Consider the following 107619-nt stretch of genomic DNA (forward strand, 5'->3'; position numbering starts at 1 on the left):
TCCATTGTCAGCAGAGGGTCCAAAAGGACTCCCAGACTCTTTACCAATCATGACGGGCGTAACGCCTCGCCATCCAGGGTGGGCAGCTGGATGTCCCCACTGCCCAGTCCACCCAGCCATAGGATCTCCGTCTTTGCTGGATTCACCCTCAACCTGCTGGCACGCAGCCATCCAGTAAACGGCCTCGAGGCACTGATGGAAACAATTGGGTACAGAGTCCGGTCGGCCTTCCATCTTCAGCACAAGCTGAGTGTCATCGGCATACTGATAACACTCAAGCCCAAAACCTCGAACCAGCTGAGCAAGGGGGTCGCATATAGATGTTAAACAACAGAGGGGAGAGAATGGCCCCCTGAGGAACCCCACAAGATAGAGGGGACCTCTCAGAGACCAGGCCTCCCCTCTCCACCCGCTGTCCACGAGGCACCAGTAAGGCCTTTTCGCGAACCACCATGAGAATTTCGAGGGGGGGGGCTGAAGCCCCCCGAGCCCCCCCCCCCCCCCCCGCTACATGCCTGGTGGGCTTGCTTTGTGACTGGCGAGTGAGTCCAGGCTTGAGGGGCGTTCCCTCTCTCTTCCCGCCCCGCCCCCTTTGGACTTGGCGCCTGTGGGGCGGGGCATTCCCGCCAGCGCCACCAGGGGGCGCTGCAGCCCCTCCGCCTCTCCCTCATTCATCGAATGGAAGCGGGTCGGAGGCGCCGGGATTAGGCTGCGCTGCCTCTTTCCTCTCTCCCTTCCTTCCATCCTTCCTTCCCTTTCTCCCTTGATCCCGGGGCGGGAGACGGCGGGAGGGCTGCCGAGGGCGGGACTGCGCCCCCCTCCGTCCCTCCTTCCTTCGCGGGTGGAGTGGCCGGCCGCGGAACAAAGGAAGAGCCCCTCCTCCCCGCCTCCGGACCAAGATGCCTCGTCTGCTGCGGGAAGGGCCCTCTCCGCCTCCCATGCTGCTGCTCCTGCTGCTCCTGGCCGGCCTGCCCGGGCGCGCCGCACGGGTGAGTCGGGGAATCCCTCCTCCTGCCTTCCTCTTCATTCTCTCCACTCCACTTCACGCCAGCAGGCCCGGGACCTCGCCCCGCCTGCCTTCTTCTCTCTTGCCTTCTTTCCCTCTTTCCTTTCTTTTCTTCCTCCCTTCTCGCAGGGGACCAGAAGAGCCCCCCCCCCTCCGCCTCCTTCCCCGCCGCCGCCTCCCCTTCCCCCCCCTCCCGGCCTGAGTGGGCGGGTTCCTCCGTGGACACAGAGCCCACGGAGCGGGGGAAGCGCGGGGGGGGGGCGATCAGGAGGAGGTGGGCGTGCCCTCTTGGCAGGGGCGGCTCAACCCATTACGCAAAGTAAGCATTTGCAGTATAGTTGATTTTGCTCAGGGGCACTCTTGGGCGAAAATAGACCTTGACATATGTGAGTTGTAGTTACTGGGATGTATAGTTCACCTACAATCAAAGAGCATTCTGAACTCCACCAATGATGGAATTGGACCAAATATGGCACACAGAACTCCCACAATGAACAGAAAATATGTCTCAGTGATTGGTTGGGGGAGGGGGATACGGTTTGCTTGTTTGGTTAGACCACACTTGGAATATTGTGTCCAATTCTGGGCACCACAATTCAAGAGAGATATTGACAAGCTGGAATGTGTCCAGAGGAGGGCGACTAAAATGATCAAGGGTCTGGAGAACAAGCCCTATGAGGAGCGGCCTTAGGGGAACTGGGCATGTTTAGCCTGAAGAAGAGAAGGTGAGAGGGGATATGATAGGGGGGATATGATGTATAAATATGTGAGAGGAAGCCACAGGGAGGAGGGAGCAAGCTTGTTTTCTGCTTCCTTGGAGACTAGGACGCGGAACAATGGCTTCAAACTACAAGAGAGGAGATTCCATCTGAACATTAGGAAGAACTTCCTGACTGTGAGAGCCGTTCAGCAGTGGAACTCTCTGCCCCGGAGTGTGGTGGAGGCTCCTTCTTTGGAAGCTTTTAAGCAGAGGCTGGATGGCTATCTGTCAGGGGTGATTTGAATGCAATATTCCTGCTTCTTGGCAGGGGGTTGGACTGGATGGCCCATGAGGTCTCTTCCAACTCTTTGATTCTATGATTCTATGACACAGAGCCCACGGAGAGGGGGAAAGCGCGGGGGGGGGGGCGATCAGGAGGAGTGGGCGTGCCCTCTTGGCAGGGGCGGCTGAACCCATTACGCAAAGTAAGCCTTTTGCAGTATAGTTGATTTTGCTCAGGGTCACTCTTGAGGCGCTCTTGGGGGGAAATAGACCTTGACATATGTGAGTTGTAGTTACTGGGATGTATAGTTCACCTACAATCAAAGAGCATTCTGAACTCCACCAATGATGGAATTGTACCAAATATGGCACACAGAACTCCCACAATGAACAGAAAATATGTCTCAGTGATTGATTGGGAGGGGGGGGGGGGATACTGTTTGCTTGTTTGGTTAGACCACATCTGGAATATTGTGTCCAATTCTGGGCACCACAATTCAAGAGAGATATTGACAAGCTGGAATGTGTCCAGAGGAGGGCGACTAAAATGATCAAGGGTCTGGAGAACAAGCCCTATGAGGAGCGGCTTAAAGAGCTGGCATGTTTAGCCTGAAGAAGAGAAGGCTGAGAGGAGATATGATAGCCATGTATAAATATGTGAGAGGAAGCCACAGGGAGGAGGGAGCAAGCTTGTTTTCTGCTTCCCTGGAGACTAGGACACGGAACAATGGCTTCAAACTACAAGAGAGGAGATTCCATCTGAACATGAGGAAGAACTTCCTGACTGTGAGAGCCGTTCAGCAGTGGAACTCTCTGCCCCGGAGTGTGGTGGAGGCTCCTTCTTTGGAAGCTTTTAAGCAGAGGCTGGATGGCTATCTGTCAGGGGGTGATTTGAATGCAATATTCCTGCTTCTTGGCAGGGGGTTGGACTGGATGGCCATGAGGTCTCTTCCAACTCTTTGATTCTATGATTCTATGACACAGAGCCCACGGAGAGGGGGAAAGCGCGGGGGGGGGGGGGCGATCAGGAGGAGGTGGGCGTGCCCTCTTGGCAGGGGCGGCTGAACCCATTACGCAAAGTAAGCCTTTGCAGTATAGTTGATTTTGCTCAGGGTCACTCTTGAGGCGCTCTTGGGGGGAAATAGACCTTGACATATGTGAGTTGTAGTTACTGGGATGTATAGTTCACCTACAATCAAAGAGCATTCTGAACTCACCAATGATGGAATTGTACCAAATATGGCACACAGAACTCCCACAATGAACAGAAAATATGTCTCAGTGATTGATTGGGAGGGGGGGGGGGGATACTGTTTGCTTGTTTGGTTTAGACCACATCTGGAATATTGTGTCCAATTCTGGGCACCACAATTCAAGAGAGATATTGACAGCTGGAATGTGTCCAGAGGAGGGCGACTAAAATGATCAAGGGTCTGGAGAACAAGCCCTATGAGGAGCGGCTTAAAGAGCTGGCGCATGTTTAGCCTGAAGAAGAGAAGGCTGAGAGGAGATATGATAGCCATGTAATAAATATGTGAGAGGAAGCCACAGGGAGGAGGGAGCAAGCTTGTTTTCTGCTTCCCTGGAGACTAGGACACGGAACAATGGCTTCAAACTACAAGAGAGGAGATTCCATCTGAACATGAGGAAGAACTTCCTGACTGTGAGAGCCGTTCAGCAGTGGAACTCTCTGCCCCGGAGTGTGGTGGAGGCTCCTTCTTTGGAAGCTTTTAAGCAGAGGCTGGATGGCCATTTGTCAGGGGTGATTTGAATGCAATATTCCTGCTTCTTGGCAGAATGGGGTTGGACTGGATGGCCCATGAGGTCTCTTCCAACTCTTTGATTCTATGATTCTATCACACAGAGCCCACGGAGCGGGGGGAAGCGCGGGGGGGGGGGGGCGATCAGGAGGAGGTGGGCGTGCCCTCTTGGCAGGGGCGGCTGAACCCATTTACGCAAAGTAAGCCTTTGCAGTATAGTTGATTTTGCCCGGGGTCACTCTTGAGGCGCTCTTGGGGGGGAAATAGACCTTGACATATGTGAGTTGTAGTTACTGGGATGTATAGTTCACCTACAATCAAAGAGCATTCTGAACTCCACCAATGATGGAATTGTACCAAATATGGCACACAGAACTCCCACAATGAACAGAAAATATGTCTCAGTGATTGGTTGGGGGGGGGGGGGGGGGATACTGTTTGCTTACCATTGAAAATTACCTAAGGCCGCCTCTGCCTCTTGGTCTGGGTGGGGAGAAGAAGGAGAAGAGGTGCTGGTGGTAGTGGAGATGGTGATGATGCCCGGAGGCTTCGCAGGCTAGCCTCACTACTTTGAGGGACTGACAGGCAAGCAGGCAGGGGTTATTGATTTATCGTGTCAGGGGCATTGCATTTTTTAACAAACAAACAAACAAAACACAAAGTTTGCAAGCTTTGTGTTCTATTAAATGTCCTTTGACCAGTAGCTGGCCACTTGGAGTGCCTCTGGTGTTGCCGCAAGAAGGTCCTTCATTGTGCATGTGGCAGGTTGCATTGCAGCAGGTGGTCTGTTGTTTGCTCTTCTCCACACTCGCATGTCGTGGATTCCACTTCCTAGCCTCATTTCTTAAGGTTGACTCCCGTGGTGCCAGAGTGCAGTCTGTTCAGCGCCTTCCAAGTCACCCAGTTTTCTATGTGCCCAGGGGGGAGTCTCTCATTTGGTATCAGCCATTGATTGAGGTTCTGGGTTTGAGCCTGCCACTTTTGGACTCTCACTTGCTGGGGTGTTCCAGCGAGTGTATCTCTCTAGATAAAGCAGGCAGGGGTGATAGTATGATAGCTTGGTCCGGAAGCGCCGAGCATTACACACATTCCACAATGTGCCTCAGTGTCATTACTGGATGGCTGCGTGCCAGCAGGTTGAGGGTGAATCCAGCAAAGATGGAGATCCTATGGCTTGGTCAACCGGGCAGTGGGAATATCTAGCTGCCTACCCTGGATGCAGGCCTGTAGCGAGGGGGTGGTTTTAGGGGTTCAACCCCCCCCCCCCCGAAATGTTTCAGATTTTTTTTTAAAAAAAACCTGGTTTACTCATGAATTTTAACTGGTTAACCAAATCCCCATGCTAAGTCTATGAGATGCAAAAAATTAAGAGTCCCTCCAGAACTGCAAGCACTATCTCAAGCAAATATTGACAATTTATTCACACTGTCATTACTTGCAGCAATAGCCGATGTAGTGAAGCAACCAAGATGGGTGTGTGTGTGTTGAATGCTCTCATTAAGGAGGCCAGACTTGGTGGAGGTGGTTGACAGGGGTGGAGCTGCGGGCTATTGAAGGTTGCTCTGCCCCCTGCTGTGCTCTTTGCTTCAGCGTGAGCTAGGAGGCAGGTTTCAACCCCCCCACCCCAAAATTTTCAACCCTCCCCGAAATTTTCACCCCCCCCCCCCCGCTGAAATTGTCAACCCTCCCCGAAATTTTTTTCTGGCTACGGCCCTGCCTGGATGGCAAGGCGCTACGCCCGTCATCATTGGTAAAGACTCTGGGAGTCCTTTTGGACCCTCTGCTGACGATGGAGGCCCAGGTCTCCGCTGTGAGCAGAATCGCCTTCTTTCATCTGCGGCAGGCTAGACGGCTGGCCCCCTACCTGTCCAGGGACGACCTAGCTACGGTGATCCAGGCTACGGTCATCTCAAGACTGGACTACTGTAACGCCCTCTACATTGGCCTCCCTCTGTCGGTGATTCGGAAGCTCAAGTTGGTACAAAACGCAGCTGCTCGGCTTCTTGCCGGAATTCCGATGAGATGCCACATAACAACAATCTTACTACAGCTGCACTGGTTACCAATTGAGCACCGGATCACTTTCAAAGTGATGGTACTCACCTTTAAGGCCTTGCACGGTCTGAGGCCGATGTACCTGAGGGACCACCTCACCCCCTACCAACCCCAGAGATCCCTCCGTTCTGAGGACCAAGATCTATTGGAAATTCCTAGTGTCAAGACCTTGCGTCTAACAGCAACCAGACGCAGAGCCTTTACAGCAGTGGCACCATCGCTCTGGAATACTCTGCCACCTGAAGTCCGTGCCTTGCGGGACTTATCAGCTTTCCGCAGGGCATGTAAGACATACCTGTTTCAACAGGGATTTGATTTGTGATATTGCTGTTTTTAAATTGTTTTAAATGTTTTAAATTATGTTCGATTTTAGCCATTCTTGTTAGCCGCTCCGAGCCCCAGGGGAGTGGTGGCATATAAGTTCGAATAATAAATAAATAAAAATAAACGGCGATTGTGAATAAGGGAAGGGGAGGGCGGAAGACTGAGGGGGAATTTATTTATTTATTTATTTACTGTATTTCTATACCACCTTTCTCAGCCCGTAGGCGACTCAAGGCCTGTTAACAGAGTAAAATTCAATGCTTACAATATCATAAATATACTTAAAAACATAACATAATAAAAAGTAAACAAATCAATAAAAGATAAATTCATAGTGTCTCCTTGTTAAAAAACATTGTATGGTCTGGGTTCTTGTAGGTTTTTTCGTGCTATATGGCCATGTTCTAGAGGCATTCTCTCCTGATGTTTCGCCTGCATCTATGGCAAGCATCCTCAGAGGTAGCGAGGATGCTTGCCATAGATGCAGGCAAAATGTCAGGAGAGAATGCTTCTAAAACAGTGGTTCTCAACCTGTGGGTCCCCAAGTGTTTTGGCTTACAACTCCCATAAATCCCAGCCAGTTTAACAGCTGTTAGGATTTCTGGGAGTTGAAGGCCAAAAACATCTGGGGACCCCAGGTTGAGAACCACTGCTCTAGAACATGGCCATATAGCCTGAAAAAACCAACAACCCAGTGATTCCGGCCATGAAAGCCTTTGACAATACATTGGGGGATGTCACCTACCTAAATTGATCTTCAAAACTATGTAAAACAAAACTTTAGGTATTCACCTACATTATAAATTTTTTTTTTGATTCATACAATAGGTTTTATTAAGTTTTGAAAAAAGGAAGTTATGCTGCCTCACCCTGTATTTGCTTTTCTTATATCCCCGTTTCTCAAGGCAACGAATAATGTTATGATCCTTGCAGTGCTGCTATTGTTTGATGCACATTTTGGTTAAATCTCTGCATTTCAAAGTGTTAATTATGCTTACGCTAAACTTGTGACCCCCCACAAGTTTTGGACTTTGGCTTCCAGAATTCCAGGCCATTGGACAAGCTGTCAAAAGGGTCTTCTGGGAATTGGAATGCAAAACATCTGGAGGGCACAGGTTTGACCCCCCTGTGCTTCATATCCTATGAAAGATATCATGTTGGAAGAAAGGGAGTGCTTGCTTCTCATCACCTCTCCACCAGTACTTGTCTTCCTTTTCCCTTTTATTCCTCTGTATTCCCATCCTTTCTTTCTTTCTTTCTTTCTTTTTTTTCATTTTGAGGGGAGACCTTGTTGTTCCTGCTCCTGCCACCTCCTTATTGCCTTTCCATTATGGTGCTTTCAAATGTAGTAAAGAGTCGTGGAACTGGGGCACATTTGCACGAATCACTTAGTGGTTCCTAGCCTTTGGTCCTCCACTTATTTTGGACTTCAATTCCCAGAAATCCCAGCCAACTTACCAGCTGTTAGGAATTGTGGGGGGTGAAATCCAAAATACCTGGAGGACCAAACCTCTGAATTGTGGCACCCAGAATTGGACATAGAAGTCCAGGTAAAGAGGTCGGACCAAAGCAAAATAGAATGGGGGGCTATGACCTCCCTCAACCTCGGCATTATGCTCCTGTTGATGCAGCCTGGAATTGCATTGCCTTCTTGAGCTGCTGCATCACACTGTAGACTTATTTTCAGATTGTCTACTAAGATTTATACTGTCTTCAAGCCAGGTGTCACCCATCCTAATCTGTGCATTTCATTATTTTCCCTGCCTAAGTGTAGTACTGTATATTGCAGACCATTGCAATTCATTTTGTTAGTTTTGGTCCAGCTGTAATCTGTGGCATCCCGCTGGTCACCTCTCTCCAGGATGAGGAGCCATTGGTGAGCACGCTTTGGGTTCGACCAGTTAACAGATTCCTAGTCCACCTAACAGTAGCACTGTGTAGCCCACATTTGATTAGCATTTTGATGAGAATGTCATGGGGAACCTTGTTAAAGACCTGCCAGCTGTTAGGAATTGTGGGAATTGGAGTCCAATATTCCTGGAGGGCTGAAGGTGGCCCATGCCTGGTATAGACCACTGGCCAAAGTGAATTTCTTGTCCCATGGAGGGATTTTGAGCCTGGATCTCACTACTTCAGCTCAGTCATCATTTCCAGACCTTAGATCTATGGATCATCAATAGAGTCACCAGTCCTGGGGTTTCAGGACAAAAACCTGAGGCTATGGGGCAGGTCCTGGTGATGTCGTCAAGTGTCACCGTATATCAAGTATCTTGCAGGTTGCTATTCAGACATGTGCATGTGGAATGTAGGTGCTGTTTGGAAATCAAGGTAGAAATCTTAATGTGAAATGGGGGGATTATTGTTTTATTCAACCTAGTTAGTTTACTTGTTTCTAGTCAGAGCATGGGTATAGAGCAGGGGTTCTCAAACTTTTTAAATAGAGGACCAGGTCAAAGTCCCTCAAAATTTTGGAGGGCCGGATTATAATTTGAAAAAAAAACCATGAATGAATTCCTATGCACATATGAATCTTATTTGTAGTGCTAATAACACTTAAAAATAATACAATAATTAAAATGAAGAACAATTTTAACAAGTATAAACTTATTAATATTTTAATGGGAAGTGTGGGCCTACTTTTGGCTGATGAGATAGGATTGTCATTGTTGTGTGCTTTCACGTCATTTCAGACTTAGGTTGACCTTAAACGAGGGCTGGGTAAATGACCTTTGAGGGCCGCATCTGATCCTCGGCCCTTAATTTGAGGACCCCTGGTATAGAGCAACGTGAAGGATGAGTCCTGGCACCACAAGAACTGGAAGGTATGCTGCAGAAATCAGTTCAACCCTGTAAATCACTGCAAACTGTTACTCTATCAGCTGAGAGCAGCAGTTTCCACACAGCCTTTCACTTTTGTCCAAACTGAACCCAACAAGCTGAAGAATGTATATCCCCGTTTTTTGACTATGACAATAGGAATGCCAGGGCCAAACCCTGAGGCTGGCCACGCCAATAATAACCCAAACAAGAGTATAATGGTGACTGTTTCTTGTCCCTTCCGTCTTTGTGGAATAAGTTATGATTAACCTTCAATGGCTCCTCTTATAGACTTTCCTGCCCTTTCTCCCATTACGCACATCTCAATAGTCCTCCCAATGCAGGGAATTTGAGTTAAATAACTGTATTTTGAACTAACTCAGTTTAACGTATGTGTCCTACTCAGCAAACAGTTCCTCCCTTTTATGTTTAGTTTCCTTTTACATGTGAATCCGTCTTGGGACTCATGTTTGTCCCTTCGCAGGTGGGGGTTACCTTGGTTCTCAGTGCACATCGTGCATGGATCCAGGTGGGCTGCTCAATAATGGATGGTCTGTTTCCTCTCAGCAGCGACATGTTTTTGTCATGAGTCACTGCCAGCCTCTGAGTTGAGCGCTCTTCTAATTTCCCGCAGCATTACTCTCTATAAGCAGCTTCTGAGGCCCTGTCTCCTTAAATGGTTGTACAGTCTTCCACTGGAACAGGAGAGGTAGCGGGAAATAGTAAAGCAGGCATACCTGACCTGTAACCTTTCATGCCAAACTGTATTCTACATGTTGTCTGTGCTTGAGTGTGTGTGTTGGAAAAGGGGGAGAAGAGACTGGTGCAAATGGTTCTGATGCCTGAAATGAAGAACCAGTTGGCAAACCATGCAGGAGCTATCCAAACGACTCTTTAGGGCAACAGAATCATACCTGGGGATAGTGGACAAGCGTGAAACATAGAAGGCCATACTTTCCAACATTTCACAAATGAAAATCAGGGCACATGTGGTCAGGCAGCATCCGATTGTGATCAAGATGGCAAAAGCTATTCAGAACGTAGAACAGCAAGCAAGTAAAAGCAGATACTGAAAGCTCAGGCCTGCTATGCGCCTCCTCGAGGTCGGTCTGTGCTCTGTGAGGGGATCAAAATCAAGATAAACATTATTGATTGGGAGCAAAACATTTGTAAGTTCATATTCCAAGATCCAATGGGGTTTGTAGTAGAGGTGTGTAGCTATCCGTTTTGCCCCAGGAAGTTCAGCTAATTTGATATTCGCAATAGTCAAAATGGATTAGAGAAGGCCACCCGAAGCCCTAGCCCGAAATGGGTTATGAATGGCCAAATCTTTTGCTCCTTCGATTAATGGGGTTTGACTCCTTTCCTTCCTTTTAGCTTTCTTTCTTTAAAAGACGAAGCCGAGTGCTTCCCACCCTCATTCCCTGGCAGAGTGCACAATGGAAACTGAAGTTTTTGCTCTCTATTTTTCAAGTTTCTTTCTCAGCCAATCAGCGCTAGTTATGCCCATTTTCTGATTAGCTAAGAACAGACTCTACCAGCAGTGATCTCTGATTGGCTGAGAATGGACACAACGAGCAGTGATCTCTGATTGGCTGAGAACGAATTGAACCAGCCAATTTACAACTCAGAACTGAGATCTCTGATTGGCTGAGAATGGATACAACCGGCGGTGATCCCTGATTGGCTGAGAATGGACACAACCAGCAGCCATCTCTGATTGGCTGAGAATAGACACAACCAGCAGCAATCTCTGATTGGCTGAGAATGGACTCAACCAACAGTGATGTCTGATTGGCTGAGAATTGATATAAACAGCAACAAACTCTGATTAGCTGAGAATGGACACAACCAGCAGTGATCTCTGATTGGCTGAGAATGGATACAATGGGCAACAAACTCTGATTGGCTGAGAATGGACACAATAAGCAGTGATCTCTGATTGGCTGAAAATGGACACAACCAGCAGCCATCTCTGGTTGGCTGAGGATGGACACAACCAGCAGCGACTACAATTCCCAGGATCCTCTTGTGGTTATGGTAAAAACTTTTTAAAAATTCCCCAAAATTAGTGGATTGGTGAAACGTTCTTCAAGTTGTCAGATAGTTTGCAGTCATACATGTGGACTCTTACACCATGACCTTCTTGCAAGCAAACTAGTCAAATGTGGACTAGGCAATGATACAAGGAGCGTTCATTAAATATTTCCCCTGACCCACTTCCTGTGGACTGAGAGCAATGAAACTTGGCTCAGTTATTAGTCATTCTTCACATAGGTGCTACCTAGGGACAAATATTTCTCCTATCTTGTTAAGCAACTGTAAACACCTTGCTTGTAATAAGTCGACAGGTTGCTCCAAAAGCTATGTTGTGACTTCAGAAATCAGAGTTTCATCATCTGAGAAATGCTTGTCCTTCAAAAATAACTTCCTTGTTGGAAAGAGGTGGAGGTCCGATGGTGCAAGGCTGGGTGAATAAGGGGGATGCAGTAGAATTTCAAAGTCGCAGGAGCATGCTTCCATTTGGGCAAAAGGTGAGTTGTATATTGTTGCATTGTCTTGCAGAAGGCAAAGAATACCTTTGGGCAGCATGCCACATTGTCTCTTGGTTTTAATGGCCTCCCACAATTTCTGCAGCAGTGAAGCATAATATGCCCCAGTGATCATGGGACCCTTTGCTAGGAAATCCATCAATACTACTCCGTCCTGGTCCCAAATTACTGTGAGCATGACCTTCCCTTCCGAGAGTTGGGCACGTACCTTCTTTGGAGGTACCAGCCAGCAGATACCTTATGAATGTGAAGGTGGTCTTGGATTGTTTTTTCCACGGACTCCACACTCATCTTGACGTTTTGGGCTAGATAGTGAATGATGAGGCGACATTTTTCCAAAATGGCGACCTCCACTTGCTGGATGGTGTGTTCATCAATAGCAGAGTGGGGTTGCCTTGGAATTGGAGCTGTTTGCACTGATGTCCGACCACATTGGAATTGACGATGCCAATTCTTGATTCTATCATATGGTTCCCCATCAACCTCTTTCCTCTCATTAAATGTCTCCTTTGGTGTGCGGCTTTTCAAAGAAAAGAACTTGAGGACTTCTCTGTATTCCACTGGGTCCATTATCAAACCTCACATCACTTCAGCACCTGTCAAATCAAGACCATTCTCAGTTCTGAGTTGTAAATTGGCACGTAACCTATAGAAATTTATATAATCACACATGTGCAGTTTCAGCATCCTGTGATAAATAGAATTGGGTCAGGGGAAATCTTTAATGAACACCTCGTACTATTAGGTGGATCAGTAATTGGTTAAGTGACCGAACCCAAAGGTTGCCTCTCTTTACTGGTTCCTCTTCTTTATTCTGGAAAAAAGTGACTATTTGGGTGACATGAAGAGGTTTTGGTCCTGGGCCCAGTATTGTTTAACATCTTCATTGATGGTTTGGATGAAGAGAACATGATTATCACGTTTGCAGATGGGACCAAATTGAGAGGGAGAGTGAATACTCCAAAAGACAGGGCTAGAACTCAAAAGGATGTCAACAGATTAGAGAGCTAATTGGCCAAAGCTAACAAAATGCATTTCAACAAGGACAAATGTAAGATACTACACTTAGACAGAAAGAAATGAAATGCAAAGAAATGGGACGGGTAATGCCTGGCTCCATGTGAGGAAAATCTTGGAGTGTTTCATGGAGAACAAGCTGGACATGAGCCAAAAGTGTGATGCAGCAGCTTAAAAAGCCAATGGAATTTTGGGCTGTATCCAAAGGAATCTAGTGTCCAGATTGAGGGAACCCATTGTGCCTTTGTAGTCTCCTTTGGTTAGTAGACCTCTTTACCTGGAATAACACTCTGTCCAATTTTGGGCCCCACAGTGTAAGAGAAATACTAACTCTAAGATGGAAGGAGTCCAGAGGAAGAGGGTGACTAAAAGGATCAAACGCCTAGAGACTATGAATGGATCCATCTGAGGAGCATCATAAAGAATTGGGTATGTTTAGCTTGCAGAAGAGAAGGTTGAGAGGGGACATGAGAGCCATGTATAGATATGTGAAAGGCTGTCACAAGGACAAGGGATCGGGCTTTCTTTCTGCTACCTTGGAGACTAGGACTCAATGGAGCCATGGGTTCAAATGACAGGAAAAGAGATTCCATTGAATATGAGGAAAATTTTCCTGACTGTAAGAAGAACTGTTCAACAGTGGAACTCTCTGCCTTGGAGTCCAATGGAAGCTCCTTCCTTGGAAGCTTTTAAACAGAGGCTGGGTGACCATTTGTCGGGGGTGTTTTGATTGTGCTTTTCCTGCAGGGAAGAAGGGGGTTGGACTGGGTGGCCCATGGGGTCTCTTCCAACTCTACTACTGTATGATTCTAAAAGGAGATAGCTGACCTGTAGATAACGGTCTTGGTTAACCTCACCCCTCACATCAGCAGTTCTTTTCTATCGGTAAAGTAGGGCAAGGATTGGGAGGCCTAGTGCAGAACTGTGGCAGAGTTTCAGCACAAATGGCTGTACATTGGTTCAGATTGAGAAAGGGACAAAGGAACTTTGAAGCAAGGTTTAAGCTCAGGGAAGTGAAGCTCCCAGGAACTGTCCAGGGTGCTGCATTGAACATAAGCTAAGCTTACAGCTAGGACAGGCTGCAGCAGTGTCATTTTGCCTAAGCCTAATAGAGAGGCCAGTCCCCCCATTCTCATCTCAGTTATTTTCTATTACATATGTTTTATTTTAAATCTTTGCATTTTAAAAATGTACACAAACACGGCTTACACAATGGGAGGCATGAGGCTCTTTTCACATTTCGTGCACATTAGGGAAAATATCTGTCACAAAGCAAACACACATACCTGTGTGGGAAACAAAACGAAAGGTCTCATAACCTGGTACAGAACACAGTCAAGATAAAACATGCAGTTTTGATTAAAGCTGATTGGGAAAGAGGCAGTTGTTCCTTTCTATTGGCACCAATGGAGTCTACTTTCTAAGCTCCTTACAACTCTGTGTTGTGTTTGTGTGTGTGTGTGTGAGTGTTGGAGTGACTCATTTTTGCCCCACTCCCAGCCCAAATCCAGTTCCCTCCTATATTAAAATTTTGTGAGTTTCATTGATTTCATGAAAGTTATAGTCATGTCCAGTGTAGCCCACAGGCATCGAGATACTGGTCGCCATTAATGTGAGCCTAACATTGACTTCAGAAATGATGATCCTATTGGATATCTATCTGTCCTTGTTTACACTCGATTGAACTATATAGAGCGTATTCCAGTCATTCTGCTCAGCAGGAGAAGGGTCTGCCATTTTTCAGACCTTTGCCTTGGGGGCATCATTTGTGCCAGCCTTTTAAGTTCACAGATTGACCATGGAGAAGAGTAATGTTTTGTGTCAGATGATTGCTTGGTAAATTTAACTCAAGAGGTTGCCACTTTGTAATCCAGCTGCCTTTGGCTGGTACCAGCACTTCACCAGATTGAGGCATATTCCCAGAAATATCACTTAAAAGTGACCCAGGAGGGTCCTGGGATATTGTAGGCTGGGCCCTAAACAAGGCCTCAGGGAAGGGTCACTACACACAGAAACTATTATTACTATTATTGTTGTTGTTGTTGTTACTAGCTGTACCCGCCACGCATTGCTGTGGCCAACCTTCTTTCCCTCTTTCTCTCCTTCTTTCCCTCCTTCCTTCGCTCCCTCTTTCCTTCCTTCCTCCCTCCCCTTTTCTTCTTTCATTCTCTCCTTCCTTCTCTACCTCTTTCCTTCCTTCCCCCTTTTCCTTTTCCTTCCTCTTTCGCTCCTTTCTTCCTTCTCCATCTCCTTCCTTCCTTCACTTTTTGCTTCCATTCTTCCTTCTCTCTTTCCTTCCCTCCCTCTTTCCTTCTTTCCCTCCTTCCTCTGCTCTTTCTTTCCTTCTCTTTTTTCTTTCCTTCCATCCTTCCTTCTCTCTTTCCTTCCTTCCCCCTTTTCTTTTCCTACTACTTTCCGTCCTTTCTTTCTTCTCTACCTCTTTCCTTCCTTCCTTCGCTCTTTGCTTCCATGCTTCCTTCTCTCTTTCTTTCTTCCCCTCCTACTTTCATTCATTCAGTCTCCCCTTCCTTCCCTCCCTCTTCCTTCCATTTTTTTCTGTATTGTCATTTAGCTTTTCATCATTTAGATTTTTTTGGGATTTGAAGTCCTTTCTGCTGTTTTTGGGGTTTTTTTTAATGAGTGATGGTCACTCATTGGTCTGTTAGGGGTCTAGTGTCCAATTTTTGTGTCAATTCATCCAGTGGTTTTTGAGTTATGTTAATCCCACAAACAAACATTACATTTTTATGTATATAGATTATTATTTATACCTCGCTTTATCTCTCCCAAAGGAAACTCAAAGTGGCTTAACATAACAGCATTGGAATCATAGAATAATAGAGCTGGAAGAGACCACAAGGGCCATCCAGTCCAACTCCCTTCTGCCTTTATTCAGGAAAAGCACAATCAAAGCCCCCCGACAGATGACCATCCAGCCTCCGTTTAAAAGCTTCCAAGGAAGGAGACACTGAGGCAATGCTGAACAGCTCTTCTTATGTCCACGAAGTTCTTCCTAATGTTCAGGTGGAATCTCCTTTCTTGTCATTTGAACCCATGGCTCTATTGAACCCTAGTCTCCAGGGCAGCAGGATTCAAGCCTGCTCCCTCTTCTTTGTGATACCTTTTCACATATTTAGACATGGCTCTAAATATTTCACATATTTAGACACAGGTTCGCAGTCTGGGGATGCTTGAGGCTCAGGTGTCAGGGGTGGCTGGGAGGGCTTTTGCACAGTTAAAGCTTGTGACCGTACCTCGAGAAGCTGGACTTGGCCATAGTGGTCCATGCCTTAGTTATATCTAGTTTGGATTACCATAGTGCACACTACATGGGGCTGCCTTTGAAGACTGCTTGGAAACTGCAATTGGTGCAAAGATCAGCAGCCAGGCTACTAACTGGAGCCAGCTATAGGGAGCACACGATGCTCCTACTAAAGTAGCTCTATTGGCTGCCAATAAGTTTCTGTGTCCAATTCAAAGTGCTGGGTATCACCTATAAAGCCCTAAACAGCTCAGGCCCTTCTATCTTTGAGGGTGCTTTGAATGCAATTCTCCTGCTTCTTGGCAGGGGGCAGGACTGGATGGCCCATGAGGTCTCTTCCAACTCTATAATTCTATGACTGCATCCCCCCTATGAACCGGCGCAGGCTCTTAAGATCTGCCGGGGAGACCTCCTCACGGTTCCTTCACTGTCCCAAGCACGGCTGGTGGTGACAAGGGAGAGGCCTTTCTCGGTGGTGGCCCCCCAACTTTGGAAGGCCCTCCCCAGGGAGATTAGACAGGCCCACACACTGACCTCCTTTCACAGGGACTTAAAGATGTGGCACTTCAATCAAACCTTTGAGAATGTTCAGTCCCTAGTTGTCCTGCATAGTAGTTGCACATCCTGCACTTTTATGCCATTCCCTCTCTCCATTACTGCAACTGGCACTTATTTTATTCCTAATGATTACAGCTTGGCCATGTTTATAGCAGGGGTCCTCAAACTAAGGCCCAGGGGCCGGATGTGGCCCTCCAAGGTCATTTACTGACCACTTGCTCCCTCGATCCGTGTCCCTCTTGGTTGGTGAAATCCTGCTTGGAGGGATTACGTGACCCTCTGTTGAAGATTATAAACAGCTCCCTTGAGCAAGGAGTTTTTCCAGAGGGCTTAAAAGAGGCGGTGGTCTCTCCCCTAAACCAGATTTAGATTGTTCAGTTCCCTCCAGTTACCGCCCAGTTTCGAATCATTTGTTCCTGGGCAAGGTGATGGAGAGGGCAGCAGCGGAGCAGTTGCAGCAATTCCTAGACGACACAGCCGGACTAGATCCTTTCCAGTCCGGCTTCCGTGCGGGGCATGGGACAGAGACTGTGTTAGTCTCCATCACAGATCACCTTCGATGTCAGCTTGACCAAGGCGGGTCGGCGCTGCTCGTGTTATTGGATCTCACAGCAGCATTTGACACAGTAGATTACAATCTTTTGATCCACCGCCTTGCTGTTGCTGGAGTCAGGGGGACAGCTTTAAATTGGCTGTCCTCCTTTCTTCACAACTGTGGACAGCGAGTGGAGAGGGGAGGTCTGGTCTCTGAGAGGTCCCCTCTACTTTGTGGGGTTCCTCAGGGGGCCATTCTCTCCCCTCTGTTTTTTAACATCCATATGAGACCACTTGCTCAGCTGGTTCGAGGTTTTGGGCTTGAGTGTTACCAGTACGCTGATGACACTCAGCTTGTGTTGAAGATGGAGGGCCAACAGACTCTGTATCCGATAATTTTCATCAGTGCCTTGAGGTCGTTACTGGATGACTGCGTGCCAGCAGGTAGAGGGTGAATCCAGCAAAGATGGAGATCCTATGGCTGGGTCGACCGGGCAGTGGAGATATCCAGCTGCCTACCCTGGATGGCAAGGCACTACGCCCATCATCGTTGGTAAAGAGTCTGGGAATCCTTTTGGACCCCCTGCTGACGATGGAGGCTTAGGTGTCCGCTCTTAGCAGAACCGCCTTTTTTTCATCTGCGGCTGGCCCCCTATCTGTCCAGGGACGACCTAGCTACTGTGATCCAGGCCACAGTCATCTCAAGACTGGACTGCTGTAACGCCCTCTACATTGGCCTCCCTCTGTCAGTGATCCGGAAACTCAAGTTGGTACAAAATGCAGCTGCTCGGCTTCTTGCGGGAATTCCGATGAGATGCCACATAACACCAATCTTACTGCAGCTGCATTGGTTACCAATTGAGCACCGGGTCACTTGCATGGTCTGGGGCCGATGTACCTGAGGGACCGCCTCACCCCCTACCAACCCCAGAGATCCCTTCGTTCTGAGGACCAAGATTTATTGGAAGTTCCCAGTTTTAAGACCTTGCGTCTAATAGCAACCAGACGCAGAGCCTTTACAGCAGTGGCACCATTACTCTGGAACACTCTGCCACCTGAAGTTCGTGCCTTGCGGGACTTATCAGCGTTCCGCAGGGCATGTAAGACATATTTGTGTCGACAGGCTTTTGATCTTTGATATTGCTGTTTTTTTAAAATTGTTTTAGATTTTAGTCTGTTCTTGTAAGCCGCTCCGAGTCCTAGGGGAGTGGCGGCATATAAGTTTGAATAATAAATAAATAAATAAATTTACCCGGCCCTTGCTCAGGGTCAACCTAACTCTGAAAGGACTTGAAAGCACACAACAACAACAACAATAATCCTATCTCATCAGCCAAAAGCAGGCCCACACTTCCCATTGAAATACTAATAAGTTTATATTAGTTAAAATTGTTCTTAATTTTAATTACTGTATTGTTTTTAAGTGGTTTTGCACTCCAAATAAGTTATGTGCAGTGTGCATAGGAATTCATTCATGTTTTTCTTTTCCAAATTATAATCCGGCCCTCCAACAGTTTGAGGGACTGTGACCTGGCCCTCTATTTTAAAAGTTTGAGGACCCCTGGTTTATAGCAATTTACTGCCATGGTTAGAGGACTGCAGTTTGATTGAGTCCGAGTTGATGTTTTTATATGTGCATGTGTTTTATTTTATTGTATTTTATATTGTGCTTTCTCTTATGTTTTGTTTTTAGGCACTTTGTGCTGTCTGTAAGCCGCCCGAGTCTCTTTAGTGCAGGATATCAGAATAAAAATTACTATTAAGGTTTCTCCTCCAGCTCGCCTCCCACCCCCCAGGCCATTTTTTCTGTGTTAACAAAGGATGAAATGTTTAAAGCTAGATTGAAAATCTAAAATCCACTTTGACTGAGAGCTTGCAAAAAAGAGTACATGTCAAATAATCCTTCGACTGTAAAAGACCCCTAAATTACTATTAATCCACCCTGCAAGCAGATGCCAGAAAGGGACTGGTGTGCAAGCAGATTGAATTGAGCGGGGAATCTGTTCTTTGCCATTCTCTTGATAATTTTGCCACTAACTTTGCCTGTTTCTTAAATGGTCTATGCCTTCCAACCTTCATGATGCTAGAACTTTTAAAATAACAACAACAACACTTTATTTATATTCCACTCTATCCCCCCAAGGGGACTCAGAGCGGATTACGACACACACAGATAGGCAAACATTCAGTGCCTTTAACACAGTGAAACAATGACACACAAATACACAGAACAAAAGTGAAGGCTTCCTCTTTCGTCTCCGGCTTCTGGAGGCAGTGCTCAACTTCGGCTATGGGGAGGTGCTCTTGTTCCATTTCCAAGCCAAGGAGCCTTCATTGTCCGTAGACACCTCCTAGATTACTTTCAAACTGCCAACCTTTCGGTCTCCTTTCCTGCTTTCGTACTTCCCACAACAGAAAGCACAAATCAGAACTTTAATGACAATGCTACCCACCAAGAGGAAACACTTAGATTAGAAAAGCCAAGATATATTCCCTTTGATCAATTCACTCCAATCGCTCACTGCAAATAAAAATTAAGGCAAGCAGGTTGCTTACCTAGAATTGTGGTTCTTCATGTGGTCACCTGTGAAATTGTACAAATGTGTACCATATTCTGCGCCTGCACAGAGCACTCGTGGAACCTTATAGAAGAGTACTTCTTTTTAAACTATGGGTTTAAGAAGTTTAATGCAGCCCCCTTAGCTCAATCTCGGGGTCATACAAATGACAACCATAAAAGATTTCTTCATGCAAACTTGTTAGCAAGAATATGCAAGGTTTACAGTGCACTCTGCAGAAAATGCGTTATCTGTACTTCTGCACCAAAAAAGGGAAATCGGCCTTTGTTTCCAGCCTTGCCAATTCTGGTTTATTATCATAGAAACATAGAATCATAGAATCAAAGAGTTGGAAGAGACCTCATGGGCCATCCAGTCCAACCCCCTGCCAAGAAGCAGGAATATTGCATTCAAATCACCCCTGACAAATGGCCATCCAGCCTCTGCTTAAAAGCTTCCAAAGAAGGAGCCTCCACCACACTCTGGGGCAGAGAGTTCCACTGCTGAACGGCTCTCACAGTCAGGAAGTTCTTCCTCATGTTCAGATGGAATCTCCTCTCTTGTAGTTTGAAGCCATTGTTCCGCGTCCTAGTCTCCAAGGAAGCAGAAAACAAGCTTGCTCCCTCTTCCCTGTGGCTTCCTCTCACATATTTGTACATGGCTATCATATCTCCTCTCAGCCTTCTCTTCTTCAGGCTAAACATGCCCAGTTCCCTAAGCCGCTCCTCATAGGGCTTGTTCTCCAAACCCTTGATCATTTTAGTCGCCCTCCTCTGGACACATTCCAGCTTGTCAATATCTCTCTTGAATTGTGGTGCCCAGAATTGGACACAATATTCCAGATGTGGTCTAACCAAAGCAGAATAGAGGGGTAGCATTACTTCCTTAGATCTAGACACTATGCTCCTATTGATGCAGGCCAAAATCCCATTGGCTTTTTTTGCCGCCACATCACATTGTTGGCTCATGTTTAACTTGTTATCCACGAGGACTCCAAGATCTTTTTCACACGTACTGCTCTCGAGCCAGGCGTCCCCCATTCTGTATCTTTGCATTTCATTTTTTCTGCCAAAGTGGAGTATCTTGCATTTGTCACTGTTGAACTTCATTATCAGTAGAAGTTTGATATAAAAACCACTTTAAAATTTCCTGATGCAGAAAAAGGGGTCGCAGGTGGGAAAAGTTTAATCACCTTTGCATCAGTTGCACCCAGAGCAGGCATGGGCCAACTTGGGCCCTCCCTCCAGGTGTTTTGGACTCCCAACAGCCTCATAAATGGGAATATTTTGTCAGCTTTCCTCCCTGGCACAGAATAGACATTTGGTGCTGGTTCTCATACTCTGGATACTTTTTGCCATTGCCAGCACTGAAAGAGATGAAGAGACACATATGGAGGGGATTATCTATCTAGTCTGCAGCAACAGAGTGCAGGTAATTGGCCTTCCTCTGGTTCTTTTCCCCTCTCCACTTCTCCATGCCACAGACTTGAGACTTCCTGCCATATTTGGATCCTTCCTTCCCAGCTCTTCTAATATTAAACTGATGACACAGCTGATTTGGAAACTGTGGCAGTTTGGAGGGATGGGCCCCTTTCCCTGACATTGTATTAGAATTATAGAAACTGGGTTAGTAGAGCATCTGCAGGCAACTCTCAGGAGAATCAATCAAAGGGATTATTGCTAACTGGCAATGGCATTTCCCAACCGTAGGGCAGGCCCAGTGGCTGATTACACGGAGCTTCTCCTGGCAAGCCGCCTTCCCCGGATGTGTTTCTTGCTGACTTTTCAAGCGGAGGGCCGGTTCACAGTCCCTCAGATTGTTGGGGGGGCCAGACTATTATTTGAAAGAAACACGAATGAATTCCTGTGCACACGGGACATTTCTTACTTGTAGTGCAAAAAACATCATGAAAGAACAATCTATATAAATTAAAATGTCATGTTCGTTTGTGGAATTAACATAACTCAAAAACCACTGGACGAATTGTCACCAAATTTGGCCACAAGACACCTACTAACCCAAGGAGAGACCATCACACAATTTTTTTTTGATATTGTCATTTGGGAGTTGTAGTTGCTGGGCTTTATAGTTCACCTACAATCAAAAAGCATTCTGAACTCCACCAATGATGGAATTGAACCAAACGTGGCACACAGGACTCCCATAACTAACAATAGAAAACACTAGATTTGGTGGGCATTGACCTTGAGTATGGGAGTTGTAGTTCACCTACATCCAGAGAGCACTGTGGACTCAAAACATGATTGATCTGGACCAAACTTGGCATGAATATTCCATATACCCAAATATGAATACAGATGGAGTTTGGGGAAAATAGACCTTGACATTGGGGAGTTGTAGTTACTGGGATTTATAGATCACCTACAATCAAAGAGCTTTTTGAACCCTACCAATAATAGAATTGGGGCAAACTTCACACACAGAACCCATGATCAACAGAAAATAGTTAGGGCCATCCCGTCCAACTCCCTTCACCAGGGCAAGAAAATGTAATCAAACCCCTCCTGATAAAGAGCCACCCAGCCACAGATGTAGATAGATATATATAATTCACACACACACAGAGGTATAGTATCATAGATTTGAAAGAAACCCCTAAAGAAAGACAATGATATGTTGCATGTTCCAGAGTAGGCAAACCAGCCACTCTCCACATCAACACTGACAAAGAAACAGCAAGAAATACTGTTTACCCTCAAACATAAAGAAATTACATATATTAGAAATCAACACTTTCTCATTACTTTATTTTCCAGATCACCAGACTGGGCCACAGCAACGCATGGCAGGGGACAGCTGGTCTATATAAATAAAAATGTAATGTTCATTTGTGGGATTAACATAACTCAAAAACCACTGGATGAATTGCCGCCAGATTTGGCCACAAGACACCTACTAACCCAAGGAGTGACCATCACTCCAAAAAATAATAATTTTGTCCTTTGGGAGTTGTAGTTGCTGGGATTTATAGTTAACCTACAATCAAAGAGCATTCTGAACTCCACCATAGAATCATAGAATCATAGAATCAAAGAGTTGGAAGAGACCTCATGGGCCATCCAGTCCAACCCCCTGCCAAGAAGCAGGAATATTGCATTCAAAGCACCCCTGACAAATGGCCATCCAGCCTCTGCTTAAAAGCTTCCAAAGAAGGAGCCTCCACCACACTCCGGGGCAGAGAGTTCCACTGCTGAACGGCTCTCACAGTCAGGAAATTCTTCCTAATGTTCAGATGGAATCTCCTCTCTTGTAGTTTGAAGCCATTGGAAGCAGAAAACAAGCTTGCTCCCTCCTCTCTGTGGCTTCCTCTCACATATTTATACATGGCTATCATATCTCCTCTCAGCCTTCTCTTCTTCAGGCTAAACATGCCCAGCTCTTTAGGCCACTCTTCATAGGGCTTGTTCTCCAGACCCTTGATCATTTTAGTCGCCCTCCTCTGGACACATTCCAGCTTGTCAATATCTCTCTTGAATTGTGGTGCCCAGAATTGGACACAATATTCCAGGTGTGGTCTAACCAAAGCAGAATAGAGGGGTAGCATTACTTCCTTAGATCTAGACACTATGCTCCAATTGATGCAGGCCAAAATCCCATTGGCTTTTTTTGCTGCCACATCACATTGTTGGCTCATGTTTAACTTGTTGTCCACGAGGACTCCAAGATCTTTTTCACACGTACTGCTCTCGAGCCAGGCGTCAGCCATTCTGTATCTTTGCATTTCATTTTTTCTGCCAAAGTGGAGTATCTTGCATTTGTCACTGTTGAACTTCATTTTGTTAGTTTTGGCCCATCTCTCTAATCTGTCAAGATCGTTTTGAATCCTGCTCCTGTCCTCTGGACTATTGACTATCCCTCCCAATTTGGTGTCTATTCCAATGATGGAATAGAGCCAAATGTGGCACACAGGACTTCCATGACCAAAAGAAAACACTAGAAGGGTTTGGTGAGCATTGACCTTGAGTTTGGCAAAAAAGGATACCACAACCTGAGGGGAATTTTTAGCTCTATTTAATTGTGTACATTTTTATGTGAATTTGTTATCAATATTGTTTGTTTCTTGGGTTCTGCTTGTTTTGCCTGATCTGTTGACTGCAATAAATTTATTCAAAATGTCAAGTTAATTAGGATTGTTGCTGTTGCTGTTGTGCCTTCAAGTTGTTTCAGACTTAGGGCGACCTTCTAAAGTTTAGGACAAGGGCCGGGGAAATGATCTTGGAGGGCTGCACCCGGCCCATGGGTCTGAGTTTGGGGACCCCTGGACTAGATCTTGCTGCCAGGGAGAACTTAATTGTCGCGAGGAAAATGACCAGCAGACTTGGACTCTTTGTACTTGTAGTATAGATGAGTATGTCAACTGTTCTAATCATTCTGCATAGCATCCCAGTGACGTGTAGGACAGTTGTAGGCAGGCATTGGACTTCCATTCTTCATTGAAAGCAGTATAGTGGTTTGAGTAATAGCCATGCATTGATTGGGGTGGATGCAGTTCCTGTAATAGCTGCTTGAGGATAAATTTGGTCTTCAGCTTTGAGTAAACTATAGAAACTCTCTCTCTCTTCTTTCTGTTCTCTTAATTTCTTCTGGTGTTTTTATGTGCTTCCAATGGAATTCATGCCAGAGGAAGATCCTGATCCCCCTGTATTCTCAATAACCGGTTGCATCAGTGCCTAATCACTTTAATTGGTTGTTTTTGGTTTAGTGTGAAACTGAAATGAGCTTCTGCTTTCTGTATATCTGAACATAATTGTTTTGGGTTCAAAGTAGTAATTCAGTTGCTTGCTAAGCAGCAATTAAGAGGCTGGGAGAGGGGCTGACAATGCAGTCATTCTCAGTCTCTTTGGCTGCCAAGTAGCTCTTGTTCGTCTGGCAGAAGGCCAACCATTCCCTGCCTCAAACCCATGCTCTTAATATTATTTGTTAACCACCAGGACTAGTGAATCTGAAAAAATAAGTCATCCACACTGACCACTTGGCTTGGTGCAATCGGCCCGATGGTGGCTAAAGGCCACAAAAGCGTGGTCCGAATTAACCTGGGGGAAGCCGCTCAATGGGATTTTCATAGGATCATAGAATTATAGAGTTGGAAGAGACCTGGTGGGCCATCCAGTCCAACCCCATTCTGCCAAGAAGCAGGAAAATCACATTCAAAGCCCCCCCCCCCCCAACAGATGTCCATCCAGCCTCTGTTTAAAAGCCTCCAAAAAAAAAGGAGCCTCCACCACACTCCAGGGCAGAGAGTTTCACTGCTGAACAGCTCTTTCACACAGTTATGAAGTTCTTCATTTTCCTTTCCTGTAGTTTGAAGCCATGGTTCCGTTGCGTCCTAGTCTTCAGGGCAGCAGAAAATAAGCCTGCTCCCTCCTCTCTATAACTTCCCCTCACATCTTGATACATGGCCCTCATCATGTCTCCTTGTGACAGCAGGACTGCTGACCAACAGGTTAGTGGTTCAAATCTGGGGAGACCGGGTTGAGCTCCAGCTCCACATACGGAGACATGAGGGAAGCCTCCCATAAGGATAGTAAAACATCAAACATCTGGGCGTTCCAGTTTCTCAAGTAGCTCCTGACAAGAAAAAAAAAAAGCATGCCTTCTTCTAGCCTTCTCTTTTGCAGGCTAAACATGCCCAGCTCTTGAAGCCGCTCTTTCCTCATCCTTTGAGTCGCCCTCTTCCTCTGGACACATTCCAGCTTAGAGTCTACATCTTCCTTCAGTTGTGGTTTAGTGGAACTGTTCTTATGAGTTGTAGGCATGGTGTGCTATGCTATCAGCTTCTTTAAGCAAATGTCTCGCCAGATTCATGACTTTATTTGTGCAGCACATCTCAGCATGACCACTGAGTTGCCAATGTCAGGTTTCTGCAACTGTAACAGTTAACTGGTAGCGCTTATGGATAAAGGCCCCATCACCACTGCCTGACAAAGCGTATTGTATGAGCCTACACTGCCATATAATCCAGTTCAATCTGCATTATAATGGCAGTATTGATGGAGCCAATGTGGTGAAACTTAGTGGCACTGGAGGAGGTGTTTGTTGACACTGGTTTGGAGAGGAGATGAGTGTCTGGAGGGAGCCATTGGACTCAATGACAAAAGGAGAGCTGAAGCTGAAGGAAAACAGTCATTTAGTCTTGTGTGTATTTCTTATACAGTATGTATTGTAATCGTGTTGTATTTTATCTCTGCTGTTGTACCCCACCTTGAGCCAGAAGGAGTGGTTGGTAATGAATATATAATGGTAATAATTGTTATCATTATTGTTTACACAACAGTGACTTCCAAAATCTTATGAATGTAGATTGTTGTTGTTGTTATTGTTATTATTATTATTATTATTATTATTATTATTATTATTATTATTACTGTTACTATTGGGCCAAAGACAGTGATGCTGGGGAAAATGGAAGGAAAAAGAAAGAGGGGCTGACCAAGGGCAAGATGGAAGTCCTTGAAATGACTGGCTTGACTCTGAAGGAGCTGGGGGTGGTGATGGTCAAGAGGGAGCTCTGGCGTGGGCTGATCCATGAGGTCACAAAGAGTCGGAAGCGACTGAACAAATAAAGAACAAATTATTATTGGGCTTCTTTGAGTTTTCTGAGCTGTATGGCCATGTTCCAGAAGCATTCTCTCCTGGCATTTCACCCACATCTATGGCAGGCATGCTCAGAGGTTGCGAGGATGCCTGTCATAGATGTGGGTGAAATGTCAGGAGAGAATGCTTCTGGAACATTGCCATACAACCTGGGAAACTCATAGCAACCCAGTGATTCCAGCCATGAAAGCCCTCGGCAACACATTGCGTTTTCTATTATTGTTATTGTTATAAAAGATGACAGGGACCTAACAGAAGCTGAAGAGATCAAGAGAAGGTGGTGAGACTATACAGAAGATCTGTATAGGAAGGATAATAATCTCGAGGATAGCTTTGATGGGTGGTGAGCGAATTAGAACCAGACATCCTGAGGAGTGAGGTTGAATGGGCCTTAAGAAGCATTGCTAACAACAAGGCAGCAGGAGACGATGGGATCCCAGCTGAACTGTTTAAAATCTTGAAAGATGATGCTGTCAACGTGATGCATTCCATATGTCAACAAATATGGAAAACACAAGAATGGCCATCAGACTGGAAAAAATCAACTTATATCCCCATACCAAAAAAGGGAAATGCTAAAGACTGCTCAAACGCACAGTGGCCCTTATTTCTCATTCCAGTAAGGTAATGCTCAAGATCTTGCAAGGAAGACTCCAAGCAATACATGGAGAGAGAGGTGTACAAGCTGAGTTTAGAAAAGGCAGAGGAACAAGAGACCAAATTGCCAATATCTGGATGCTGGATAATGGAGGAAGGCAGGGAGTTTCAGAAAAACATCTATTTCTGTTTTATTGACTATTCTAAAGCCTTTGGCTCTGTGGATCATAATAAACTGTAGCAAATTTTTGGTGGTATGGGGATACCAAATCACCTTGTCTCTCTCCTGAGAAAACTGTATAAGGACCAAGTAGCAACAGTAAGAACTGACCATGGAACAACAGACTGGTTCAAGATTGGGAAAGGCAGGATTGTATACTCTGACCCAACCTATTCAACTTGTATGCAGAACACATCATGCGATGTGTGGGGCTTGATGGATGCAAGGCTGGGGTTAAAATTGCTGCAAGAAACATTAACAACCTTGGATATGCAGATGATTCCACTTTGATGGCCGAAAGCGAGGAGGAGCTGAGGAGCCTTCTAATCAAGGTGAAAGAAGAAAGCGCAAAAGCTGGAGTTAAACATTAAAAAAAACCCCCAAGATTATGGCAACCAGACTGATTTTTTTTTTGGTTGTGTCAGGAGCGACCTGAGAAACTGCAAGTCGCTTCTTGTGTGAGAGAATTGGCTGCCTGTAAGGACGTTGCCCAGGGGACGCCCGGATGATTTGATGTTTTATCATCCTTGTGGGAGGCTTCTCTCATGTCCCCGCATGAGGAGCTGGAGTTGATAGAGGGAGCTCATCCGCCTCTCCCTGGATTCGAACCTGAGACCTGTCGGTCTTCAGTCCTGCCGGCACAGAGGTTTAACCCCTGTCAAAGATCAAAAGCCTGTCGAAACAAATATGTCTTACATGCCCTGCGGAACGCTGATAAGTCCCGTGCCTTGCGGGACTTATCAGCATTCCGCAGGGCATGTAAGACATATTTGTTTCGACAGGCTTTTGATCTTTGATATTGCTGTTTTTTTTAAATTGTTTTAGATTTTAGTCTGTTCTTGTAAGCCACTCCGAGCCCTAGGGGAGTAGCGGCATATAAGTTTGAATAATAAATAAATAAATAAATAAATAAACCCACTGCACCATCGGGGGCTCCTACCAGACTGATTGACAACTGGGAAATAGAGGGAGAAAACGTGGAGGCCGTGACAGACTTTGTATTTCTTGGTGCAAAGATTACTGCAGATGCAGACTGCAGCCAGGAAATCAGAAGATGCTTACTTCTTGGGAGGAGAGCAATGTCCAGTCTCAATAAAATAGTGAAGAGTAGAGACATCACATTTGCAATGAAGATCCACATAGTCAAAGCCATGGTATTCCCTGTAGTAACCTACGGATGTGAGAGCTGGACCATGGGGAAGGCTGAGCGAAGGAAGAGAGATGCTTTTGAACTGTGGTGCTGGAGGAAAGTTCCGAGAGTGCCTTGGACTGCGAGAAGATCCAACCGGACTCCATCCTCCAGGAAATAAAGCCCAACTGCTCATTGGAGGGAAGGATATTAGAAGCAAAGATGAAGTATTTTGGCCACATAATGAGAAGACAGGAAAGCTTAGAGAAGACAATGATGCTGGGGAAAATGGAAGGAAAAAGGAAGAGGGGCCGACCAAGGGCAAGATGTATGGATGGTATCCTTGAAGTGACTGCTTGACTTGGAAGGAGCTGGGGGTGGTGACAGCCAACAGGGAGCTCTGGCGTGGGCTGGTCCATGAGTTCAGGAAGAGTTGGAAGCGACTGAACGAATGAACAACAACATACCCCGCTTGATCTCCACCGAAGGGGACTCAAAGCTCCTTAACATAAAAGCACCAGCATAACCATTTAAAACAGGGGTCCCCAAACTACGGCCCGCGGGCCCCGATCCGGCCCGCGGAGGAGGAGCGCCCCCCCCCCCCCACAGTGCCCTTCCGTTGACTGGCTCACGCTGTCCATGGGGCCCGATGGACAGCGTGAGCCAGCCAAGGGAGGCTGCTCCGCATGGTCTACTTGCGAGTAAAGCACCTCGCGAAGTGCTTTACTCCCAAGTAGGCCGCGCGGGCCTGCTACTCCCTTGGCAGGCTCACGCTGTCCATCGGGCCTGACGGACAGCGTGAGCCAGCCAAGGGAGGCTGCTCCACGTGGTCTACTCGCAAGTAGGCCGCGCGGGCCTGCTTCCCCCTTGGCAGGCTCACGCTATCCGTCAGGCCTGATGGACAGTGTGAGCCAGCCAAGGGAGGCTGCTCCGCATGGTCTACTCGCGAGTAAAGCACCTCGCGAGGTGCTTTACTCACAAGTAGGCCGCACGGGCCTGCTCCCCCCTTGGCAGGCTCACGCTATCCGTCAGGCCTGATGGAAAGCGTGAGCCAGCCAAGGGAGGCTGCCCCGGCGCTACATGCAGTCATGCTGGCCACATGACCTTGGAGGTGTCTATGGACAACGCCGGCTCTTCGACTTAGAAATGTAGATGAGCACCACAGAGTCAGACACGACTGGACTTCATGTCAGAGGAAAACCTTTAACCAGGAAAATTGTGGAAAATCCAGGGTGGGAGAAAGAACTCTTGTCTGTCGGAGGTAGGTATGAATGTTTCAATTGGCCACCTTGATTGCCATTTCATAGCCTGCCAGTTTTTAGGGAGAATCCTTTGTTGAGAGATGATTAGCTGGCCCTGATTGTTTCTTGTCTGGAGTTCCTCTGTGTTTGAGTGTTGTTCTTTATTTACAGTTATAATTTTAGAGTTTGTTAAATACTGGTAGCCAGATTTTTGGTCAGACTAGAAATAGGAAGATTTCCCATTCTCTGCTCCTGGAATTACTGCCTAAAGAGGGCTAGAAAGAACCCCCTCTAAGGGCCCTTCCACACAGCAAAATAAGATATCTCTTTAACATCTACATGAAGCCGCTGGGTGAGATCATCCGGAGTTTCGGGGTACGGTGTCACCTGTACGCAGATGATGTCCAACTCTGTCACTCCTTTCCACCTGCTACTAAGGAGGCTGTCGAGGTCCTGAACCGGTGCCTGGCTGCTGTGACGGTCTGGATGAGGGCGAACAAATTGAAGTTGAATCCAGACAAGACAAAGGTACTCCTGGTCAGTCGTAAGGCCGAACAGGGTATAGGGTTACAGCCTGTGTTGGACGGGGTCGCACTCCCTCTGAAGACACAGGTTCGCAGCTTGGGTGTGACCCTGGATTCGTCGCTGAGCCTGGAGCCCCAGGTCTCTGCGGTGACCAGGGGAGCATTCGCACAGCTCAAGCTCGTGCGCCAGCTGCGCCCGTACCTTGGGAAGTCTGACTTGGCCACGGTAGTCCACGCTCTTGTCACATCCCGCCTAGACTACTGCAACGCTCTCTACGTGGGGCTGCCCCTGAAGACGGCCCGGAAGCTGCAATTAGTCCAACGCGCGGCAGCCATGATTCTAACAGGAGCGGAGCGCAGGGAGCACACAACCCCCCTGTTGCACCAGCTCCACTGGCTGCCGATTTGCTACCGGGCCCAATTCAAGGTGTTGGTATTGGCCTATAAAGCCCTAAACGGTTCCGGCCCAAGATACCTAGCTGACCGCATCTCGGCCTATGAACCCACCCAGACTTTGAGATCTTCCGGGGAGGCCCTGCTCTCGATCCTGCCAGCCTCTCAAGCTCGGTTGGCGGGGACAAGAGATAGGTCCTTCTCGGTGGTGGCCCCTCGGCTGTGGAACGCCCTTCCTGTAGACGTTAGGCTGGCACCATCTCTCATGACATTCCGTAGAAAGCTGAAGACCTGGATGTTTGTGCAGGCATTTGAGTAATTTAGTGCAATTTTGGTAATTTGAACATAGGAACGGAACAATGGACATCGAATCTGGATCACGCTTGGATGATGAGGCGATTGGGGATGGGATTGTGATACTTGTGTATTGATGATGACTTATTAGTTATTAAGGGAAATGTGTAATTTAACTGTTACTGTATATTAACTATTGCTGTTTTTATTGTCTTTGCTGTTTGGAAACCGCTGTGAGTCGCCCTCGGGATTGAGATACAGCGGTATACAAGAATAGTAAATAAATAAATAAATATCTGCAATGTGCAGAGGAATTTTTTAATTGATTTTTTTAAAAAAAACAAAACTATAGTCCGGCCCTCCATCGGTCTGAGGGACAGTAAACTGGCCCCCGGTTTAAAAAGTTTGAGGACCCCTGATTTAAAATATACAAATCCACGAACATTAAAACAGGACTAAATGTAACCAGTATTTAAAAATTCCCAGTTAAAAACGGTTAAAACAAATTCCCAGTTAAAGTGAAAAGCCACAGCCAGAGATGTTGTGTATTCCTCCTTAGAGTGTTTTTGCAGTCCCAAATGCTTTCATCTATACCTTCTTGAAAACTTGCATTACTTTTAGCTGCCAGCCACTTTGAGCCCTAACTCTGGGGGAAAGGCCAGGTATAAATAAACAAACAGGATGCAGTACAGTACAAAGCAAGCCTTGTGTGCCGCACAAACCCAGGGACATTTCCTCCTCCAGGCTCCTCAAGCTTTCCTTCCAAGCATCCATTTGCTCTAAAAAGGCGAGAGCAGCTTCTTTTATCCTCTTCCTTTCCGATTCCACTTTCTTCAAATTCAGTAGATACGTTGCCTTGGGAACTGTTGCCTTGGGAACAGGACAGTGCACTGCTGATGCTTCCCAGAATGCTGCAGGACTTGGGTGCATGCATCTCAATGGGTGGTGAACTTCTTCCTTGCTGAGCGGGCTGGCCGGCTGGCTAACAACACTGGAAGCCCAGCGAAGGGGAAAAGACCAGTGGGAGGGACTTTGGCCACATGTCTTCTCTTCAGATCATCAGTGTCTTGTGCGCGGAGGGCAGCTTATGCAGTGCGTTTTTCCTGGCAATGTATTTAGATAAGTGTTTTTACTGGCAGTGTACCTGTGCTTTCTGCATAGTAATGAGCCACCGTCTATCGCTTGCATTGCAAAACGCAAAAGGAGTACGTTGAGGAAGTGAGCAACATTGAGGGGATAAGGGATTTGAGGACATCCAACTCCAAATTGGGAAAGAAGTCGTACAGGAATACCTGGCCGCTCTAAATGAGTTCCAAGTCCCCAGGGCCAGATCAACTACACCCCAGAGTATTGAAGGAACTAGCGGAAGTCATTTCGGAACCATTGGCAACCATCTTTGAGAGTTCTTGGAGAACAGGAGAAGTTCCAGCAGATTGGAGGAGGGCCAATGTGGTCCCAATCTTCAAGGAGGGAAAAAAGGATGACCCAAACAACTACCGTCCGGTCAGCCTCACGTCGATACCGGGCAAGATTCTGGAAAAGATTATTAAGGAAGTGGTCTGCAAACACTTAGAAACAAATGCGGTAATCGCTAATGGTCGACATGGATTTATCAAAAACAAGTCATGCGCGACTAATCTGATCTCTTTTTTCGATAGAGTTACAAGCTGGGTAGATGTGGGGAATGCCGTGGATGTAGCGTACCTGGATTTCAGTAAGGCCTTCGACAAGGTCCCCCATGACCTTCTGGCAAGGAAACTAGTCCAATGTGGGCTAGGCAAAACTACGGTGAGGTGGATCTGGAATTGGTTAAATGGACGAACCCAGAGGGTGCTCACTAATGCTTCCTCTTCATCCTAGAAAGAAGTGACGAGCGGAGTGCCGTAGGGTTCAGTCCTGGGCCCGGTCCTGTTCAACATCTTTATTAATGACTTAGATGAAGGGCTAGAAGGCATGATCATCAAGTTTGCAGACGACACCAAATTGGGAGGGATAGCCAATACTCCAGAGGACAGGAGCAGGATTCAAAACGATCTTGACAGATTAGAGAGATGATGGGCCAAAACTAACAAAATGAAGTTCAACAGTGACAAATGCAAGATACTCCACTTTGGCAGAAAAAATGAAATGCAAAGATACAAAATGGGGGACAATGCCTGGCTCGAGAGCAGTAGGTGTGAAAAAGATCTTGGAGTCCTCGTGGACAACAAGTTAAACATGAGCCAACAATGTGATGTGGTGGCAAAAAAAGCCAATGGGATTTTGGCCTGCATCAATAGGAGCATAGTGTCTAGATCTAAGGAAGTAATGCTACCCCTCTATTCTGCTTTGGTTAGACCACACCTGAAATATTGTGTCCAATTCTGGGCACCACAATTCAAGAGAGATATTGACAAGCTGGAATGTGTCCAGAGGAGGGCGACTAAAATGATCAAGGGTCTGGAGAACAAGCCCTATGAGGAGCGGCTTAGGGAACTGGGCATGTTTAGCCTGAAGAAGAGAAGGCTGAGAGGAGATATGATAGCCATGTATAAATATGTGAGAGGAGGCCACAGGGAGGAGGGAGCAAGCTTGTTTTCTGCTTCCTTGGAGACTAGGACGCGGAGCAATGGCTTCAAACTACAAGAGAGGAGATTCCATCTGAACATGAGGAAGAACTTCCTGACTGTGAGAGCCATTCAGCAGTGGAACTCTCTGCCCCGGAGTGTGGTGGAGGCTCCTTCTTTGGGAGCTTTTAAGCAGAGGCTGGATGGCCATTTGTCAGGGGTGATTTGAATGCAATATTCCTGCTTCTTGGCAGGGGGTTGGACTGGATGGCCCATGAAGTCTCTTCCAACTCTTTGATTCTATGATTCTATTCTATGATTCTAGCTTCTGCCAACCTAGCAGTTCGAAAACATGCAAATGTGAGTAGATCAATAGGTACCGCTCCGGCGGGAAGGTAACGGCGCTCCATGCAGTCATGCCGGCCACATGACCTTGGAGGTGTCTACGGACAATGCTGGCTCTTCGGCTTAGAAATGGAGATGAGCACCACACCCCAGAGTCAGACATGACTGGACTTAATGTCAGGGGACTACCTTTACCTTTACCTACAGATCATGTTTAAACTGCAGGGCGGGAATCGGAGGACGGGCTTTTAGGATTTGTGAACTAAAAGCATGATGAGTCTGAATTATTATGTAGCCTGTATAGCTTAGAGCAAAAAAAGTATTTTTAAAAGAAAATTGTTAATATTTTGAATTAAAGTAGGAAAGTGTACAACTTCAAGAAGCTTGATACTATAGATTTATACATTTCTGTAAGATTTATTATGTGTTGATCCCATGAATGAATGAATCTTTATTTATATCCCCCCCTATCTCCCAAAGGGACTCAGAGTGGCCTATAACAAAACAGTAACATTATTTGTATTGTCGAAGGCTTTCATGGCTGGAATCACTCAGTTCTTGTGGGTTTTTTCGGGCTATATGGCCATGTTCTAGAGGCATTTCTCCTGACGTTTCGCCTGCATCTATGGCAAGCATCCTCAGAGGTGAGGTCTGTGGATGCTCTGAGGATGCTTGCCATAGATGCAGGCGAAACGTCAGGAGAAATGCCTCTAGAACATGGCCATATAGCCCGAAAAAACCCACAAGAACTGAGTAACATTATTTATTTATTTATTTATTTATTATTTAAATTTATATGCCACCACTCCCCTGGGGCTCGGAGCGGCTTACAAGAACAGGCTAAAATCTAACACAATTAAAAAAAAATTAAAACAACTTAAAAACAGCAATATCAAAAATCAAAGGCCTGTCTAAACAGGTATGTCTTACATGCCCTGCGGAAAGCTGATAAGTCCCGCAAGGCATGGACTTCAGGTGGCAGAGTATTCCAGAGTGATGGTGCCACTGCTGTAAAGGCTCTACGTCTGGTTGATGTTAGACGCAAGGTCTTGACACTGGGAATTTCCAATAGATCTTGGTCCTCAGAACGGAGGGATTTCTGGGGTTGGAAGGGGGTGAGGCAGTCCCTCAGATACATCGGCCCCAGATCATGCAAGGCCTTAAACGTGAGCACCATCACTTTGAAAGTGATCCGGTGCTCAATTGGTAACCAATGCAGCTGTAGTAAGATTGGTGTTATGTGGCATCTCATCGGAATATTATAATAATAATAATAATAATAATAATAATAATAATAATAATAAAAACTTTTTTTATATTCCACTCAATCTCCCTGAGGGGACTCAGAGCGGATTACAGTTTACACACATATGGGCAAATATTCAATGTCTTTTATACAGTGAACAACAATGACATACAGTACACAAACAAAGGCAAAGTTTTCCCTTTCCATCTCCAACATCTGGAGCCGATGCTCAACTCTGGCCATGGGGAGGTGTTCTTTTTCTATTTTCCATGCCAAAGGAGCCTGTTGTCTGTAGATCTCTCCAATCGTGTTGCTGGCATGGCTGCATGGGCACCTTTTACCTTCCTGCCGAGGCAGTACCTATTCCTCTACTCACATTGCATGGTTTTGAACTGCTAGTCGGCAGAAACTAGGACTAACGGTGGGAACTCACTCCAACCCGCGGCTGTGAACTGCCAACCTTCCAGTCAGCAGATTTCCTGCAGCTAGCGGTTTAACCCGCTGCCAACCTAGAATTTTGAAAGCATGCCATCCGAGTAAAGCAATAGGTATCGCCTTGCTGGGAAGGTAAAAGGGCACCCCATGCAGATATGCAGACATGCCGGCAACACAATTGGAGATGTCTATGAACAGCAGGCTCCTTGGCATGGAAAAATGGAGTGAGAGCACCTCCCCATGGCTGGAGTTGAGCATCGCCTCCAGACGCCGGAGATGGAAAAAAGGGAAGGCCTTTACCTTTGTCTGTTTTGTATATCATTATTCACTGTGTGTAAAAGACATTGAATGTTTGCCTCATATGTTTATTATGATCCACTCTGAGTCCCTCCAGGGAGATAAAGCGGAATATAAATAGATTATTATTATTATTATTATTATGCATAAAAATTATTAACTAACATGGCTCTGCAATTCACATATTATATCCTTTCATGGTCCTTCTTTCCCCCCCTTTTGTATTGTTTATTTAAGGTTTTTTTGTTCTTTTGAAAACAAAATAAAATTTTCTTATTACAGAGGACAAGTTTCTTGTACTTTTGAAATGGGGGGGGGGGTTGCCTTGGACTAGGCTGAGGGGGAGATTTACAGTCCAAAGAAATCATATTTGCAAGATTTAAAAAATTAGGTCTATGATGTTTGCAGCAATTCAAGTTCCTGGCAAATGTAGTATGTAAGTTCCTAAGAGTCTTGCATATTCTTGGTAAATGAATCAACCCTTGTATAAAAAGGCGTTTGTTTGGCTCAGCTATAGATGTGTTGGCAGACTTTACCATAGTTTTGGGTTCTGTTGGTTCCCAGAAGCTCTTTCTGATGTTCTTACTGGTTAATACAGAGGGAGTGCAATTCTGTGTTTATTTATCTTCCTGTCCCAAACTTTTTCTGAGATTGGCTGTACAAAACATATATGCTTAAAGGAGCAAAACAGATTCAGTTTTTAGGTCCATGAGGCAAGAAGGGCTGTTCCATAGACGGGGAAGCTGTGTTTTCCCTTGAGTTTGAAATAACTTTATTAATAAAACAGCAATTGCACTTTACAAAACAATGTTCAAAATGGCCCCTATCTTCATCCTCAAACCCCTATTTAGTGGTCATTTTCACAGAAATATCAGTATTAGTCTCTCGTTGCATTAAAATTAGGTTGATTAAGTCTATACAACATTAACATACTAACAAATAGATTTGGAAAATATTTTCTTAAGACTACTTCAGAAAGTTTAATGGCCCTTCCAGACAGGCCCTACCTCCCAGTATCTAATTCCAGATTTTCTGCTTTAAACTGGATTATATGAGTCCACACTGCCAGATAATCTGGGATAAACAGAAAACCTGGGATCGGGTTCTGGGATATATGGCATGTCAGGAAGGGCCCTAAGAAAAGAGTTGGGGAGGGAGGGAAGGAGGGAGGAAGGGAAGACAACTAAAAGAATCTAGAAACTTATGAAAAAGAGAGATATAAAGAACAACTATTTAATTTAAACTGTTACAGGTTTTTAAGTCAAGGTTACTTCTGTATAAAGGGGGGACCCTTTATACAGAAGTAACCTTGACTTAAAAACCTGTAATAGTTTAAATAAAAACTGTTAAGATAATAGAGACTAAAACTTGGATGTAATATATATGCTCTATTCATTTTGAGTGACATCATAACTCAAAATACGCTGGATGAATTGCCACCAGATTTGGCCACAAGACACCTACTAACCCAAGGAGTGACCATCACTCAAAAAATTTGATTTTGTAATTTGGGAGTTGTAGTTGCTGGGATTTATAGTTCACCTACATCATAACTCAAAATACACTGGACGAATTGCCACCAAATGTATAAAAAATTGACATCAAAATGAAAAAAAAAAACAAGATACAAATAACCCCACAGAAACAGGTTATACTAATCACATACTCAACATTAAAACATCTCTAATGAGAAACCGTGGCACAGTGGGTTAAAGCACTGAGCTGCTGAGCTTGTTGATCGAAAGGTCGCAGGTTCGATTCCGGGGAGCGGCGTGAGCTACCGCTGTCAGCCCTAGCTTCTGCCAGCCTAGCAGTTCGAAAACATGCAAATGTGAATAGATCAATAGGTACCGTTCCGGTGGGAAGGTAACGGCGCTCCATGCAGTCATGCCAGCCACATGACCTTGGAGGTGTCTACGGACAACGCTGGCTCTTCGGCTTAGAAATGGAGATGAGCACCACACCCCAGAGTCAGACATGACTGGACTTAATGTCAGGGGACTACCTTTACCTTTTAATGAGAAAAACAATTAAAATAAATGGAAATTCTCTGATTGTAGTTGTTCTTTAAGTGTATCCAAGTGGCCACGAGGTACAAGTAGGTCAGTCAACATTCCAGTTGATCTAGAGGGCCCTAGTCTTCCTCCTCTCCATATGCCAAAGTGCAAAGGTGCTTCTTCAAGAGTTTTTTAAAGGAGAGGAGGGTAGGGGTCATTTTTATTTCGTTGGGGAGGGAGTTCCAGAGATGGGGAGTGATCATGGAGAATCGAACTTGTGACGGGTGTGGGACCAAGAGTAGGGCTTCCTCCACTGACCACAGTGCACAGGATGGTTTATATAGGGATCGGACAAATAGCCTGGACCCAAATGGTTTAGGGCTGTCGTTTGCCGCCATTTTGTTGCCATTTCAACCAGGCTGCATTTATTCGTGAGAGTATGTCTGGCATTGTGTTGTCATCTATGGAGACCAGTGAACCTAGGTATTTAAATTGGGTTGTCTTCTTTAGTGTTTGCCCATTAATTTGAATTGTTTTTCCGGTTTGAAGGCCACATTCTAGATACTCTGTTTGGGCATGTTCAGTTGAAGTCCGTTTTCACTGAGTCTATCACTCCAGTCCTGTAGCTGTTGTTAGAGGGTTGCACATTTTTGGTGCCCAAGTGCTAGGTCATCTGCATATAGGAGTGTCCAGGAGAGCATAGCTTGCAAATCTGCTGCAGCTGTGTCCATGTAGAGAATGAATAGTAATGGCGAGAGTGCCATTACCCTGATGTACGCCAACAGTGATGTTGAAGGAGAGTGAAATCACTGCAGGGCAGCAGACCATATTTGTTGTCTTATTGTATAGTAGCTTTATCAATGTTACATAGTCTTCTGGTCTTCCATGTGATCGCAGTGCTCGCCAGATCAGGTCACGGGGAAGCCAATCAAATGCTTTTTCTCTACTTAATTCTGCTAAAGGGGATAATGAAGGAGTTCATATGGTCACCTACAAGAGTTGTGGAATGGTTGTGTTCTTGCCTGAGGATGTGGATAGCAATACTTGCCACAAGTGCAAGTTGGAGATCCCTTTGGAAGAGAAGGTCCAGGATCTTTACCCCCAGGTATCTACACTACAAGATATTAGGGAGGAAGAGCTTGCCTTGGATCCTGCAGAATGGACTGTCTTGCAGGAAAAAGACACAGGGGATTTCAAAGCTCAATACAGGAGGTAGACACTTGAAGGAAAGTTAAACATAGAATTAGAAGGAGCTGCAGAATCAATTCAATCTTCTCTCCACCATTGATGGTAATGATGATGGTGGTGGTGATGATGAGAAACAGAACTTGTCATCATAGAATGTGCAGGTGGTCCTGGAAGAGCCTGCACATGGAATGGCCCCATCAAACTTCCAAAAAAATGTGTGGTGGTGGTAGGAGGCTCCTTGCTGAGGGGCACAGAAGAAATAGTTTGCAGACCTAGCAGGTGTTAATTAGAAATGCCTCAGTATTGAATCTATGTGAAAATACACTTCTGATGGACATGTGATCACACCTGGGGAGTGACAGAGAAAGTCATGATGAAATACCTAAGGGGCAGAAATGGCCGGGACTTAATTATGTGAGGTTTATGACAAGGGATTGCATCAGTCATTTGTCCCTTACTGATGACAAGTCAGCAGGTCATAGAATCATAGAATCAAAGAGTTGGAAGAGACCTCATGGGCCATCCAGTCCAACCCCCTGCCAAGAAGCAGGAATATTGCATTCAAATCACCCCTGACAGCCTCTGTTTAAAAGGTGGTTATAAAAAGGAGATGAAATGCTCAATCTCTCTCTTTTCCTGTGTGAATCTCATTGAGAACATCACTGTCTCTGAGAATTGTTTGTAAGTACAAATCTGATTATGGATCAATACATCCTAATTGTACAACTGTAAATAGTGCAGCGCTGAAGATTAAAGCCTCCTGATATTTTTGGATGAAAAACTGAATCTGTGAGTTTACTAAACAGTGTGTGGAGAAGGTCAGTCATTGCAGTTGGACTCTGATGACAAGTTGATTAACTGACTAACATGTCTTTGCTGTGAATGGACTCTGCTAGGTTATGCGTGCCTCTGTGGCACTTGCTTGTCCAGTGTGCAGTGGTTCCAAAGAGGTTATGATGGCAAAACTATCCCGTGACAACAGGATGACTCAAGCAGTATGCTGCTTCCCTGGAGCAAAACATCTGGGATGTAGCAGACTGCTTGCTACCTGTTGGTCCATGTGGGAACCGAGGGCTCTGCAAGGCATCACCTTCAGGAGATCACACAGGATTACAAAGCTGTGGGCAGGAAGCTAAACGGCCTTGATGCCCAGGTCATCATTTTGCCTCACCTTCCTGTTCAAGAACATGGCCCAGGAAGAGAGAGAAACATAATAGAAGGTCTAGACTTCAAAGAATAGAAAACCCAGGTATGATATATAGTGTGTGTGTCAGAGACTTTGGGCATGCCATACCTCTTTGGATGCAAGCTATTTTAGTGGTGTAGGTGGTTCTTGAGACTGCCAATCACCTGCTAATACCAAAGTCTCCATTTACAATGGTTTAATTAAGCTGTGCTGCCTTAATTGGATTGCAAATGCCAGTCCCATTTAATGTCACAGTATTCATTTCTGAATCCATAATGTACATTGACACCTGATGGTTATATACCTCCCTGTAACTTTGTGTGGGTTAGGAATAGTTTTCAAGGTTGCTATGCTCAGTTGCTGCTTAGCATCAGCATTAACTTGGTTAGGAATCAGGGCAAGAGGACTACATTGCAGTACATGTAACTGTGTAAACCAATTGGAGTCAAATCCAGGGTCAGAGCCTCCCCAGTGTCAAGACCTTGCGTCTAGCGGCAACCAGACGCAGAGCCTTCACAGCAGTGGCGCCATCAGTCTGGAATGCTCTGCCACCTGAGGTTCGTGCCCTGTGGGACTTACCAGCTTTCCGCAGGGCATGTAAGACATACCTGTTCCGACAGGCTTTTAATGTTTGATACTGTTGTTTTTAAATTGTTTTAAATTGCTTTTAAACTTTGTTAGATTTTGGCTATTCTTGTAAGCCGCTCCGAGCCCCAGGGGAGTGGCGGCATATAAGTTCGAATAATAAATAAATAAATAAATAAGTTATTAAAGAGAGTAATAAATAATTATGCTGTGTGTATTATTATTACTATTATTATTTTCTTTCTTACCCACCTCTCTTCATTACTCGAAACAGATTACAAAATAATTAAAACACATAAACATTGTAAAAATAGATTGTTGTAGGTTTTTTCGGGCTATATGGCCATGGTCTAGAGGTATTCTCTCCTGACGTTTCGCCTGCATCTATGGCAAGCATCCTCAAAGGTAGTGAGGTCTGTTGGAACTAGGAAAAAGGGTTTATATATCTGTGGAATGACCAGGGTGAGACAAAGGACTCTTGTCTGCTGGAGCTAAGTGTGAATGTTTCAACTGACCACCTTGATTAGCATATAATGACCTGACAGTGCCTGGAGCAAACTTTTGTTGAGAGGTGATTAGATGTCCTTGTTTGTTTCCTCTCTGTTGTTGTGCTGTTGCAATTTTAGAGTTTTTTAATACTGGCATACAGATTTTGTTCATTTTCATGGTTTCCTCCTTTCTGTTGAAATTGTCCACATGCTTGTGGATGTCAATGGCTTCTCTGTGTAGTCTGACATGGTGGTTGTTGGTGTGGTCCAGCATTTCTGTGTTCTCAAATAAAATGCTGTGTCCAGGTTGGTTCATCAGGTGCTCTGCTATGGCTGACTTCTCTGGTTGAAGGAGTCTGCAGTGCCTTTCATGTTCCTTGATTCGTGTTTGGGCAATGCTGCATTTGGTGGTCCCTCTGTAGACTTGTCCACAGCTGCATGGTACACGGTAGACTCCTGCAGAGGTGAGAGGATCCCTCTTGTCCTTTGCTGAACGTAGCATTTGTTGGATTGTCTTGGTGGTTCTGTGGATAGTTTGTATGTTATGTTTCCTCATCAGCTTCCCTATGCGGTCAGTGGTTCCCTTAATGTATGGCATTCCATGCACCACCGGATTGGGGCATTGTTTGAAAATGCTGATTAGACATCTTTGCACTGCTCTTGAAACTCAAAACATCCTCAGTTAGAGACATTTATGGGAATGCTTTGTATCAAACAAAGGCTTTCTGAATGGAGTACCTAGAGAAGCTCTTTTAAAAAAGCCAAGGTCACAATGAAAAAAAAATGTGAAAGAGAAGCCAGGCATCAAAGCATTACGGGACATCTCTTGACTTCAAAACGATGCTCTTTCTTCCTTGCTTGCTTTCCTCTGAAACCTCCAAAAAGATGTGAGCTCATCACCACTTGGAATGGAGAAGGTGGTTTCCATGGTTACTGTTGTCATGTCAGCGACTACTAAGGACAACATCCTGGGAGGATTCTTCATTCCATCTACCTGTGTTTCAAAGCTTGGTTTTATTCAAACTCCCCCCATCAGGTTTTCATGGCTACAGCCACCCCTACAGCCTTTTTCTGCCTAAAAAGATGAATTCTGGAAACTCCTTGATGACATATAGAATCATAGAGTTGGAAGAGACCTCATGGGCCATCCAGTCCAACCCCCTGCCAAAAAGCAGGAAAATTGCATTCAAAGCACCCCCGACAGCCTCTGTTTAAAAGCTTCCGAAGAAGGAGCCTCCACCACACTCCGGGGCAGAGAGTTCCACTGCTGAACAGCTCTCACTGTCAGGAAGTTCTTCCTCATGTTCATATGGAATCTCCTTTCTTGTAGTTTGAAGCCATTGTTCCATTGCGTCCTAGTCTCCAGGGAAGCAGAAAACAAGCTTGCTCCCTCCTCCCTATGACTTCCTCTCACATATTTATGCATGGCTATCATGTCTATATATGATACTATATCATATATAACTATATCATATATGTCTATATATGATACTATATCATTTCATATATAACCAAAGTGCTGTTCCAGCAGTCATCAACCATCCCCTCTCCAATGCCAGAGATACAGCTTAATGGTGTAACACTAGAAAATGTTGACCATTTCCAGCTGCGCCCGTACCTTGGGAAGTCTGACTTGGGCATGGTAGTCCATGCTCTGGTTACATCCCGTATAGACTACTGCAACCCGCTCTACATGGGGTTGCCTTTGAAGACTGCCTGGAAGCTTCAAATGATCCAATGGACAGCAACCAGATTACTAGCAGGAGCGGCGCTCAGGGAGAATACAACTCCTCTGTTGCGCCAGCTCTGCTGGCTGCCAGTTTGCTACCGAGCACAATTCAAAGTGCTGGCTTTAGCCTATAAAGCCCTAAACGATTCTGACCCAACTTATCTGTCCGAACGCATCTCTACCTTATGAACCTTCTAGGACTTTAGGATTTTCTGGGGAGGCCCTGCTCTCGGTCCGCCTGCGTCGCAAATTCGTTTGGCAGGGACGAGAGACAGGGCCTTCTCAGTGGTGGCCCCTTATTATGGAATGCCCTTCCTAGGGACATTAGATTGGCCCCCTCCCTTTTAACATTCTGGAAAAAGGTTAAAACTTGGTTGTTTGAGCAAGCATTTGAAAATGCAATGTAACAGACATAGGAAATTGTGACCACTGGATGACGAGACTGGACAACGTTTTTAACTAAGAAATGGAAATGATCTATGTTTTATTAATTTCGCTATGTTTTTATATTATATGTTAATGTTTTTAAATTTTTATGGTGTTGTGAGCATTGAAATGCTCCCTCTGTAAACCGTCCTCAGTCGCCTACGGGCTGAGAAGGACGGTATACAAAGATAGTAAATAAATAAATAAATACTCCCTGGTAGTTTGATTGCCTGTGACATTCTAAGAGTTTCAGCACAGCTTGATTTATGTTTTCTTCTTGTGCGTTCATATGTTTTTTTTTCACACCCATTTCACACCTTTTCCATTTGTTTTCTGAATCTCATCTACTCCTCTCTCCAACCTTAATGTCTCAGTGGTTTCTCTGTATCCTATCTAAGGACAAATAAGTCTAGATCTAATACGTCTAATACATACAAGTCTAACTCTAACTTTAATGTCTCAGTGGCTTTTCTGTATCCTATCGAAGCACAAATACTGTATATACTCAAATATAAGTCTAGTTTTTCAGCCCTTTATTTAGGCTGAAAAAGTCCCCCTCGGCTTATACTCGAGCCAAGGTTATTTACTATTTATTATGTTACTCTGCTAATATTATTGTTTTTATTACATTTGTTATTTTACTCTATTTATAAATATGTGAGAGGAAGCCACAGGGAGGAGGGAGTAAGCTTTTTTTCTGCTGCCCTGGAGACTAGGATGCAATGGAACAATGGCTTCAAACTACAAGAAAGGAGATTCCATCTGAACATGAGGAAAGATTTCCTGACTGTGAGAGCCGTTCAGCAGTGGAACTCCCTGCCCCAGAGTGTCGTGGAGGCTCCTTCTTTGGAAGCTTTTAAGCAGAGGCTGGATGGCCATCTGTCAGGGGTGATTTGAATGCAATATTCCTGCTTCTTGGCAGGGGGTTGGGCTGGATGGCCCATGAGGTCTCTTCCAACTCTTTGATTCTATGATTCTATTCATTGTTATTATTACACTTATTATGTTACTCTATTATTATTATTATTATTATTATTATTATTATTGCATTCATTATTTTACTTTATTATTGTTATTAGTATATTTATTATTTTACTCTACTATTTTTGGAAGGATACATAAGCATATTTACATAGAAGAAGGTTAGAATAGTGGTTTAATCAGAGTTGGGCAATCTTAACTTAAATTACAGTTTTATGTAAATATCCAAAAACATTTAACCTACTGATGCCTCAATTAGTGTAATTTTATTGGTATCTATTTTTATTCTGAAATGTGTTAGTAGTTGCTGCACCCCCCCCCTTATTTATTTATTTATTTCAAAGTTTTCTATACCAACCTTCTCACCTCATTGAGGGACTCAGCCCGGTCTCCAACCATAAAAACACATACAATCAATAAAATATCATAGTTCACAATTACAGTAACACATTTAAAATAACAATATATTTAAAACTACGGTGGTCAGTCGTCATATTAAAATCAAATATACATCATCTTCCATCCAAAATCCTAGGGTGTTGTCTCATTAATCGAAAGCCTGTCTCCACAACCACGTCTTCACCCGTTTCCTAAATGTCAGGATAGATGGGGCGGTTCTGACCTCCGGTGGGAGAGAGTTCCAGAGTCGCGGGGCCACCACCGAGAAGGCCCTGTCCCTCGTCCCCACCAGGTGCGCCTGTGCGGCTGGTGGGACCGAGAGCAGGGCCTCTCCAGACGATAATCTTGATGGTTCGTAAGGGAGAATACGTTATACTCGAGTCAATCCGTTTTCCAAATTTTTGTGGTAAAATTTGGTGTCTCGGCTTATATTCGGGTCGGCTTATACTTGAGTATATACAGTAAGTCTAGATCTAATACGTCTAATACATAGAAGTCTAGCTCTAACCTTAATGTCTCAGTGGTTTCTCTGTATCCTATCTAAGCACAAATAAGTCTAGATCTAATACATCATTGGGTGTGGTGGAATTTCCGATCAGAAGTCATTGAATGTATCATAGGGCCCTTCTACACAGGCCTTAAAATGCAGAAGAAACCAGGATAAAAGGGGGTGGGGTGGCTAAATGATCTACAAGGACAATGTGTGCTGATTTGAATTAACAGCTAAAAAACACGTGTTAAAAAGTTGCACTTGAAACCTGATTTCAGCTGAAAACTGTGCATATTCGCATGACTGTATCTCCCTGCAGTCATTCCTATATGCCAGTGTGGACGGCTCCCTCCTGGCATTTAGGAAACAACTTAAAATGTGGCTTTTCAAGCAAGCATTTGGGGAGTGAGATGAAGTAGTCAAGATAACCTCAGGATTGGTGCAATGTCTAATGCTCTATGTTTTATGTTTTGTCTATGTGTGATGTTTTATAGTTTACTGTTTTTAATCTATTGTTGTATGCTATTTTAGCTACGTTATGTATTTTATATTTTATGTGAGGCATTGAATTTTGCAATTTATTCTGCTGTGAACCGCTTTGAGTACAGGGGTTATTCATTTATGTTGTATCAAAAGCATTGCATAAATTAGTATAAAATGGATAAAAATGGAAGGAGCACAAGTGGCTAAATATCTATTGACCAAAAACGGCCAACAGCAATGGCATTGTCTGTAGCCTCCAACAATTTTCCCTCTGTACATGAGGTAGGGCATAGTGGACAAGCATACAGGTGCTGAGTTGTCTGTTCTGCTCCACAGTCACAAAGGTGTGGGATTCTTTTAGGTAGTGCCATTTTGTCAGGTTGTCTTTTGATCTGCCCACTCCACTTCTGAGTCTGTTCAGGGACTTCCAAGTTGCCCATTCTTGGTTTCCTCCTGAAGGCAGATCCTCAAAGGGGGGGGGGGGCATCCAGTTGAGGTTTCCTGGTTTAGCTGCCCAGAGAGACTCTTGCTATTGCTGGGGGTACGTTAAGGGGTATGGTGGTTCTCATGAAGCTTTTACTTGATTTGGGTCTACTGCGGGGAGGCTGATAGCCATGCAGTGATTGGCTTTCACAGTGTTCAACCTTATTTTTCTCACAGCCAGCAGCAACTTCCTGTCGCACATCAGGGGAGGCAATGCTAGCTAGCTTGTAGAGTCTATCAACAGGTGTAGGTTAAAGGCCTCCTGTGATTATTCTGCATGTTTCATTCAATGCTATGCTCACCTTTTTTGCGTGGGCAGACTTGTGCCAAACAGGGTAGGCATATTCAGCAGTTGAGTAAGACAAGGCTAGGGTTGATATTCTTATTAATTTTGGGTCTGTACCCCATGTACTGCCAGTAAGTTTCCGCAGGATTATATTGCATGCAGCTACTTTGTGCTTGGTGTTCATGCAATGTTTCCTATATGCTGGTGTTCAATCTAAGGCAGTGGTTCTCAACCTTCCTAATGCCGCGACCCCTTAATACAGTTCCTCATATTGTGGTGACCCCCAACCATAACCCTAACATTATGAATTACCATGTAAATAATGATCTGCAGGATGTCTTTTCATTCACTGGAGCAAATTTGGCACAAATACCCGGTATGCCCAAATTTGAATACTGGTGGGGTTGGCGGGGGGATTGATTTTGCCATTTGGGAGTTGTAGTTGCTGGGATTTATATTTAACCTGTAAACAAAGAGCATTCTGAACCCTACCAACAATGGAATTGAACCAAAGTTGGCACACAGAACTCCCATGACCAACAGAAAATACTGGAAGTGTTTGGTGGGCATTGACCTTGAGTTTGGGAGTTGAAGTTCGCCTACATCCAGAGAGCACTCTAGACTCCAACAATGATGGATCTGGATCAAACTTGGCATGGATACTCCATATGCCCAAATGTGAACACTCGTGGGGTTTTGGGAAAATAGTCTTTGAGATTTGGGAGTTGTACTTGCTGGGATTTATAGTTCACTTACAATCAAGGAGCGTTCTGAACCCCAACAATGATAGAATTGAGCCAAACTCCCACACAGGGACCCAAATGACCAACAGAAAATATTGTGTTTTCTGATGGTCTTTGGCGACCCCTCTGACACCCCCTCGCGACCCCTCCAGGGGTCCCGACCCCCAGGTTGAGAAACACTGATCTAAGGTGACACTGAGATATTTAGGATGGAAACAGTGTTCAAGCTCTTGACCTTCCCAGGTAATTTTCAATTTCCTGTTGGCGTCATGGTTCCATAGGTGGAAAGCACACACTTGTGTCCTGGCAGGGTTAGGTTTCAGGGTTCGCCCCAGGGGGGGATAAAAACAGTATATAAATGAAATAAATAAATAATATTCGCATTTTAAAATCCCAAAACAGCTGATCAGGGCTGTAAACAAATGGAGCCATGGACACACAGGTGGCCAAATGGAAGCACAATTGGGAAGCAATTCCCACGAGAAGTCTCTACAACCATTACTTTGCTCTCATGTTTATGAAATTATGCAGAGCTTGAATTTACAGGGTGGTGAGGAGAGATAATAAGAAATCTGCTTGTGTGCACATAGGATATCTGCATCAGCACTTATGTCAGGTAGTGTCAATTCAAAAAAAAATAAAATTGAACATCCTGTGGACGCCCCCGATCCATCTTGCGGATTTTAAAAATCCACTACAAACAAAGGTATCAGGATGGCAGGGGAGTATTGACTGGAACTGACAGCTCCTTGTGTGGACTCACTATCAGGTCCCACCATTTTTTGGCTCCATTTATTTGATCCGAATTATGACGCTGCCTGGAAGCACTCTTATTCCCCATGGAGGCCATTGGCCCCAGGTCCCTCGAACAGAGGTGGGTAAAGGGCAGCCTGCAGGCCCTTGGGTCTCCTTCCCCCAGAAGATCTCTTCAGCCCAACCAATTGTTTCTCAATTTGCAGACCACAGCACCCCCTGAACCGATCTTAAAAACCTTTTTCCAAACCTTTCTTCTTAGGCTCAGAACTGGCGAAATGAAAATTTTGAGCGGCCCATTGACCTAGAAGCCTCTGGAGATGACGACTCCTTTGAAGATGAAGAAATGGAGGAGACCGAGGAACTGTATTCAGGCTCTGGCTCAGGATGTGAGTATGCATCTGAGTGCTTAAGACAGAAGAAGCTTGCTGCATAGAATGTGACCTGATAGAAAAGGTTCCCAGAACTCTTTGTGGTAGTACTCTTAGTAGTTCCAACCCATGGGAGGTTGGGAAAGGATTCATTCTGAGGGCAAAACCATGCAATGTATTTACCCAGTGAAATAAAGAAATGTACAAAAGCACACATGTTATGAAAACTATGTACAAAAATACTTACGTTAAAATGTGTTCTTATGCTATTCAAATAAGGGTCTAATTTAGAACAGTCCATTTAGATGCTTTATGGATAGATGTAGGCATCCCCATTGATTTCATTTCATTCTGGTCAGTGTAAAGGTTTGTTAAAAACAGGCATGAAAAAATTATGTTTCTGTGTGTGTGTCCCATCAATATATGCATGCACTTTTGTAAGGATTTTCTCTGAGTGTAGTGCATTTTTGTAGGTTATTTTCTCTAGCATACACAGTTTTGTATGCAGTTTTTGGGAAGATATGTATGTGTACATTTCCTTGTTTACTTGGCAAATATATTGCAAAATTGGCAACAGTACAGATATCACAGATATACCGGTGGCGCAGTGGGTTAAAGCGCTGAGCTGCTGAGCTTGTTGACCGAAAGGTTTGAATCCAGGGAGCGGCGTGAGCTTACGCTGTCAAGCCCCAGCTTCTGCCAACCTAGCAGTTCGAAAACATGCAAATGTGAGTAGATCAATAGGTACCACTCTGGCGGGAAGGTAACGGCGCTCCATGTAGTCATGCCGGCCACATGACCTTGGAGGTGTCTATGGACAACGCCGGCTCTTTGGCTTAGAAATGGAGATGAGCACCACACCCCAGAGTCGGACACGGCTAAACTTCATGTCAGGGGACAACCTTTACCTTTACCTACAGATATCAAAATGCAAAGGAAATCTTTTGGTTCAGAGAATTGCATGTAGTATACTTCGTAGTAGATGCCAGTACATTGAATAGGTTAGTATTATAAGCATAGATATGAGATACATTATTGTGAGTATATAACTGTATTATTTTGTGAGTATATAACTGTATTTTTTTTTGGTCTATAGTGGCCTTCCGCCTTTGTATTTTGGGGAATCCTTGGTCTCAAGAGAGAAGCTGCATGAATACATTTATAATCAAGGCATTCAGATGGACAGAGGGGCTCTTAATAGCTCCAAATGCTCAACATGGTTCAAGTTGTGCACATTTGACCATGGAAGGGCTATGGATCTAACCAACCATACATTCCCTAAGCTCAAGCAAGCTTTTACAGCCCTACGGTTCCAAAGGATGTCCTCAGCATGGTTAGCTGGTAGATACTCAGGCACTCCTCTGGCCTGTCAGCTGTTTGTATGTGGGGCCCCTAAATTGAGGCTCTGCCCCACTACTTGTTCGCCTACTCCCTATACTCTGCACCAAGAAATAAATTCTTAGGGCCTATTCTATGGACTCTACAATCGAACACGGTCGCAGAAAATATCTACTTTCTATCCAATTACAGCTCTGCAATCACTTATAAAGTTCCTCTCTTTACCCTGGCAGCTAAAAAATCAGGGCAAGACTGAGTGTGGGCATCACAGTTGACTGTGCCGAGGATGCTTTTATCTAGCCTGAGTGGGGTTGATTACCCCTAAGGGGTTCTTACTTACATTTTTAACATGACTGATCTTTTATACTGGCTTCTTACCGGTGAATGTGCAGTTCCTAGCATACATCACATTTATGTTCCTGCAGTTCACAATTTATATTTTGCATGCTCTGTTTTATCCTACTTGCATCCTGCTTTTAACCATTGGATTTTACTGTGTTTTGTGTAGATTCTTGTTTGATGCTGTTTCTGTCGGTGTAAATGCGTATGACCATTGGTCAGAGCATTAATAAATTACTGATTGATACAAACTACATAAGCACATAGTTCTAAAATGGGATCATATGGAATAGAACCTCTTTCTTTCCCAGGACAAGCTTTGTTGCATTGTTTGCTGCAGGCAAATTGTGGGAAACGGACTTGAGAAGTCTGTCTTTCTCCTGCTGCTCTCGATCATCCTCCCAATGCCAATGCTACCAAAAGCAAACAAGCAAATTCCCAGCTAGTAGCCACCAACTTTTCCTAGTTGATGCTTTTAAGCATTGGGAAAAGGCCCAACAAAATCAGACTGCCTTTTCCCTGTGTTGAGATTAATCTCCTAGACTCATGGATAAGTCTAGAAATGTTAGTCGAAAAGTCAACCCAAAATATTTGAGTCAACTTCTCCATTGGTCAGTGTGAACAGTGTACTTTTATTTTGTTATTTATTTACAGTATTATATTTTGCTTTTCTCACCCTGAAAGGGACTCAGGGCAGCTTGCAGAACACATATATGGCAAACATTCAATGCCATTATACACTGACAGGACAAACAACAGTACAGATAGAGGTATATAGGCATTTCCCATCTTTGGGGTCTTGGAAGTTGTACTCGATTTGGTTGTGGCTCTTCCATCCTCTCCTTCAAAAAACAACTGAAAACCTATTTGTGCACTTTAGCATATAGAGAGGAGGAGGACTAGAGAGTGACAATCAGTTAATTCATTTTGAACAGAGATGATCATTGTACTCTGGTCTTGGCGGGTTGGCCGGCATTGTTAGATACTACTGTCATTATAGATTGCTTTGAATTTCAATTTTCTTTAGCAAACTTCTGGGAACTCGTTAAACCAAGCTTCATGTTTAATGGTCGATATGATTTTATGTTTTATGGTTCAATAGAATTTTATATTGTAACTGTTTGTGTAATTTTAGATTTTATTTAATAATTGCTTGTTTGATGTTGGTTTGCTTTGGGGTTGGGTGAGTCGTAAATGTATTCATGATTGCACTTGTGGCGTGGCATTGAATGTTTGCGTCTATTTTTTTTGTTTTTTGGAATCTGCCCAGAGTCGGGGAGATAGGGCGGAATATCAATCAAGTTTTTGTTTTATTTGTATTTACTTGTAACCAGTTACTTCCGAGCTTTAGTTTTCTTTTGTTTTTATTTTTTTGAGTCAAATTGATCAGCCAGCTATTTTTTCTAGGAATGCTCAGCAGTCACTTCACAATTGGTGCCTTCGCTTCTCTTGCAGATTTTGAGCAGGACTCTGGCATCAAGACAGTTCTGCAGGTCACAACAGAGGTACCCATGGTCCTCTCGACAACAACTGCAGCAGTGCTGCCAATGACCTCAGTGCAGCCTGTCGGCATCCCCTTTGTGCCATTCCCTACAGAGGAAGCCACCTCCAGGCCAACAACAGACGCTCTCTTCATCCCCAGGATGTCCGAGGCACCTGCAATCACCATCCAGAAAGCAAGCAGCGCTGCCACCACAGCCTCCATGACAATTGCCAACACCAAGCCAACAACTGTTTCCAGAGTCTTGGTGCCCTTTATCACTGTCCTAGCCACAACGCAACCCGTCACACTGGAAACACCAACGGCTGTCGTCGTAACTAAGATGGAAGCCACTGCATCTCTCCCAGTGACCACCAGCATGACAAAGGTCAGAATTATGCCAAAACTAAGCACACCACAGGAGCCAGAGTTCAGTGAGAAAAGCACCACGCTTCTGCAGTCTTTGAGCCCCACGGCATCCACAGAATCCGTTCAGGTATGGAAATTTATCTCTGTGCAAACCTGCATCAGATACAGGAGAACTGATATCATACCTCATTGTGTCTAATTTGTTTTCAAAAGGTACAAAAGGAATTACATGATGCTGGAACAAATCACTGTTTGTACTTGCGTGTAAGCCTAGAACATTTTAGTTGCAAAATCAACCCAACCAACTTGGGTAGACTTATCCACGGGTCAATGCAAGTACTGTAGTCTTACTCTGCTACCATAGGGATAGAGGGGAGGTAACTGGGTAGATTGTAGTTTGCTGATGAGAGAGGAAGAAAGACCCCCATAATTCCTCTGTCTCTCTGGGGAATTCCAGGGGGATGAGAAGCCTCCCTCCCTCCAACTTCAATGTTACTTAATGGATATAGAAGGAACCCCACAGAACTTGGCTGCTTCTTGGGGATGTGGTTGGAGCTGCCTGATCCCAGTTCCAAAGAAGATATGCATGATTGTAAGATATGCATGATCTTCCAGTAAGTAGATTTGTATCTCTGGTTACATTAATGCCTTTTCTTTTCCTCCAGTAGCCTTAGGATGGTGTATATGGTTGAACATTTGTGTCTTCTCAAGAACACTGTGCGATATGTTAGGTTGAGAGATAGTAACCGGGCCAAAGGAGGGATTTGAATCTCTTACTTCCTGGTTCTAGTCTGACATGCTTAACCAGGCATGGGCAAACCTCAGCCCTCTAGGTGTTTTGGACTTCAGCTTCCATTCTTAACAGCCTACCCACTACACTGCTCTATCGGCAAGGGAGAACATGGACACTACCTGCCATCTGCTCCCCAACAGAACTTCAGGGCTAAGTACCTTCAATAACTTCATAAATGCTAACATGGTGAGCATTAGTAATCCATTCCTTCAGCAAGAGTGGTGAAATGAGGGAATTTTAGACTATATTCTGTGATCTTGCACTTTGCCCTCTTTTAAAAGGTGTATGATTTTACACCATTTACTTCAAAATGTGACAAGACATCCTTGTTACATCTGGAGGACCTCTTGCTAGTTTTTCTGAAGGAGACCTAGGGCACCTACCTCAAAAATCCAGCCATAATGGCACAACTGGAGGAGGAGTCAATGAAATATTGAGACCGATTTTCACTGAAGGAAGAGAGAAAGTCTGTGCATCCCACAGGTGTGGCTAGTACACATAAATTGGACAGGGGACTGTCTCCCTCCTGGTTCTTCTGAACCTTTCAGCAACTTTCAATACCATTGACCATGGTATCCTACTCAGTTGCTTTTTTGGGATGGGCTTGGTGGTTCTGTTTTTCAGTGGCTTCCTTCCTTCCTGGTCTGCCGGAGGATTCCTATTCGACTCCTTGGTCACTGGCCTATAGGGTTGAGTCCTGTCCCTCATCTACATAAAGCCACTGGGAGAACTCATCTGGAGTTTTTGGACGCAATGTCATGTGTATGCAGATGACACCCAACTCTGCCACTCTTTCCACTTGATCCCAAGGAAGCTGTTCCTGTCTTTAAGTGGTGCTTGGCAGCTGTAATGGACTGGATGAGGGCAAACATATTGAAGCTTAATCCAGACAAGAAAGAGGTGGTCCTGCTTAGTTAAAAGTCAGAGCTGCAAATAGGGACCCAGATTGTGCTAGATGGGGATCACGCTCCCCCGGCTCTGAACCTGGAGGCCCAGATATCAGCAATGACCAGAAGTGATTATGCACAGTTAAGGCTTGTGCACCACTTGTGCCTGTTTCCAGAGAAGTAGGATCTGGCCCCTGTGGCCCCTGTGCCTTGGTATTTTATACTATGTATTCTGAATGCCCACTTTTAGACTAGTACCCCTTTTTGGCATTTTTACCACAAGGTAATCGGGGGAGGGATAATTTTATCAGCAAGATCCCATATTAAAAGGTAGGTAACAGCACTCTGAATACACAATTGGTGCTTATAGTAATGTTTATATTTTTGTGGGTAGCCTTTGGTGTCCCATCCAAAGCATCCTTCTGGAGGTATTCAACTCTGGGCAGAACTCCTGCAGCTGCTTCTTCCTGGTAGGGAGAGGAGAGGCTGATAAACTGACTAAACTTGGAGGAGGAGGAAAGTCAGAATGTCCTCACAGAGAGTGTTATCTTCCAACCCTTCGTCTTAGAGCTACCTTCATTCGTTGGATTACCTCCCCACTTTCTCCCCTCTCAAGTGCTAAGCAACAGCAACCCCTCCTGGTAGATAAACATCTGGAAACTGCAAACAGTTATGGAATTACACCTTGCATGCACCCCAAAAGAGGTTTATGACACATTTAATGTGTGTTTATGTCACTAACAGGATTCTTGTGCATGCGTGGCATCCTTTTACCCCTCACCTATCATAACAACTGAATTTTTAATATAATTTTCTGAGGAATTTTAATTTTGCTCCCAGACAATCACATAGAGTGACTCCCTTTTTTACTGGGGACTAGCCATCCCCTGCCACACGTTGTGGCCCAGTCTGTGTATATGTGTTTTGTGTGTATATATATGTGCGCATATATTTGTGTATATGTGTGTTTGCGTATATATATGTGGTTTTGCGCATGGCCCCTTCTACACTGCCATATTATTCAGATGATCCAAGAAGATAATCCACATTACCTGCTTTGAATTTTTGTGTTTTTCAGTGTTTTTATGAGTGATGGTCACTTGTTGGCCTGATAGGTGTATTGTGTCCAAATTTGGTGTCAATTTGTCCAGTGGTTTTTGAGTTATGTTAATCCCACAAACAAACATGACATTTTTATTTATATAGATTCTGGATCCCTACCAAGATCTGATTCAGGGGTGTGTGGGTGAATATTACAATGTTCCTAGCCTCTACCTCCCTCTCCTGGCCATTTGATCTAACAGGCCAAAGAGTTGCTGCACAAGGCAGTCCAGAAGGTAACGTTTTCTGTGTCACTTCCAAGACCAGACATGATCTGTGTTGCCCACGTGAATCAATCAGAAGAAAAGGATAGAGGTTGGGATGAAGAAAGTGCAACTGCTTTCTCAAAAGCATGAAATCTGACCCATCAGCAGTAGTGTGGCTGATATATGAGGCAGCTCACAACATAGAGAGGGGCTAGCATTCAATGCCGTTTAAAAAATCCAAAATAACACAAGCCAAAAGATAATTCCAGTTACGAGATGCATTTGGATTGTTATTGGTGGCCCAATAATTCTGTATTTTATATGTGTTTTTATGCTTTTAATTTGAATATTGTTGTTTTTAGATGTTGTAAACCGCAATGAGTCGCCGACTTAGGCTGAGATATTAGCGGTATACAAGTGTAATAATAAATAAATAATAAATAAAACCCAATGCACAATTACACAAGCAACCAAGACAGTCAGTCAACTGAATACAGACCAACCAATTCACATGATAACCATTTCATATTTAACAGATTTTTAATATTTAGAGCTTAAAAGATTAAAAACTAGGTTATGGTGGGTTTTTTCGGGCTATAGAGCCATGTTCTAGAGGCATTTCTCCTGACATGGCTCTATAGCCCGAAAAAACCCACAAGAACCTAGTGATTCCAGCCATGAAAGCCTTCGACAATACAAGATTAAAAACATTTAAAAGCCAAAGCCAAATTCCACTTCTTCTTGTCCATTTCAAGCATCAACTTCCACATCGAAAACCCTGTTAGGATGATGGCAACAAGGGCAGAAAGTGTTAGGATAGCTTTCTCTTTTTCTACCTTTCTTTTGGGCATAGTCAATGCTTCTCCTTTCTGCTATTTATTTCTCCAGAGCAGTTTTATCCTCCCTCCAAGTCTGGTCCATATTTGGCTTTGCCTCAATTGGATGTGTCTCTTTTCACCCCCTACCACCATCTGAGGCATAAGAGTGGCTGTTTTCTCCGTGGAAAGGGAAGTCTGTGCTATCCTAAGTTCCATTCCTTGGAATGCTTACCCAAGGAACCACAGAACCGAGCCCTCAAAATTAGCACAGAAGGTTAGCTTTAGTATCTCAAAAGATACCTATTTATGGATGGTCTCGATTGTTTTGTTTTTTCTTCTGAACCTGCAAGAGGCAGAGGGAGGCTTGTCAAAATCTACAGGCAGATTTTGAATGCATCTGGAAATGCTTATTTACTGGGTTGTTGTAGGGGTTTTTTTGGACTATATGGCCATGGTCTAGAGGCATTCTTTGCTTCTACTGGGTTCCATTCCAGATTTTGAATGTCTAAGGCCCCTTCTACACTGCCATGTTACTCAGATGATCCAAGAAGATAATCCACATTATCTGCTTTGAACTGGATTATATGAGTCTACACTGCTATATAATCCAATTCAAAGCAGGTAATCTGGATTTTATATGGCAGTGTAGAAGGGGCCAAAGCTGCCCTATATCCCAGGACCTGATCCCCAGTTATCTGCTTTGAACTGGATTATATGAGTCTGCACTGCCAGATTTAATCTGGGATAAGCAAATACACTGGGCTCAGATAATGGAGCCCCTTCTACATTGCCATATAATCCAGATTATCCAAACAGAAAATCCACATTATCAGTTTGGACTCGACTGTATGAGTCTACACTGACAGTTTAGAGAGATGGGCCAAAACTAACAACATGAAGTTCAGCAGGGACAAATGCAAGATACTCCACTTAGGCAGAAAAAAACAAAATGGAAAGATACAGAATGGGGGACAATGCCTGGCTCAAGAGCGGTACGAGTGAAAAAGATCTTGGAGTCCTCGTGGACAACAAGTTAAACATGAGCCAACAATGTGATGTGGCGGCAAAAAAAGCCAAGGGATTTTGGCCTGTATCAATAGGAGCATAGTGTCTAGATCTAGGGAAGTAATGCTACCCCTCTATTCTGCCTTGGTTAGACCACACCTGGAATATTGTATCCAATTCTGGGCACCACAATTGAAGAGAGATATTGACAAGCTGGAATGTGTCCAGAGGAGGGCGACTAAAATGATCAAGGGTCTGGAGAACAAGCCGTATGAAGAGTGGCTTAAAGAGCTGGGCATGTTTAGCCTGAAGAAGAGAAGGCGGAGAGGAGATATGATAGCCATGTATAAATATGTGAGAGGAAGCCACAGGGAGGAGGGAGCAAGCTTGTTTTCTGCTTCCCTGGAGACTAGGACGCGTAACAATGGCTTCAAACTACAAGAAAGAAGATTCCATCTGAACATGAGGAAGAACTTCCTGACTGTGAGAGCCGTTCAGCAGTGGACCTCTCTGCCCTGGAGTGTGGTGGAGGCTCCTTCTTTGGAAGCTTTTAAACAGAGGCCGGATGGCCATCTGTCAGGGGCGCTTTGAATGCAATTTTCCTGCTTCTTGGCAGGGGGTTGGAATGGATGGCCCATGAGGTCTCTTCCAACTCTATGATTCTCTGATTCTATATAATCCAGTTCAGAGCATGGCAGTGTAGAAGGAGCCTTGGTGAGTGAAACTCAAGATGTTGGAATGCATTATTGTGGAAGTTGTTTCCTCCTCTGTAGGAAGAGGAATTGCATGCATGATTTACGACTGTTCAGCTGCCATGGTTGGTAAGGCAGACTCCGGGAAACAATCCTCAAGCAGAACCAGACAGACTGCTGAGGTTACGCACAATAGTCTCTTTATTTGTTGTTGTCGGCTCACAGAGAAATCTAAAGGTATCCGGCATTCCTCTCCCCTTCCTTTTATCTTTCTCCTACGCCACCTTCACACACCCCCTCCCTCCCAATTAGACAGCAGATGTTCATTCACATGCTTTGAGCCCTGTCTGCGTCTCTTCCCTCTGGATTAAGGGAGTATGCTCTATGAAATCACTGGGGTGTTGTGTGGTTTCCAAGCTAGTGTGTTCTACCAACATTTTCTCTTGACGTTTCACCTGCATCTTTGGCTACTGGCATCTTCAGAGGATCTGATGGAAGTCAAGCAAGTGGAGTGCATATACCTGTGAAATCCATCCATTCGCATGTGAGTAACTGAGAAGATTGCATAGTCAATAGAGAGTCAAACACAAAAGACACTGCAGAAAAATTAGCAATAGCAAAACACATGATAAACCACGGTGGGCACAGAATATTATTTGAGAACACAGACATTCTGGACCGCTTTGACAACCACTATGGCAAACTACACAAAGAAGCCATTGAAATCCACAAGCACATGGGCAATTTCAACAGAAAATGAACAAAATGCGGCTACCAGTATTGAGAAACACCAACACTGTGACTAATAACGCCACCCGGACACAGGGGGTCTCCAGGCAGAAAGCCATCAAGGGCCAATGAACGCCACTCAGGCAAAGGATTCCTCCAGGCAATAAACACTCCAAAGGAATAAAGGCCTGGCGACTTCCAGGCAGATGCCCTCACTATTGACTATGCCATCTTCATCCCTCTTGCAAGGTCAGGAAAGACCCAACATAATCAGAGTAAGCCTTTTTATTCTGAAAGCTATTAAGAAAAGAGCAGATTTCCTGAAAGAAGAACCACGAAAATAAGATTCTGACTATAAATAGAAGGTCAGCTGCTGTCCTCACCTTTTTGCCTTGTTTTTTACTCGTGTTCTATTTTGAAATGGTCATATGACTGGTCAAATAAATAAATATTACTATTATTATCATTATTATCATGACTATGCCATCTTCTCAGTTACCCACATGCTAGTGGATGGATCCTACTCTAACACTTGCAAATCAGGCTTGCTCGTTGCACCCTTCACACTTGGTTAATAGACATTGGTTCTTTCTCCCTCCCTGGATATTCCACAGGTTTCTATACTTCACTTGCTTCTCCACAATCAAATCCTCTGAAGATTCCAGTAGACACAGATGCAGGCCAAATGTCAGGAGAAAATGCTGCTAGAACACATTGGCCATACAGCCCAGAAACCACACGACACTCTGCAGTGTGCTCTCTTCATTACAAAAGTAATGCCTTGCTCTCCTTCCAATTATATACTGGAAGGGGAATTCCATAATTAAGCAGATTGTATGCAAAAATTAGAGAGGATTCTTGTTCTATTTTCTGTCTTCATGGATTTCAGAACACAAGATCTTCATTGTCTCAAAGGTACCAGAAAACAACATTTTGCAAAATAAAATATACTTTGTGTCACTGCAAAGCATTCTTATTAAAATGTATATCTAAACAATCACTACTGATTTAAATCCTGAATTACTGTATGTCACATTTTCCAGATGTCCCATGGTCGAGCAGATGCTAAGGGAGAGGCAGTTTTTGTCATATACTGTGGATATTCTAGAATTCCTGAGAAGATATGGCAAAATACAAGGGATGGCAGGGAGATTCCAATCTGGATCTTCACAGTGTAGTTCCAACACAGCACTTGTATTTGTTTACAACAGCTTCTGGTTTTTCACTAGGCAGCAACCTTCCCCTGTGTGATGACCTCTAGGCAGAGTAGACTACAACTCGTAGGAGCTCCAAGACCCTGTTCTGCTGTCTGGAAACTTCTAGAAGTTGAAGTCCAACAACATTAGGTTGGCTCCTGTCTTGAGACTGGAGAAGACTGCTACACATGTATTAAATATGGTAGTGACGGGTATCTATGTAAAGGAGGAAAATAATTGTGTGACCAGGCTATCTTCCTCTGTGGATAAAGGTACATTGTAACTGCAAGCTCTGTTGTTGTTGTTGTTCATTCGTTCAGTCATCTCTGACTCTTCGTGACTTCATAGACCAGCCCATGCCAGAGCTCCCTGTCGGTCGTCACCACCCCTAGTTCCTTCAAGGTCAATCCAGTCACTTCAAGGATACCATCCATCCATCTTGCGTTTGGTCGGCCCCTCTTCATTTTTCCTTCCATTTTCCCCAGCATCATTGTCTTCTCCAAGCTTTCCTCATGATGTAACCAAAGTACTTCAGCCTGGCCTCTACTATTCTTCCCTCCAATGAGCAGTCAGGCTTTATTTCTTGAAGTATGGACTGGTTGGATCTTCTCGCTGTCCAAGGCACTCTCAGCACTTTCCTCCAACACCACAGTTCAAAAGCATCTATCTTCCTTCGCTCAGCCTTCCTTATGGTCCAGCTCTCACATCCGTAGGTGACTATGGGGAATACCATGGCTTTAACTATGAGGATCTTTGTTGCCAGTCTGATGTCTCTACTCTTCACTATTTTATCAAGATTGGTCATTGCTCTCCTCCCAAGAAGTAAGTGTCACCTGATTTCCTGGCTGCAGTTTCTGTCTGCAGTAATCTTTGCACCTAGAAATACAAAGTCTGTCACTGCCTCCACGTTTCCCCCCTCTATTTCCCAGTTGTCAATCATTCTTGTTGTCATAATCTTGGTTTTTTTTTATGTTTAATTGCAACCCAGCTTTTGCGCTTTCTTCTTTCACCTTGATTAGAAGGCTCCTCAGCTCCTCCTCGCTTTCGGCCATCAAAGTGGTGTCATCTGCATATCTAAGGTTGTTAGTGTTTCTTCCAGCAATTTTCACCCCAGCATCCATCTCTACAAGCATCCATCTCTAAAAAAGAAAACCTCTCCTCCCCAGGAAGTGACTCCAGCAGCAATCCCAAAGCTTGGCTGCTGTCTTCGGGTTAGAGAGCATGGAGCTGCTGCGCACATGATCTGCATGTTTTCACTTATGGCGTTGGCCGATGCATTGAAATTAATCAAGTGATTGGATTCATAAGATTTTGAGTGATGCCATGCAAATCATGGGGCATGCCTGTTCCTTTGTACTTTGAAAAAGACTTGATGTGCATAAATATGTTTCTTAAGACACAGGAGCAAAATAAAAAGTATATGCGCATGAGTCTGACCTAAAGACAGAACTGTATTAAAAGGTAGCCATATTAATCTGTTATATTAAGATTTGAGACTGTGACAGACAATTGCATATCATAAGCCTTTTGTGGACTCCAGTGCATTTCATCAGATGAATGAGACAAAGCCTCCAACTGTTATGATTTTTGCAACGACTGCCTTGATTTGTACTTCATGGTCTCATTTTCTCAAAGGCATTTCCATTTCTTGTTCTTCTTCCCACTTTTCCCCCACCTTCTTTCAGTCTCTGCAAATTGAGTTCAAAGTGTAAACGTTGATTCTGCTGGGGAAAGTGGGGTGGGATCTTTCCCTTCTCAGGAGACTTTGGTGGAAGCAAACTGCTGCAGTGTCTTGTCGCTTGTGTGTCCTTCCTTATTAGTAACATTTGCTATCTTGACCACACTCGAGTTGCTTGGAGGCATGTTCAGGTTTTCATCTGTGAAACGTTGTAGTGAAGCCTACAGGCATATAAATTGGGGGTGGGAGGTGCGGAATGGGAATGGCGATAGAAATGCAAAAAAAGGAGTTAGGTGATAAGAGTAAGATATTCAATCTCAATGATTACAGTGATTGAAATGCAGACACCCCCTCCCCCATGTTGTATGCCAATGGTACCAAAGCAAAATCAGCGCTAGATCTCAGTATCCAGATTCCAGCAGCATTGTGGCAATGCTGGATAAATGAGATCCATACAGAGGAGCCTTAGGGCACCAGGAAGGGGTTTGTAGGTATCAGAATACCTACAACTAACAAAACTACAAAACCAAACCAATACTTTCTTGCCCTTCTCTCTGTCTTTTTAGTTCTGACTAGTTTAAGCCCTTTAAGAAATATTATATATAGCAACATACTACTAGCACCAAAATCCCGCAGTCAGAAGGGGATGTGAGGCAAGGGGAAGCCAGAAGTGATGAGATGCGGATGCTGTAAAGGGAATAGGGCATCCTTTCTTCTCTCTAAACCTTCCCTGTTCTCTCTCACAGACAGACCCTCTCGATGTGAGCCTTTCCACTGCAATAACCAATGGTGACCCGGAGCCCCCTGTCAGTGGGGACTTTGAAATCCACGAGGAGGAGGTGGCTCCAACCGAGCTCAGCAATGAAGTGGCTCCCCTGGTGACTCCGGCAGCTGGACCGGTGCTGAGGAAGAACGTGGAGTCGGGGCTCATAGACAATACCATTGAGTCTGGAAACTCTGCTGCACAGCTTCCCCAGAAAAATATCCTTGAAAGAAAAGAAGTACTCATAGGTGAGACATGTGCAAAGCATGTGAATAATAGGTGTGTGACCGTGTGTGTAGTGCTTCATAAAACTAAGGTTTTAGTTTGTTTAAAAGTTCTCTGAAATAATAAGTGTTTAAATGGAACATGAAATGACCAAAGGTCTGGAGACCATGAATAATTCCTCTGAGGACTATCTCAAAAAGCTAGCAGAAGAGAATGCTGATGATCGTGCCATTACTACTCAAGCAAGGAGCTTTGAGATGGTAGAACAGAAGCTCTCCGAAGCTCTAGGTGCTCTTACTGCCTATTACAGGGAAAACCAGCTGATCCCTAATCCATCTAAAACACAGATATGTGCTTTTCACCTTAAGAACAGACAAGCATCCCGAGCTCTGAGGATTACCTGGGAAGGAACCCCACTGGAGCATTGCAGCACACCCAAATACCTGGGAGTCACCCTGGACCGTGCTCTGACCTACAAGAAGCACTGCCTGAATATCAAGCAAAAAGTGGGTGCTAGAAACAATATCATACGAAAACTGACTGGCACAACCTGGGGATCACAACCAGATACAGGGAAGACATCTGCCCTTGTGCTATGCTACTCTGCTGCTGAGTACGCATGCCCAGTGTAGAACACATCTCACCACACTAAAACAGTGGATGCGGCTCTTAATAAGACATGCCGCATTATCACGAGGTGTCTGCGCCCTACAGCACTGGAGAAATTACACTGTCTAGCCGGTATTGCACCACCTGACATCCGCCGGGAAGTAGCAGCCAATAGTGAAAGGACCAAGGCAGTGATATCTCCAGCTCATCCCTTGTTTGGGTATCAGCCAGCACGTCAACGACTTAAATCAAGAAATAGTTTTCTAAGATCTACAGAGACACTCGCTGGAACACCCCAGCAAGCAAGAGTCCAAAAGTGGCAGGCTCAAACCCAGAACCTCAATCAATGGCTGATGCCAAATGAGAGACTCTCCCCTGGGCACACAGAAAACTGGGCGACTTGGAGGGCGCTGAACAGACTGCACTCTGGCACCACAAGATGCAGAGCCAACCTTAAGAAATGGGGCTACAAAGTGGAATCCATGACATGTGAGGGTGGAGAAGAGCAAACTACAGACCACCTGCTAAAATGCAACCTGAGCCCTGCCACATGCACAATGGAGGACCTCCTTGCGGTAACACCAGAGGCACTCCAAGTGGCCAGATACTGGTCAAAGAACATTTAATCAACTACCAAGCTTGCAAACTTTGTGTTTTGTCTGTCTGTCTGTTTGTTTTGTTTTGTTAAAAAAGTAATACAAATGTCTGGTTGCTCCTGACACGATAAATAAATAAATAAGCAGAAGAGAAGGCTGAGAGGAGACATGAGAGGAGCTATGTATCAATATGTGAAAGGGTGCCATAAGGAAGAGGTGCTTGGAAGGTGCTGAACAGGCTGTGCTCTGGCATCACGAGGTGCAGAGCCAAGCATGAGAAATGGGGCTAAAAAGCAGAGTCCATGACCTGTGAGTGTGGAGAAGAGCAAACTACAGGCCATCTACTACATGCAGCCTGAGCCCTGCCACACCCGAGGCACTCCAGCTACACCAGAGGCACTCCAAATGGCCAGCTTCTGGTCAAAGGACATTTAGTTTTAATGCCAAGTTTTTGACTTTGTGATTTTTCTATCCATTATAACTGCATTCCTGATACGATAAACAAATAAAAAAAAGGTAAGTGAGCAGGATTTTTTTCTGCTGCCGTGGAGACTAGGGCTCAACGGAGTCATGGGTTCAAGGACACGAAAGGAGATTCCAATGAACATTAGGAAGAACTTTCTGGCAGTGAGAAGAGTCGTTTAGCAGTGGAACTCTCTGCCCCGGAGTCTTTGGAGACTCCTTTCTTGGAGGCTTTTAAACAGAGTCTGGGTGGCCTTTTGGCCGGGGGGCTTTGTGCTTTTCCTGCAGGGCAGAAGGGGGATGAACTGGATGGCCCATGTGGTTTCTTCCAATTCTATGATTGTATTATTTTAATAATATTTGATTTTACCAATATGTTGATTGTAATGTATAACCATTGTGATTAGCAGCCATCATTTTTTTATTATTACCTGAATTATACCTGAATTAATTGAACTATGTAACAACATTTCTGTTCCTGGTTTGAAAGTATTATTTCTCATTTAATTTGTGTGGTCCTGACTTTGAAAGTAGTTGTTCTGCTCCAGAAACTTTGTTTCTGTGGCACAAACTAGGTTGAATTGGCTGAGACTCAATGATGAGACGTTCATTGAGAAACTAGAGCCAAATGTACGGCAGAATGTATACATTTTCTAATGTACAAATTTTGTTCTTTTTTAAAAAAAATCTGAGAATGGCATTGCAAAATTTGGAGCCACGTGAAAACAAAGGATCAATATATTTGCTTCTAAGTTCAGAAAGAGGATCAAGAATAGCAAATTAGGTCTGATCCTATTGAAATGTTTTTAAAAAGCAAATATCTGCAATCTCTCCTTACTGTTGAGAGAAAAACAGTTAAAGGAGTCTACTGCTCATCCAATTAGATTAGGCAATACTGGGCTGAATGGACCAATGTGATGGTAACTCACTAATTTCCAACCACCTCATTTTCCTCCATGGTTGCAATAACTGAGGTTTTTTTAAGCCATCCTGAATTGTGGACCGTCATACAAGAGAAGTACAGTGACAGCTAGCTCTACCATCAGTCAGAACAAGACATTCCCCGCAAGCATCGGGTGTGGAAAAGCCAGCAGTGGCTATGCTCTGGTTGTGCTTCCTTCAACTCCTGCCCTTTCTGCTGTCTTGGAAGATGGAACGGTGTGTGTCCACCATCACCTAAACTGGCCTTTTGCGGTCAGATGGAGCAGAAGACTTTTCCAAACTATGTGTTGTGACATGTTAGTGTGTCTGCTTCAGTGTGTCGGTGTGTTGTGTGAATGTAATGAGAAACCTCTGAATCTTTGTGAAATAAGCAATACATCATATATCCTTATTTACTCGAATCTTATGCACACCTCAATTTCCAAAACCCTGAAACCCAAAAATGTACCGTATATACTCGACTATAAGCCGGGTTTTCCAGCCATTTTTTCAGGCTGAAAAACCTCCCCTTGGCTTATATTCAGGTCAGGGAATGAGGGAGGAGGAGGGAAAGGCAAGCCTTCCTCGGCGGCGGCAGAAGAGAAGGAAGCCCCTGCGGCAGGCTTGCTCTCCTTCTTCCTTGTCCCATGCACGGCCGTGATGGCGGGGGCAGCGGCGGAAGGAAGCAGAAAAGCTGCGCATGGGGCAAGGGGGAAGGGGAAAGTGCGTGCCGCTCCCCTTCCTCTCTTGCCGCGTGCGCACCTTCGCCGGCGGAGGCAGGAAAGACGCGTGAGTGAGAAGGGAAAGGTGTGCGCCTTTCTCTCCTCCCATGCCCCGTGTGCACCATCCTCGGCAGTGGCGGTAAAGGCGTGCACAGGGCACGGGAGGGGAGAAAGGTGCGCACCTTTCCCTTCCCCCTTGCGCTTCTTTCCTGCCTCCGCCGCCGAAGAAGGTGCACGCGCAGCAAGAGAGGAAGGGGAGCAGCGCGACTTTTCTGCTTCCTCCCGCCACTGCCCCCGCCACCGTGCCTGCGCATGGGACAAGGAAGTAGGAGAGCGTGCGGCAAGAGAGGAAGGGGAGCAGCGCGCACTTTCCCCTCCCCCCTCACCCTTGCGCGGCTTTTTTGCTTCCTCCTGCTTCTGCCACCACCACCACGCCCGCGCATGGGACAAGGAAGAAGGAGAGCAAGCCCGTGGAAAAGCCTGCCACAGGGGCTCCCCCCTTCCTCTGCCACAGGTGAGGAAAGCTCGTGCTCCGCGAGGGGGAGGAGGGAATGATAGAAAGACTGGGTGGCCATCTGTCAAATTCACCAGTAGCGGCTGCATTTCTCACCCTCGGCTTATACTCAAGTCAATAAGATTTCCCAGTTTTTTGTGATAAAATTACGTGCCTCGGCTTATATTCGGTTCGGCTTATACTCGAGTATATACGGTATTTGGTGGCGAACGTAATGGACAGCAGCAAAAGGCGCCCTCTTTGTAATATGGCCATTACAGTTGCTGCTGCTTAGAATTCCTTCTTTAAAAACAAAAGTGTTAGGGTAGCAAAGCTTCCAGCAATGGGAAAGAAAACCTTGGGGTGCATCTATGCTGTCGCATGAATCTTATGCACACCCTAATTTTGGGAAGGTAATTTAGCCAAAAAAAGGTGGGCATTAAATTTGAGTAAATACAGTGTTTTAACGATATAAATAAAGGCCTTCATGAGATAAGTTTTGTTATTACAGGGTTGTTGTGAGTCTTCCAAGCTGTATTGGCCATGTTCCAGAAGCATTCTCACCTGACGTTTCACCTGCGTCTATGGCAGGCATCCTCCGGGTTGTGAGGTCTGTTGGAAACTAGGAAAATTGGGTTTATATATCTGTGGAATGTCTAGGGTGGGAGAAAGAACTCTTGTCTGTTGGAGCTAGGTGTTACTGTTTCAATTGGTCACTTTGATTAGCATTGAATGGCCCAGCAGTTTCAAGGTCTGGCTTCTTGTTGCCGGGGAGAATCCTTTGTTGGGAGTTGATTAGCTGCCCCTGATAGTTTCTTGCCTGGAATTCACCTGTTTTTGAAAGTTGTTCTTTATTTACTGTTATGATTTTAGAGTTTTTAAATACTCGTAGCCAGATTTTGTTCATTAAATGCTAATCAAGGTGGCCAGTTGAAATATTTACACCTACCTCGAACAGACAAGTGTTCTTTCTCGCACCCTGGACATTCCACAAATATATAAACCTCATTTTCATAGTTTCCAACAGACCTCATAACCTTTGAGGATGCCTGCCATAGGTGCAGGCGAAATGTCAGGAGATAATGTTTCTGGAACATGGCCATACAGCTTGGAAGACTCACAACAACTTAGTGATTCTGGCCATGAAAGCATTTGACATATAAACCCTTTTTCCTAGTTCCAACAGACCTCACTACCTCTGAGGATGCTTGCCATAGATGCAGGTGAAACATCAGGAGAAATGCCTCTAGAACATGGCCATATAGCCCGAAAAAACCTACAACAACCCAGTGATTCCGGCCATGAAAGTCTTCGACAATACATTTGATAATACTTTATTATTACAGTTTATGTTTGTGTCTGTATCTCTTATAAACCTCTGGTTTGCTAGTAAAACTGAGTTACTGTGTTGCGAAATGATGTATTAGGCTTGGGTAACCACGGAAAAATTTGGTTCTAAACTCGTTTTGTTTTTAGGGGGCCCTTGCGTTTCATTTTTTTAAAGAATTCCAAAATTTTACTTTAAAAAATTTCGAAATATACAAAATTTCGTAATATTACAAATCGATTTGTTAATGGCGGACGCGATTGCGCAATATGCTAAAAAAAACACCTCCAAACGGGACAGGGGAACTTCTGAAGCTTCCCTTTCCCTCTGTTGTTGACTGTTGGTATGATAAAACAAACAACTATATTATATTATATTATATTATATTATATTATATTATATTATATTATATTATATTATATTATATTATATATATTATATTATATTATATTATATATTATTATAATATTATTATATTATTGTATATTCTATTATATTATTATATATATAATATATATAATATATTCTATTATATTATAATTGTATATTAGATTATATTATATTACATTATATTATAATATATTACATATATTATATTATAATATACAATTATAATAATATAATGTAATATAATATATAATGTATATTATATTATTATATTATATTATATTATATTATATTATAATTGTATATTATAAAATATAATTACGAAATTACGAAAATAATTATGAAAATTGGAAAAATTGTTTCGATTCTTAATTACTCCTCACACTATTCCTGCATGGCTCGATATTGGATCGTAAGCTAATTTAAATACGAATTAATAACGAATTACGAAATTAACGAACTGGATCGCCCAAGCCTATGATGTATCTCTAAAAAGTGTTTGGCAAGCTCTGCCCTATAGCATTGCCAGTGTGGCAGGGAAAAGAAGATTGCAACTTTCTTATCCTTTGCCTTAATAAAAAAAAAATGCCACATATCTTGGACCTTGTTGCTGACTATCCTCTTTTGCTCTTTATTTACAGCTGTGATTGTGGGAGGGGTCGTTGGCGCTCTGTTTGCTGCCTTCCTGGTCATGCTGTTGATCTATCGGATGAAAAAGAAAGACGAGGGGAGCTACACCTTGGAAGAGCCCAAGCAGGCTAGCGTCACGTACCAAAAACCTGACAAGCAGGAGGAATTCTATGCATAAACTGGAACCGCAAGTGCCTCACTTTCTCTTTCTATCTCAATGCCGTCCTTTTTTTAAAGAAATGAACAGTCTCTCTTGTTGTTTGTCCCGGCTCTTTCAAATCACAGCTGTGAATTTTAACAAGGAGGATTGAAGGCAGCTTTTAACAATTCTTTTGAAGAAAGAGGCCATTTTTTAAAAGTCTTGCACGTTTTTAAAAGAAAATTACAAAGGTCAACATGGTTCCAGTGGAGAAAGCATTGCAAGGAGCGCTGGCGCCTGAAGCCAAGAGATGTGGCCAGTTCTGGACCACTTCTCTGGGTGAATGTCTGAACTCGTAGCTCAACTAGAAATGTCCTGGATTCCTATCATTCTCAGGACTACAGACTTGATTTTTCTTTTTTAAAAAACCATGATGAACACTTTTGCTTTCTGGCACTTTGTAGTACTCTTCATAACAAAAGTTTGACTCTATTGATTTCAAGGACAAGGAGGTGTCACAACCTTCCACCACCTTTTCCTCAAATCTGTTTGCTTTGCTGCAATCAAGCCTTGAATTGCTTCACCAGAGAGCTGACGTGGTCTATGGAGGGGCCCCTTGAGGATTGTGCATTGCTTTCTCTCTGATGGGACCATCCTTCAGCCCCTTCCTGTTCACAACCGCACACTGCAGGATTATTCTGCGCTTGCCGCAGTGTCTTGTTTGGCATTTTGTCCAGCTGTGCCTCACCATGACATTGGAAACTCAGCTTCTCTAGTATTGGAATGAATTTGACGAAGGGACACTTTTCTAGGCTGTTATTAACAGAAAAAGGGGGACCTATCAATGTAGGGGTGGAAGGCAAGATATCTTCTAAATCTGTACAAAGAGTTCATATTTCATACATATCAGCAAGTCATTTCCTTCTTTGCTAGGGAAGGAGGATAGGCAAGAAGGAGAAGAAGAACAATGTGCAAGCCTGCAAAGCACTTCTACAAATGTTTGCTCCTATACGACTGCAAAAAAATGAAAGTGGGCAGAAGGCGATTAAATCTTTACGTGACTAATGGGGCTTTCGAACTTTTAAGCAAATTAACATTTTTGTTGGCAACTTGGGTGAGCCACGGCTACTGAAGGGCAGATTGACAGGTAGTCTCGGCCCCAAACAAAGGGGCAGGTTTTGAAAAAGGATGGGATTATGTGCGATTAACTATGACATATCTTAAAGGCATGTCAAGTGTAGAACCAAAAAACAACAGAAAGGAAATGTAGCATGAGAAAAAACGAAGTTGGCTAACGTGAAAAAAATAAGCACGTTTTACGGAATGCCTCATAGTCGGATGCTGTTACAAAGCATCTGTTGCTCCTGGCAAATATCTGTTCATTAGCAACTACTGAACACTGTATACATAAAGTCTGGCTAGAGTGCTATGACCCTCTTTGGTCACATTTAAATGGCGTGTCAACAACTAGGAGAGGATTCAGTATTGATTTAGAAAGGAGATAATGAGCTTGGCACACATGATGCACAATGGGGAGCTCGGGACCATAATTAACTCAGAAGGAGAAGGAGGAGGACAAGCAGAGGAGGAGGAGGAGGGGGGGGGCGGGAAATGTGCACACAAGCAGTGTTCAGGTTTTTAAATGACAGACAAATTGATTGAAGGATGAGGCAGACCGAGTTGGCCTCAACAAAAGATCTTTCTTCAGAAGTTTCTTCCCTTCTGCGTCCAGGAAATGGTGTGATGGGGAGACTAGAGTTCAGCCTATTGGCCCTACAGTTCCTGCCTTCTTGCTGTCTGTATCCACAATTCTCTTTTGAGGGAGGGCTGAACCATTTGGGCAGTGAAGGGAATCTGGCTTTCGTTCAGTGGACTCCTTGCATAATTTAGGTGGGAAATTGTGGCAGTTCAACTGTTCTTGGAGTAGAAAAGGTTCCCTACTGTAGACGTTCCCTACTGCAGACTTTACATTAAGTCTGGTCTTGGTAGGTGCATATTTGTGCCCACAGACATACCGCATAAAATGGTTTTGGCACTATTATCTGCCGTATACTAACATGTAATATTACTTCTGACTTGGCAGTGATTTAGAGCTTCTTTCCAGAGGGTTTTTTTTTGGGAGGGGTGAGATAGACTTGGGCCTCTTTCACACAGCTGTATCAAATCCACATTGAACTGGATTATATGGCAGTGTGGACTCAGACAACCCAATTCAAAGCATATATGGCGAATGATCTGCCTTGATATTCTGGGTAATAATGCTGTGTGGAAGAGTCCTTAAACAACCCTATAGGTTTTGCCAATTAAGGGTAAAACAAGTGTCTGAAAAGACCTTGAACTTGAGGCTGTGTGGATATGTTGGGATACGTTTAGTGGCTGAGTATGGCCCACAGCCCACACATACCTCCTCCTGCCTTAGAACCCAAGGCTGAAGCCAGTTGCACTCTAGCAGCACTTGGGAAGAGGAGAGGAGCATTACTATCCAAAGAGGCAGGAGATGTCACGTCACGTTTTATTCTAGGGAGGTGGTAGTTGTAAAGTCAAGTCAATGTGTGAACGCTGTTACCAACCATCAACAGTGCTCCCAACTCAGCCATAATCATCTCACTCAGAATATGGTAAGAGAGTGTTCAATTTTGTATGTTTTGTCAAAAATACAGTGAAAGGTAAGTTCAAGGAATCAGTAGAAAACAGACAAAAATAGCTGTGGTTAGATCTAGGAGGAACTGTCTCCTTTTGAACATCTATATATGCATATGTATATGTATACATAAGGTAACGGCGCTCCATGCAGTCATGCTGGCCACATGATCGTGGAGGTGTCTTCGGACAACACTGGCTCTTCGGCTTAGAAATGGAGATGAGCACCAACCCCCAGAGTCGGACACGATTAGACTTAATGTCAGGGGAAACCTTTACCTTTTATATGTATGTAAGCTCAGAGTTCTGAGAGTGCCTTGGATTGCGAGAAGATCCAACCAGTCCAGGAAATAAAGCCCGACTGCTCATTGGAGGGAAGGATATTAGAGACAAAGTTGAAGTACTTTGGCCACATCATGAGGAGACAGCAAAGCCTAGAGAAGACAATTATGCTGGGGAAAGTGGAAGGCAAAAGGAAGAGGGGCTGACCAAGGGCAAGATGGATGGATGGCATCCTTGAAGTAACTGGACTGACCTTGAAGGAGCTGGGGGTGGTGACGGCCGACAGGGAGCTCTGGCGTGGGCTGGTCCATGAGGTCACGAAGAGTCGGAGACGACTGAACGAATGAACAACAAAGCTCAGAGTGCCCAATCCAGATCTGATCCTAGTATTAGGATAGGGACTTTAACCTTCCCTCCTCCCCTTGCGGGTGAAGTCCAATTTGGGACTGTGTGTTACAATTAGCATTACCAAAAGTAACCCAGTGTGGTGTTCCTTGCTGTATTGGATCCATTGCATTCCACTTCCCTACCTAGACCATACCCATTTCATCTGACTTTGGAAGTTATCCAGAATCAGCTTGGTTAGTATTTGATGGAGATACTATGGAAAATGAGGGATCTCCAGGAAAGGCTCAGAACCCTGCATGATCACTGGAGAGTCACTCCTAATCAGAGTTAATAGTCCTCAGCTAGATGGATCAAAGCATCAGCATATGGCATCTTCCAGTTTCATAGAATCATAGAATCATAGAGTTAGAAGAGACCACATGGGCCATCCAGTCCAACCCCCTGCCTAGAAGCAGGAATATTGCATTCAAAGCACCCCTGACAGATGGCTATCCAGCCTCTGTTTAAAAGCTTCCAAAGAAGGAGCCTCCACCACACTCCGGGGCAGAGAGTTCCACTGCTGAACGGCTCTCACAGTCAGGAAGTTCTTCTTAATGCTCAGATGGAATCTCCTTTCTTGTAGTTTGAAGCCATTGTTACGCGTCCTAGTCTCCAGGGAAGCAGAAAACAAGCTTGCTTCCTCCTCCCTGTGACTTCCTCTCACATATTTATACATGGCTATCACATCTCCTCTCAGCCTTCCCTTCTTCAGGCTAAACAAGCCCAGCTCTTTAAACCGCTCTTCATAGGGCTTGTTCTCCAGACCCTTGATCATTTTAGTCGCCCTCCTCTGGACACATTCCAGCTTGTCACTATCTCTCTTCAATTGTGGTGCCCAGAATTGGACACAATATTCCAGGTGTGGTCTAACCCAGGTGGAATAGGGGGGTAGCATTACTTCCCTAAATCTAGACACTATGCTCCTATTGATGCAGGCCAAAATCCCATTGGCTTTTTTTGCCGCCGCATCACATTGTTGGCTCATGTTTAACTTGCTGTCCATGAGGACTCCAAGATCTCTTTCACATGTACTGCCTTCGAGCCAGGCACCCCCCATTCTGTATCTTTGCATTTCGTTTTTTCTGCCTAAGTGGAGTATCTTGCATTTGACCCTGTTGAACTTCATTTTGTTAGTTTTGGCCCATTTTGGCCCATCTTTCTAATCTTTCTAATCTGTCAAGATCATTTTGAATTCTGCTCCTGTCTTCTGGAGTATTGGCTATCCCTCCCAATTTGGTGTTGTCTGCAAGCTTGATGATCATGCCTTCTAACCCTTCATCTAAGTCATTAATAGAGATCCTGAACAGGACCGGGCCCAGGACAGAACCCTGCAGCAGTCCACTCGTCACTTCTTTCCAGGATGAAGAGGAAGCATTGGTGAACACCCTCTGGGTTCATCCATTTAACCAATTACGGATCCACCTAACTGTAGTTTTGCCTAGCCCACATTGGACTAGTTTGTTTGCCAGAAGTTTGTCAAAGGCCTTACTGAAATCCAGGTACGCTACATCCACGGCATTCCCTGCATCTACCCAGCTTGTAACTCTATCGCAAAAAGAGATCAGATTAATCTGGCATGACTTGTTTTTGTTGACTATTAGTGATGACCGCATTTGTTTCTAAGTATTTGCAGACCACTTCCTTAACAATCTTTTCCAGAATCTTGCCTGGTATCAACGTGAGGTTGACCGGGTGGTAATTTTTTGGGTCATCCTTTTCTCCCTTCTTGGGACCACATTGGCCCTCCTCCAATCTGATGGAACTTCTCCCATTCTCCAAAAACTCTCAAAAATGATTGTCAATGGTTCCAAGATGACTTCCGCTAGTTCCTTCAATACTCTTGGGTGTAGTTGATCTGGCCCTGGAGAGCGAGAAAACAACATAGCTGTGAATGATACAGATTGATTTTGTAAGGTACTGATGTACAGTAATAAAGTTAAAGGTAAAGGTTTCCTCTTGACATTAAGTCTAATCTGCCTCTCGGGGGTGGTGCTCATCTCCATTTTTAAGCTGAAGAGCCGGAATTGTCCGTAGACACCTCCAAGGTTATGTGTCCACTGGCATGACTGCATGGAGTGCTGTTACCTTCCTGCAGAAGCGGTATCTTTTGATCTACTCACATTTGCATGTTTCCAAACTGCTAGGTTGGCAGAAGCTGGGGTTAACAGCGGGAGCTCACCCCGCTCCCCAGATTCTAACTGCTGACCTTTCAGTCAGTAAGTTCAGCAGCTCAGCGGTTTAACCCTCTGCACCACCAGGGGCTCCTTATGTAGGATCAGATGATAAATAAATAAAGGATGCTAAAGGAGATATTGGAAGCCTAGAGAAGACAATGATGCTGGGGAAAGTGGAAGGCAAAAGGAAGAGGGGCCGACCAAGGGCAAGATGGATGGATGGCATCCTTGAAGTGACTGGACTGACCTTGAAGGAGCTGGGGGTGCTGACAGCCGACAGGGAGCTCTGGCGTGGGCTGGTCCATGAGGTCACAAAGAGTCGGAGACGACTGAACGAATGAACAACAACAAAGGACATATTACTTAGCTTAGATGCCAACTTATGGAGATACACATGTGAAGTGCTCCAGCCATAGAAATGAAGAAGCAAATAGACTGGAAATGTCCTGCCCAAAGCACCAGCCGAGAATGGACAAGATTTAGTCTGCTATATGCCTTTCACTTTCATTCCTAGTAGCTCTAGAACAGGCATGGACAAACTTGGGCCATCCAGGTGTTTTGGACTTCATCTTCTGCCAGCTGTTAGGAGTTGAAGTCCAAAACACCTGGAGGGAGGGCCAAAGTTGGCCCATGCCTGCTCGCGTCCATATGACCAGTGATGCAGGATTATGGGAGGTGTGTTCTAAAAGCTCAGGGGGGAATGGTTCCATGTCCCATCCTACAACAGACTGAGCAACTGAAGGTGGTTCTACACAGACACTATAATCCAATTCAAAGAGGTTTTGAGGGTGGGGTGTCCACAGAATGTAGATCCCAGTGTGCACTGCAGTGTGCATCAGGTATGTAACAAAAACAACTCACCAGAAATTCCAAAACAAGCCAGATAATGTGCTGCAGCCAGTTGGAATATATCCCATGAGGGGCTCAGAACAGGAACCGGAAAATGCAATGCACTTGTCAGACCTGGCTAGCACTGAAGTACTTTTAGAAATGCAGAAACACGGGTAAACAGTTACACCCCCAGGAGAGGAAACCACATCATTCCCATGGGAACTCTCATTTTCTAGCCATTCTCATTTCCTGTGCCTTCCATGATCCAGCACTGAACCTAAATGGACATGGATATGCACATCAGTGCATCTCAGAAGACTGTTTTTTTTTAAACTGCATTTTCCAGTGGTTGTCTACATGTGGATTTGGTTCTGATTTACAACCAGCAGATACTGTGACCACCAATCCAGCCTCAAATCAGTTTGTGTGGGTGCTGTTCAGTAAAGCCAGTTTATTTTAATCCACTTCCAAACTGGATTATTGCGTCTGTGCAGAATTGCCTTGAGAGTCTATACTTATACTTCAAAGACATGTCATGTTTTTGATGTTTTAAAAACAATATTGGACAAATTTGTAGAATATGAGGTTATTATTAATGACTTAGTAATGACAGCCACCTATTTTATGCCTCTCAATACAATATTCAAAATGCTTGGGATCTGAGGTGTTTGAGATTTTGGATTTTTCCAGATTTTAGAATACTCATATTTGCATATTTATATGTAATGAATATTTTGGTGATGGAAGGTAAGTCTAAACACAAAACTCATTAATGTTGCATATATACCTTATACAAATCGCATGAAGGTACTTGTATACAATGTTTTGAATAATTTCTGCATGACACAAAGCAAAGGTGTCCCTGTCTCAGCTACCTCTATGGGCAGTTTGGGATTCTGGAGTGTTTTGGAATTCTGAATTAGGAACATGTGTAACTTGTACTATACAATACAAATGCAAGGGAGCTGTTACGTTTACGCTCTCTTTGTGTGATTCTCATAAGTATTTGATTGGTCACCATCGGAACAGAATAATAGAAAACATGGATGTTTTATCTGATCTTGTCTTACATTCTTAAATATTTTTGAAGCAAATATGAATAAGCAAAAAAAGCTCATAGACATATGAAGTGTTCTTCAGAAATTGTTTAAAGTGCTAGTATACTTATATAGTACTTCTCTTTCTGAACTCATGAAAACCAGGGATGGGAAACTTGAAGCCTTCCCAGTGTGATTGGACATCAGATACATCCAAATGTGATTGGACTTTAGATCCATCAGCTGAAAACATCCTGATTAACTATGATATATGGTGGGAACTGTTGTTCATCAAGATTTGGGTGGCCACGGGTTCTCCAGCCCTTTCAGAATCACTATGAAGGGCTAGAAGGCATGACCATCAAGTTTGCAGACGACACCAAATTGGGAGGGATAGCCAATAGTCCAGAGGACAGGAGCAGAATTCAAAACGATCTGGACAGATTAGAGAGATGGGCCAAAACTAACAAAATGAAGTTCAACAGTGACAAATGCAAGATACTCCACTTTGGCAGAAAAAATGAAATGCAAAGATACAGAATGGGTGACGCCTGGCTCGAGAGCAGTACGTGTGAAAAAGATCTTGGAGTCCTCGTGGACAACAAGTTAAACATGAGCCAACAATGTGATGTGGCGGCAAAAAAAGCCAGTGGGATTTTGGCCTGCATCAATAGGAGCATAGTGTCTAGATCTAAGGAAGTAATGCTACCTCTCTATTCTGCTTTGGTTAGACCACATCTGGAATATTGTGTCCAATTCTGGGCACCACAATTCAAGAGAGAGATTGACAAGCTGGAATGTGTCCAGAGGAGGGTGACTAAAATGATCAAGGGTCTGGAGAACAAGCCCTATGAGGAGCGGCTTAGGGAACTGGGCATGTTTAGCCTGAAGAAGAGAAGGCTGAGAGGAGATATGATAGCCATGTATAAATATGTGAGAGGAAGCTACAGGGAGGAGGGAGCAAGCTTGTTTTCTGCTTCCCTGGAGACTAGGACGCGGAACAATGGCTTCAAACTACAAGAGAGGAGATTCCATCTGAACATGAGGAAGAATTTCCTGACTGTGAGAGCCGTTCAGCAGTGGAACTCTCTGCCCCGGAGTGTGGTGGAGGCTCCTTCTTTGGAAGCTTTTAAGCAGAGGCTGGATGGCCATTTGTCAGGGGTGATTTGAATGCAATATTCCTGCTTCTTGGCAGGGGGTTGGACTGGATGGCCCATGAGGTCTCTTCCAACTCTTTGATTCTATGATTCTATGATTCTATTCTGCATCTTTACTTAGATGTAATTCCCACTGAATTCTCACTGAATCCTGGCACATGGGGCTTCAGCATGGAAGTCTTTTCCTAATAACATGCAGTTTACTTGTATGTTTGCTGTAAGCTGGATGCTGCTTGTAACCATGATTCTGTTGCAGATTTCTCCAACTGGGCCTCTTTCAGGTGTGCAGTGCTATAACTTCCATTATTTCAGACAGCAATAGTCTGTTGGCTGTGACAGCCCACCCTTCTGAAGAATGTCAAGTTGGGATGGAGCTGCGCATGGTAAGGGGCCAGCCTGCTCCATTTGACAAAAAACACCAGCAGACACAAATTTTGAATGGACAAAGATGGGCATAACTTCATTGGTTACAGTTGTGGACAGGGCTGGCCCAACCGCGTGGGTTCCAGAGCCAGGCACACAGCTCTCAGTGTTCCAGATTCAGAATCCATGCCCCACAAACAAACACTATGGTAATAGCAGAACAAGCATATTGTCAAACATTTCCAAACTAAAATGATTGCAATAAAGGGTGGATAGGACGATGCTCCAAAGGTAACTTCACTCCCAATTGGAGTGAAGTCTCTCATCAGGGCTGCTCTCCTTGGGCCCATCACCCAGTGAGCTTGAAACAGGTTCAAACTCATTGGCTGATGGTTCCCACCTCCCCGTAGGGTCACGCTGAAGTACACTGGCCCCTGAGAAGATGATGCTGACAATATGCGGAGATCATAGAGTTGGAAGAGACCTCATGGGCCATCCAGTCCAACCCCCTGCCAAGAAGCAGGAATATTGCATTCAAATCACCCCTGACAGATGGTCATCTAGCCTCTGTTTAAAAACCTCCAAAGAAGGAGCCTCCACTACACTCCGGGGCAGAGAGTTCCACTGCTGAACGGCTCTCACAGTAAGTTCTTCCTCATGTTCAGATGGAATCTTGTTTCTTATAGTTTGAAGCCATTGTTCCGCGTCCTAGTCTCCAGGGAAGCAGAAAACAAGCTTGCTCCCTCCTCCCTGTGACGGATTAGAGGGGTACCATTGCTTCCCTAGATCTAGACACTATGCTCCTATTGATGCAGGCCAAAATCCCATTGGCTTTTTTTGCCGCCACATCACATTGTTGGCTCATGTTTAACTTGTTGTCCACGATGACCCCAAGATCTTTTTCACACATACTGCTCTCGAGCCAGGCGTCCCCCATTCTGTATCTTTGCATTTCGTTTTTCCTGTCAAAGTGGAGTATCTTGCATTTGTCCCTGTTGAACTTCATTTTGTTAGTTTTGGCCCATCTCTCTAATCTGTCAAGATCGTTTTGAATGAGATGGCCTGTGCTTCCTCATTCCTCAGTGGTGCTCCACAGCAGGTGCCTGAAGCACTCCTCTCTGCCTTGACCTGCAAATTGTCCATGCAGGGAGTCTTCTTGATGTTGTAGGCATGGGCCAACTTCAGCCCTCCAGGTGTTTTGGACTTCAACTCTCACAGCTTACCATCTGTCAGGAATTGTGCAAGTTGAAGTCCAAAACACCTGGAGGGAGGGAGGGATTTGACCCAGGCCTGGTTGTAAAGCAACTACATTTTTCTTGGCAATAAACTAGACTCTTGTGCTAGCAACCTAGGCTTCAATCCAGTTAGTAGTCTCTATTTAATTATCCTGATGGAGCCAATGGCATTTACATAAGAACAGACTTACCCCTTTTGTACTGCTCTTGTTAGTTCTAACAGATCTCCACAAGGTGCTGTGTCCTATGAACAGTCTGTGATGAAACTCATGACTGCCATGTTGTCATTTCTTCTCTACTTTTTGTCCTTCTTCTTCCCAATAGTGTGATCTCCTCTCACTCACTAGTGAAAGTTATTTGGAAATTTTACAGATTTGATTCTTTCAGCATGAAAACTCAAAAGGCTTCTGGTTTCTGGAGAAGGGTCCCTACTATATATAATGGTTTTTTGTGTTGTAGGAGTTTTGTCCAATGATGCACTACAGCTTGCAAAATGTATGAGAACAAGGTCTGTTTGGAGACAACATGCATATATCGGAACATGTATACACATTCAGTATCAATTTTAAAATGTGCATAAATGAGACAGATGTTCCTTATTCTGGGCATCATGAAATTTAACCTATTCAGAGCTATCATGCTGAGAACTTGGGTAAAACTGCAAGGTAAACCATTCTAGCTCATTTGCTACAGCTTGCTCAAGTTAAAGGGATTCCTGGAAACAGGTTTGGAAAAGGCCTTTGCCTACAGAGCCAAAGCTGGGCAGAGGAGACCATGGGTGAGCAAGCGCCGAAAGCCCTTGTAGCTCTTGTTGCTACGCAGCTGTGAATTCGCCAACTTTGCATCAGATTATTATTATTATTGGGATTGAGAGAACACTGATCTTGACTTGGTGAATGTATCCTATCTCTTATATATCGAGGGCAATCCAAAACAGTTTAGATTTTCATAGAATCATAGAATCAAAGAGTTGGAAGAGACTTCATGGGCCATCCAGTCCAACCCCCTGCCAAGAAGCAGGAATATTGCATTCAAATCACCCCTGACAGATGGCCATCCAGCCTCTGTTTAAAAGCTTCCAAAGAAGGAGCCTTCACCACATGCCGGGGCAGAGAGTTCCACTGCTGAACGGCTCTCACAGTCAGGAAGTTCTTCCTCATGTTCAGATGGAATCTCCTCTCTTGTAGTTTGAAGCCATTGTTCCGCGTCCTAGTCTCCAGGGAAGCAGAAAACAAGCTTGCTCCCTCTTCCCTGTGGCTTCCTCTCACATATTTATACATGGCTATCATATTCCCTCTCAGCCTTCTCTTCTTCAGGCTAAACATGCCCAGCTCCTTAAGCCGCTCCTCATAGGGCTTGTTCTCCAGACCTTTTATCATTTTAGTCGCTCTCCTCTGGACACATTCCAGCTTGTCAATATCTCTCTTGAATTGTGGTGCCCAGAACTGGACACAATATTCCAGATGTGGTCTAACCAAGGGAATAAATCCAGATGGCAACTCCATGAGAACAAAGAAGAAGGGATTCGTTGACATTTAATGTGTATCAATCCCATTTGTATTATTAGGTAGTCTTTCAGTCCAGATTGGATGGTTGTTATTTGCAGTGGCTCTTTAGATGATAAGTTGGTATAACGTAACCACTTGGTCCATCAGCCTTTCTTTCTGTGCTTTGGGGGAAAGGGCTTTTTGCCCATTTTGTGGAGAATAGCCCTAAAACTCTCATTCCTGATGACATTATGGACTGAAACCTCCTCCTTTCAGTGCTGTCTTCATAGGATCTTTCCACACAGCCACAAAGTTGACTGGCACACAAAATGCCAGTTTGGATTCAATACTCTGCCACACAGTCTAGCCATGTCAATGTCACTTTGGCACAGTTAGGCATGGACTGGCATTTGTATCCTCCCTGCGGGAATGCCATAAATGCATGTCTTGTCATTCCTGCAAGGTCCATTTTTCCTCATTCTGGTATCATTCAGAAGCGGTGGACCTTTGCAAGAGTAAGACTCCTCTCCTTCTCCAGTGGTCCATTGCTTCCTGATGAGGCCAGAATGAAGAAGAATGGATCCTGCAGAAATCGGAAGTCATGTTTTTCTATCTTTTCTTGCAGGAGTGTTGGGAAGAGGGACAAGTGCGGAGCCTGGGAAGTGCAGGATGGCTGTGGGGATGCCATTAAGGATCATGCATGGTGTTCCAGGTGTTTTTGTTTAACCCATCTATGAGCAAACCTCAGCCCTCCAGGTGTTTAGGACTTCAACTCCTACAATTTCTAACAGCCAGTAGGCTGTTATGAATTGTGGGAGTTGAAGTCCAAAACACGTGGAGGGCTGAGGTTTGCCCATGCCTGGTTTAACCTGTGGTCAAACTGGCTTAAAAGGCCTACCCCAGGTTAAAATGCATTAGCTTGTTGTGTTGTGTGGATGGCCCAAGTTAATGCAATGCCTACACAGGATTATACGCCAGGGTCAATGCAGTCATCATCAAAAGTAGAGTTTTGGAATCTAGGAATTGTCCTTCTGATGATGGATCAGTATCTCATTATCTTTGCTTTCATAGAATCATAGAATCAAAGAGTTGGAAGAGACCTCATGGGCCATCCAGTCCAACCCCCTGCCAAGAAGCAGGAATATTGCATTCAAATCACCCCTGACAGATGGCCATCCAGCCTCTGCTTAAAAGCTTCCAATGAAGGAGCCTCCACCACACTCCGGGGCAGAGAGTTCCACTGCTGAACGGCTCTCACAGTCAGGAAGTTCTTCCTAATGTTCAGATGGAATCTCCTCTCTTGTAGTTTGAAGCCATTGTTCCGCTTCAAACTACAAGAGAGGAGATTCCATCTGAACATTAGGAAGAACTTCCTGACTGTGAGAGCCTTTGATCAAACTGTTCTTCCATGTGAACAAGGGATTACAACTTAAATGCTCCTCATATCAGGACCCGCATATTGAACACAATGCAGAGCTAGTGAAGGCATTAGAGATGAAGTGTTGTTCACTTTGAACTTGAAACTGACTCTTTTCAATGTTTGCCTTGCCCTAAGATCCATTGGGTTGCTTCACTTGCTTTTCTAAAGGCCTCCACCATTCAGGTTCCATTGCTTGAATATGTGTGGATCATATATTTACAACCGACAATCAATTCATATAAAAAGCAAAAAATAAAACAAAACACTAAATCCACATGTATACACTGTTTTATAAAACTGCTTTTTAAACACGCCCCGACAAAAAAACTCAGTCACTTAATGTCACAGCTTTTGTACCTCCAAGGCAAAAATATAACATTTTTTGTAAATAAGAGTCTCATATATATATATAACTTCTGAAAACCAAGAAACTAGAATAATTTTAAAAGCAAAATGTACATACATGGTGAAAGTTATTTGAAAAACTATCAGGACGATGGGAAACCTGTTGCGTATTAAGCGGTATACGGTTCTACAAACACAGCAGAACAATGCATGTACATATTTTAAAAAGCAAAACATGTCTTCAAACAGTCCTTTCTGGTATGTATATAACTCTTCTAGAAATTAGTACTGAAATTACTATTTAGTGTGTCTCAAAATGGAAGTCAGAGGACAAACGTTTTTAAAAAATGTTTTTTTGTCCAAAGTCAATGGACAAAATGTTCATATCTTATTTTTAAAAAGCCTTTTCCCCGTGTAGCATTGTAATGTTAACGTCTATTTTTTTTAATTCTTGCTGTGTTGTGCTCATTTATAAAAAGGAACAAAATAAACACAAATGTTGACATCGGAACTGTTGCTTGAGCAAAGACTGTTGATTGATTGATTGATTTCATTTATATATTCCCTTTTCCACACCTGGGTGGACTCAAAGCAGTTCACAATGTACTAATGGCAAAATTGAATGCCTCATAAATATAAAAATGCACCACATATTTAAAATACATATAGGTAAAGGTAAAGGTTGTCCCCTGACATTAAGTCCAGTCATGTCTGACTCTGGGGTGTGGTGCTCATCTCCATTTCTAAGCCAAAGAGCCAGCGTTGTCCGTAGACACCTCCAAGGTCATGTGGCTGGCATGACTGCATGGCGCGCCGTTACCTTCCCGCCAGAGCGGTACCTATTGATCTACTCACATTTGCATGTTTTCGAACTGCTAGGTTGGCAGAAGCTAGGGCTGACAGCGGAAGCTCACGCCGCTCCCCGGAATCGAACCTGCGACCTTTCGATCAACAAGCTCAACAGCTCAGTGCTTTAACCCACTGCGCCACCGGGGGCTCCCTAAAATACATATAACTATAAATTAAAACCAATTGAACTATAAAACATCAGACAAGGACATAAAGCAATTGACAGAGCACCAATCCTGAGGTTGTCATTTAACCACTTCAACATTGCTATCACTCCCTGAATGCTTTCTTGAATAGCCAAGTTTTCAGCTGTTTCCTGAACATCAGGAGGGAAGGAGCTAATCTAATTCCACTGGGGAGGGAGTTCTGTAGCCGAGGGGCCACTACCGAGAAGGAAGGCTCTGTCTCTCACCCCCAACAATTGTGCCTGTGAGGGCAGCAGGACCAAGAGCAGGATCTCCCCAGCCAATCTTAATACTCTAACTGGCTCATAAAGGGAGATGTGTTTAGATAGGTAATCTGGACTTGAACCATTTAAGGATTTATAGGCTAAAGCCAGCACTTTGAATTGTGCTTGGTAGCAGACTAGCAAGTTAATTGGGTTTTCCAACAAGCATCCCCTTTTGAACGCGAATCCATTTTTTGCTTCTTAAAATCAATTTTTTAAAATATTGTTTATATTTAATTCTGTTTTAATGTTTGCATATTTGTATAGTTTTGATTGTGTGGTCCTACTTTCAATGTTAGCTACTTTGAGTCTCTTTCAGAAGAGATAAAGTGTGGAATGAATAAATAAATAGAAGAAGAAGAAAAAGAGGAGTGTCCTAGCAGTTCTTTATGGAAATCGGAGGAAGCAGAATATGCCCTAGAAGACCTTCCTGGGGGCTCATTCTTCACACAATTCCAACTGTATGAGGAGGAGAGCCAGGCCATGTGTGTTCCTCCTGCCCCTGCCATCCAGTCCTCACTGTTCTCACCTTCTGCCCTCAGTGTACAAGGGGTCTGAGCCAGAAAGCCTCAGGTTTCTCGTAATTTAAATCCAGTGTAAGAGACTGTTTAAAAAATGTTGGACTCTGATCTGGCAGATTCCAGTTGAAGTCTGTGGAGAGTCAAACACAACTGTGGCCTCTTGGACTAGTCACCTCATTCCATGCAAGCAGAAATACAGTGATACCTTGACTTAAGAATTTAATTAAAATGAACTTTCCCATTGAAATGCTATGAATCTGTTCTGTCCCCCTGAAAACCACTGATCATCGAATCAAAGAGTTGGAAGAGACCTCATGGGCCATCCAGTCCACCCCCTGCCAAGAAGCAGGAATATTGCATTCAAATCATCCCTGACAGATGGCCATCCAGCCTCTGTTTAAAAGCTTCCAAAGAAGGAGCCTCCACCACACTCCGGGGCAGAGAGTTCCACTGCTGAACGGCTCTCACAGTCAGGAAGTTCTTCCTCATGTTCAGATGGAATCTCCTCTCTTGTAGTTTGAAGCCCTTGTTCCGTGTCCTAGTCTCCAAGGAAGCAGAAAACAAGCTTGCTCCCTCCTCCCTGTGGCTTCCTCTCACATATTTATAAATGGCTATCATATCCCCTCTCAGCTTTCTCTTCTTCAGGCTAAATATGCCCAGCTCCTTTAGCCGCTCCTCATAGGGCTTGTTCTCCAGACCTTTTATCATTTTAGTCGCTCTCCTCTGGACACATTCCAGCTTGTCAATATCTCTCTTGAATTGTGGTGCCCAGAATTGGACACAATATTCCAGGTATTGATTTTGATTTTTATTGATTTTTTATGAGTTTTCAGATAATAAAATGTACTTTATAAATAACAATGTATAAAATGTTCAGAGATGGGCAGCGTTTGGTTCTATCCAGCTACTGTGGCAAGGAAGCACATTTGAGGCAACAAAAGGTGTGTTGGCCAGTGTAACAGCAAGGCAAAACAGCATTGGATTGTTGTGAGTCTTCCGGGCTGTATGACCATGTTCCAGAAGCATTCTCTCCTGATGTTTCGCCTGCATCTATGGCAGGCATCCTCAGAGGTTGTGAGGTCAAAACAGCGTCATTTTCTTCATACTGTAATTCCCGCCCCCTCCAAAATGGCTGCCGACTCCTGGACCCAGCCACGTGGCACTCCTGGAAGGCTCCTCCTCTTGCTCTTCCCACAGAAATGTGGGTAGTCAGGAGGAGGAGCTTTGGAGGCAAAGGAAGGGGGGGGAGAAGACTCACCCTTTGTTTAGGCCGCAATGTGAGTAAAACTCCTCATGCCTGGCCATCTGTCTATGAGGGGGGGCGGGGGGAGGGAATTCTCTGTGCCAAGTTGGAGTGCATTGCATGGCTGCATGAGTTCAGAATGCTTTGGGATGGGAGAGGACTATATATCCCAGCAGTTGCCAAGGTCTATGTATCACAGTTATCTCCAGTATTTTCTGTTCACCATGGGAATTCTCTGTGCCAAGTTGGAGTGCATTGCATGGCTGCATGAGTTCAGAATGCTTTGGGATGGGAGAGGACTATATATCACAGCAGTTGCCAAGGTCTATGTATCACAGTTATCTCCAGTATTTTCTGTTCACCATGGGAATTCTCTGTGCCAAGTTGGAGTGCATTGCATGGCTGCATGAGTTCAGAATGCTTTGGGATGGGAGAGGACTATATATCCCAGCAGTTCCAAAATGCCAAGGTCTATGTATCAGTTATCTCCAGTATTTTCTGTTCACCATGGGAATTCTCTGTGCCAAGTTGGAGTGCATTGCATGGCTGCATGAGTTCAGAATGCTTTGGGATGGGAGAGGACTATATATCCCAGCAGTTCTATGTATCACAGTTATCTCCAGTATTTTCTGTTCACCATGGGAATTCTCTGTGCCAAGTTGGAGTGCATTGCATGGCTGCATGAGTTCAGAATGCTTTGGGATGGGAGAGGACTATATATCCCAGCAGCTCCAAAATGCCAAGGTACCCCAATCCTCTCCAGTAATTTCTGTTGGTTATGGGAGTTCTGTATGCCAAGCTTCTTCAATTCCATTTTTGTTGGAGTTCAGAATGCCCTTTTTTTGGCTGAGGAACTATAAATCCCAGCAACTACAACACCCAAATGTCAAGATCCATTTCCCCCAAATTCCACCATTTTTCAAATTTGGGCATATTGAGTATTCATGCCAAGTTTGGTCCAGATCCATAGTCATTTGGGTTCTCAGTGCTTTCCGGATGTAGGTGAACTACATCTCCCATAAATCACTGTCAATTCCTCCCAAACTCCTCCAGTATTTTCTGTTGGTTATGGGAGTTCTATGTGCCAAGTTTGGTCCAGGTCTGTAATTCGTGGGGGATCTCAGTGGTCTGTAGAAGTTAGAGCTGAATTGGTTGAAGGTACCGCAAATCCATACTCCCCGAAACATATTTTTTTTGTGATTAATCACTATGCTTTAATTATGTTCAATATGTAACAAGGAAAATACATCCTGCATATTAGATATTTGCATTAGAATTCATAAGAGTAGCAAAATTATTTATGAAGTAGAAACGAAAATATGGTTGGGGGTCACCACAACACGAGGAACTTTATTTGGGAGTCACTGCATTAGAAAGGTTGAGAACCACTGCCCTACAGTGTAGTCTCTGGATTGGATGATTCCCAGAATATTCAGGGAAAACAATCACACAGAGCTGGAGTTTCTGCCTTGCAGGGAGAAGAGTCAGGGCTGCTCCAGCTAGGAATCCATCCTAGGTTTTGTTTCTCTCTGCCTTTTGTTAGAACTGGTTTGAGGGGGTCAAAGAAGCCTCTTTTGTCTTCATATGTCAGAACATCACTTTGGATGTCAAAATGTCACTCTAGGCTAAGTGAGGATTCATAAGTTAAAACATATTTATGTTGGGACATTCTCATGTACAGGTCCTGTATATGTTTATTTTATTTATTTATTTATTTATTATTTATTTATTATTCAAACTTATATGCCGCCACTCCCCTGGGGCTCGGAGCGGCTTACAAGAACAGGCTAAAATCGAACACAATTTAAAACAATTTAAAACAATCAGAGATCAAAGGCCTGTCGAAATAGATATGTCTTACATGCCCTGCGGAAAGCTGATAAGTCCCGCAAGGCATGGACTTCAGGTGGGAGAGTATTCCAGAGCGATGGTGCCACTGCTGTGAAGACTCTGCGTCTGGTTGCTGTTAGACGCAAGGTCTTGACACTGGGAATTTCCAATAGATCTTGGTCCTCAGAACGGAGGGATCTCTGGGGTTGGTAGAGGGTGAGGCGGTCCCTCAGGTACATCGGCCCCAGACCATGCAAGGCCTTAAAGGTGAGTACCATCACTTTGAAAGTGATCCGGTGCTCAATTGGTAACCAATGCAGCTGAAGTAAGATTGGAGTTTATTTATTTATTTATTTATTTTATTTACTTATACCCCGCCCTTCTCACCCCGGGGGGGACTCAGGGCGGCTTACAGAGGAGGCATAATTAAATGCCTAACAATTGACAGTAATACAAATACAAAAAACAGTTCAACAATTAGAATTAAAACATCAGCACATAATAAAATATTAAAACAATCTCATGCTCGGGTTCAGAGTCCATATATCCATTCCATTCCATTGTCCTTGTCAGTCATCAGATCCTTAATTTAACTGCCAGCGTGTCCAAAGGCTTGGTCCCAAACCCAGGTCTTTAGTTTTTTCCTGAATGCCAGGAGGGAGGTCGCCGATCTAATCTCCCCGGGGAGTGAGTTCCACAGGTGGGGGGCCACCACCGAGAAGGCCCTGCTCCTCGTCCCCGCCAACCTCACTTGTGAGAGTGGCGGGGTCGAGAGCAGGGCCTCCCCAGAAGATCTTAAGCTTCGAGGTGGGATGTAGAGGGAGATCCGTTCGGACAAATACACTGGGCCGGAACCGTATAGGGTTTTGTAGGTCAAAACCAGCACTTTGAATTGTGCTCGGAATTGGATCAGCAGCCAGTGGAGCTGGCGCAACAGGGGGGTGGTATGCTCCCTGTACGCTGCTCCGGTGAGCAATCTGGCTGCTTCTCGCTGAACTAATTGCAGTTTCCGAGCAGTCTTCAAAGGCAACCCCACGTAGAGTGCGTTGCAGTAATCCAACCGGGATGTGACAAGAGCGTGGACCACCGTGGCCAGATCAGACTTCCCAAGGTACGGGCGCAGCTGGCGCACGAGTTTTAATTGTGCGAAAGCTCTCCCAGCCACCGCTGAGACCTGGGGTTCCAGGCTCAGCGATGAGTCCAGGATCACTCCCAAGCTACGAACCTGCGTCTTCAGGGGGAGTGTAACCCCGTCTAACACAGGCATCTCATGTGGCATCTCATCGGAATTCCCGCAAGAAGCTGAGCAGCTGCGTTTTTTTACCAGCTTGAGCTTTATGTGTGTGTGTGTGTACAATGCATGGATTTTAATATTGCTTCACTCTTGTTATGAGATTCTTTTAGTTTAAGGATTTGCCTGAAATCACATTGCCATCATGAACCAGCCGCCTAGTTATTCAAGAATGTCAGTATGAGTATTGGACCAGGATTTAATAGGCTGACCTGTCTTGCAGAGTTCTTGGAGAGGGAGGAAGGGAAGAAGGAAGGAAGGAAGGAAACAAAGCATTCCCTCCTCAATTTTTAAAAGTTAGGTCAAACCTCAATCCCATTTTATAAAAGTTATGAAAAAGTAAAAAAAAGTAAAATATATAAAATTATCTCCCAAAGAACAAATGGTGAAGACAATCCTTTGGCTGATGTTTAACATAGTCAAACATGTTGAAGCAAATGCTTGGGAGAAGGGAAACTTGGTTCTTCGAAGATGACGTTGGGGCAGGTGTCCCTCATGGTAGGAGAAGCACACTACATGCACTGCCTTCAACTATAGAATTACTGGCTTCGTGAGTCATATTACAACTTTATAGGTTAAAACCCTCATTTTGAATTGCAGATCTGCACACAGTAAATGGCAGCAATCTAACGCTGAAACTACTAGCATGTACACCACCAAAACTTTGTAATGGCTGTCCAGAAAAGGACAAAGCTGGTAGAAAGCATACAATGCTACTAAAGTCAGCTGTGACCAAGGGCGGCTCAACCCATTACGCAAAGTAAGCATTTGCAGTATAGTTGATTTTACCCAGGGGCGCTCTTGAGGCGCTCTTGGGGGAAAATAGACCTTGACATATGCAAGTTGGGATCTATAGTTCAACCTACAATCAAAGAGCATTCTGAACTCCACCAATGATGGAATTGAACCAAATATGGCACACAGGACTCCCACGACGAACAGAAAATATATATCAGTGATTGGTTGGGGGGAGGGCGCCAAAATACTATTTGATTACTGTTGAAAATTACCTAGGGCCGCCTCTGGCTGTGACTCATGCGACAGGAAAGGATATACCTAAAAGATGTGTGGGGTCTGTCAGCAGAAAAGCAATTTCATCTTGAACTGACTAAGGCCTGTTTGAGAGTCACTGCTACAACCTTAAAGTCATAGAATCATAATTGGAAGAGTCCACAAGAGCTGCCCTTTACACCATTCTGTCATTCAGAAATAGCCAATAGCAAAAGTTTCTTATTCTCTCTCTGTGACTGGGAGGGGATGCAAGCCTTGCTACCCAACAATTGCCCTTTCTCACTTTCCCCGTCTGCGACCATTTGATGATGATGATGATGATGATGATTATGATTATGATGATTTTATTTCTTAGCCGCCTCTCCTCATGGCTTGAGGTGGGTTACAACATTGCTAAAACGTTGCAAAGTACAAAGTGGTAGACAAGAAGCACTATGTTCCATCCACACAAGGCAGGGGATTTGTCATAGCTTCAGGAGTTGGTCTTCTCTGCTAAAGAATGCTAATGCCCTATTACCAGGAAAACCTGGCCGTTCTAAATAAGTTCAAGTCCCCAGGGCCAGAACAACTACACCCAAGAGTATTGACGGAACTAGCAGAAGTAATCTCGGAACCATTGGCAATCATCTTTGAAAGTCTTGGAGAACGGGAGAAGTTCCAGCGAACTGGAGGAGAGCCAATGTGGTCCCAATCTTCAAGAAGGGAAAAAAGGATGTGGTCTGCAAACACTTAGAAACAAATGAGGTCATCGCTAACAGTCAACATGGATTTATCAAAAACAAGTCATGCCAGACTAATCTGATCTGTTTTTTTGATAGAGTTACAAGCTGGGTAGATGCGGGGAATGCCGTGGATGTAGCGTACCTGGATTTCTTTAAGGCCTTCGACAAGGTCCCCCATGACCTTCTGGCAAACAAACTAGTCCAATGTGGGCTAGGCAAAACTATGGTAAAGTGGATCTAATTGGTTAAATGGACGAACCCAGAGGGTGCTCACCAATGCTTCCTCTTCATGATGGAAAGAAGTGACAAGCGGAGTGCCGCAGGGTCCCATCCTGGGCCCGGTCCTGTTCAACATCTTTATTAATGACTTAGATGAAGGCTTAGAAGGCAGGATCATCATGCTTGCAGACAACACCAAATTGGGAGGGATAGCCAATACGCCAGAGGACAGGAGCAGAAATCAAAATGATCTTAACAGATTAGAGCGATGGGTCAAAACTAACAAAATGAAGTTCAACAGGGACAAATGCAAGATACTCCACTTTGGCAGAAAAAATGAAATGCAAAGATGCAGAATGGGGGACTCCTGGCTTGAGAGCACTACGTGTGAAAAAGATTTTGGAGTCCTCATGGACAACAAGTTAAACATGAGCCAACAATGTGATGCGGCGGCAAAAAAAGCCAATAGGATTTTGGCCTGCATCAATAGGAGTATAGTGTCTAGATCCAGTGTCATGCTACCTCTCTGTTCTGCCTTGGTTAGACCACACCTGGAATATTGTGTCCAATTCTGGGCACCACAATTCAAGAGAGATATTGACAAGCTGGAATGTGCCCAGAGGAGGGCGACTAAAATGATCAAGGGTCTGGAGAACAAGCCCTATGAGGAGCGGCTTAAAGAGCTGGGCATGTTTAGCCTGAAGAAGAGAAGACTGAGAGAAGACATAATAGCCACGTATAAATATGTGAGAGGAAGTCATTGGGAGGGGAGAGCAAGCTTGTTTTCTGCTGCCCTGGAGACTAGGACGTGGAACAATGGCTTCAAACTACAAGAAAGGAGATTCCATCTGAACATGAGGAAGAACTTCCTGACTGTGAGAGCCGTTCAGCAGTGGAACTCTCTGCCCCGGAGTGTGGTGGAGGCTCCTTCTTTGGAAGCTTTTAAACAGAGGCTGGATAGCCATCTGTCGGGGGTGCTGTGAATGCAATTTTCCTGCTTTTTGGCAGGAGTTTGGACTGGATGGCCCATGAGGTCTCTTTCCAACTCTATGATTCTATAATTCTATAGCCAAAATCATTCTGTTGGGGAATGATCAGCTGTTACTTGGTTCAGTCAGCAGAGGGAACAGTTTAGCCAGCAATAGAAGTGACTGGAAATCTTAAAGGAGAAAAAAGTGGGAGGGGGGAACACACACAGTGCCAGAACCTGGAAGCTCTTGGAATAAAAGTAGGCTCACAAAGGCAAATCCTTGAATACAGCTCTGAAAGTTTCCCACATTCAACTATCCCATCCCCCTCCCTGGCTACATTCCATTCCCACACATGCTATCCTACAGTTTCATGTTCTTCCCGGTTCAGCTGGCCTTATCTAAGATGTGTTTTCATCCATTCTCCTATCCCCCCCTACTGAACATCTATGTCATAGGGTGGACGGAGCAACTAGTTCCAAGCTGGTACAGACATCCTGACACACAGAGGGAATTGGAATAAGAGGGTGACAAAGTTCGGTTTGAACTGTTCCTGCTGGATATCTGTGAATCAGGGTTCCTGCTGGATATCTGTGAAACCACCGAGGCCCCTTCTACACTGCCATATAATCCAGATGATCAAAGATCCTCCTGCTCAAACCTTGCTGCATTTTAGCCCCAGGTCCCTTCTACACTGCCATATAAAACCCAGATTATATGCTTTGAATTGGATTATTTGAATCTTCACTGCCATATAATCCACTTCAAAGCAGATAATCTGGATTTTATATGGCAGTGTAGAAGGAACCAGAGGCTGGAGGTGGAGGCTCCTTCTTTGGAAGCTTTTAAACAGAGGCTGGATGGCTATCTGTCAGGCGTGATTTGAATGCAATATTCCTGCTTCTTGGCAGGGGGTTGGCCCATGAGGTCTCTTCCAAATCCATGATTCTATGATTCTATAAAAGGCTTGAGCAAGAGGATAATTGTAAACCTAACTATTCCCGCAAGACATTTTTCAACACAAGACTCCACCACACTCTGAGACCCCTTCTACACTGCCATATATTCCAGCATTTGATCCAGGGGCGGCTCAACCCATTACGCAAAGTAAGCATTCGCAGTATAGTTGATTCTGCCCAGGGGCGCTCCTGAGGCGCTCTTGGGGGAAAATAGACCTTGACATATGCGAGTTGTAGTTACTGGGATGTATAGTTCACCTAAAATCAAAGAGCATTCTGAACTCCACCAATGATGGAATTGAACCAAATATGGCACGCAGAACTCCCATGACGAACAGAATATATATATATATATCTCAATCAATGATTGGTTTGGGGGTGTGTGTGTGCAAAAATACTGTTTGCTTACCGTTGAAAATTACCTAGGGCCGCCTCTGATTTGATCCCAGATTATCTAACTGTTTTGAACTGGATTATCTGGCAGTGTAGACTCATATAATCCAGTTCATGGCAGACAACTTGGGATCAGATACCAGATTATATGGCAGTGCAGATCCAGTGCAGATCCAGCCTGAGGCAGCAACACATTCTGCTGCCAAAATTCTTACCACTTCAGTGTAATCTCCTTTTCCTGCCATTTGGATCTATTGCTTTGTGTCATAGCCTCTAAAGCAGCAGAAAATATGCCTCTTCCTCAATGCGACATGCTTTCAAATATTTAAACATGGCTATCAGGTCCCTTCTTCACCTTTTCTTCTCCAGGTTAAACATACCCACCTCCTCAGCTGCTTCTCATGAGGGCGACAGTGCCAGAAAGTTGCCCAGAAACAACAGCAGGAGCACTTTCATTAACTTGTATATTGCTAGTTGTATTTGTAATTTTTGGTATGATACGAATGTTAAAGCTGTATCTCTTAACATATGGGAAGGGTGATGTAGTGGTTTGAGCATTGGGTAATGAGATTAGCCTTCAAGCCTTAAGAATCCTTTACTTTGCTTTCCTCTCTCTATCTCCCTCTACGACGGAGGGATCCTCTGCACCCACTTCTTGCTCCTTAACAATAATACACTTAATTTATATTCCATTTTATCTCCCTGGAGGGGCTCAGAGCAGATTACAATATACACATATGAGGCAAACATTCAATGCCTTTTACACACATTGAACAACAACATACAACACAAACAAAGGTAAAGGCCTTCCTTTTTTTTCCATCTCTGGCGTTGAAGGCAATACTCAACTCAGACCATGGTGTTCTTTTCCATTTTCCATGCCATGGTGTTCTTGTTCCATTTTCCATGCCGAGGAGCCTGCTGTCCATAGACATCTCCAATTGTGTTGCCAGTATGTCTGCATATCTGCATGAGGCGCCCTTTTACCTTCCTGCCGAGGTGGTACCTATTGATGTAATCTCATTGCATGCTTTTGAATGGCTAGGTTCAAATGGCTATCTTGGGAAGTCTGACTTGGCCACGGTGGTCCACGCTCTGGTTACATCTCATATAGACTACTGCAATGCTCTCTACGTGGGGTTGCCTCTGAAGACTGCCCGGAAGCTTCAACTAGTCCAACGAGCAGCAGCCAGATTACTAACAGGAGCGGGGTACAGGGAGCATACTACTCCTCTGTTGCGCCAGCTCCACTGGCTGCCAATTAGCTTCCGAGCACAATTCAAAGTGCTGGTGTTGACCTATAAATCCCTAAAGGACTCCGGCACAGTTTACCTGTCCAAACGGATTCTCCCCTATGAACCATCAAGGTTGTTAAGATCTTCCGGAGGGGCCCTGCTCTCAGTCCCACCATCCTCGCAGGTGCGTCTGGTGGGGATGAGGGACAGGGCCTTCTCAGTGGTGGCCTCTGGGCTCTGGAACTCTCTCATTGGAGATTAGAACTGCCCCTTCCCTCCTGACTTTTAGAAAATTGGTGAAAACTTGGCTCTGGAATTTAGCATTTGATGAGTGAGTCAAGAACCTCTGGTCACACAGACGGATGGTAATGAATTGTGATATCCTTTGGGTGACTTGGCTTTATGTAATTATATGAGTGCTTTCAACGTATTTTATGTATTAATGTGTTTTATGGTGTGATGTTTTAAACTACTGTCTTTGAATCATGTTGTAAACCGGCCTCTCTAGACGTGAGAAGATATAAAAGTTCTAAATAAAATAAATAAATAGGTTGGCAGAAGCTAGGGCTGACAGTCGGGAGCTGACCTCTACTTGCGGTTTCGAACTGCCAATGTTCCAGTCAGCAGATTACTTGCAGCTAGCGGTTTAATCCACTGTGCTACAGCGACCCCTTTGCTTTCCTCTCTTTCCAAAACTGAAGGATCCTCTGCAGCCTCTTCTTGCTCCCTCCAAAATGGAGGGAAGGGGGAGGAGAGAAAGAAAAAAAGGTGAAGAAAGAAAAGGAAGAAGGAAAATGAGAGGGAAGGAAGAAAAGGGGTTGAGAAGGGCGGGGTATAAATGTGGTAAATAAAGAATTAGTTCTGATGTGATGTGTCAGGATCAAGACAACGATCATGTGAGTACCTTTTTTTTCTGTGTACACTCTTGGATTTCCAATTGGAGAACTGAATAACACCCAAACAATCTAAGCCCCTTCTACACTGCCATATAATCCAGATGATCAAAGCAGATAATCCACATGATGGGTTTTGAACTGGATTATGTGAATTTACATTGCCATATAATCCAGTTCAAAGCAGATAATCTGGATTTTTGTGGCAGTGTAGAAGGGGCCTAAGAAGTAGGCTGTCAATTAATTAATATTTGCCGTACTTGCTATTTTCACAAACTGAATACAGACTTAGTCATAAAGCATGAAAGTCAATGGAATGTAAATCCATCATGATTAAATTATATCCCACTAACTTCATTAGTTCTTCTCTAAGAATGACTATAAATATATCTGGATCCAAATGGCTATGTCTGGATTAAAGTTTCATTCATTCACTTTAAATTTAGGGTCTATTCTAAATATGATGTCTTCTGGATCCAATCCATGGCTACTTCACTCTGTGGTGGGATCAGTTTGTGACTTATCATTTTCCAATCACACCCTCCCTGGAAACTCTGCACACTGAACAAACAAATGTTCCAGAGGCAAGCAAAACATAGCAGAGTTCATTCACAGCAACTAGTAGTTTTGCTCAGTTAATCAGTCTGATCAGCAGAGTATCACTGCAACATCTGACCTTCTTCAGTACACTGTTCTGTAAATTCACAAATTCAGTTTTCATCCAAAATAGCAGAAGGCTTTAATCTTGACTCATTGCACTATTTGCAGCTGTACACAGATCAGGATCCACTGATCTACAATCAGGCTTGTACTTACAAATGAATAGTAGATACAGAGATATACTCACAATAAGTTTCACACAGCAAGAGACACAGGCAAGAGAGAGATTGAGCATTTCCTCTCTCCATTTGTCGTCAAGGGCATCCCAGACCCCTGCCTTCAAGCTGATCTGACCATCCGCAGGGAGTTCTGTAGTTCCTGAATGCCAAGTTGGGCCAAAACTGATGAAATTTATTTATTTCCGTCACTTTTACCCCGCCCTTCTCACCCCCAAGGGGGTACTCAGGGCGGCTTACAGAGAAGGCACAATTCGATGCCTTGTCACATATACATACATATATAAAAGCAATTAAACAATTACAAATTAGAAATTAAATCATCAATACAAAACAATACCATAAACACAGTAGTAGGCTAATCCTGAGCTCAGCGTTCAGAGTTCCGTAAATCCATTCCGTCTCGTCAAGTTCCAGCTCATCATCAAGTCTTTCTTTAGCTGCCGGAATGTCCAAATGCCTGGTCCCATATCCAGGTTTTCAACTTTTTCCTAAATGAAAGAAGGGACGTTGCCGATCTAATCTCCCCGGGGAGTGAGTTCCACAGGCGGGGGGCCACCACCGAGAAGGCCCTGCTCCTCATCCCCGCCAATCTCACTTGTGATAGAGGCGGGGTCAAGAGCAGGGCCTCCCCAGATGATCTTAGGTTCCGAGGTGGGATGTAGAGGGAGATCCGTTCGGATAGATACACTGGGCCGGAACCGTTTAGGGTTTTGTAGGTCAAAACCAGCACTTTGAATTGTGCTCGGAATTGGATCGGCAGCCAGTGGAGCTGACACAACAGGGGGGTGGTGTGCTCCCTGTATGTCGCTCCAGCTGCAGCCTCAGCCAGGGACTCTTTGCAGCCGTGTGCTCTCTCCTTTCACTCTTTCCCCAGCCCAAATGAAGTAACAACCCCCTCAATAAAAGTTAGATGAATTGTAACCTTAACTCCTCCAGGCTGTTACTTTGTGTCCCTTTCCTGCCTGAAACTATCAAAAAAGCATGAACTAACATTTTCTGGGCTGCGGGAGACCGCCGGCCTGCCTGTGATGCCTTCCCGGTGTCCCAGGGAGGCCGAATCTGCGTTCCTTCAAACTGCGGGTACGGAAACCCCTTGGGCCCCCGTATCCGCGAGTTGACGGATCGACTCCATTTTGGTACCATATTTTTCCTAGCTAAATTCTAACACTATCTGCTATCTCGCTTTTTGCATTTTGGGCCTCTATGCTCGGGGAATAATCTTTTGAATTTTAAGGATATAATTCTAAGGGAACAGCTGATTGTCAAAATCCAAGCCTCGCTGCTGTCGCGCTGCCGCTGCTTTCACTGCTTCTTCGTCCTCCTGAAGCCCCCTGCCCTGGAGACTTGATGCGGTTACCCCATGAGGCTCTCTGGGAGTAGTCTAGTCACCAGGCTTCAGTCCTTGGAAGGAGCTATAGTTTTCCAAGGACCAAGGACCAGCTTCGATTTCAAGCACTGCAGGACTCCATCTTTTGGCTCAGTGGAAATGACCAGACTCTTTGTGCCTTTGTACTTTCTGCCACATATTTTGGACTTCATTTTCCCTCAAGAACTTGTTTCCACCCATGAATTTCCCCAGAATGGACTAAGAATTCATATTGGGCTATGATTGAAAGCTTTTATCAATTGCTTTGGTGGGTGGAAGGGGGGGGGGGGCATCTGTATATGATTCCTCTTGTGATTTCAGTATTTCTATATATTTTCCCCTCATGTATCTCACCTTGTCCTGACCCCTTTTTGCCCCCTTCCCTTCTCCTTAAGGAAGTTGCCCTGCCTCTGGAAAAGCAATCAGCAATCATGAAAGAACTCTTAACTTAGGACATATTTGCATGGAAAATAGAAAAGAAAATCTTTTTTTACTTCGGAATCGGGCCATCAAAAGGGATTTTTACTTGGCAAACTTCTAATCACATAACAATGGGGGAGAGATGACCCTCGAAAAGTTCCTTTTCCCCAAACCTGTTTTTTTCTTTCAAACCTCTCCACAAAGCACATCCACCCAAGCCTTCCCCTTTGTGTCATATCTGATTGCGACAGGAAAACTCGGATTAAGCAATCACTGCTTATCACAGACACATCTAAAGACAATGAAATTAGTTTCTCTAGAAGGCCGTTTCCGGACTTGAGAAGCCCCAGGACATTGTAATTCCGTAATCCACTCAAGAATGCATTGTCTCCCTTCATACCGCCTCCCTTCCTTCTGATTCGCCAGAGCTGCCCAGGCGCAGGGAGGGCAGCCAAGCCCCCTCCAAGCTGTTAGTGTGCCAGCCAAACACTGTCGAGCCGGGCGGAGGGCGGGGAGCGGGAATTTTGAAACAACTCTGTATTTCCTATAAAAATGCTTTTTCTTTCTGTAACCACATGCTCTGCTTGGCGAATGATTGTGGCATTGCATCATTTTCAGCTGAATCACTAATAAATATCTCGGTGGCACTTCTTCAACTTTGGTGAGACTTTTTCTGGGAATTTAGAGAAATAAAATTGCTTAAAGTCAGGCTTCTCTTTGCTCGCCAAAGTAGTGATCCCTCTTTGGTGGGGCCGCAGGGTCTCTCCTCCTGGGGCAGCCCCTCCTAAAGTTCCTATTGACTTCACTTTGATAACCACCTGCTGACTTATCATCATTAAGGGACAAATGACTGGTGCAACCTCTTGTCATAAGCCTCACTTTATCATGACTCATCAATTTCTGCTGGTCCCTTGAGCATTCCATCATTACCCACTTAGTGATCCCACCGGTGCGTTATTACATGTCCACCAGAACTGTATTTTTCACACAGACTCAATGCTAGGGTATCTCTATCCAACAATCTCTGCACCATGGTCCTGACTGATGGTCCCCAACATCAGAGTTTTGCCAAAGTGGCAAAATAGCAGATAGTAGAAGCTTACCATGAATATCTCCCATTTTCCCTATTGTGGTCTTTAGTGTTTGTATGGATCATTGTGAAGGGCTCCACAGAAAAGGTGTGTTGCTGTTTCTTTTAAGAGACAAACTCTTCTCATTTGCTTCACATTGCTACCAGGATATTTTTCTGTCTGAGACAAAGGACAAGATGGTGAACACTAACTAGCTATATACATAGAACTGACATATCTGCATCAACAGAAATGATTTGGTATTATGGTTTTAACAGTTTTACGGTGTGTATATGTTTTTATCTGTAATTTTATATACCATGTATTTTTAAAAATCTGATTGTATATGTGGCATTGAATATTGCCATGTTGTAAGCCACTCTGAGTCCCCCTTTGGGGTGAGAGAGAACAGAATATAAATATAGTAAGTAAATACATAGGTTGGTAGATGGGTTTTTTCTAGGGCTGGGTAACAACGGAAAAATTGTTTCTAAACTCGTTTCGTTTTTAGGGGGTCCATTGCGTTTCATTTTTTAAAAGAATTCCGAATTTTTCTTTAAAAAAAATTCGTTATTTACGAAATTTCGTAAATTTCGAATTGATTTGTTAATGGCGGATGCGATTGCGCAATACGCTAAAAAAACCTCCAAATGGGACAGGGGGAACTTCTGAAGCTTACCTCTCCCTCTGTTGTTGACTGTTGGTGTGATAATTTATTTTTTTATCACTGATAAAACAAACAACAACTATAAAATTTCGAAACGATTTCGAAATGATTTCGAACCAATTATGAAACAATTACGAAATAAATTGAAAAATTTGTTTCGATTTTTAGTTGCTCCTGCATGGCTCAATATTGGATCGTAAGCTAATTTAAATACAAATCAATAACGAATTACGAAATTAACGAACAAAACCGCCCAGCCCTTGTTTTTTCCCTCTCAGCATGAGCAATAGACCAACAAGCTCAACCAGGGTTGGCTGTTCTTGGACAGAAACCCCAGCCAGCATAACCACTGGGCATCCTGGCTGGGAAATTCTTGAAGAAAGTGTGTCCAAGTTTGATCTTCCTCCTTAGCTTATTTGAAATAGACAACCACATTAGTCTATTTTAGCACAAAAAGACACAAAGTCACAATCCACCTTTCAGCACCTTTGAAACTGATTGGGAAGAAGAAGGCTTTTATGGAGAGAGTGGACTGTGTCCTCAAAAGTTAGCAATGTATTCTTCCTAATTAGTCTCAAAGGTGCCGAATTCCTTTCTGTCTTTTTGTACTTCTACTTTAGGATATGTAGGAGCCTCCACCCTTGTGGTCATGAAAAAATCCTGTGAGATTGCCCACACCTAGAGAAGTCCTGCCAGGATCCCTAAAATGGCGCTTTATCCATGAAGAATCAGATCGCTGTTTACACGCTTGATTAGAATCCAGGTGTTTTATTTACATTTTGTCTGAAATTTATTCAGTTGATTCTTTGAAATGCAAATGGTTGGAGGACTGTCATGAAAGGAAAAGCCAAGGCTTGTTCTTATAGCAATGATGTGCCTACTATTTATAATTAACGGGCAGTTCGGAAATGCACAGGTAAGCATATTCAGAGTGGCTTTAAAATCCGGCGGCAAATGGGAAATAGTTTTATGCCAATCAGAAGTCACAAAGTTCCTATTACTAGGTATTGCTGGTAGGAGGCAGATTCCTACTTCTATTTTTATTCATCGTGTCAGACGCGAATTGAGAATACAGTTATAACATATAGAAAAACCACAAAGTTAAAAACTTGACATTATACTCTATTTCCTTTGAACATTTGGAGTGCCTCTGGTGTCGCTGTAAGGAGGTCCATGGTGTATGTAGAGGGCGCAGACTGCATTGTTGTCTATGGTTTGCTCTTCTCCACACTCAAATGTCTTGGCTCCACTTTGTGGCCCCATTTCTTAAGGTTGGCTCTGCATCTCATGGTGCCAGAGCACAGCCTGTTCAGTGCCTTCCAGTGTGGAGTGTGGAAAAGAGCACTCTTCTGTGTGCCCAGGCGGGTTGTTTTTCATCCAGTTTCAGCCACTGCTTGAGGTTTTGGGTTTTAACCTGCCACTTTTGGACTCTCACTTGCTGAGGTGTTCCTTTTAGTGTCTCTGTAGATCTTAGGAAGCTGTTTCTTGATTTAAGGCGTTTGATTTAATTAATAAATAATAAAACTTTATTTGTACCCCTCTACCATCTCCCCAAGGGACTCGGTACGGCTTTCATAAGGCCAAGCCCACAACACATCAATAAACAAAAGCGATAACAAATAATCAATACAAAACAGTTAAAATAAAACTCAAAAGCAAAAAATACACAATAAGCAATAAACAATAACATACAGCATTTAAAAAACCTATAGCCGGGCCAAATGTAATAATTAAAATTTAAAATGCTGGGCATGAACAAGGGTAAACTAGGATAGGGTTTTCAAAGAAAGATGAGGGCACACAGACAATCCTAAATCAATATTAAAGTGCATTTGAGGACATATTGCTGAGAGTTTTCCTTATTCTGGGAAGGCACACTGGAACAACCACGTTTTCAGGCTCCTCCTAAAGACTGCCAGCGTTGGGGCATGTCTGATGTCTTTAGGGAGTGAATTCCAGAGTCAAGGGGCCACCACCGAGAAGGCCCTCTACCTCGTCCCCACCAATCGAGCTTGAAAAGGAGGTGGGAGCGTGAGCAGGGCCTCTCCAGATGATTGAAGAGATCGTGTGGGTTCGTACACGGAAATGCGGTCACGCAGGTAGGTGGGTCCCAAACCGTTCAGGGATTTGTAGGTAAGAACCTGCACCGTGAATTGGGACCGGAAAATGAACGGCAGCCAGTGGAGCTCCTTAAACAGGAGGGTTGACCGCTCCCTGTAAGAAGCACCGGTATTTGGCATTTGATTTAAGGCATTGGGCCAGAGATGTCACTACCTTGCCAAAGGTCGGCAGCCAGATTGATAACTGGGGCTAGCTATAGGGAGCACACTATGTTTCTATTAAAGCAGCTCCACCAGCTCCTGACAAGTTTTCGATCCCAATTCAAGGTACAGGTTATTACCTATAAAGCCCTATACTCTTCGGGTCCAACCTAGCTTCGAGACTGCATCTCCTTCTATGAACCAAGATCTTGGAGTCCTCATGGACAACAAGTTAAACAAGTTAAACATGAGCCAACAATGCCAATGGGATTTTGGCCTGCATAAATAGGAATATAGTGTCTAGATCTAGGGACATTCTATTTGAGTGTAGAAATATTGCTATTTATACAGGCCCTTGACCTTGAGTAATGAATGTACTATGGTCTTGTGACGATGTCGGCCATTGTTAGTCGGCATTTTAGTTTGTGTTTGAAGAAACCCAACGACCCACAGGAATGACTGTGATTTAGAAATGTTAAATTTTATCGATTGACATTGTGTATTCAGTCAAACTGCATATTGTTTTGATGATATGTGATTCTGTTTTATGTCTGGCACCCAGGGGCGGTTCGTCCATTACGCGAAGTAAGCGGTCGCAGAACACTTTTTTTTTTGCCAGGGGCGCAGAGGCGCCTCTGTAAATGCCCCTCGACCGCCACTTGAGGAGTGCCCCCTCAGCTCACAACAGCCCTAGCAGTCCGGGGGGAGCCTCAGCTTTCTTGCCTCGCTGCCAGGCGATCCTCTTCCCAAAGTGGCCAGGCTCTTGAGCCTCGCCTAGCCCCTCTCATTCCTGCTCCACCTGGCCACTGGGTGCGCAAGCAGAGCCGGCGCTCAATCATTCTCCGTGTTCGATCCCTTCCCTATGACTGGCTCCCTTTTCCGATCCCCCGGTGCTCCACCCGCCTCCTCTCCTCTCCCCAATCCGCGGGTGGGCCAAGGGGCGGAGCCGCCGCACCTGGCCCTCTTCGGGTCCAGAGGCATGTCTGAAGACCTCAGCGTGCGCACCAAAAGTCGCCTCTTCAGCCATTGGGACTTTCTCTTCAGCCATTGGGACCAAGAGAGAGAGAGAGAGAGCCCCTCTAGCTCGAGGTATCTCCCACCTCCTCTCCCTCCTTTGTTTTTGCACCTACCTTCAGGAAAGGTGGGCATCTCCGCCTCTCTCTCTCTCTCTCTCTTGGTCCCAATGGCTGAGGAGAAAGTCAGGAGAAGAGGTGACTTTTGGTGCCGGGGTCTTCAGGCACGCCTCTGGACCAAAAGCGGGCCAGGCAAGGGAGCAAGTGCAGCAAGTGTAGTTACTGGGATGTATAGTTCACCTACAATCAAACAGCATTCTGAACTCCACCAATGATGGAATTGAACCAAATATGGCACACAGAACTCCCACGACGAACAGAAAATATATACCAATGATTGGTTGGGGGCGGGGGGGGGGGGGGGGGAGCCAAAATACTGTTTGCTTACCATTCAAAATTACCTAGGGCCGCCTCTGGTGGCACCTTGAGTATTTTGTCAGCCACCCTTCGGGGAAGTGGTGGCGGGGTACAAATAAAGTTTTTATATTATTATTATTATTATTATTATTAGTTCATCAGGTGCTCTGCTATGGCTAACTTCTCTGGTTGAATCAGTCTGCAGTGCCTTTCGTGTTCTTTGATTCAGCCTGGGCAATGCTGCTGTGTCTTGGGGTTCCCTATGTACACTTGTCCACAGCTGCATGGTATGTGACAGACTCCTGCAGGAGTGAGAGGATCCCTCTTGTCCTTTGCTGAACGAAGCATTTGTTGGATTTTCTTGGTAGGTCTGTAGATTGTTTGTAGGTCATGTTTCTTCATCAGCTTCCCTATGCGGTCTGTGATTCCCTTGATGTATGTAAGAACACTTTTCCTCTCGGTGGCTCTTTATCCTTATTCTTGTAGCTTGATCTTGGTCTTGCAGCCCTTCTGACGTCTGTCATAGAATACCCATTTGCCTGTAGAGCGCAGTTTGGGTTATTCAGTTCATCTTGAAGGAGGTGGAGTTCACAGATCGTGTTTGCACTGATTCCCAAAGCTTTGATTGTGCTCCTTTTTCTGTCTTGGATGATGATTGAAGTTTTTATGTGTTATGTTGTGCTTTGCATTTATTTTGCTGCATAAGAGAGGGGGAAAGAGGGCTCTAGCAACAGTTGCAGTCAGGCTTTCCCCATATTTATTAGGAGTTGCTGAAAAGTGGAGGCATTTCCTACAGAACACTTGGCAGAACATAGTGTATGAATAGCAAGCAGAACATGCAAATATTTAGACATGTATAAAGTTTTGTTTGAAGGCTACCCTCTTGCTGCTTCCTTCTTTGCAGATTTCCAAACTTGACAAGGGAGATCCATGTAGAGGCAGGATCCCTGCCACTTTCCTTTTCAGTAGTTCAGAGTGTTAGGTCAAAAATATGTAGGTTGCCAGTGCTTGCAGTTGATGTCAAGCACACCCCCCCCCCCAAATAAGGGATAGTGACATAGTTCTGCAAAGGGCAAGGGCACCAGACTACACAACAAGGGTTAAGTCTTGGTCACATTGCCAAGGCACTAACAACAAGGACCCCACGATGCTTTTGGGAAATGGCTGGATCTTGGGACTTCTGTCCTTTGTGGGAGCTGTAGTTTCCAAGGACCGAGTGATGGACTTTGGTGCTCTTTTCAACTCAGCACCCATCTGTTGGCTTCTGCCTGTTAAAAAGGGACTCTTTGCTGCATGATTTTGGCCATTTGCCGCCCCCGTTTCCACGAACCTTCTGCCAGGGCATGGGATTTCTAGTTTCCTTTTTTTCTCTTTTAAATAAAAGCTCGACATTTTAATAAAAATGAAGATGTGGGGTGGGAAGGGGATTCTTTTTGTATGATCCTGTGTAAAATAATGCTGTATGAATTGTATTCTGTTTTCCATCTTTCCTTTTGACTTTTGCCCCACAAAAGTGATCAGAAACTGCTGCTAGGCTCGAGGGAGATTCCTATCTCCCTCAAAACCCAGATTGTTGATTGATTCACCTACACAACACAATAGTCACCAACCCTTGTCTCGTCTTCCGAGCCGGCTAGCGAGATAAGGAATTCCATGGGATTTTGGAAAAGGAAATAATTAAGAAATCGCAAAGGGCAATGTTGATCCTTTGAGGTCCGAAGCCCGATCTTGTTGATTCTCACCCCAAAAGCCCATCAGGAACAGGAAATCTTTGTTTGCTACCCCCACACTCTGCCAACCAAGGACAATACTCCATATTCCTGCTGGCCAGCTATCTGTAATCCCATCATTTCCCCATTGTTTTGAGATCGTCCCGCCTCCCCTCTCCTGATTCGTCCATTTCTAGGAGCGAGAGGAATGCGCTGATTGGCGGAGGCGGAGAAGCACGCTGATTGGCTCGGAAGCGGGGCGGGCTGCCAAGCCTCCTCCCAGCTGTTCAGCCATCAGCCAATCAGCAAAAAGCCGGCCGGCAAGGGGGCGGGCGGGAATTTTGAAACCTTTTCCTTTGAATTTTCGTCTATAAAAATGCTTGTAACATGCCTAGCTTTATGCTTGTGGTGGAATTATTCCTACAATGCATCCAATCTCAGCTGAATCGCTAATAAAGACACCTCGATTGCTGAACTTCTTCTGCTTTGGTGAGATTTATTAATTTTAATATCTTTATCACTGAGATTGGCTTCCGCTGGCCTCACCAAGGTTCTAGGGCCCTTTTGAGCGGTCCTCAGGGGTCTCTTCCGCTGGTGAGATCCTCCTAAAAGCAGCTCGATATCACAGTGAAGGGCTTTTATAGTAGTCCTGCTGAATATCCTATATTTTTTCTTCCTTTCCTAACATACTCCCTCCTGCTCACTCCATCTTAAATGCCTTCCCTAAGGGCTTTGTGGCCCACTAGGTCACTTGTGTCCTCAGGGTGCCCAACATTACATTATGAGTGTAAGGAATTTAAGGAGTCAAGGAGTGTAAGGAGTGTAAGGAATATGTGTATAAGGAAGTCACAGAAAGGCTAGAATAGTATTTGCAATGGCTAAATATTTATAGACGCCTCTTCTATAAATCATATACTATTTGGTAAAAATTAGTAACAAAACCTCTTGAGACTCATGGCCCATCTACATAGGCCAGAAACCCCAAATCGGGACAGACATCACTCCTCCAAGTCCACACAATGTTCTATGATTTCCAGCCCTTTAACATGGCATAAAACTGGTTCATCTGATTAATTTACACCATATTAGTAGGTCAGGAAATGCTCCTGGGCAGACTTGTACTTTGAGGTTGGTATAGAGAGTTGGCCTGGTTGGAATCCGAACCAGTCTGCACAAACAATGTCACCCTCCCCATTGCCCTGTGCTCCACTTTGTAGGGAAAATGGGAAGGAACTCCCTTGGCTGTTGTTGGCTGTCACATACAATTGGAGAGTGCCTGGCCTTTGCCAAGCGCCTTTGCTGATATATGCAAGGACACATGTGCAACTTGGGTGAAAAAAGGGGGATCCTATCCTTTGCCGCTCATTCCTGCAAGTCATGCAGGCACATTTGCTGATGTCCACAAAGGTGCCCAGAAAATGAGGTCGAACCCAGAACTCCCTGCCTTCAAGCTGATCTGACCTGCAGCAGGGAGTTCCTCAGTTCTCCATCGACCCGCTTGGCTCAACCTGCATGAACGTGGCCACTGCAGCAGCTGCTACTCAGAAGCCTTCCTTTTACTTTCTTCCCCCTCCTAACATTGTAACTAATCCCCCCAATAAAAGTATCAATTAATTGTAACCTTTTCCCTCTCCATAGTGTTACTTTGTGTCCTTTTATTGCCTCTAACCTCTCTCTGAATGAACCTTTCCTCTCCCGGGCTGCAGATGGCTGCCGGCTCGCCCAGGATGCGATTTTCGCATCCCGGGAAGGTCGAAACTGCGTTCCCTTAAACCACGGATACGGAAACCCATCAGGTCCCCGTATCTGCAAGTCAACGGATCGCTTTGAAATTGGTGTCATTTTTGTCCTGGGAGAATTCTAAGACTATCTCAGTTTCGCTCCATTAACCCCTCTGTCATGGGAATAACCCTTTTTTCCTCTCAAACCTCAACCTGGAGCCCAGCTGTGTAGCTGTTTTAAAAGGGGCGTTGTATGTATATACTGTACTTGTGAAATGGGCCCATCTCTGCCTCCATCTGGTTAAACGTATTATTGCAGCTCCCATTTTGCACATTAGAAACATCAATACTGAAGAGCAAATGTGAAAAATGCAGAAAAATTTGGGGAAGAGGTTTAAAAAATAATATCTTTTGCAAATCTATGCATATCTTCGTACATTTAATGGACAGAATAAGAGGTATTTTTAAAAACCAAGTGAAAAAAACAGCAGTTTGATGCATTGGCTCAGAATCATTTTTGTGGGGCTGAAATAAGGCTTCACCATATTTTAATCTTTAAAAATTGGGTTCCATTTTCAACCTGCTTTTTTGGTCCTTAGCCCATCAGGTAATCAGGAGAAGTCTGTGGTCAGATAATAAACAGTTGACTTGGGAAACATGTGTTTGAGGCTCCAGAGAGCTACTGCCAGTACAAATGATGGGCATAATAATAATAATAATAATAATAATAATAATAATAATAATAATAATAATAATAATGAACATTGAGGGAAGTCAATAGTAGTAAACTGCTTCAAGTGCAAAAGACAAAGAGTGAATATTGTAAAAACGCAATCCAGAGCAGAAGAGAAAACTGGCGAAAGAAGGCTCTTCATGGACAGTTCCTGGGGAAAAATTAGAGCCAAATTGACAAAGAAAAAAACATGGCTGTGGCTCACAAATGGAACTTTGAAAAAGGAGACGGAGGGCCTGATTCTGGCAGCCCAAGAACAAGCCATTAGAACCAATGCCATCAAAGCCAGAGTTGAAAAGTTGATCACAGATCCCAAATGTAGACTCTGCAAGGAAGCAGATAAAAAATAGATCACATCCTCAGCTGCTGCAAGAAGATTGCGCAGACAGACTACAAGCAGAGGCATAACACAGTTGCTCAGATGATTAATTGGAACTTGTGCCACAAATACCATCTGCCTGCGACAAAGAACTGGTGGGATCACAAGCCGGAAAAAAATTACATAAAATGAACACGTCAAGCTTTTATTTATTTATTTATTTATTTATTTACTTTATTTGTATACCGCTGTTCTCAGCGGTTAACAACAAGAACAGCAAAAATTCAATGCAGTATAAAAAAAACAGTTAAACATCATAACATATTATAGAAAAGTATTCAATTAACAACAATATACAAGTAACACCAATAGCCATTCACTAGCGTCTCATCACTAAAAACATGATCCAGATCCGTCATCCATTGTTCCATTCCTATGTTCATTACATTCATTGCACTGACTATTCGAACGCCTGCTCAAACAACCAGGTTTTCACTTTTTTGCGGAATACCATTAATGATGGAGCTAGTCTAATGTCCGTCGGAAGGGCGTTCTCTGGGAGTATGGATTATCGCTATTCCAATCCCAGGTGAAAGAAGGATTGAAGAGAAACAACTGGAAAAGCTGACACTATATGAGGATTTAAAGATCGAACTCCAAAGACTCTAGCACAAGCCAGTCAAGGTGGTCCCAGTGGTGATCGGCACACTGGGTGCAATGCCTAAAGACCTTGGCCTGCACTTAAACACAATCTGCGCTGACAAAATTACCATCTGCAGATGGCCACCTTACTGGGATCTGCATGCATTATTCGCTGATACATAACACAGTCCTAGACACGTGGGAAGTGTCTGATGTGTGATCCAATACAACAGCCAGCAGAGTGTCTGTGGACTCATCTTGTTGTGTTTCTAATAATAATAATAATAATAATAATAATAATAATAATACACTTTCTTTATATTCCGCTCTATCTCCCCAAGGGGACTCAGAGCGGATCACAGTTTACATATATATAGGCAAACATTCAATGCCTTTTATACAGTAACAACAATGACATACAATACATAAACAAAGGCAAAGGTTTCCCTTTCCATCTCTCATGCCTGGAGGGTGTGCTCAACTCTTGCCATGGGGAGGTGCTCTTGTTCAATTTTTCCATGCTGAGAAGCCTGTTGTCCGTAGACCCTCCTGGTCGTGTTGCTGGCATAGCTGCATGGCCGCCTTTTACCTTCCTGCTGAGGCAGTACCTATTGATCTACTCACATTGCAAGTTTTTGAACTGCTGGGTTTGCAGAAGCTGGGGCTAACATCAGGAGCTCACCCTGACCCATGGCTTCAAAC

At 44.3% G+C, this 107619-nt stretch overlaps 1 protein-coding gene and 1 long non-coding RNA gene across 2 annotated transcripts; one reads left to right on the forward strand and one right to left on the reverse strand.

Moving 5' to 3' along the window:
* The first annotated feature begins 643 nt into the window (after positions 1 to 643).
* Positions 644 to 75168, forward strand: SDC3 (syndecan 3). The gene is made up of 5 exons (XM_060784687.2): positions 644 to 989; positions 47787 to 47913; positions 51028 to 51548; positions 61273 to 61537; positions 67673 to 75168. Exons 1-5 carry the CDS (start codon positions 900 to 902, stop codon positions 67837 to 67839), a joined length of 1170 nt encoding a protein of 389 aa, XP_060640670.2. The 5' UTR covers positions 644 to 899; the 3' UTR covers positions 67840 to 75168.
* A 5073-nt stretch (positions 75169 to 80241) lies between these two features.
* LOC137098001 (uncharacterized) lies at positions 80242 to 80874 on the reverse strand. The gene is made up of 2 exons (XR_010910537.1): positions 80781 to 80874; positions 80242 to 80455 (listed from the first exon to the last, which is right to left on the reverse strand). It is a non-coding gene; the product is annotated as an uncharacterized lncRNA (long non-coding RNA).
* Positions 80875 to 107619: the final 26745 nt, after the last annotated feature.

The sequence above is a fragment of the Anolis sagrei genome, chromosome X, assembly GCF_037176765.1.
Source record: "Anolis sagrei isolate rAnoSag1 chromosome X, rAnoSag1.mat, whole genome shotgun sequence".
NCBI classification, from domain to species: Eukaryota; Metazoa; Chordata; class Lepidosauria; order Squamata; family Dactyloidae; genus Anolis; species Anolis sagrei.

Coding starts and splice junctions, on each gene's coding strand:
- SDC3 (XM_060784687.2), top strand. CDS start 900: ATGCCTCGTCTGCTGCGGGAAGGGCCCTCTCCGCCTCCCATGCTGCTG. Junction 990..47,786: donor TGCCCGGGCGCGCCGCACGG/GTGAGTCGGGGA, acceptor CTTTCTTCTTAG/GCTCAGAACTGGCGAAATGA. Junction 47,914..51,027: donor TTCAGGCTCTGGCTCAGGAT/GTGAGTATGCAT, acceptor CTTCTCTTGCAG/ATTTTGAGCAGGACTCTGGC.